The sequence below is a fragment of the Phyllobates terribilis genome, unplaced genomic scaffold (genome assembly GCF_046119375.1).
Source record: "Phyllobates terribilis strain yellow unplaced genomic scaffold, ASM4611937v1 Scaffold_3__8_contigs__length_932513732, whole genome shotgun sequence".
Classification (NCBI taxonomy): domain Eukaryota; kingdom Metazoa; phylum Chordata; class Amphibia; order Anura; family Dendrobatidae; genus Phyllobates; species Phyllobates terribilis.
Window position 1 is genome coordinate 68440299 of NW_027362763.1, and position 144179 is coordinate 68584477.

Below are 144179 nucleotides of genomic sequence, written 5' to 3' on the forward strand. Positions count from 1 at the left end.
TTTTTCCTGACCAGGAATAGGGGAGCTGCCCAAGGGCTACAGCTATCCCTTGCTTCCCCTGCCTTTTTCATGTTGTGTAACTTGGCTTTCTGATAATGTGCTGGTGGTATGGGTCGGTAACGCTCCTTGATGGGTGGATGGTTAACAGTGGGTATGTGGTGTTGTACCCCTTTAACCCTTCCAAAGTCAAGTGCTTGTTTAGTAAACACTTGTTCATATTCCTGAACCACTCTGCAAACACCATGTTTCAGATGGACAGGAGTGGCGTCAGTCCCAACATGGAGCTGTTGACACCAATCCACCAGCTGGGCTTCGGAGTCGTTGTCCTCCACTGCATCTGGTGGGGTCAAGGATTCCACTATGTGTATGGCATCATTATTCACAGTATACAATCTAGCAACAGTGGCATACCTTGGCAATTTAACTTCCTCCTCCCCACTATTTAGGAGACGTATCTGTACCCTCCCATTGCGTACATCAACTACCCCTCTAGCAGTTAGGAGTGTAGGTCTGTGCTCTGAGCTAATGGGCTCCACAACTGCCTGGTAGTTCTGTCCCTTGAGACCTATTGCTGCCCTACACCAAATCAGCATCTCACTCATTGGGAGAATCACAATGGGTATCGGGTCTGTCACCCGTACATTACCAATCTCATCACCTGTTAGCTTTACCTGTTGCTGGTACAGGAGGGCTCGGATCTCTCTCTGGAGCACCTTCCTCTGCCCTGGTTTGGCAGTGTCAGCAATCTGTTGGAGCAAAAACAACACTTATTCCAAACAGTTACCAACAATATTTGTACCAAGTATCATATACAAGTCTGGGGTTAGATTCTATGACAATTAGCCTTGGTCCTTCAGTTCCACTCTCCCCACCTTCACTGTCACGTCCTTAACCCCTACTAGGTTAAGAGGAAGGCCATTAGAGGCATACACAGAGAGGTTCTGGGCTGGAGGGGGGGGGTTCATCTATGGACCAGTACCTTCTGTAGAGGACATCAGGTATGATGGTTACCTGTGAGCCGGTGTCCAGTAATGCAGGTGTAGCTATGCCGTCCTGCACGATGGACAGGAAAGGCCTTCCTCCTACGAACCAGTGGTACCAGCTTGATGGGCCTGGTTGATTTACCCCTGGGTGTCGGCCCTCGGCCCCAGGGCTTGCCCATTTAAAGGATAGTTCCGCGCGGTGTGGCCTGCTTTGTGGCAACGGTAGCAGAAGAAGTCTCCTGGAGATCGACTTTGGTCGTTGGTCTTCCCACGGGGTGGCGTTGTCCTCCTCCGGGGTGGCATTGTCCTCCTACGGGGTGGCGTTGTCTTCCTTCTTCTCCTCATCCAGGGGACATCCTCAGGGCTGTCGGCGAGTAGGATCTTTCCTTCTGGCTCAGGCTCCGCCTGTAGCTGCAGGGTGCTCAGGACAGTGGCCAGGGTTTTACTTAGCTGACGCACTTCAGAGGGCAAGCTGTGCAGCTCGCTAGGGGGCACTGTTTGCATTTTTGTTTCAGCCGTTAATGAAGGAGCAGTGGGTGCTGCGGGCACTGGGGTGGCCCCACCCTGGTAACGCTGGATAGCAGTCCCTGATGTTTCCAGGAGATGTAGACCCTTAATAGCCATGTCCTTCAGGGTGTCAAAGGTGGCGTCTGGATGATCTAAAGCCCACCACCGTACAGTTCTGCTCTCCTCCTGGGACCTCAACCCCAGTATGAACTGTTCCGTCAGCATTTTATTCTCATCTTGTATGCTGGCTGGACTAACTTGTTTCAGGGCCTGCAGGGATTCCTGTAAGCACCAGGCGTAGTCCCAGATACTGTCCTCAGGTTTCTGGGTACAGTGGTAGAGCCTCATCCGGAGATCTGTCTCAGTGTGGTTTTCAAAGACAGTTTGCAGTCTCTTACAGATAATGGATACTGATTCCTGGTCTGCGGCTGGCCAGGTTTCAATTTCCCGCTCTGCGGCACCAGTCTATTGTCCCAGCACAACAGCGGCTCTCTACTTACCAGTCATAGAATACATGTCCAGTACACCGCATATTTTTCTCTTGAACCCTGACAGGGTGTCTGGTTTGCCATGATACTGGGGAAGCCATTTCGCTCCAGGGATATACGGCAGGGCCATGGGTATTAACAGAGTCACGACCCCTGCTGGCGGGGCGGCCGCTCCGGCCTGTGCGCCGCCGGGCGCAAGTTGAGCATCAGGAGCGTAAACCGGTGCTCCGGCGGCTTGCTGGTCGTCGGCCATGGTTGTGCCCCCCCTAGTGAACCATAACCTACCTCCTGCTTCTTTAGTCGGGTAGGCCGCACCTCCGCAGACGATGGTCTTCTTCCACGACCTGACGCTCCCTGGTGCTTCGTCAGAGCGAGGGGTGGGGCTTGAGCTTTGTGTGCTTCCAACAGTCACGTCTCTCTGATTCCCGCGGTTACGCCCCTCTTCTTCCCGCGCGGCGACTCGAAAATGGCAGACAATGGCGGGAAACAGCGGCAATTGGTGGGAAAACTTCACCACGGTATGCGACACCGTTCTTTAAGGCTCACATTACCCAGTGTCAATGGGCACGCAATGCTGTTCGTGATGCCAGAAGTTGACACGCCCCCAGGGCTATGGGGTACTCGGCAGCCGGGCCTGTGGATGCTGGTGGGGGGTATGTCACAGTGGCTGGCCCGGTCCGTGGCCCCGGGTGGTCAACCAAAAAGGGGATTGTAACTTGGATAGAAAATAAAGATAAAGTAAATAGTTTGTGACGCCACCTGTGGTACCTGGTAAATATTACCAGCGCAGCTGCAGACCTCCGGGGGATGATGGGATGGCAGCTGAGGTGTTTCTGCTCCCCACAGGTGGAGCGGGCCCCCGGGGCAGTGTGGAATTTGGTGGGTGGTGATGCTGGGGTCTGTAGTGCAGGCGGGATGGTGCAGCAGGAGTAACTGACAGAGACTGGGGATTCACTTCAATACCTTTACTGGTGCTGATGTCAGGTACGGTCCAGGGTACTCAGTAGGATGGGTGCACTTCAGGACTTCTCCCCAGTGAGCGGGTATAAGGCCTCCTGGTTCATGTCTGACTCTCTGTGTGCTCCTGGTCAGCCTACAACTGGGCCTAGCTTATGTGTCATGCTGTTCCTTCACATGTTGCTTGGTAGTAGGACCTTCTGCTGGCAACCACTATACCTGGTAACGCTAGGGGCCTTCATGGTTCCTGATCCTGTGATGGGTCTAGCTTCAGGTCTGCCAGGGACTTGTAATCCTCCTGAAATGCCGGTGGTCCCTACTGGGTATAAACGACCCTGTAGGCGCGGACCCGGTGTCCGGTTTGTATATCGGGGTGAGCCTATGATGCTCCTCTGCCCCCTTAACTCCTCTCTCCTTTCTCTTCTTGCCATCGGCCACTCTCGGGGCCCTCAGAACTCAACTCGTGCTCTAGGCCTTGGCTCGCCTAAGCACAGCAGCCAGCGTGCTGCGTCTTCGCTGCTCTCAGCGTCAGCACGCTCTCAGACTCTCTCTCTGTCTGACTGATCTGAACTGCCTGGCTCCACCCTCCATATATATATCCCTAACGGGCTCCCTCTGGTGGTGTGAGGTGGAAGGGTGGAGGTGTTTGTATGTAATGAGGGCCTGTTGTGGAGAAGTCCATCCATGCACCCTGGGTCTTGTGGTACCTGTGCGCAGCAGGGTGCCACACAGTTACTGAGAGCTCAGCCATCCAATCTTGTACAGGGGCGTGCTGGAGCTGTCAGTACTGTGATTGACAGCTCGACTATCCAATATGTTACAGGGGCGTGCAATAGCTGTCAGTTTGGTGATTGACAGCTCGGCTGTCCAATCTGAAATCGAGAGGCACTGGCTATCTTCAGGTGTTCATCTTCCCAGTTGAATGCCTGGCTACTTAACTAAGCTGTTTTCCCCAGATCTCTGCCAGACATTCATTCAGCTAGTTTGTGGTTTGCTCTCTGTGCCTTGAGTTCTGTTTAGTGATCTTCTGTTGCCTGACCTTGAACCTTGTTTGACCATCCGTCTGTTTAACCCTTTCTGCTCTGATCTGTTTTCCCCCTGGTATTCTGATCTACGGAACGTTACCTGACTAAGGTTTTGCCTCTTCCCTCGGTTTATGATGTACCCTCCTGGCTTTGACTTCAGACTCCTTGAACATCCCGTCTCACGGCCTGGCCGTGAAAAGTGACTGAGCGTCACACCAAGGCAATGCAGCTAATTTACCTGGATGTGGACAGCAGAGAAAAATTGATGAAAGGTTGCAACGCAGGTTAGTCTGGATGGTGGATAAGCAGCCCCAATAAAGTTTAAAAGAAATTAAAGCTATCCTGCAGGCTGAGGTGCATCAGTGTCAGCGTGATCTATCTGTCGACATTTGAATGAAAGGAAACTCAGGAGGACCCTACTGCTGACACAGAAACATAAAAAAGTTAGACTGCAGTTTGTTCTTAAGTAAGCCAAAATCATTCTGGGAAAGTGTTCTGAGGACAGATGAGACCAAGATAGAGCTTTTTGGTAAGGCACATCATTCTACTGTCTACCAAAAATACACAGTACCTACAGTCAAATATGGTGGAGAACCAAATATGTTTTAGGGTTGTTTTGCTGCCTCTGGCACTATGTGCATTGACTTGTGCAAGTGTCACGCCCCCGGTGGGACCTTAATGACTGGGGGAGTATATATGTATATCACGGTGGCTGGCAGAGGGCGGACAGTGCGCCAAAAAAGGGGTTTAGTAAAAATGGAAATAAAAGTTTGTGACGCCACCTGTGGATTCTGGTAAGAGGTTACCAGTGCTGCGACAGTCTACTGAGGCTGATGTTAGGGGCAGCGTTGATGGGACGGCTCCCCACAGGTGGAGCAGGCCTCAGGGCAGCGTAGTATGAATGGAGGTGGATGCGCTGGGCTTTGTGGTGCAGGACTGGAACAATGCCGCAGCCGGAGTAACGGACAGAGACAGGGGCTTTGCTTCGTTACCTTTACTGGTACAGCTGGTAGATATGGTCCAGGGTACTCTAGGTGAAGGGCGCACTTTTGGACTTCTCCCCAGTGAGCGGGTATAAGGCCTCCTGTTCCATGTCTGTCTCTATGTAAGCTCCTGGCCAGCCTGCAACTGTGCCTAGCTTATGTGTCTTTCTTTTTCTTAGCCTGTTGCTCTGAGGTAGGGCTTCCGGTTGGTGACCACTCTCCCTGGACGTCGGGGCCTTTGTGGTACCTGGTCCTGTGAGTCTAGCTTCAGGTCTGCCAGGGACTTGTAGTCCTCCTGGGATTCCGGTTTACTCTACTGGGTGTGACGGGTCCCTGTCGGCTCGGACCCGGTGTCCGGTAAATATACTGTGGTGAGCCTGGTATGCTCCTCTGCCCCCTTTATCACTCCTTCTCTCCTTGCCGTCGGCCACGCTTGGAGCCTTCACTACAAGGGAGCTGGCGTACTGCGTCTTCACCGCTCTCTGGGCGTCGGCACGCTCTCTGTCTGGCTTCAGAGCTACTGGAGGCCTAGCTTGCCTCACACAGCAGCCTGTATGTTGCTCAATTTCTGAGCACTAATAGTCTGGAACTTAGCTTCACTCAATCTCTATCTATCTGAGCTGCCTGGCTTCACCTTCCCTTTATATATCCCTATCAGGGCTCCCTCTGCTGGTATGAGGTAGAAGGTGGAGGTGTTTGAATGTAGTGAGGGCCTCTTGTGGAGAAATCCAATCATGCACCCTTCTAGGTTCTGCGGCACCAAGCGCAGCAGGGCGCCACACAAGACATCATGAAATCTGAAGATTACCAAAAGATTATGTGTTGCAATGTAGTGCCCAGTGTCAGAGAGCTGGATTTGCCTCCTAGGTCTTGTGTCTTCCTGCAGGACAATGACCCCAAATATACTTCATGATGCACTCAAAAATGGATGCAAGAAAAGCACTGGAGAGTTCAGAAGTCACCAACAATGAGTCTGGATCCAAATCCCATTGAACACCTGTGGAGAGATCTTAAAATTGCTGTTGAGAGAAGACACTCTTCAAATATCAGAGACGTGGAGATTTTTGCAAAAGAAGATTGGTCCAAAATTCCAGTTGAGAAGTGTGAAAAGCTTGTTGATGGTTATAGGAAGCGATTGATTGCAGTTATTTATTCCAAACGGTGTGCAACCAGATTTTAAGTTGAAAGTGCCAACAATTTTATCCAGCCCATTTTTGGGGTTTTGTGTGAAATTATGTCCACTTTGCCTTTGTTTTGTTGTGTTGTTCCAATACACACAAAGGAAATAAACATGTGTAAAAATGCAATAATTTTCTGGGAGAAATACTTAATTTTGCAGAACAATTTCAAGGGTGTCAACACCTTAGGCCATTACTGTATATTCACCTTCTGTCAACTTCTTCAGTATGCAATACCGCTGCACTCACTATTCTGCTGGTGAAGTCACAGTGTACATACATAACATTAATGATCCTGAGCTACATCCTGTATTATACTCCAGAGCTGCACTCACTATTCTGCTGGCGCAGTCACTGTGTACATACATTACATTACTGATCCTGTACTGATCAGTAGTTACATCCTGTATTGTACTCCAGATCTGCACTCACTATTCTTCTGGCACAGTCACTGTGCACATACGTTACATTACTGAACCTGTACTGATCATGAGTTACATCCTGTATTGTACTCCAGAGCTGCACTCAATATTCTGCTGGCGCAGTCACTGTGTACATACATTACATTACTGATCCTGGACTGATCATGAGTTACATCCTGTATTGTACTCCAGAGCTGCGCTCACTATTCTGCTGGTGTAGTCACTGTGTACATACATTACATTACTTATCCTGTACTGATCCTGAGTTACATTGTGTATTGTACTCTAGAGCTGCACTCATTATTCTGCTGGCGCAGTCACTGTGTACATACATTACATTACTTATCCTGTACTGATCCTGAGTTACATCGTGTATTGTACTCTAGAGCTGCACTCACTATTCTGCTGGTGCAGGCACTGTGTACATACATTACATTACTTATCCTGTACTGGTCATGAGTTACATCCTGTATTATACTCCAGAGCTGCACTCACTATTCTGCTGGCGCAGTCACTGTGTACATACGTTACATTACTGATCCTGTACTGATCAGAAGTTACATCCTGTATTGTACTCCAGAGCTGCACTCACTATTCTGCTGGTGAAGTCACAGTGTACATGAATAACATTAGTGATCCTGAGCTACATCCTGTATTATACTCCAGAGCTGCACTCACTATTCTGCTGGTGCAGTCACTGTGTACATACATTACATTACTGATCCTGTACTGATCATGAGTTACATCCTGTATTGTACTCCAGAGCTGCACTCACTATTCTGCTGGCGCAGTCACTGTGTACATACATTACATTACTGATCCTGTACTGATCATGAGTTACATCCTGTATTGTACTCCAGAGCTGCACTCACTATACTGCTTGTGCAGTCACTGTGTACATACATTACATTACTGATCCTGTACTGATCCTGAGTTACATCGTGTATTGTACTCTAGAGCTGCACTCACTATTCTGCTGGTGCAGTCACTGTGTACATACATTACATTACTTATCCTGTACTGATCATGAGTTACATCCTGTATTATACTCCAGAGCTGCACTCACTATTCTGCTGGTGCAGTCACTGTGTAAATACATTACATTACTGATCTTGTACTGATCCTGAGTTACATCCTGTATTATACTCCAGAGCTGCACTCACTATTCTGCTGGTGCAGTCACTGTGTACATACATTACATTACTTATCCTGTACTGATCCTGAGTTACATCCTGTATTATATTCAGGCCCGGCATCAGCACCCTATGCACCCGTGCAAGTGCCGGGGCCCTGAGCAGGTGGGGGGGCCCACTCGTCGTTGGGCATCCCGTCACTCTATGGGACCCATGAGCGGAGGTGATCGGTGCCAGCACCCCCACCCCCCACTTGCTCAGGGCCCCGGCAGCCGGCATAATTCTTTCCTCTCTCCGTGCCTCCGCAGCAGCTTTGATGTCCTCCTTGGCAGCTGCGCTGTGACGTCTCAGCTCAGAGGGCGCAGTGACGTCTTTCCACTGCACCCTCTGCTGAGCCGTCACAGGCAGCACAGAACGAGAAGACGCCGGCGACGCTGGAGACTGGAGATGAGCAGCAGCAGCAGTTGAGGAGAAGTTAGGTGAGTATTTGATTTTTTTTTTAATGTATTGAGGCATGGGGCATTATAAGGGAGGGGGGTGACATCCTGCATGGGGCATTATATGAGGGGGTGATATCCTGCATGGGGCATTATATGGGGGGGAGGGTGATGACATCCTGCATGAGGCATTATAAGGGGGGAGGGTGATGACATCCTACATGGGGTATTATATGGGGGGAAGAAGTGACATCCTGCATGGGGCATTATATAGAAAGCAATTAAAGAAAGTGAAGGGAAAGTGCCAAATTATGTTTGCAGCTTTTTGGCAAAGCTTTTTTCTTTTGGAAAATAAAATCAACTTTATTAAAACTGTACTGAAGTTAAATCACACATGTAATCTTCACCAAAAAATGCAGCAAAAACGTTACAAAACCTGCGTTTTGAATTTTGCGATTTTACTTCAAAGACAGCACGTTTTGGCTGCAGAAAAAACCTTCAAAAATGGTGCATATGAACATTGCCTTAGACTATCTATCTTGATATATAACAAACCTGTAAAGTAATTCCTTTTACAAGGACTGTGTATTTTATTAGCTGTTTACATTCCATATAGATAAAACCCACACGCCTCACCTTTACTCTACCAGAGCTAATCATTAAGGACTTCTTACATCTAATGTTGTCTCACCTTTTCTCTACCAGTAGAAGGTTCTCACCTTTTACCTGCTGGATTATGTAACATATCTGAGCTTCACCTCCTCATTCAATGGCTGTCAGTATAATATTACTGCTGCATAAGCTCTTCAGAAGGAAAACAACTTGGTGTGCTGCAAACTAATAACTATAACTGTGGATTTTGCTCTTAAAGAAGTTGTTGAGTACTTTATATTACCCCCCCCTAATGTATCCACCGGGGCCCCTAAGACTTTTTGTAAGTACCTTACATTGCTGTTTCTGCCTGTGAGCGGTGCTATTGCTTGCCGCTCACAGGCATCACGTGACCCCACGCAGACGTCACGACAAGTGAGGCGTGACTCAGCGCTGGTGTCCCCGCGGTGGCAGCTGGGATGTGGGTGGGTTACCCCCCCACGTCACACCCAGCATCCACCGTGTGCTTTCCCAATGAATGGGTAGAGGCAGAGCGCATGGTGTATGCTGTGTGTGACGAGGGAGGGTAACCCCGCCCACAGCCTGGCATCCACCATGGAACGCGGAATATAGAGACCCGCGGCAGCTGCCTGCACTTGTCGTGACATCAGCAGATGTCAAAGCCGACTGCAGCCGGGGGTCAGGTGGTGCTTGTGAGTGGCCAGTGATAGCGCTTCTCACAGGCAGTATCTGCAACGTAAGGTAATTACGTAAGGTAATTCTCTCAGAACTTGGACAGTGTTTCCCTGTCTCTGCTGGATTGGAGTTGTGTCTTTCTCGCCTATAGTCCTTGGTTGTCCAAAGAACTGTAACCTCTGCCGCCAGTGTTTTCAGATGGGAATTTTTATAATAGTTCCGCAACCAGGGCCTTCTGGTACTGCCCCAATTTTGTAGACCTGTCCGCCTCAGGAATAAGAGATAGAAAGTTCTTCTTGTAGCGTGGGTCTAGAAGTGTCACCAACCAGTAATGATTGTCACCTAAAATTTGGAGAACGCAAGGGTCATGGGAAAGGCAGCGTAACATAAACTCAGCCATGTGTGCCAGACTGCTACCACACAAGACTTCCGTGTCCTGACCAAGTGGACGACTGACCATTCTCTCCTCCTCCTCCTCTCTGTCTTCAGGCCATCCACGCTGAACAAACGGTATAACAGTTGTGCAGGTAGTACCGTCTATAGCGCATGAATCTAGCTTCTGTTCTTCTTCCTCCTCCTCATCTTCGTCATTGTCACCCAGTCCAGGTTGGGATGAGATGAGGATGGGCTGTATGTAATCACCCTGTATGGTTCCTTGCTCCATCTCATCATGCTCCGCCTGCAATGCATCCTCTTTGATTGTGAGCAGAGAGTATTTCAGGAGACAGAAAAGAGGGATGGTGATGCTAATTATGGTGTCATCACCGCTCACCATCTTGGTGTAGTCCTCAAAGTTTTGGAGGATGGTACATATGTCTGACATCTATGTCCACTCCTGAGATCTTATGTGTGGAGTCTAAAATGAATACCGAATGCCTTGTTAATTCTGGTACTCAACAACTGCCCTCTTCTGTTCACAAATCCTTCCCAACATCTGCAGTGTAGAGTTCCAACGCGTGGGGACATCACACACCGGTCTGTGAGCTGGAAGCTACAAAAGCTGCTGAAACACAGGAAGGGTGGCAGAAGCAGTAGGTGACTTTCTAAAATGGGCACACAGGTGGCGTACTTTAGCAAGCAGATCCGGCCACTCCGGGTAGGATTTGAGAAACTGCTGAACCACATGGTTAAGCACATGTGCGAGGCATGGTACGTGTGTGAACTCGACTCACCTCAGAGCCTCCAACAGGTTACGGACATTGTCACACACGACTATGCCTAGCTGTAGGTTCAGCGGTGTGAGCCACAGATCTGCCTGCTCTTTCAGAGCTGGCCACAACTCTTCAGCATTGTGTGGTTTGTCAACTAAATATATTAACTTCAGCACAGCCTGTTGCCACTTGACCTAAGTAGTGCTGCAGTGCTTTCAGCTTGTGACTGATGTGGTCATTTCAGAGATGGAGGCTGAAGAGGCTATGTTTACCCAGTGTGCCGTCAGCGTGATGTACCGTCGAAGCCCACAAGCACTTGTCCACGTTCTGTGCTTAGGTGGACTTTCCTGGTAACTGTGTTGTTGAGAGCATGGCTAATGTTTTGGGACACGTGCTTGTTTAATGCTGGGATGGAACACAAGGAGAAATAGTGGCGGCTGGGTACCGAGTACTGAGGGACAGCCGCCGCCATCAGGTTGAGGATGGCTTCCTTCTCCATGAGCCTAAAAGTCTACATTTCGAGCGCAAGCAGTCGCAAAATGTGAGAATTTAGTGGCGTGACCTGTGGGGCGTTGGCTGCGTATTTGAGCTTGTGTTTCAAGGACTGGGGTATAGACAACTGAACATTGCGCTGGGACAAGGATGTGGACGTGTTTCCTGATGCTGCTACTTGAGTGTGCAACGACAGGTGCAGGGCAGGAGGCATCTTCGCCTGCACCATGGACAGGAGATTGGCTTGCATGCACAACAGCGGAAGAAGCAGTGGTGCCACCCGCATGCACTGTTCCTGGACTCGGGTTCGGCTCACAAAGTCAGGTGCTTTGCTGCCATGTGCCTGATCATGCTGGTGGTGATCAGGCTGGTAGTTTTACCACCCCTGCTGATGCTGGCCTGGCAGTTGGTGCAAATGGCCTTTTTGGGGTTATTGGCAGAGTCTTTAAAAAACAACCAGACTCGGGAAGACCTAACAGTTGGCAACTGGCAACTTCCGTCGTGTTGGCATTATGGGGAACGGTTGCGGCCACTGCACTGATTCTTCCTGCCTGTTGGGGTGCTCTGCCTCCCTCCCCCTGTGTGCTGCTGTCCTCACTCTGCATCTACTCCTGCCAGGTTAGGTCAGTTTCTATATCATCCACCACCTCATCTTCCACTTCCGCACCCTGGTCCTCCTCCTGACTTTCTGGCAATTGTGTCTCATCATCATCCACCTCTTGTGACACTTTCCCACAGTCACCTTCATGTGACCGTGGCTGCTCAAATATTTGGGGATCGCTACATGCGATCTCCTCTTGCCCCGCTTCAAGTGGACAGGGCGATAAGCCCGAATCTATAAATGGAAAAGTGAACAGCTCTTCAGAATGTCCAAGTGTGGGATCAGTTGTCTCTGGGCACTTGGCATGGTGGGAGGAAGGAGGTTCAGGGTGAGGAATATGCGGTCCAGACTCATGGCTACTAAGACTTGACCATGTGGAAGACATGGTGCTGGTGGTGATGGTGGCTAAGTGACTGGAAATATTATCTGCTATCCAACCAATAACAGTATCCATAAAATACAAAAATTTTATTAATCATTATAAAAAAATCCAAAAAGACATATAGATAAAAGCATGGCAACAAGTATCAATAATGAGACAAAAAAAAAAAGAAGAAGAAAGCACCAAAGTAGATACCAAAATGAGCATAAATTCCAATGGTACACATCAGACAAAAATAGACCCAGTAATGGACCTTATTCAGAAAAAAGGAAACACCCCCGGAAGAAGGCACAGCGCCGAAACGCGCGTAGGGGCGATTGCACCATAGACTGATACCTAGAAGTGAGTATTGTGAGGTTATCTGAATGCCATTTAGATGTAGGATTGTCTCCTTTCTTATTATTATGCATATTATTGCACTGTGTATGTCATATTACCTCACATTTATCAGACGACTTAGCTTTACAAGGTTTCCTTTTTTCTGAATAAGGTCCATTACTGGGTCTATTTTTGTCTGATGTGTACCATTGGAATTTATGCTCATTTTGGTATCTACTTTGGTGCTTTCTTCTTATTATTTTTTTTTTTTTTGGCTCATTATTGATTCTTGTTGCCATGCTTTTATCTATATGTCTTTTTGGATTTTTTAATAATGATTAATAAAAATTTTGTATTTTATGGATACTGTTCGCTCTACGTCTCTTTTTTCGTTTGATATACTTCTCTATTGACGTTGAACAGCGTTATGGTTAGGTCCATCTGACTTAATTTATGTATGATCCTAATGGTCAGATATGTTGCTTCTCTTCTACCTACACTGCCTAATAAACAAGCAAATCTCTCCCTAGCTCAGCAGCAGCTCTCCCTACACTGTTTAATTCCGTAGCGACTGTGACGAGCATGGCAGCGCCAGGTCTGATATAGACCTGATGACGCTGTGCGTCCAGCCAATCAATGTAATGCCACAACCAACACGACTGCGGCATTACAGTGAGTGGCGGGCAATCCCTGCATGTTCATTGGCTCTGTAAAGAGCTCCAAACATGCAGGGAAGGGACCAGAGCTCCTGCCGAGCAACCCCGGAAATACTCGGCAAGAGTGGTGTTATTATTCTGGGAAGGGGGCAATAAACACGGAGTTTCCCATGCTATTAATATCAGCTCAGAGCTGTCTGTGTAGCCATTACTGGTTATTAAAAAGGGGCATGCCTCCCAAAAAATGATGTGGGATCCATCCTATTTTTAATAACCAGCAAATGTTAAGCAGACAGCTGTGGGCTGATATTAAAAGGCTGGGAAGGGGCCATGGATATTAGCTCCCTTCCAGACTAATAACACCAGCCCTTAGCTGCCCCATAAATGGCATATCCATTAGATGCATCAATTCTGGTGCTTAGCCTCAGCTTTTCCCGCTTGCTCTGGCGCATCGGCTAGTGGGGTAGTAGTTTTGGGATTGATGTCAGCTTTATAATGTCAGCTTACATCAAGCCCAGGGATTAGTAATGAGAGTTGTCTTTAATTGAACAAAGCACTCCTCGACAAATCCCCTCTTTTACCCATTTCTTAAGATAAAATTAAAAAAGAAATCCAAGCAATCCTCACCTGTCAGCCTTGAATCCATGAGGTTCCACTATGATCCCAGACTCTGCTACATCCAGATGCAGTGCTGAGTGGTGAAATCAGTAATGTGACAGCTCAGCATGGGGTTCAGAACACACTGACGAAAGCATGTGAAACAGGCTGCTGCGAAGAGTGCTGATGTCACTAAGTTTATTGCAGTTCATAGCCTAGGAACTGCGATAACCTTAGTGAAGTCACCACTTGCAGTGTGAGAAATGTATTTAATTTTATTTAATTAATTTAAAAAAATGGCTTAGGGGCCCCTCTATTTTTGATAACCAGCCAAGATAAACTAGACAGCTGAGGGCTGCAGGCTGCAGAGGTCTGTTTTGCCTGTGCTTGTTATCAAAAAGAGAGGGAATCCCACGTCTTTTTTATTTTTTAAATTTAAACCGTTCGCCGGCCAAGCACATCAATACAAATACTTGACATGGCTGTGATGGGGCCGGAAGTGCCCGCACAGGAAAAGCTTGTTGAATTGCTGTGCTGCAGGCTTTCAATAAGCTCTGTTTGGGCTGTCGAACCCGAATTGTGACACAGACTTCCGGGGGAAGTCAATGTTCGGGTTCCGTGCATGAACACTAGGTGTCCGGTACGAACCCCAAACTTTACCTTTTTGATTCACCCATATCTACTATTGACAAAATTGTTTTCCAGGCGTGTACCAGCCTAGCATTATCGTAAACAAAACTATATTTTAAACAAACATACAAAAAGGGTAATTTTTTGCATAACTTTTTTAATAGAAACATTTAACAAGCCTAAACAGCAAGGGAGTTTGACAGCATGTAGAATTAGGCTACACATAGGATTTCATAACCATTGAAATACATAGGTCAGCTTATTTCTGCATGCATAAATACAGTAGGTGATTTTTAATCAAAACTATTTGGTTCATTTTTCTATGTAATTTAATATTAAAATATTAGAAATTAAAAGATGGACCTCCTCTGTATGAACCTGATTTTCCGGAACAGTTCAACAATATAATTCTAAAATAGTAAGCACTGTCAAACAAAAGTGGAGGAACAACCTCTAATATGAAAATGAGGAGAAGAAACATTGTACCCAACTCTTGGTCAAGCCAAATGTTCACTGGATCCTCCTCATTTGCATATGAATTAAAAGTTATTTTTGCAGGCACTGTACCAGTAACAAGTACAGTGCTAGTATGGATGCTATATGAACAAAGTTCCCTACAACACTGAGGTAGATGACAGTTGATGCTCATAAAGTTATAGAGGAGAGGGGGGAGGAGAAGTGAGGAACTAGAGGCAGATCTCCTCCCTCCTCACTCTTTACAGAATCTTATCAGCACCAACTATCTTCTCCTATCTCAGTAATGTAACAATCCGTCTTCACTACAAATTTTACCTATGAATTGAGAATTTTAAGAATAAATGATCAGACCTGGCACCAAAAGCAGCAGATTTATCTGATGAGAGATGTTACAAGGTTTACATGGTTGCTTATTTTCTTGTGAATTATTGATGTATAAAACAAAATGATGTATAAAACAAATATATTATATACACAGAGACATAAAGCTAGAATGCAATATGCCAAACATATGTAAATAAGCCAAAATACTTCTGGGGAAGTGTCTTGTGGACAGATGAGACCAAAAAAGAGCTTTACGGTAAAGCACATCAGTCTACTCTTTGCTGTAAATGCAGTGAATCCTACAAAGAAAATAACACAGTACCTACAGTCAAATATTGTGGAGAATCGAAGATGTTTTAGGATTGTTTTGCTGCCTCAGGCAATGGGTGCCTTGACTGTGTGCAAGGCATCATGAAATCTGAAGATTACAAAAGAATTTTAAGTTGCAATGTAGTGACCAGTGTAAAAGCTGGGTTCACCTCCTAGGTCATGGGTCTTCAAGCAGGACCATCACACCAAACATACTTCAAGAAGCCCCCAGAAATGGATGGAAACAAAGTGCTAGAGAGATCTGAAGTGCATAGGAATGAGTCTGGTTCTAAATCCCATTAAACACCTGTGGAGAGTTCTTAAAATTGTTATGGGTATGGGCACCTTCAAATATGAGCGACCTGGAGCAGTTTGCAATAGAAAAGTGGTCCAAAATTCCAATTGAGAGGTGTGAGAAGCTTGTTGATGGTGGTAGGAAGCGGGTGATTGCAGTTATTTGTTCCAAAGGGTGTGCAACCAAATATTATACTCAGGGTGTCAACAATTTTTGGTATTGTGTGTTAAATTATGTCCAGTTTGCCTTTTCCTGTGTTGCTCTAATACACACAAAATAAATAAACATGTGTATAACAAAACATGTGTAATTACAATAATTTTCTGAGAGAAATGCTTAATTTCCTTGAGCAATTTCAAGAAGCCAACACCTTCAGCCATGATTTTATATATATATATATATATATATATATATATATATATACCGTATATTCCGGCGTATAAGACGACCTGGTGTATAAGACGACCCCCCTACTTTCCTGTTAAAATATAGAGTTTAGGATATATTCACCGTATAAGACTACCCCTTTTCCAACGCATACCAAACACCGGTAAAAATTAAAAAAAAACAGATTTGAATTTAACATGGTCCTTTTTTAATTTAAATTCTTATGACATGCAGGTATATAGCAGGAAAACTGTCACTCATAAACATATTAAAATAGGGGGGACCCCACGTCATTTTTTGGGGGGGTCCCCCATTCTAATAGCTAGTAAAGGCTAGGTATTCAGCTGGGGGCTGATATTAGTAGCCTGGGAAGCTCCGTGGGTATTACCCCCTTCCCAGACTTCAAACATCTGCCCCAGCCGTCTGCTTAACCTCCGCTAGAGACTATAATGATGGTGGATCCCACGCCAATTTTCTTTTTAAAAAATCCTTTATTTTAACACTAAATGACAATTGAGGGGTTAATAAAGATGCAGTCCCTAAATTATTATTAATTTTGTAATTAATTTTTCCCAAAAATGTTGACGTGGGCTTCGCCATATTTTTGTGTCCAGCCAGGTACAGCAGGCAGGAACGGGCTGCCCCCAACCACCAGCTGCCTATTTGTACCTGGCCGGACACAACAATATAGGGAAGCCCTTTTTTTTTTAATTATTTCATGAAATAATTTAAAAAAAAAGACGTGGGGCTTCGCCCTATTTTTGTGTCCAGCCAGGTACAACTAGGCAGCTGGGGGCTGGAATCTGCAGCGCAGGGAGGCCCAAGCTTTCTGGGCCCCCCCCCGCTGCAAATTGCAGTCCGCAGCCACCCCGGAAAATGGCGCGTTCATAGAAGCGCCATCTTCTGGCGCTGTACCCAACTCATCCAGGGCCCTGGTGCGGTGGCTCACTGGGTAATAAAGGGGTTAGGGCCAGCTTGGCATTATCAGCTGGCCCTAAGCCCGAAATTCATGGGGTCACGCCAATATTAGACATGACCACCATGAATTTCTAGTAAAGTAATTAAAAAAAATACAACACCCAGAATAAAGTCCTTTAATTGAAATAAAGACACAATTTTTTAATGTTCTAAATTAAACCATACTTACCATCACGCCCATTCCAGCTGAAGCCAACGATCTCCTGCAATAAAAGTAAAATAATAAAGCAACCTCATCCTTACCTTTCCATGGTTCCCACGACAGCTTCAGCTCTGCTACATTCACATGACAGGCTGGACCGCAGCAGAACGCTGCCGTTCAGCTTGCCATGCGGCAGACACTGAGAAGCGCAGGCATGCTTGTGCTCCTCAGTGTCTGACTGTGACGGCATCCAGATGAGCCGAGATCATGTCCAATGAACTCGGCTCACCTCATGCACATCACTGACAGCGTGGGAAAATTTTCCTGCTCCCCGCATGCGCAGTAGAAGTTTCCCACGCTGTCAGTGACGGACGTCCAGGAGGTGAGCTGAGTTCATTGTCGGCTCATCTGGATGCCGTCACAGCCAGACACTGCAGAGCGCAAGCATGCCTGCGCTTCTCAGTGTCTGCGGGATGACAGGCTGGATGGCGGCGTTCTGCTGCGGTCAAGCCTGTCATCTCGATGTAGCAGAGCTGAAGCTGTCCTGGGAACCATGGAGAGGTAAGGATGAGGTTGGTTTATTATTTTTCTTTTACTGCAGGAGATCGTTGGCTTCAGCTGGAATGGGCGTGATGGTAAGTATGGTTTAATTTAGAACAATAAAGAATTGTGTCTTTATTTCAATTAAAGGACTTTATTCTGGGTGTTTGTGTTTTTTTTAACTTTGACTATGGGGTTAGTAATGGGGGTGTCTTATAGACGCCTCTCCATTACTAACCTGGGCTTGATGTCAGCTGGCATTATAAGCTGACATCAACCCCAACCCTATTACCCCCTGCCACCGCACCAGGGCAGCGTGGAAGAGCGAGGCTAAGTGCCAGAATTGGCGCATCCTATGGATGCGCCATTTCTGGGGCGGCTGACGGCTGGTGTTTCTAGCCTGGGAGGGGGCCAATATTCATGGCTCCCTTCCTGAGCTATTAATATCAGCCCCCAGCTGTCTGCCTAGCCTTTGCTAGCTATTAAATTAGGGGGGACCCCACGTCATTTTTTTTGGGGGGGGTCCCCCATTTTAATAGCTAGTAAAGGCTAGGTATTCAGCTGGGGGCTGATATTAGTAGCCTGGGAAGCTCCGTGGGTATTACCCCCTTCCCAGACTTCAAACATCTGCCCCAGCCGTCTGCTTAACCTCCGCTAGAGACTATAATGATGGTGGATCCCACACCAATTTTCTTTTTAAAAAATCCTTTATTTTAACACTAAATGACAATTGAGGGGTTAATAAAGATGCAGTCCCTAAATTATTATTAATTTTGTAATTAATTTTTCCCAAAAATGTTGACGTGGGCTTCGCCATATTTTTGTGTCCAGCCAGGTACAGCAGGCAGGAACGGGCTGCCCCCAACCACCAGCTGCCTATTTGTACCTGGCCGGACACAACAATATAGGGAAGCCCTTTTTTTTTTAATTATTTCATGAAATAATTAAAAAAAAAAGACGTGGGGCTTCGCCCTATTTTTGTGTCCAGCCAGGTACAACTAGGCAGCTGGGGGCTGGAATCTGCAGCGCAGGGAGGCCCAAGCTTTCTGGGCCCCCCCCGCTGCAAATTGCAGTCCGCAGCCACCCCGGAAAATGGCGCGTTCATAGAAGCGCCATCTTCTGGCGCTGTACCCAACTCATCCAGGGCCCTGGTGCGGTGGCTCACTGGGTAATAAAGGGGTTAGGGCCAGCTTGGCATTATCAGCTGGCCCTAAGCCCGAAATTCATGGGGTCACGCCAATATTAGACATGACCACCATGAATTTCTAGTAAAGTAATTAAAAAAAATACAACACCCAGAATAAAGTCCTTTAATTGAAATAAAGACACAATTTTTTAATGTTCTAAATTAAACCATACTTACCATCACGCCCATTCCAGCTGAAGCCAACGATCTCCTGCAATAAAAGTAAAATAATAAAGCAACCTCATCCTTACCTTTCCATGGTTCCCACGACAGCTTCAGCTCTGCTACATTCACATGACAGGCTGGACCGCAGCAGAACGCTGCCGTTCAGCTTGCCATGCGGCAGACACTGAGAAGCGCAGGCATGCTTGTGCTCCTCAGTGTCTGACTGTGACGGCATCCAGATGAGCCGAGATCATGTCCAATGAACTCGGCTCACCTCATGCACGTCACTGACAGCGTGGGAAAATTCTCCTGCTCCCCGCATGCGCAGTAGAAGTTTCCCACGCTGTCAGTGACGGACGTCCAGGAGGTGAGCTGAGTTCATTGTCGGCTCATCTGGATGCCGTCACAGCCAGACACTGCAGAGCGCAAGCATGCCTGCGCTTCTCAGTGTCTGCGGGATGACAGGCTGGATGGCGGCGTTCTGCTGCGGTCAAGCCTGTCATCTCGATGTAGCAGAGCTGAAGCTGTCCTGGGAACCATGGAGAGGTAAGGATGAGGTTGGTTTATTATTTTTCTTTTACTGCAGGAGATCGTTGGCTTCAGCTGGAATGGGCGTGATGGTAAGTATGGTTTAATTTAGAACAATAAAGAATTGTGTCTTTATTTCAATTAAAGGACTTTATTCTGGGTGTTTGTGTTTTTTTTAACTTTGACTATGGGGTTAGTAATGGGGGTGTCTTATAGACGCCTCTCCATTACTAACCTGGGCTTGATGTCAGCTGGCATTATAAGCTGACATCAACCCCAACCCTATTACCCCCTGCCACCGCACCAGGGCAGCGTGGAAGAGCGAGGCTAAGTGCCAGAATTGGCGCATCCTATGGATGCGCCATTTCTGGGGCGGCTGACGGCTGGTGTTTCTAGCCTGGGAGGGGGCCAATATTCATGGCTCCCTTCCTGAGCTATTAATATCAGCCCCCAGCTGTCTGCCTAGCCTTTGCTAGCTATTAAATTAGGGGGGACCCCACGTCATTTTTTTTGGGGGGGTCCCCCATTTTAATAGCTAGTAAAGGCTAGGTATTCAGCTGGGGGCTGATATTAGTAGCCTGGGAAGCTCCGTGGGTATTACCCCCTTCCCAGGCTTCAAACATTTGCCCCAGCTGTCTGCTTAACCTCCGCTAGAGCCTAAAATTAAGGGGAACCCCACGCCAATTTTTTTTTAAATAAATCCTTTATTTTAACACTAAATGACAAGTACAGTAACCAACACTATCACTGTACTTCATATATATGTGACTGACATGTTTCTATCTATCTAATCTATGTGTGAAGCTCTATTCTGTTATTCTGTCTGTTATAAATTGTCGGGTACCGCTGCTGAATTGCCGGCCGGCTTTTTTAAAGAGACGGTGCATGAAAACACTATTATTTGTTTTAATAAATCCTTTACACTAAATGACAAGTACAGTAAGCAATACTGTCACTGTACTTCATATATATGTGACTGACATGTTTCTATCTATCTAATCTATGTGTGAAGCTCTATTCTTTCTATTCTAAATTGTCGGGTGCCGGCTTATGCCGCTGCTGAATTGCCGGCTTTTCATACATTGTCACAGAAGCGATGCGAACTTCCCAGCTCCGGACACAGCGCAGCGCTTCTGTGACAAGTGAAAGCTGTCGGCACAGAAGCCCTGCGCTGTGTCCGGAGCTGGGAATACGCAGCGATGTGTCCGTTTCAGCACAGAAGCGCTGACTGTCTGGACCTACCGCCGCCGTATTTTAACTCCCTCCACCTTATATTAACTCCGACATGGCAGGGATACGGCCACGGCAGCTTATTAACACCCCCAGAGTATCCCCGCATGTCAATTTCTGAAAGTTCAAAAGCATTACCGGCGTATAAGACGACCCCAGACTAGACAGAAGATTTTTCAGTCTTCAAAAGTCGTCTTATACGCCGGAATATACGGTATATATATATATATATATATGTATACAGTTATATGAAAAAGTTTGGGCACCCCTATAAATCTTAAGCTTAATGTTTTATAAAAATTGGTGTTTTTGCAACAGCTATTTCAGTTTGATATATGTAATAACTGTTGGACACAGTAATGTTTCTGCCTTGAAATGAGGTTTATTGTACTAACAGAAAATGTGCAATCTGCATTCAAACAAAATTTGACAGGTGCATAAGTATGGGCACCTCACCAGAAAAGTGACATTAATATTTAGTAGATCCTCCTTTTGCAAAAATAACAGCCTCTAGTCACTTCCTGTAGCTTTTAATGAGTTCCTGGATCCTGGATGAAGGTATTTTTGACCATTCCTCTTTACAAAACAATTCCAGTTCAGTTAAGTTTGATGGTCGCCGAGCATGGACAGCCCTCTTCAAATGATCCCACAGATGTTCAATGATATTCAGGTCTGGGGACTGGGATGGCCATTCCAGAACATTGTAATTGTTCCTCTGCATGAATGCCTGAGTAGATTTGGAGCGGTGTTTTGGATCATTGTCTTGCTGAAAGATCCATCCCCTGCGTAACTTCAACTTTATCACTGATTCTTGAACATTATTGTCAAGAATCTGCTGATACTGAGTGGAATCCATGCGTCCCTCAACTTTAACAAGATTCCCAGTGCCGGCATTGGCCACACAGCCCCAAAGCATGATGGAACCTCCACCAAATTTTACTGTGGGTAGCAAGTGTTTTTCTTGGAATGCTGTGTTTTTTTGCCGCTATGCATAACGCCTTTTTGTATGACCAAACAACTCAATCTTGGTTTCATCAGTCCACAGGACATTCTTCCAAAAAGAAATTGGCTTCTCCAAATGTGCTTTTGCATACCTCAGCCGACTCTGTTTGTGGCGTGCTTGCAGAAACGGCTTCTTTCGCATCACTCTCCCATACAGCTTCTCCTTGTGCAAAGTGCGTTGTATAGTTGACCGATGCACAGTGACACCATCTGCAGCAAGTTGATGCTGCAGCTCTCTGGAGGTGGTCTGAGGATTGTCCTTGACTGATCTCACCATTCTTCTTCTCTGCCTTTCTGATGTTTTTCTTGGCCTGCCACTTCTGGCCTTAACAAGAACTGTCCCTGTGTTCTTCCATTTCCTTACTATGTTCCTCACAGTGGAAACTGACAGGTTAAATCTCTGAGACAGCTTTTTGTATCCTTCCCCTGAACAACTATGTTGAATAATCTTTGTTTTCAGATCATTTGACAGTTGTTTTGAGGAGCCCATGATGCTACTCTTCAGAGGAGATTCAAACAGGAGAACAACTTGCAAGTGGCCACTTTAAGTAGCTTTTCTCATGATTGCATACACCTGGCTATGAAGTTCAAAGCTCAATGAGGTTACAAAACCAAAAAAAGTGCTTTAGTAAGTCAGTAAAAAGTAGGTAGGAGTATTTAAAACAAGAAAATGATAAGGGTGCCCATACTTATGCACCTGTCAAATTTTGTTTGAATGTAGATTGCACATTTTCTGTTAGTACAATAAACCTCATTTCAAGGCAGAAACATTACTGTGTCCAACAGTTATTACATATATCAAACTGAAATAGCTGTTGCAAAAACACCAATTTTAAGAAAACATTAAGCTTAAGATTAATAGGGGTGCCCAAACTTTTTCATATAACTGTATATCTACAGTTAATTGAAAAAGTTTGGGCACCCCTATTAATCTTAAGCTTAATGTTTTCTTAAAATTGGTGTTTTTGCAACAGCTATTTCAGTTTGATATATGTAATAACTGTTGGACACAGTAATGTTTCTGCCTTGAAATGAGGTTTATTGTACTAACAGAAAATGTGCAATCTGCATTCAAACAAAATTTGACAGGTGCATCAGTATGGGAACCCTTATCATTTTCTTGTTTTAAATACTCCTACCTACTTTTTGCTGACTTACTAAAGCACTTTTTTTGGTTTTGTAACCTCATTGAGCTTTGAACTTCATAGCCAGGTGTATGCAATCATGAGAAAAGCTACTTAAAGTGGCCACTTGCAAGTTGTTCTCCTGTTTGAATCTCCTCTGAAGAGTGGCATCATGGGCTCCTCAAAACAACTGTCAAATGATCTGAAAACAAAGATTATTCAACATAGTTGTTCAGGGGAAGGATACAAAAAGTAGTCTCAGAGATTTAACCTGTCAGTTTCCACTGTGAGGAACATAGTAAGGAAATGGAAGAACACAGGGACAGTTCTTGTTAAGACCAGAAGTGGCAGGCCAAGAAAAACATCAGAAAGGCAGAGAAGAAGAATGGTGAGATCAGTCAAGGACAATCCTCAGACCACCTCCAGAGAGCTGCAGCATCAACTTGCTGCAGATTGTGTCACTATGCATCGGTCAACTATACAACGCACTTTGCACAAGGAGAATCTGTATGGGAGAGTGATGCGAAAGAAGCCGTTTCTGCAAGCACGCCTCAAACAGAGTCGGTTGAGTTATGCAAAAGCACATTGGAGAAGCCAATTTCTTTTTGGAAGAAGGTCCTGTGGACTGAAGAAACCAAGATTGAGTTGTTTGGTCATGCAAAAAGGCGTTATGCATGGCGGCAAAAAAACACAGCATTCCAAGAAAAACACTTGCTACCCACAGTAAAATTTGGTGGAGGTTTCCATCATGCTTTGGTGCTGTGTGGCCAATGCCGGCACCGGTAATCTAGTTAAAGTTGAGGGACGCATGGATTCCACTCAGTATCAGCAGATTCTTGACAGTAATGTTCAAGAATCAGTGATAAAGTTGAAGTTACGCAGGGGATGGATCTTTCAGCAAGACAATGATCCAAAACACCGCTCCAAATCTACTCAGGCATTCATGCAGAGGAACAATTGCAATGTTCTGGAATGGCCATCCCAGTCCCCAGACCTGAATATCATTGAACATCTGTGGGATCATTTGAAGAGGGCTGTCCATGATCGGCGACCATCAAACTTTACTGAACTGGAAATGTTTTGTAAAGAGGAATGGTCAAAAATACCTTCATCCAGGATTCAGGAAATCATTAAAAGCTACAGGAAGCGACTAGAGGCTGTTATTTTTGCAAAAGGAGGATCTACTAAATATTAATGTCAATTTTCTGGTGAGCTGCCCATACTTATGCTCCTGTCAAATTTTGTTTGAATGCAGATTGCACATTTTCTGTTAGTACAATAAACCTCATTTCAAGGCAGAAACATTACTGTGTCCAACAGTTATTACATATATCAAACTGAAATAGCTGTTGCAAAAACACCAATTTTTATAAAACATTAAGCTTAAGATTAATAGGGGTGCCCAAACTTTTTCATACAACTGCATATATATATATATATATATATATATATATATATATATATATATATATATATATTCATACATTTACACTCGACAGTTACTCTTTAAGTGCCCTACAAAACATAAAATCAAACACATTTGTATACTTACCTGCCAGATCAACACTGCTCATGTAATATCCTCACTGTTTTTCTGGCAGTCACATGACACTCTTTCACATGGCCGTTGCAGCCACTGATCTGCTGCAGTGCTTACAGTTCCATCAGATGGAGCTGCTCAGTTGGAGGTATAAAGGCTGCAGCCAATCAGAAGCTGCTGATTGGCTGCAGCAATCACATGACATAACAATATCACATGATTGACAGGAATCACATTACTAACATCAACAGAACAGTTCAGATTTGAGAGGTAAGTTTGTGGCTTTTTTTATATTATATGGGACAAGAAGAGCTTGTTAATTCCTTTAATTCTCTTTTGCAAGTAGGAAAACTAACTAAACCAAATACCCAGCATTATCAGACCCGAATGAGGTGTTGTATTTTTTATTATTTTTTTCTTTGATTTTGCATTACAATGTGGGAATGTGGTTTACACTTATAATATGATATAAAGTAACAATTTGAGACCATGAAATTACCAAATGCAAAAATACACCAGAAAAGTCAGTGATGCTGCGTCTTCACTATCTTGTTTTGTTATACTTTCATTTGCACTTTATAGCAATTGGATTACATGGTAAAAAAATAGTATTTAAAAAAAAAAAACTTTGAAAAAATAAAACAAAACCATGATTTCACAATGCATTAATGAGAGTCTGCTTCATTGTTTTACCAGCTATGTGAGACCTCCTGCTTCTGAGTTGGGAGATCATTTAGAATTTTGGTATTAAACCTTGAAGATGCAGCTCCATTGTGAAACTGTTCTTCTAACATTATACTGTCTATGGATAATCTAAGGATTCTTTTAACTTATCTTATCTGCGAGGGATTGCACAGATCTCATGGGGTAAAGGGGAATTAGTAAACCCCGGAGCCGGGTTAAGGTCCAGCTCAGCACCTGGTGGAGCCTGGAATGTGAAGTTCTGTAGCAGGGTTGTGAAGAACAGAAACAATTCCATTTTTGCCAAGTTTTCTCCAGCACAACTTCTTTTACCTGGATAAAATATAAATAGATAAGAATATTAAGTACTGAAGGAATTATATAGGAGTAGAAATCGATGGGTGTTTTCCTCCAGTTTCACTACCACTTTTGTCCTAAGGTTTTGTGTGGTATTGCAGCTCAGTCCAATTTGTTTCAATGAATCTGAATTGGAATACCAGAGACCATCTCTAATTTGTTTTTTAGAAGAGTATTGTAGTTTCTGCCCTCCATGTTGACTGCAGAAATCACTATAGGTGGGCTGTAGCTCTTGCAGCTACAGTATATGTGCTATACTGCCTTACCGCAAGCACTGTTAAGAAGGAGTAACCAGATGGCAATGATCAGAAACTGTAGTTATATACATCATTCCAACTTGTGAGCAGTAAAATGGAGTAACAGATGTAGGTCTAAAGCACTCGAGAGGATGCAGTGTGCATCTATGCAGCAGCATGCATGTCATGGTGCATTGAAATTCAAAGGTCATTGGTTGACAGTAGCTTTATGCAATCTAATAGAAGCATGTAGCATGTATACACAAGAGCCTGAAAACCACTACACAAGGGTAGCACTTGATTCAAATGGAATTTGTTTAATTTTTTTCAAAATTGCTGGACCTGACTAATTTGAAAAAATTGTCAATCAATTTACATAAATAGATGAAAAATGTCCTATGCCATTTTACACAATGCTGGAGATTGCCTAAGCCAGATAAGACTCCCATGATATAGCTCAGCTGATCAGGAGGGACTATCATGGTGGCTTTTTTGCTATTTTATTGAAAAACGGTCAACCAAAGAACCTTATATTATTTTTACACGCCTTACTATTTATTTACTTACTCCAGTATTTCTGGACATTGATTTTAATCTAGGTTAACCCCTTTACAACCCAAGGTGGTTTGCACATTAATGACCAGGCCAATTTTTACAATTCTGGCCACTGTCACTTTATGAGGTAATTACTCTGGAACACTTCAACGGATCCCCCTGATTCTGAGAATGTTTTTTCGCGACATATTGTACTTCATGATTGTGGTAAAATTTCTTCGATATCACTTGTGTTTTTTTGTGAAAAAAATGGAAATTTGGTGAAAATTTGAATTGTTATGCCCTTAAATAAGAGAGATATGTCACATAAAATAGTTAATAAATAACATTTCCCACATGTGTACTTTACATCAGCACAATTTTGGAACCAAATTTTTTTTTGTTAGGGAGCTATAAGGGTTAAAAGTTTACCAGCGATTTCTCATTTTTCCAACAAAATTTACAAAACCATTTTTCTAGGGACCACATCACATTTGAAGTCACTTTGAGAGATCTTTATGACAGAAAATACCCAAAAGTGACACCATTCTAAAAACTGCACCCCTCAAGGTGCTCAAAACCACATTCAAGAACTTTATTAACCCTTCAGGTGCTTCACAGGAATTTTTGGAATGTGAAAGATAAAAATGAACATTTAACTTTTTTCACAAAAATGTTACTTTAGACCCAATTTTTTTTATTTTTGCAGGGGTAACAGGAAAAAATGGACCCCAAAATTTGTTGTTCAATTTCCCCTGGGAACGCAGATACCCCATATGTGTGGAAAAACCACTGTTTGGGCACGTGGCAGGGTTTGGAAGGGAAGGAGCGCCATTTGAATTTTTGAATGTAAAATTTGCTGGAATAATTAGCGGACGCCATGTTGCGTTTGGAGAGCCCCTGATGTGCCTAAAAAGTGGAAACCCCCCACAAGTGACCCAATTTTGGAAACTAGACCCCCCTGGGAACTTATCTAGATGGGTGGTGAGCATTTTGAACCCCCAGGTGCTTCACAAATTAATCCGTAAAAATGAAAAGGTATTTTTTTTTCCAGTTTTTCATTTTTACAAATCAATTTGTGAAACACCTGGGGGTTCCAAGTGCTCACTATGCATCTAGATAGATTCAACAAATTGATTGGAAAATTGGCTCAAATTGTTAGCGGACACCCTGTTGCGTTTGGAGAGCCCCTGAGTGCCTAAACATTGGAGCTCTCCCACAAGTGACCCCATTTTGGAAACTAGACCCCTCAAGGCACCTATCTAGATGCATAGTGACCACTTGGAACCCCCAGGTGCTTCACAAATTAATCCGAAAAAATAAAAAAGTGTTTTTTTTTTCCATTTTTTCATTTTTACAAATCAATTTTTGAAGCACCTGGGGGTTCCAAGTGCTCACTATGCATCTAGATAGGTGCCTTGGGGGGTCTAGTTTCCAAAATGGGGTCACTTATGGGGGAGCTCCAATGTTTAGGCACACAGGGGCTCTCCAAACGTGACATGGTGTCAGCTAACAAATTGGAACCATGTCGCGTTTGGAGAGCCCCTGTGAGTCTAAACATTAGAGCGCCCCCATAAGTGACCCCATTTTGGAAACTAGACCCCCCAAGGCACCTATCTAGATGCATAGTGAGCACTTGGAACCCCTAGGTGCTTCACAAATTGATTCATAAAAATTAAAAAGTCTTTTTTTTTTCCACTTTTTCATTTTTACGAATCAATTTATGAAGCACCTGGGGGTTCCAAGTGCTCGCTATGAATCTAGATAGGTGCCTTGGGGGGTCTAGTTTCCAAAATGGGTTCACTTGTAGGGGAGCTCCAATGTTTAGGCACACAGGGGTTCTCCAAACGCAACATGGTGTCCGCTAACAATTTGAGCCGATTTTCCATTCAATTTGTTAGCGGACACCATGTCGCGTTTGGAGAGCCCCTGTGAGTCTAAACATTAGAGCGCCCCCATAAGTGACCCCCGCAAAGATTTTTTGGCCGCGAAGCATATGGTGCGGAGACTCGAGCATGTCACTCAAATACCCATGATACTCAATGCATACCAGAGCACCCGATGCAAACTCAAGTAGCGAGCACTTGCGCTCAACACTAGTCTCCATATTGTCATCTTTTTTTCTTACTTTTGAAAAAAATCCAACCCCAGCCCTAACTCCAACCCCAGCCCTAACCCTAGCACCACCCTAACCCTAGCACAACGTTAACCCGAGAGTTTATTTTTTACGGCGTTCCTCATGTGGTATAAGTGATTAGACGACTTTATTCTTCGGGTTGGTGCGATTACAGCGATACCAGAATCATGTGGGGTTTTTCTGATTGACAGCTGTCACACGCTAAAAGATGCATTTTTTTGTAAAATCTAGTTTTTGCATCGCCATATTTTGAGAGCTATAATTTTTCCAGATTTTGGCAGACAGTCATGTGATGGCTTGTTTTTTGCGGGATGAGTTGATGTTTTTAATGGTGCCATTGTCAGGCACGTGACATTTTTTGATCGCTTTCTATTCCGACTTTTGGGAGGCAGAATAAACAAAAAACAACAATTCAGGAATTGTTTTTTTTATTTTTTTTTTATTCTGTTCCGCGTGTAGTAAAATTGATAAAATAGCTTTATTCTTCAGGTCAGTATGTTTACAAGGGTACCACATTTATATTGTTTTTCTATGTTTTTGCGCTTTTACACAATAAAAGCTATTTTGTAGAAAAAAATATTTTTTTGCATTGCTTTATTCTGAAAGCTATAACTTTTTGATCTTTTGGATAATGGAGCTGTAAGGTAGCTTGTTTTTTGCAGGACAAGATGACGTTTTCAGCGGTGCCATTTTTATTTATATTCGTCTTTTTGATCACGTGTTATTCCATTTTTTGTTTGGCGGTATGATGATAAAGCATTGTTTTTTGCTTCGTTTTTTATTTATTTTTTTTACCGTGTTCACTGAAGGGTCGTTCCGGATGCGGCGATACCAAATATGTGTACTTTTATGGTTTGTTTGCTTTTTTTTCATAATAATATTTATTGATGGGTACATTATATTTTTATTTTTGGTGGATTATTTTTTTTATTTTTTTTTAAATATCTTTACGTTTTTTGTTTTTTTTTCTTCACTTTCTGAGAGTTTTTACACTTTATTACTTTGTCCCACTATGGACCTTTAACTTTTTTTATTCTGATCGCCTGCACAGCATAGGGATGGAGCACCATCCCTGTGCTATGCAGGCAGTCAGCAATGCACAGTGATAACATTGTGTGGTCGTGCACTGCGCATGACCAAACAATGTTCCTGCTGCCTGGTGACCCGGATGTTGTCATGACGACATCGGGTCGTCATGGCAACACCCGGGAAGCTGTTGCAGACAGCGCTAGAGGCCCGAAGAGGAGGTGAGTATACCGATCACCTCCCCTTGCCACCGCAATGCTGCGATCGACTTTGATCGCAGCATTGCGGGGGTTAATGTGCCGGGAGCGGTGCGGGACCGCTCCCTGCACATAGTATCGGGTGTCAGCTGTGACAATCAGCTGACACCCGGAGGTGATCGCGCCCGCACAGCCTGTGTGCGCGCGCGATCGCGATGACGTACTAATATGGGTCAGGCTCTTAAAGCCCAGGGCACAGACGCATATTAGTATGTCATGGGCTGTAAAGGGGTTAAAATTGAAAATCAGTTTTATGCAGTTGCATCTTTTATAGCATTGTAACATTATTATTGAAAATGTACATGTTTTAGTATATTCCAATTTATCATATTATTATTATTATTATTAATATTATGGTAATTTAAATGCTAGAATAGTTACCTAATGAAAAAGGGATGAAGGCTTCATTCTTCGTGAACTTTCCATCTGAGTCTAAAAAGTGTTCCGGATAAAACTCTTCAGGCTTTGCAAAGTAGGCTTTATCTCTTAGCACAGAGTGCAGAGATGGGATGACAGTTGTGCCCTGTGGAAAAGAGCAAATAAATATGGAAGCATTTACATGGAGACTGTATGAAGGTCTATATCAAATATTTATTGAGTACTGCACTACAGAGTCATAGGAATGGTATATGAGACCGTATGCAAAATCATAGAGTTTGGTTTAATGAAGTCACTGATACTGAATTCAACCAAACATCTCTGTGTGCCTCCCCAGAGGCATGAATTACTGCTAAAATAACTTAATATAAAAACTTTATCAGAGCCCTGGCCCCTTAGTTATAAAATTTATTTTGTAGTATTGGTATCATTATGTTGGTGTTAGGGACCTGTCCGGCCTTTTTAGCCTCCAGTGCTCAGGGTTATCTGCGACCACTAAAAACCATACAGTTCCACCCCTATTTCTCTGTATGAAATAATAGCCTTTTATTGCTGCCTTGTAGTGATGAGTGAGTACTAAAATGATCGGGTGCTCGTTGCTCAGGTTGAGCAAATCCTAATGCTCGGAAGCTCGACCCAATCAACTAGCCCAATGTAAGTCAATGGGAAACTCAAGCATTTTTCCGGTGGCCCCTTCCCCGGAGGTCTGCAGGAAGTCTATAAATTGGCCAAATCGAAGGAAACAGAGCTCAAATTATATGGGAACAGCATGGGGAAGACTCCTGGAAGCATATATGACACCAAGGTAACTGCTGTGAACAATGTTGTCAGAGTATTACGCCACTTTTATGGATTAAAAAAAAAACATACAAAAAGCCAAAATGGATTTTCCTGGAAAAAAATATTAAGGAACATTTTTTCCAGGGTAATGACTTGTATATAATGCAAAATAAATAACTAAAAACAAAAATGCTCCTCCACACCTTGTAATATGTTCAGCTTTTTGATGAGTTTTTGACTTTTGCATTGCTTTCAAAGGTGAAAAATACATTCAGCGGTAAATATAATTATAAAATTTTACTACCATAACTGGCCATGTAGTGTGTGAGACATGATCAGACACATCCTGTGTCATTCATGAAGGAGTGACTGTGAAAGTCACGAAGCCTATTTTAACAAGGCCATCAGGTGGCCCATACTATTGTTAGAGGGCCAGCAGTCATCCCTCACTATTGGTAGAGGGCCATCAGCGGGCTATGCTTTGTTGTTCTCATTATTAAGGAGTGGGTCTCCTATACTGTTATTGCATATGTAGTGACTGCAAAGACTGTCAAAAATTAGGACTCACTTCAATATCCCTTTAAAGAGACTTAGAGGAGGGCCTCATTAAAAAAATTGTTCCCATTATAAAAGAATGGGTCTCCTATAATGGTAATGCCCATGCAGTAACTGCAAGTGCTGCCAAAAAATTGGACGCACTACAATACCCATTTGAAGAGATGTAGAGGAGGTTCTCATTAAAAAAAATGTTCCCATTATTAAAGAGTGGGTCTCCTATAGTGGCAATGCCCATGTACTAAGTGCATGGGCTCAAAAACATTTACCCCTGTGGGGTATACATGAAAATACTGTATAACATGCAGAATGTTAGAGTTAGACCTCTAAACAAATTTCCTACGGACTTCAAAAAAATCCTTAAAAAATTATGTGGGTGTTGCATCACAGTCACCCCGGTGATATAGTGGTGGAAGATGAGGAGAAGGAGGAGGACAACAGAAAATAGAAAAAATTCAGGAAGCGTATTACCATGCCTGGATGTGAATAGGTGCATGGGAAGAGTTCCCCCAAAAAATCCACTGGATTTGACTTTATGTTCCGCTACTATCATTCGGTGGTGTTGATAAGTCTGGCCAAATCCAGCCTTTGCTCATTTTGATAAGCATCAGCCTGTCAGTATTTTCAGTTGACAAGCAGATGTGCCTATCAGTTATAATGCCATGGTGGCACTAAAAACCCGCTCTGACAAAACACTAGCGGCAGGGCAGACCAGGAACTCCAGGAGTAAAGAGCCAGTTCATATCATCTGTCCAGCTTGGATGCACATTACTTGTATGGCTTTTCCCTCCTTTTCCGTGTACCCAATGCATCTGGACCTGGGCGCTGGGAGGGTCTCAGAAAACTGTCCCACGCATTTGACAGTGTTCCCTTGTCTCTGCTGCATTATATTTGTGTTTCCCTCACCTGTACTCCTTGGTTATCCAATGAACTATGATCTCTGCCTCCAGCATTTTTAGATGGGAATTTTTTTAATAATTCTGCAACAAGGGCCTTCTGGTACTGCAACATTTTGTTAGACTTCTCCGCCACGGGAAGGATAAATAGAAAATTATCCTTGTAGCGTGAGTATAGAAGTGTGACCAACCAGTAATTACTGTCTGCCAAAATGTGTTCATTGCAAAAGTCACGGGAAAGGCACCAGAACATAATTCAGCCATGTGTGCCAGACTGCCAACAGCCAAGTCTTCCCTGTTCTGACCAAAAGGATGACTGTCCATGCTCTCCTCCACCTTATCCTCCTCCTGGTCCTCCTCCTTCTTCCTCTCCTCAGGCCATCCACGCTGAACAGACAATATGACTGTTGTGTGGGTAGTACCATCTGTAGCGCAGGAAAACAGCTTCTGTTCCTCCTCCTTCTAGTCTTCCTCCTCCTCCTCATTATCATCCAATCTGTTTTGAGTTGAGATGAGGCTGGGCTGAGTAGCATCACCCTGTATGGTTCCTTGCTCCATCTCATCTTTCTCAGCCTGCATTATCTCCTCTATAATTGTGAGCAGCTAGCATTTCCAAAGACAAAGGAGTGGGATGATGACGCTAATTATGGTGTCATTGCCGCTCACCATCTTGGTGGAGTTTGCAAAGTTTTGGAGGATGGCACAGATGTCAGACATCCATGTCCACTCATCAGCTCTTATGTGTGGAGGCTGACCTAAATACTGATGGGCGCGTTGAAGATAGAACTCAACAACTTCCCTCTGCTGCTCACAAATCCTTCCCAACATATGCAACGTTGAGTTCCAATGCATAGTCACATCGCACACCAGTCGGTGAGCTGGAGCTGCAAATGCTGCTGAAGTACGGTGGGGGCAGCGGAAGCTGTAGGAGACTTTCGGAAATGGGCACACATGTGGCGTACAAGTAGTTCCAGCATATCCGGGTAGGTTTTCAGAAACCGCTGAACCACAAGGTTGAGCACTTGGGCCAGGCTTCAAAGCCGCCACCAGGTTATGGCAATAGTCATAGATGACCATGCCTGGCTGTAGGTTCAGTGGTGACAGGCACAGATCTGTCTGCTCTGTTACAGCTTTCAACAACTCTGCAGCGATGTGCGGTTTGACCCCTAAGCATATTAGCTTCAGCACAGCCTGTTGCCACTTGTCCGAGGCAGTGCTTTCAGCCTCCGACTGATGTGGTCATTTTGGAGCTGTAGGCTGAAGAAGAGGTGCAGCAGATGTAGAATGTTGGGGCAACCCTGATTGACCCAGGGCCCGCAATCTTTGGCGTTGGGAGGATGTGTTCTGTAACAGGGTCTGACTGGTCCCGACTTCCACAATATTAGCCCAGTGTCCCGTCAGCGAGATGTACCGCCCCTTGGCTGTACTTGTGTCCGTGGTTAGGTGGACCTTCCCAGTAACTATGTTGTTGAGAGCACGGCTAATGTTCTGGGACGCATGCTTGTGTAAGGTGGGGATGGCACACCTGGAGAAATAATGGTAGCCTGGGACCGAGTACCGAGGGCCAGCCACCGCCATGATGTTGAAGAATTATCCCATCTACACAAGCCTAAAAGGCAACATTTCAAGTGCAAGCAGTCTTGAAATGTGGCAGTTTAGCGCTGTGGACTGTGAGGGATGGCTGCGTATTTGCGCTTGCGTTCAAAGATCTGGGGTTGGGACAAATGAAATCTATGCTGGGACAAAGATGTGGACATGGTTGCTGATGGTGGTGGTTGCAAGTTTGCACTGACAAGTGCAGGGCAGGAGGCATCTTCGCTTGCACATGGACAGTGAATTGGCGTACACACACACAACAGTAAACTAGGCAGTGGTGTTACCCACAGACACTGATTCTGGACCCTAGCGTTCAGACTCACTAGTCAGGTGCATTGCTGTCATGTGCCTGAGCATGCTGGTTGTGGTCAGGCTGGTAGTTTTGCCGCCCTTGCTGATGTTGGCATAGCAGATGTTGCAAATGGCCTTTTTTGGGTTATTTGGACTTTAAAAATGAGTCAGCCTCTGGGAGACCTAACAGTTGGACTGGCAACTTCCCTCATGTTGGTGTACAGGGGAACAGTTGCCCACCTTGTGTCTGTGGCCACCCCACTGCTTGTTCCTGCCTGTTGTGGTGCTACGACTCCCTCGCCCTCTGTGCTGTTGTCCTTGCTATGCATGACATCTTGCAGGTTGGGTCAGTGACTTCATCATCCACCACCTCATCTTCCAAGTATGGACCCTGGGCCTCCTCCTGACTTGCTATCAATTGGGTCTCATCATCATCATTCTCCTCTTGCGACAGTAATTGCTGCTTCCCACCATTGCCTTTGTGTGACGATGGCTGCTCAAATATTTGGGCATCTCTACACGCGATCTCCTCTTGCCCCGCTTGAAGTGGGCTGGGCAAGAGGCCCAAATCTATAAATGGAAACGTGAACAGCTCTTAGGAGTGTCCATGTGTGGGATCACTTTTCTCCAGGCACAAGGCACGAGGATCAGGGTGAGGAATACAGTGGGGAAAAAAAGTATTTAGTCAACCATCAATTTTGCACCTTCTCCCACTTAAAAAGATGAGAGGCCTTTAATAGACATCATAGGTAGACCTCAAATATGAGAGACAAAGCGAGAAAACAAATCCTGAAAATCACATTGTCTGATTTGTAAAATAATGTTTTTAAAATTTTGGTGGAAAATAAGTATTTGGTCAATTACAAACAAGCAAGATTTCTGGCTCTCACAGACCTGTAACTTCTTCTTTAAGAGGCTTCTCTGTCCTCCACTCATTACCTGTAGTACTGGCACCTGTTTGAACTTGTAATCAGTATAAGGCTATGTGCCCATGTTGCGGACCTGAAGCATATTTTTTACGCTTCTCCCTGGCGGGAAAATCGCATGTGGATATTACATGCGGTTTTCCCGCCAGGTAGAAGCGTTTGTGAGGCGTCTTTGCAGCGTCTTTGCATGCATTTCCGCATGCGGGTTATCAAGCACTTCTCCAAGTGATTTATAAGCATCACTTGAAAAAGTGCTTGACAACTTGTTCACACTATATAAATCCATGCAACCGGCATGGATTTATATAGTGTGACCAGTAATAGTTAAAAAAAAAAGAATCAGAATGGTAAAAAATAAAAAAATAAAGTTTATACTCACCTACCGATGCATTCTCGGCCCCGTCCGGAGTCTTGAGCGGCTCACGCTGTTGTGTGCAGGACCTGCGGTGACGTCATTGAGTCATGTGGTGGGTCACATGACTCAATGACGTGGCAGGTCCTTCAGACAACAGCGCGACGGAGGGAAAACATCAGAAGATAAGTATAAACTTTATTTTTTCTTTTTTTTACAGGTTCTTTGGTACCCAGGTCTGGATGAGAGTCTCCTCTCCTTCAGAACTGGGTACCATCCGCACATTGATCCCGCAGCGCTTCCGCAAAATTAATGAACATGCTGCGGAAAAATCCGCAGCATATTCGCTGCGGAAAAATCCGCAGCATGGGCATTGACATTGCGGAATGCCATTGGGGACCATGGGGTGCGGATATACATGCGTTTTACAAGCGTTTACGCTGCGGAAATTCCGCAGCATATACGCTTGAAAAACGCTACGTGGGCACACAGCCTAAAAGACACCTGTCCACTCCCTCAAACAGTCACACTCCAAACTTCGAGCTGTCGAAGAACACCAGAAAGAAAACTGTAGCCCTGTACCAGGCTGGGAAGACTGAATCTGCAGTAGGCAAATCAACTGTACGAGCAATAATTAGAAAATGGAAGACATACAAGACCACACAAGATCTCACCCCATGGGGTCAAAATGATCTCAAGAACGGTGAGCAAAAATCCCAGAACCACACGGGGGGCCTAGTGAATGACCTGCAGAGAGCTGGGACCAACGTTACACAGGCTACCATCAATAACACACTGCGCCGCCAGGGACTCAGATCTTGCAGTGCCAGATGTGTCCCCCTGATTAAGCCATTACATGTTCGAGCCCATTTAAAGTTTACTAGAGAGCATTTGGATGATCCAGAGGAGTATTGGGAGAATGTCAAATGGTCAGATGAAACCAAACTGCTTGGTAGAAACACAACTCGTTGTGACAGAGAATGCTGAGTTGCATCCAAAGAACTCCATAATAACTGTGAAGCCTGGGGCTGCAACATCATGCTTTGGGGCTGTTTCTCTGCCAGGGGACCAAGACGACTGATCCGTGTACAAGAAAGAATGAATGGGGCCATGTATCATGAGATTTTGAGTGCAAACCTCCTTCCATCAGCAAGGGCATTGAAGATGAACCATGGCTGGGTCTTTCAGCATGATAATGATCCCAAACACAGTCAGGGCAATGAAGGAGTGGCTTCGTAAGAAGCATTTCAAGGTCCTGGAGTGGCCTAGCCAGTCTCCAGATCTAAACCCTATAGAAAACCTTTGGAGGGAGTTGAAAGTACTTTGTAATAATTGCATATTCGTTCCGAAAAGCGAGTACAATGTAAGTCTATGAGAAATGCGAGTAATTTTCTGCTGGACACTACAAAGGGATCTGGAGGCCTGTGGAAAAGGCTGAAATGGATGGGAAAGTGATGAAACAAAATGGGCAGAGCCTGGAGAATATGCATTTCTAACTCACATATGGTTTCTGGGAATAAGTTTGTTGCAGTATTACGCCACTTTTACAGACACACAAGAACAACTACCAAACCTAACCTAAATTGCATTTAACAGGCCAAAAAGGTTAAGAATCAGTTTTCCTGCATAATCACTTGTACATAAGGCTAAATAAACCAGAGAAACAAAAAAAATATCCCTTTTAGCATTTGTTCACACATACTGTTGTTGCTTTTTTTCGCCTTTTACAATTGGGAGGGCCCTGACTTATACATTTTGTAGGTTCCTCTGTCATACATAATTTTTAGTTCGCTATTCCCCAGCACTTTACAAGCACAGCTAGATTGTACCAGTAGGCATGCTGATCTTTGACCTGAGAGGTCTCAGGTGGCTCTGTAACATGCGTTTTGGAGGGACAGCTGTTACTTAAACATTTAGACGGTCCCTCCATCATTGACACTCAGATAGTGGAATACATATTCCACAGCAGTTTACAATGTGCTCATTGTAGCATTGGGCTTGACCCTCCGCCTCCTCCTTGTCCTCCACCACCATGTGATACTGCGGCCATAAATGCAAATGTTCAGAGAGCCTGCAGTAGGCAGGAAAGTTGAGTTTTGTGAGAGCCCTCATGTGGCCATGTAACATACATTTTGAAGTGCCCTCCTCTAGAAATTTTGGCGGTCCCTCTTGTGTACATTTGAGAGTGCTCTCACTTATTCATATTGTAGGGCCCTCATTCTATTATTTAACTAATTTAAGGGCAGAGACTACAGAGAAAAAGGCAGAGACATGGAGTACTAGAAGGTAGCAGTGAGTGCGCCCTGCGATCCTCTGGTATGGCTGAACTCTGTGAGCTAGAAAAATAAAGCTGCACTAGTCAACTGGATGACGAGCTCAAATTTATCACTTGTGCATGTCAATTGACAAAGGATATATGGTGCCCCTCCTATGGGTTGGAGAAGCTTCTGCAGATGGCTCAGAGATTTTGATTGTCAATATTCCCCAGATAATATAGCAAGAGAAGACTTCTTGATACTGTACTACTTGGTCAAGTGCAGAATGTGCATCTTATTTCCAAAAATTACTCCTGGGGGCTGTGTCATAGGTGCAGGAAGATTCCATGACAAGGGCCTCCCTTGAAAAACATTATCTACGATGGAGTACTGTAGTAGTTGTGGACCTCAATTCAAGTTTTCAGAGGGCCATTAGTTGGTCATCAACAGTCAGGGGATACATATTCAATAGAAATTTACACTATCTCAGTCACAATGTGGCACATGCCAGGCATGTTTTTTAGCCAAATAGGGTGACTGAGAGTACATTTCTATTGAATATGTATTCCCTGTCTCAGTCACAATGTGGCACAACCTGTGACAAGGGCCTCCGATAACAAATATTAGTTTGGTAGGACCACTGTACATTCCAGATTTGTCCACTGCACAATGTGCATAGGGTTTGTAAAAATTAGCCCTATGGGCTGAGTCATGGTTGACGCAGGAAGCCACCATCCCAAGTGCCTCCAATCACAAATAGTAGTTAGGCTGGAGTAGGAATACTCTCCTGGTTCATCTACTACACAATGTGCATAGGGTTTGTAAAAATTAGCCCTATGGGCTGAGTCATGGTTGACTTGTATTTTGGCCGTGACAGCTTGCTTGGCTTGTGCCATCAACATCTGAAAATCTGTCAGCAAAACCCAAAATGAAAAAAAAGCCTGTTGTTAAGGGACGTGGACGAGGATGTGGTGTTGTCAGTAGTGAGCGAGAAAGCACTCAGTCTGTGTCAGGTCAGAAGAAGCTTGATTCATCCACTATGTTCCTGGAAAAATTTCTCAGTCTGGAACGTAAACGTGTGTGGAAGCCAGAAGAGCGAGAGCAGATTCTGTCTTGGATAGCAGACAAGGCATCTATGCATTTGTCAAGCAGCAACAAATCTTCCATGACCACACAGTCTACTGTGATTAAATAGAAGGCTGGCCCATCCAATCCTGAAGCTGTTTCTCCTTCCTCCAGCCATTATCAGTCACAGGAGACATATGACTCCAAGCTTGGCCACTCCGAGGATATGTTTGGTACATATCCTTTGGTTGGCTCTGGCCTATAACCAAGCAGCATTGAAGAGGGACCAGAGGAGGTGGCGTGCATTTATCCTCAAGTATCTGAGGACCTACGGCCAGAAGAAAGCCACTATGAGGAATGTCATTTACTGTCTCCAGAGGTGGAGGCTGATGATGATGAGACACAGATGCCATCAAGATCAAGTCAGCCTACATTGTCAACTGGGAAGGAGGATGAGATGGAAGACGAGGTGGTTGATGATGAATCCACTGATCTGAACTGGACCGTTGTCACGCATAGCAATGACAGCAACACAGAGGAAGATGGATATGTAGCACCAACACAGGCACCAAGGGGTTGTGGTTTGCCCAGAGTGAGAACTGGGTCAACTGTTCCCAAGAGCACCCCCTCTGTGTGCCAAGTCAGTGCAAGGGGGCGTTCAGCTGCTGTGTGGAATTTTTTTTCTGAAAGTCCTTCAGAGTAAAACATTGTAGTCTGTAGCATCAGCCATACCAAGTTGAGAAGACGCCAGGGCAAAGGCAACATGAACACCACCAATATGCGAAAGCACATGGCAGCCAAGCACCTCACTAGGTGCGCGGAATGCCAGGGTACCAAATCTGCATCTGCGGGTCAAACCAATGCCATGTCGCCTGGGATATGTCTTTCAGAATCTGCTGTTCAGGAAGCAGGCGCTCATACCTCCTGTCCACAAGCTGCGGTTGCTCACACTCAACAAACATCAACAACATCCACTTCCTTGTCCCAGCGAAGCGTCCAATTGTCCGTGCCTGATAGCTTGAAAAGAAAGCGTAAATACTCAGCCACGCACCCATGGACACAAATACTAATCTTGCACATTGCCAACTTGTTTGCTGTGGAGATGTTGCCGTTTAGGCTTGTGGGAACACAGTCTTTCCGTGATCTCTTGGCTGTGGCTGCCTCACAATACAGTGTTCCCAGCTGCCACTATTTTGCCCGGTGTGCCATCCCTGCGTTACACAAGCACGTGTTAAACAATCTGAACCATGCTCTCACCAATGCCGTAACTGGGAAGGTCTTCATAATAACTTATATCTGGACATGTTGCTGTGGACAGGCACGATACATTTCTGTCACGGCACACTTGGTGAACCTGGTGGAAGGTGGGACAAAGGCACAAACTGGAATAGCGGGCTCAACTTCTGTCAGTGTGTCCGCCTCTTCATATTCCACTTCCTCTCTCCCCTCCTCCTGCTCCTCATCCTCCACTGAATTACCCTTCCCATGACTGCCAAGCTGGGAGCTGTTCAGCAACGCATCGGCAAAGTCGCAACATGCACGGTTGGAGCTGATCTGTTTAGGTCAGAATGCACACACTGCAGCAGAGCTGTGGCAAGCTTTAAAACAACAGACTGATCAGTGGCTCTCCCTGCTGCACCTCCAACCCGGTCTGGTCGTTGACGATAATGGGCGTAACGTGGTGGCGGCTTTAAAGGTCGGCAAGCTGGTACACGTGCAATGCATGGCTAAAATGCTGAACCTAGTTGTTCAGAAATTTCTGAAAACTTACCATGACTTGCCTTACCTACTTGAGAAGATGTATCATATTAGTACCCATTTCCACCATTCCTCTACCGCTTTTGCTGCTCTTACAGCGCTGCAAAAGCGCTTGAATTTCCAAGTCACTGACTAATTTGTGACCTGCCCACATGATGGAACTCAACCTATCATATGCTGGCGAGGATTAGTGAAAAGCAGAGGGCTGTAGCTGAATACCAGTTTCAACATGCCCATCAGACTGGCAGTCAGCCACCACACATAACAACTGTCGAGTAGGTGTGGATCGCTGACATTTGTGAGGTTCTTGAGTACTTTGAGTACAGTACTAACCTCGTGAGCGGTGATCAGGCTATTATCAGCATAACCATCCCGCTGCTGTGTCTCTTGAAACAATCACTGCATAATCTCAAAGATTAAGCTTTGAGTGTCCAGCAAGTTGGTATGGAGCCAGATTTCCCAATGGGTGATACTATCCAGTCCAGCCAATATTTTGAGGCAACATTGGGTGATGAGGAGGAAGATGAGAAGGATGAGGAAGGAGAGGACTTGTTTTTCTGTGCTACAGAGGGGACTCGTAATGCTACAAAGGGGACACCCAACCCAAGCTTCATGTCTGTCCAGCCTGGATGGGTGGAAGAGGAGGAGGAGGCGAGCCAGCATGAGGAGAGGATGGGTACTGTTTCTACTGTTGGGGACACGGAACATTTGCCTTTTTGTAGCTTTGCCCACATGGCACAGTTCATGTTTAAGTGTCTGTGACAAGAGCCTCGCGTGACACACATTTTATCCAACAATAATAATAATATTTTTTATTTATATAGCACCAACATATTCTGCAGCACTTTACAATTAAGCGGGGACATGTACATACAATAACTTCAATACAAGGTAAGACAGTTTAAACAGTTACATTAGGAATGAGATCCCTGCTAGCAAGCTTATATTCTATAAGGAAATGGGTGGACACAATAGGTGAAAAGTGCTTGTTATTTCATGTCTGGCAATTATAATAAGATTTTCATATAAAGCTGCATGATCCGGTCATCAGCCAGTATGCTTAATTGCAATAATCTAGTATTGAGTGCAGTTATCGTGTGCATGGAGGGTGTGGAGACAGATGAATAGTAGGGTGTAGATTCTGAATAATATTTAGAAGGAGCGAACAGTGGAAAGTTAGTTTACTGAGTAGTTGAGGTGGTAGCTTGTTTAAAGAGATGGGTTTTTAAAGCACGGTTGAAGACGTGGGGGCTAGGCATCATTTGGATCGTCTGGGGTAGAGCGTTCCAGAGAACTGGCGCAGCACAAGAGAAGTCTTGGAGATGGAGGTGCGAGATTCGGATAATGTGGGATGTTAGTCTTAGGTTATTTGTAGAACGCAGGGCACATGTAGGGCGATAGACAGAGATGAAAGAGGAGAAATAAGGTGGTGCAGAACTGTGGAAAGCTTTGTGGGTGAGAGTGATGAGTTTATATTGGACCCTGTAGCGAATGGGCAACCAGTGTAATGACTGGCACAAGATGGAGTCATCGGTGAAGCGGCTGGACAGAAATATGACCCTGGCTGCTGCATTCAGGATGGATTTGAGAGGAGAAAGTTTGGTAAGAGGGTGACCGATCAGAAGAGAGTTGCAGTAGTCCTGACGAGAGTGAATAAAAGCGACAGTAAGAGTTTTAGCAGTTCCAAAGGTCAGAATAGGTTGGATTCTGGAGATGTTTTAAGGTGCAGGTGACAAGAGCAACCAATACTGGTTGGCCACGATTCTCAATCCACAGTACAAGGAGAAATTTCCTTCTTTCCTTTTGGAGTCACCAAAGAGTTTTACAATGGAATTGTTCAAGAGGGCCGTTGTAGATCAGTTGCTGAAAACATCACCCTCAGACAATGCTGGTGGCAGAGGTACAGACTCTTTTCAACACCAAGGGATAATGAGGAGAGACACGAACACCAGATCCAACAGAGGTGGGGGGAAAATGTGCACAAATTGGGCAATTTTCAATAAACCAGCACAACAGCAAGGGCTATCTGTGCCTGTAACAATGCCAAAGAGGGATAAGTTGAAGGACATGGTCAAGGGGTACTTAAGTGACCATAAGTGTTTCCTTTCTGACGCTTCAGCTCCCTTTAGTTATTGGGTGTCTAAGCTGAACACTTGGCCCGACCTCTCCTTATATGCCTTGGAGGTGCTGGCCTGCCTGGCTGCTAGCGTGGTGTCAGAGCGTGTTTTCAGTTTCGGTGCAGCAATCATCATTGATAGACGCACATGCCTCTCCACGGAAAATGAAGACAGACTCACTCTGATTAAATTCAACAAAGACTAGATATCTGTTTGTAATCCCTCCAGATGACAGCAAGCCAACCAAAATTCATCAAACATGCATATTCATGCTACTGCTGTTAACGTCACCCCCTTCCCATAAAAACACATTCCCTTCCTTTGTCAACCATGACTCAGCCCATAGGGCTAATTTTTACAAATCCTATGCACATTGTGCGGTGGACAAGCCAGGACAGTATTCCTACTCCAGCCTAACTACTGTTTGTGATTGGTGGCCTTTGGGATGGTGGCTTCCAAAATAGTGGGTAAAATGGCCTGGTGCCTGCTTGATAGCAGGCAGTAGGAAATGTTTGGACTACTGCTTTGCATAGAGCACTAATCGCCTTTTTAATTGGACTAATGTGGACAACAGAAGGCAGGCTGTGACCACAAAAACAGCGGGGAAAATGGCCTTGTGCATGCTTGGTAGCAGGCAGTAGGAAATGTTTGGACTATTGCTTTGCATTGGGCACTAACCACCTTTTTAAGTGGACTAATGTGAACAGCAGAAGCCAGGCTCAGACCCCTAAAACAGCAGGGAAAATAGGTGCTTTTAAAAAAAAATGGCAGCACAAAATGCTACTACTTTGTGTGCTGGAAAAATATTGGTTTGCCTCTGACAAGAGCTGTTTTAAGATGGACACTGGAAGAACACTTTAACCTCTCCCTGTACTCTGACTTTGTTGTATGTCTTCAGCTCTGAAAAGAGCTGTTTTTTGGTGGTATTAGGCTCCGTGCATACGATGCGTTTTTCATGCGTTTCCGCTGCGGATTTTCCGCAGCGGAAACGCATCAAAAAAGCATGGTAATCCGCTCCCCATGGTCCCCAATGGCATTCCTCAATGTCAATGCACATGCTGCGGATTTTTCCCAGCGTTTCTGCGGCGCTCATAAATCCGCAGCATGTTCATTAATTTTGCGGAAGTGCAGCGGAAGCGCCGCCATTGACTTGCATTGAGACGCATATAATGCGCGTCTGTACATTTATACACGCGGATTATATGCGATTCAATGTGCGGATGGTACCCAGGTCTGGAGGAGAGAAGACTCTCATCCAGACCTGGGTACCATAGAATCTGTAAAAAAAAAAGAATAAAATAACCAATAAAGTTTATATTCACCTTTCCGACGGCTTCTCTCTGCATGCTGGCAGGGCTGAAGGACCTTCGGTGACGTCACAGTCATGTGACCGCAGGCCCTTCACCGCTGTGTCTCGCGATATGCCGGCAGCCGGGAACCAGACAGGAACGAGCTCTGCAGCACACACCGGGGCATCGGGGGTGAGTATAGCTTTATTTGTTTTACGGTCACACTATATAAATCCATGCTGTTTGCTAGTTGGCAAGCACTTTCCAAGTGATGCTATCGCCTGGAAAGCACTTGTCAATCTGCATGCGGAAACGCATGTAAATCCGCATGTGAATCCGCATGTATTCTGCAGGAAAAATGCATGCACAATCTGAATGCGTTTTTTCTGCCAGGGAGATGCAGAAATGCTGCAGAAATTTTCTGCTTTATTTCTGCATCGTGGGCACATAGCCTTATGGAGCTAGTGAGTGGCTCCTTTAAATTGTCCCTGCTCGAGTATCTCTCCTTCCCTACTCTACATTGAACTAGTATACACTGCAGGTCGCCCATAAAAGGGCTTTTATTTTATCAAGAGGCCTAAATACTTTCTCTGGCAGCTCAGTGATCTCTCCCTATGCTTGTAGAATGCAGGCTCCGGACGCAATGTGCACAAAATGGTGACGGCAGGGCTTAAATAGACCCTATGATGCTGGACGGCCAGCCAATCACAGTAATGCCACAACCAAGATGTCTGCGGCATTACTGTGATTGGTTAAGAAGCCCAGCATGTTTAGTGGCTGCAAAGGAGGCGCCAAAGCTACAGGGTGGAACATCTGAATATAGCGAGGCGAGTACACAAATACTCGCAATATAACAAGTAACCCGAATACCATACTATCCGTGTAAATAGCGAATAGTAACGAATACACTCGCTCATTACTAAATGTAATATATGTTCCTTAAAGCACATCTGTCATCAGGATTGTGCTCTGTAAACCATATACACTATCAGGTGGGTGACATTACGCTGATTAAAATGATACCTTGGTTGATGAAATCTGTCCTGTGATTCTTGTGTAATCTTTACTTTCAGTTTGGAAATAATGATATGCTCGTCCTCCGGGGCGGGTCTGTGGGGGGCGCTCTATCTGGTGCTCTGCCTACATATTCATCTGTATGCTCTTATGACACCTCACTGTGCCTTCACTGACCTGCCTCCTATTTTACCTAGCCCCACACTACTAGATACAATATGTAAAATAGGAGGCAGATCAGTAAATGGGTTATTTAATATGATATGGGTCACTTTCTCATTTAAGAAAGGATTGTCCAAATAGTAAATAACACTATTAATAAGTGTTATAAAGTAATGGGCTACCCATTTACTCAAAAATAAAAGTCTTTTAGTCATAGCTGTTTAAATTTGCCATCTGGTGACTTTACGAAATGTTATGACAGATGCTTTCTGTCATAAAATTCTCTTATATGTAGAAACCATTCTGTAACATCCCACCTCCTCCCAACATCACCCCACAATCATCCCTACCCTAACCTATCTCTTCAACCTATCACTAACTTCTGGTACCTTCCCCTTTGCCTTCAAGCATGCTACAATTAAGCCCATCCTCAAAAAGCCATCCCTCGACCCAACCACCTTGTCCAGCTACCCCCCATATTGCTGCTCCCATTTGCCTCCAAACTCTTTGAGCAACACTGAACCTTCCTCTCACTTCTCATCGAACTCTCACTTTGATGACCAACAATCTGGTTTTCACCCCCACCATTCCACCGAAACTGCCCTTACCAAAATTACTAATGACGAGTGATGGGCGCGTACTAAAATTCTCAGGTGCTCGTTGCTCGGGTCGAGTACATTGGAGTTCTTGGGTGCTAGACCCAGGCAATGAGCCCAATGTAACTCTATGGGAAACTCGAGCATTTTTCAGGCTGCTCCCCCTGGTGGTCTGCAGAGGGCCTAAAATTGCCCAAATTGATGGGAACAGTGCTCAAATGACATGGGAACAGCATAGGGAAGACCCATGGAATCATTTCTGACTCCCAGGTCACTACTGTGAACAATGTTGTCAGAGGTATTAAGCCACTTTTATGGACTCACAATAAAACAGACAAAAATGAAACCAAAATGGATTTTCCTGGGAAATATGCTAAGGAACATCCTTTCCAGGGTAATAATTTGTATAATAAATAATAAAATAATGTAAAATAAATAACCAAAAGCAAAAATACTCCTCCACAAGTAGTGTAGCGTTTCTGATGCATTTTTGCACTTTTGCATTGCTTTCAACCATGACAAATGCATTCAGTGGGAAATGTCATTTTAGCATTTTACAACTTTATCTGGTCATGTGGTGTGTGAGACATGATCAGACACATCTGTTTCATTTATGAAGGAGGGACTCTGAAATTCACAAAGCCTATTTTTATAGGGCCATCAGGCAGCCTTTACTATTCTTAAAGGGCCAGCAGTCGGCCCTCACTATTCTTAGAGAGCCATCAGCCGACAATGCTTTGCTGTTTGCATTACTAAAGAGTGGATCTTCTATACTGTTATTGAGTATGCAGTGAGTGGCAGGGCTGCCCAAAATTTGGACGCACCCCAATATCCCTTTGAAAATTTGGACGCACCCCAATACCCCTTTGAAGAAACTTAGAGGATGGCCTTCTGAATGTTCACATTATTAGGAAGTGGGTCTCCCATTCTGTTTGCCTATGCAGTGAATGCAAGGGCTGCCAAAAATTTGGACCTACTCCAATGCCCCTTAGAAGAGACGTAGAGGATGGTCTCCTGAAAAAAAATGTTCCCATTATTAGGAAGTGGGTCTCCCATTGTGTTAGCCTATGCAGTGAATGCAAGGGATGCCACAAATTTGGAGGCACTCCAATGCCCTTTGGAAGAGACGTGGAGGTCAGAGGGCCTCCTGAAAACAATGTTCCCATTATTAGGAAGTGGTTCTCCCATAGTGTTGGCCTATGCAGTGAATGCAAGGTCTGCCAAAAATTGGGAGGCACTTCAATGCCCCTTGGAAGAGACATAGAGGGCCTCATGAAAAAATGTTTTCACTATTAGGAAGTGGGTCTCCCATAGTGTTTTCCTATGCAGTGAATGCAAGGGCTGCCAAAAATTGTGAGGCACTCCAATGCCCCTTGGAAGAGATGTGGAGGAGGGCCTCATGAAAAAATTTTCTGATTGTTAGGAAGTGGGTCTCCTATAGTGTTGGCCTATACAGTGAATGCAAGGGTTGCCAAAAATTTGGATGCACTCCAATGCCCCTTGGAAGAGACGTGGAGGTCAGAGGGCCTCCTGAAAACAATGTTCCCATTAATAGGAAGTGGGTCTCCCATAGTGTTGGCCTATGCAGGGAATGCAAGGGCTGCCAAAAATTGTGAGGCATTACAATGCCCCTTGGTAAAAACGTAGAGGGCCTCATGAAATTTTTTTTCCATTATTAGGAAGTGGGTCTCCCATAGTGTTGCCCTATGCAGTGAATGCAAGGCCTGCCAAAAATTGGGAGGCACTCCAATGCCCCTTGAAAGAGATGTGAAGAAGGGCCTCATAAAAAAATGTTCCCATTTTAAAGGAGCGGGTCTACTTCACTTGTAATGCCCATGCACTTAGTGTATGGGCTGACAAACATTTTCCCCTGGGGGGTATACATGAACATACTGTATAAAAAAAATAAAAATTTTACGGGCATCATAAACACTCTTTAAAAAAAATATGTGGGTGTTGTATCACGGACCACGGTCACCCTGGTGATATGGCGGTGGAGGATGAGTATGAGGAGAAGGAGGAAGACAAGAGCAAATAGCCAAAATCAGGAAGCTTATACCCATGTGTGGGTGTGAAAAGGAGCATAGGAATACACCTCCCAATAAAAGACACTGGATTTGAGTTTATGTTACGCTGCTATCATTCGGTGGTGTTGAGAAGTCTGGCCAAATCCAGCCCTTGTTCATTTTTATAAGAGTCAGCCTGTCAGCATTTTCAGTTGACAGGCAGATGCGCTTATCAGTTATAATTCTACCAGTGGCACTAAAAACCCACTCTGATAAAACGCTAGCGGCAGGGCAGGCCAGGACCTCCAAGGTATAAAAAGCCAGTTGATTCCACGTTTACAGCTTGAATACCCAATAATTATAAGGCACAGAGGAATCACAGAGAAAGTTGGTACTGTAGGCAAGGTACTCGCTTAGTATTTTCCCAAACTTTGCACTTTCTATTCCTTTGCATTCCTGTCCGCCTCAGGAATAAGAGATATAAAGTTCTCTTTGTAGAGTGGTTCTAGAAGAGTCACCAACCAGTAATGACTGTCACCCAAAATACTGAGAACGCGAGGAACACGGGAAAAGCAGCATAACATAAACTCAGCCATGTGTGCCAAACTGCTAACAGGCAAGACTTCCATGGTCTCACCAATAGGAGGATTAACTATGCTCCCCTCTTCCTCCTCCTCCCTTTTCTCAGGTCATCCATTCTGAGCAGACAGTATGACAGTTGTGCAGGTAGTACCATCTATATCGCATGAAACTAGTTCCTATTCTCTCTCCTCCTCCTCATCTTCCTCATTGTCACCCAATCCACGTTGGGATGCAATGAGGTTTTCTACAACTCTTCAGCATTTTTGCGGTTTGTCACCTAAGCATATTAGCTTCAGCACAGCCTGTTAACGCTTGCACGAGGTAGTGCAGCAGTGCTTCCAGCTTGTGACTCATGTGGTAATTTCAGAGATGCAGGCTGAAGAAGACGAGGAGGCTGAGGAGCATGAGATGCAGAAGCTGTAGACTGTGGGGGCAATCATGATTGACCTAGGACCCGCAATCCTCAGCTTCGGGTGGATGTGTTACGTTCCAAGGTACGACTGGGTCCCGACATCCACTATGGCTTTACTAACATGTGCCTCATCATGCTTGTGGTGGTCAGACTGGTAGTTTTGCTATCCCTGCTGATGTTAGCAAGGTGGTGCAAATGGCCTTTTTGGGGTTATCGGTAGAGTCTTTAAAAAACAACCAGACTCGGGAAGACCCAACAGTTGTACTGACAACTTCCGTCGTGTTGGTGTTACAGGGAACGGTTACTCACTTTCTGTCTGCGGCCACCACACTGCTTCTTCCTGCCTGTTGGGGTGCTCTACCTCCCTCCCCCTGTGTGCTTATGTCCTCACTCTGCATGTCCTGGTTGGGTCAGTTACTGTATGATCCACCACCTCTCCTTCAACTTCTGCACCGAGGTCCTCCTCCTGACTTTTTGGCAATTATGTCTCATCATCGTCCACCTCTTGTGACACTTTGCCACTGTCACCTTCATATGACCGTGGCTGCTCAAATATTTGGGCATCGCTACATGCGATCTCCTCTTTCCCCGCTTCAAGTTGACCGGGTGAGAAGACAGAACCTATAAATGGAAAAGTGAACAGCTCTTCGGTGTCGCCAAGTGTGTGATCAATTGTCTCTGGGCACTTGGTATGCTGGGAGGAAGGAGGATCAGGGTGAGAAATGTACAGTCCAGACTCACAGCTACTGAGAATTGACCGTGTGGAGGACAGGGTGGTGACGGTGGTTAAGTGACTGGAAGCATTAACTGCTATCCAACCAATAACCTTTTCACACTGCTCTGTGTTCAATAATGGTGTTCTGTGGTCCCCTATTAATTGGGACAGGAAGGTCGAGCGAGAGTTGTGGTTGTTTGTTGTGGCACAATTTCAGCTTGCCCACGGCCTCAGCCTCTGCATGCACCATCACCATCACGTCCAGTTCCCTGTCCCTTGCCACGCACCTTGCCCATTTTAAATGGAGGACAATATCTTCCACGCTCTCTACAAATGGCTGAATTTGGAGCGATCTTATATGTGATCAGTGTGAGAGACAAAACACAGTTTTAAATAGCAGGCCTGAAGGTAACTATTTTTATCAGCAAACTGGTGTCAATAACTTCACTGACACTCTGAAACAAAATTTTAATGGAGTCCAGAAATGTGTGTGACGGACGAACTACAGTTTTAAAAAGCTGGATATTTAGCGCTGTAGTATGCAAAGGACCTGGCTGTATTCTGCAGTGCCCACAAGCAAATGGCGCAGAAAAACAGTGTTCTCTGGAAAGCTTTTTAAGCAAATAATCAGGATTAAGATAAAAAAAAAATTCCTGGCCCCTGATACCTGGGGCTATTTCTACAAATATCTGTAAAAGCACCAGCAGACAGAACTGGAATGGACCCTCTTGCTATATGCACTGCAGTGTGCTATATACCCTGCCTGCTTGCCTAGCACTGATATCTCTGCAGCTGGATTAGTCCTCAGAAGGACTGTTAGTTGAGATGGATATGTGTAGAGACTCTTATGGAATACCTACATTAACTAGTAAACAAGCCAATCTCTCCCTAGCTCAGCATTTCCTTTCCCTACACTGCCTGATTACGGAGTAGATTGATGAGCATGGCGGCGCCAGGTCTGATATAGACCTGATGATGCTGTGCGCCAAGCCAGTCACTGTAATGCCACAACCAACATGGCTGCAGCATTACAGTGTGTGGCAGACAATCTCTGCATGTTGATTGGCACTCTAAAGAGGGAGGGAGGGGACCCAAGTATCCGCCCGAGCATCTCGGAAGTACTTGGCGAGCTCCGAGCATCTCGAGTATGCTTGCTCATCACTACTAATGACTTACTTACAGCCGAAGCTAACAGACAATTTTCTATACTCTTTCTTCTAGTTACCTAACTAAAATGTTCAACCTCTCCCTCTCATCTGGTATCTTTCTCTCTTCTTTTAAACATGCCAGCATATATCCATTACTTAAAAAGCCATCCCTTGACCAGAACTGCACGGCCAACTACAGACCTGTTTCCAATCTTCCCTTTATCTCTAAACTCCTGGAACGCCTGGTCCATTCCCGTCTAATCCGCTATCTCTCACACAACTCTCTTCTTGACCCTTTACAATCTGTTTTCCGCTCTATACATTCTACTGAAACTGCCCTCACTAAAGTCTCTAATATTCTACTAACAGCTAAATCTAATGGTCACTACTCCCTGCTGATTCTCCTGGATCTCTCTGCTTCATTCGACACTGTGGATCACCAGCTCCTCCTCACTATGCTCCGCTCTATCGGCCTCAAGGACACTGTTCTCTCCTGGTTCTCCTCCTATCTCTCTGACCGATTATTATTATTATTATTGACCTGTCCTCTACAGTTGACCACTGCCTTCTATTACAGATCCTTTTTTTCTTTTGCATCAAAGATCTTGCTCTATGCTGGATCTCCCCATACCTTTCCAACTGCACATTTAGCGTCTCCCACTACCACACTACCTCCTCATTCCGCCCTCTCTCAAGGCTCTGTCCTAGGACCCCTGTTCTTCTCAATCTATACCCTTGGCCTGGGACAGCTCATAAAATCCCACGGCTTCCAGTACCATCTGTATGCTGATGACTCCGAGATTTATCTCTATGGCCCAGACATCACCTCTATGCTCTCCAGAATCCCAGCATGTCTAGCAGCCATATCTTCCTTTTTCTCCTCTCGCTTCCTCAAGATCAATGTGGACAAATCTGAACTCATCATTTTCCCCCCATCTTGTGTATCTTCCCCACCTAATTTTTCTATCACAATAAATGACATCACGCTTTCCCCTGTGCTTGCAATCTGCTGCCTCGGAGTAACCCTTGACTCTCCCCTGTACTTCAAACCACACATCCAAGCTCTCAACATCTCCGGTCACCTCCAGCTCAAAAATATTTCCAGAATCCGTCCTTTCCTCAACCTTCAAGCTATTAAACTGCTTGTGCATTCCCTCATCATCTCCTGCCTATACTACAGCAAGATCCTCCTCTGTGGCCTACTTACAAACACTCTTGCACCTCTCCAGTCCATCCTTAACTCTGCTGCACGACTAGTTCATCTCTCGCCTCACTACTCCTCTGCTACCCCCCTTTGCAAATCTCTTCATTGCCCAGCATATCCAGTTCAAACTACTACCACTGGCAAACAAAGCCATGAATTAATTCTCCTCCATACATCTCTGAAACTAATCTCCCGTTATTTGCATCCTTCAGATGGAACCTGAAAACGCACCTCTACAAGAAAGCTTACAACCTATAATGACCATGCTACCTCCTCACCAACACCAGAGCAGCTGCAACCCCCAACCTACAGTTTCCTTCCCCATCATCCTGTAGAATGTAAGCCCGCAAGGGCCATGCTCATAAAACATTTACATTGAAAAATAGAAGATGTGTAGTCAATATTTAATTTCCAAATTTTAACCTAAAGCACAATACTTCACTAATGAACAGTAATAGAAAAAAAAGAAAATATTGGGCTTTGCACCTTTGGCAGAAAAAATCCTCTAAATGTGATGTCGCAAGTTGTTGAATGTGGGAGACTTCCAGGTACAATATCACCAAATCTTTGAATTTCATGAATGACAGCATCAGTATATGGCATTTCCTTTCTATGTTCTACTTGTGGTTGAGCAGATCCAATAACATTTTCAATTTCATATTGCACTTTTTCTGTCATGTAAAACGAGACATATTGAGAGTTATAATTCTGCAAAGTAGCTACTATGATGGTGGTAGTAGTAGTAAAAACATTTGTGATTGTATTAACGTAAACTAGAAAGTTGTCTACCATGCATTTAGAAAATATATTTTCATAAACAGTATGCTGCATTATTATGGGGCATTTACCATGCCCATTACGGTACCTAAAGTAGATGTGCAGAAAATCATTTTTCTATTTAATTTTACTTTCTACTCAGCAATACTTGCATATATGATTAACTAATACTTGTATTATAGTTTTTGTTTACTCATAATATAATATAAACTACAATATAAAAATATATAAATAGATATGTGTATATATATATATATATATATATATATATATATATATATATATATGCAGTACAGACCAAAAGTTTGGACACACTTTCTCATTTAAAGCTTTTTCTGTGTTTTCATGACTATGAAAATTGTACATTCACACTGAAGGCATCAAAACTATGAATTAACACATGTGGAATTATATGCTTAACAAAAAGGTGTGAAACAACTGAAAATATGTCTAATATGTCTTATATTCTAGGTTCTCAAAGTAGCCACCTTTTGCTTTGATGACTGCTTTGCACACTCTTGGCATTCTCTTGATGAGCTTCAAGAGGTAGTCACCGGAAATGGTTTTCACTTCACAGGTGTGCCCTGTCAGGTTTAATAAGTGGGATTTCTTGCCTTATATATGGGGCTGGGACCATCAGTTGTGTGGATACACAGCTGATAGTCCTACTGAATAGACTGTTAGCTGCTTTTTTCTTGCCATAATACAAATTCTAAGTAAAGAAAAATGAGTGGACATCATTACTTTAAGAAATGAAGGTTAATCAGTCTGAAAAATTGTGAAAACTTTTAAAGTGTCCCCAAGTGCAGTTGTAAAAACCATCAAGCGCTACAAAGAAACTGGCTCACATGAGGACCGCCCCAGGAAAAGAAGACCAAGAGTCACCTCTGCTTCTGAAGATAAGTTTATCCGAGTCACCAGCCTCAGAGATCGCAGGTTAACAGCAGCTCAGATTAGAGACCAGGTCAATGCCACACAGAGTTCTAGCAGCAGACACATCTCTACAAAAACTGTTAAGAGGAAACTTTGTGCAGCAGTCCATCATGGTAAAATAGCTGCTAGGAAACCACTGCTAAGGACAGGCAACAAACAGAAGAGACTTGTTTGGGCTAAAGAACACAAGGAATGGACATTAGACCAGTGGAAATCTGTGCTTTGGTCAGATGAGTCCAAATTTGAGATCTTTGGTTCCAACCACCGTGTCTTTGTGCGACGCAGAAAAGGTGAATGGATGGACTCTACATGCCTGGTTCCCACCGTGAAGCATGGAGGAGGTGTGATGATGTGGGGGGGCTTTGCTGGTGACACTGTTGGGGATTTATTCAGCGGAATGCTATTCCATCCGGTTTGCGTTTAGTTGGACCATCATTTATTTTTCAACAGGACAATGACCCCAAACACACCTCCAGGCTGTGTAAGGGCTATTTGACCAAGAAGGAGAGTGATGGGGGGCTACGCCAGATGACCTGGCTTCCACAGTCACCAGACCTGAACCCAATAGAGATGGTTTGGGGTGAGCTGGACCGCAGAGTGAAGGCAAAAGGGCCAACAAGTGCTAAGCATCTCTGGGAACTCCTTCAAGATTGTTGGAAGACCATTTCCGGTGACTACCTCTTGAAGCTCATCAAGAGAATGCCAAGAGTGTGCAAAGCAGTCATCAAAGCAAAAGGTGGCTACTTTGAAGAACCTAGAATATAAGACATATTTTCAGTTGTTTCACACTTTTTTGTTAAGTATATAATTCCACATGTGTTAATTCATAGTTTTGATGCCTTCAGTGTGAATGTACAATTTTCATAGTCATGAAAATACAGAATAATCTATAAATGAAAAAGTGTGTCCAAACTTTTGGTCTGTACTGTATATATATATAATACTAGACATGAGAAACAATGGATTTTTTAAGGGATTTTTTCCTTTGTGGTGGTACAGATCAATTTAATTGCTTCATTTTTAGTCTTATATGTATATGTATTATACTGTATGTAATACAAGAATAATATGTATTATTAATGGATAACTGTAAATATTTTAATAAAACATAATTTCTTACTTTGGATTTTGGGATATTTCATCATTAACAATAGGCCCCATCGCAGAGTGGTTGACGTGGTCTCCATTCCAGCAGCAAACAGGTTGCCAACTAGTATACCTAAGTTTTTATTATGGTAATATAAGGTAGATTCTGGTTTTCCCTTCATGAAATAAATGGAAAATTGATTATGAATAAGATATATTTTTATTACACATAGTTTTAGAAGTGTAGACAATGAATGACACTATTTTCAGTCATTTTGTGACAATGCCCTCAAACTAAACTTATATAATTACTTTTAACAATTGGAAATCTTATTGATAGAAATTACCAAAAATCGACAAAAAAGGAAACAAAGTTTTTGCATTTAACAATATATATAGTGATGAGTGAGCACCAAAATGCTCGGAAGCTCGTTGCTCGGGTCGAGCAAATCGTAATGCTCGGGAGCACGACCCGAGCAACAAGCCCATTGTAAGTCAATGGGAAACTCAAGCATTTTTCTGGTGCCCCCCTCCCCAGAGGTCAGGAGGGGTCTAAAAATTGATCTAATCAATGAAAACAGTGCTCAAATGATATGGTAATAGCATGAGGAGGACCATCTCTTACTCCCAAGTCACTGCTGTGAACAATCTTGTCAGAGTATTACGTCACTTTTACGGACTGACTATAAAACATACAAAAACAAAGCCAAAATTGATTTTCTTGGAAAAAATGTTAAGGAACTTGTATATAAGGCAAAAAAATAACAAAAAACAAAAATGCTCCTCCACACCTTGGGCTATGTTTTTGCACTTTCGCATTGCTTTAAATGATGGAAATTATGATCACCAGTAAATGTAACTGTAACATTTTACAACCTTATCTGGTCATGTGGTGTGTGAGACATGATCAGTCATATCTATACAGTGCTGAAATGACATCGGAACAGCAAGTGCATCCCAGGTCACTGCCTAAAACCGTGGTCATCAGACGTGATCTAATATTACTGCGGTAATAATACAGACATCTTTGGCAATGTGACAAATATTAAACTCCATTTATAATGGGCAAGGTGTGTGGCAAGAGACGGGGAAGTGGACGTAACGGTTATGGTAATGATGCACACACAGACCGAGGCCATGCGCAAGATGAAACTGTGACTGCTGAGGGAGCACAACAAGCACCCACATCATGTCGACCTAGCTTCCTCTCCCACTTTCTTGGGGGCCATGGAATACCACTCTTGAAGCCAGAGCAATGTGAACAGGTTGTTGGTTGAATTGCAAATAAAAAGATAATGCTTCCAGTCAGCTGGCAACCACCACAACCCTGTGTTCCACATGGTCCAGTCTCAGTAGCCATGAGTCTGGACAACATTATTAATATTATAGTGCCATTTATTGCATGGCGCTTTACATGTGAAAAAGGAGTATACAAATACATTGCAAAAACAATTACAATAAACTTGAAAAAAAACGTGATTACAACTGGTACTGGAGTATAATATTTGACACGCTTCCAAAAATTTCAGGATTAGTACGCTGTAATATCTGATCAAATCTGATGAACAAGGTTTTAGGCAGGTGGCCTTGTAGTATGGTATTGGTCAGCGACCAAGTGTGAATAGATTGAACAAAACACAATTGGCAGACTTTAAATGAACTATAATATGTGGCACGTTCCCCAAAATGTCTGTATGATTACTGCAGTAATATCGGATCTCGTCTGATGATGGACAAGTTTCTCTGTTTCCACAATACAGCAATGCAAATAAAATGAAACAAGTCTGGCTGTATTCTGTTGACAAGCAAATGAAGCAGTAAAATGGTGTATTATATTTCTTTTCAAGCAAATAATCAGGATTAAGAGCAAAAAGAATGTTAGCCCTGATATCGAGGGCTATGGATATCAGTAACAGCAGCAGAAAGAACTTGCAATGGATCTTATTCTGCTCTATACACTCTCCACAAACTATGCCTGACAAACTCCTCCTATCACAAAGATTAATAATAGGCATCTGGAATAGTCCTTAGAAGGACTGTTAGTTGAGATGTAGATTACTCTGGAATATCTATTAACAAACTAATAAACAGCAAATTCTCTCCTTAGTTCAGCAGCACCTCTCACTACTCTGCCTGTCTAAAGGGTAGACTGTGATGAGCATAGGATCACCGGGTCTGATGATATAGACCTGATGACGCTGTGCGGCCAGCCAGTCACTGTAATGCCACAACCAACATGACTGCGTCATTTCAGTGAGTGGGAGGCAATCCCTGCATGTTTATTCGCTGTCTATTCAGTGCCAAACATGCTGGGTGGGGACCCGAGCTCCCGCCCGAGCATCCAGAAGGTATTCACCGAGCGCCGAGCTTCTCGAACAGTGAGATGCTCGGGCGAGTACCGAGCAGTTGCGAGCACACTCGCTCATCACTAACTATATATATCTGGGGTTAATAATATACCTCTTGTTGTTTAGCAAGGAAGGCATCGATAAGGTTCTTCTGATTGTTCACATCCAGTTCTTTCTCCTTTCTTGTGAATGTTTCCTTTATAAAGTTCTGCATCTGATTGTTGTTTTCAAATATTCTTTTATGTTCCCCTGGGAGCCAGCCAATCAGTGAAGGAAAACTATTGTACAGCTTAATAAAAGAGCAATTAAATAGATAATTCAACACAGATATAGGATAAATAAAATGTATATTTTTAGATATATGAAATAAAAATAATTTGATTTTTAACCCCTTAAGGATTCGTTAATTTTTTTTTATTCTATATTTGCGCTTTTGTTTTTTTCCTCCTTTTCTTCCAAGACCCATAACTTTTTTTTTATTATTATGCCCTTGACATATCAGTATAAGAGCTTGTTTTTTGTGGAATGATTTATAGTTTTGAATGACATCATATATTTTATCATATAATGCAATGAAAAGAGGGGCAAAATGTTCAAGTGCGATGTTAGTACGATTATAGGGATTACAAATGTACTTACAATATATTTCATGTTTTACTGGTTAAAAAAATCAGAACTTTTTTTTTATTTTTCTCTCAATAAACCTGTATGAGCACTTATTTCTTGTGTGTCAAGCTGATATTTTTATTAATACCATTTTGGAATACATACAGCATTTTGCCTTTTACTTCATTTTTCAGGGGTAAGTGTAATACCGAAAAATGCCAATTCAGGTAATTAAATTTTTTTTCCCATTTCATAAATAGAGGATATAAAAGTAAACTTATTATATTTTAAATGCATATTATTTACATTTGATGGACACTATTTATTAGAATTTTGAAAACTTTGAAGATAAAAATAAATGTGATTTAAAATATAACCTGTGTTGACAAATTTAAAATACTATTCATTTAGTGTCTGTTTTACAGTGCCTTGAAAAACAATTCATACCCAGTGATTTTTTCAACATTTTTCACATTACACCCACAAACTTAAATGTATTTTATTTGGATTTTACAAAATGTGATATACCAACACAAAGTATCAATTATTTGTGCAGTATAAAGGAAATAATACATTGTTTTCAAAATATTTTAAAAATCTAAAAGTAAAAATTGTGACATGCATTTGTATTCAGCTCCCATGAGTCAATAATTTGTAGGACCATCATTTGCTGCAATAACTGCTGCAAGTCTTTTGAAGCATGTCTCTACCTGGTGTGCACAACTAGAGGTGACATTTTAGGCCATTCTTCTATGCACATTCGATCCCCTACAAACATTTATGAGTTCTGGCTCCTACAGACCAGTTAGACGCTCCTAATCAACTTGTTACCTGCATTAAAGACAGCTGTCTTACACAGTCACCTGTATAAAAGACTCTTGTCCACAGACTCAATTAATCAGTCTGACTCTAACCTCTACAACATGGGCAAGACCAAAGAGCTTTCTAAGGATGTCAGGGACAAGATCATAGACCTGCACAAAGCTGGAATGGGCTACAAAAGCAAAAAGTAAGACACTGGGTGAGAAGGAGACAACTGTTTGTGCAATAGTAAGAAAATGGAAAAAATACAAAATGATTGTCAATCGACATCGATCTGGGGCACCATGCAAAATCTCACCTCGTGGGGTATCCTTGATCATGAATAAGGTGAGAGATCAGCCTAAAACTACACGGGGGGAATTTGTTAATGATCTATAGGCAGCTGGGAACACAGTCACCGAGAAAACCATTGGTAACACATTACGCCTTAAAGGTTTAAAATCCTGCAGTGCCCGCAAGGTCCCCCAGCTCAAGAAGGCACATGTGCAGGCCCATTTGAAGTTTGCCAATGAACACCTGGATGATTCTGTGAGTTATTGGGAGAAGGTGCTGTGGTCAGATGAGAAAAAAATTTAGCTCTTTGGCATTAACTCAACTCGCCGTGTTTGGAGGAAGAAGAAGTATGAGTACAACCCTAAGAACATTGTCCCAACCGTGAAGCATGGTGGGGGAAACATTATGCTTTGGGGGTGCTTTTCTGCAAAGAGGACATGACGACTGCACAATACAGAAGGGAAGATGTATGGGGTCATGTATCGCGAAATTTTGGCTAACAACCTCCTTGTCTCAGTAAGACCATTGAAGATGGGTCATGGCTGGGACTTCTAGCAAGATAATGACCCAAAACATACAGCCAAGGCAACGAAGGAGTGATTCAAAAAGAATCACAGTAAGGTCACGGATTGGCATAGCCAGTCTCCAGACCTTAATCCCTTAGAAAACTTGGAGGGAGTTGAAGCTCCGAGTTGCCAAGCGACAGCCTCAAAATCTTAATGATTTACAGATGATCTGCAAAGAGGAGTGGACCAAAATTCCTCCCGACATATGCGCAAACCTCATCATCAACTACAAAAAACGTCTGACTGCTGTGCTTGCCAAAAAGGGTTTTGCCACCAAGTATTAAGTGTTGTTTGCCAGAGGGATCAAATACTTATTTCTCACTGCAAAATGCAAATAAATGTATCTAATTTTTACAAAGTGATTTTCTTGATTGATTTTGGATATTCTATCTCTCAATATTAAAATTAACCTACCCTTAAAATTATAGACCGTTCATGTCTTTGTCTGTGGGCAAACTTACAAAAACAGCTAGGGATCAAATACTTATTTCCCACACTGTATATGCTGCAGTCTTAATCTCCTATGTAATGTATATGCAACAGCCCCAGTGTTTCCTATACATCACATAGGAAACAAGCTGCAGTGTCTCATATCTGCTGTAAATGCTCCATCCCACCATCTCCTATGTGATGTATATGCTGCAGCCCCAGCATCTTCTATGTGATATATATGCTCCAGCCTCAGCATCTCCTATGTGATGTATATGCTCCACTCATGGTTTATCCCATGTAATGTACAGTACAGACCAGAAGTTTGGACACAACTTCTCATTTAAAGATTTTTCTGTATTTTCATGTCTATGAAAATTGTACATTCACACTGAAGGCATGAAAACTATGAATTAACACATGTGGAATTATATACTTAACAAAAAAGTGTGAAACAACTGAAAATATGTCTTATATTCTAGGTTCTTCAAAGTAGCCTCCTTTTGCTTTGATGACTGCTTTGCACACTCTTGGCATTCTCTTGATGAGGTTCAAGAGGTAGTCACTGGAAATGGTCTTCCAACAATCTTGAAGGAGTTCCCAGAGATGCTTAGCACTTGTTGGCCCTTTTGCCTTCACTCTGCGGTCCAGCTCACCCCAAACCATCTCGATTGGGTTCAGGTCTGGTGACTTTGGAGGCCAGGTCATCTGGCGTAGCACCCCATCACTCTCCCTCTTAGTCAAATAGCCCTTACACAGCCTGGAGGTGTGTTTGGGGTCATTGTCCTGTCGAAAAATAAATGATGGTCCAACTAAACGCAAACCGGATGGAATAGCATGCCGCAGCAAGATGCTGTGGTAGCAATACTGGTTCAGTATGCCTTCAATTTTGAATAAATCCCCAACAGTGTCACCAGCAAAGCACCCCCACATGATCACACCTACTCCTCCATGCTTCACGGTAGGAACCAGGCATGTAGAGTCCATCCGTTCACCTTTTCTGCGTCGCACAAAGACACGGTGGTTGGAACCAAAGATCTCAAATTTGGACTCATCAGACCAAAGCACAGATTTCCACTGGTCTAATGTCCATTCCTTGTGTTCTTTAGCCCAAACAAGTCTCTTCTGCTTGTTGCCTGTCCTTAGCAGTGGTTTCCTAGCAGCTATTTTACCATGAAGGCCTGCTGCACAAAGTTTCCTCTTATCAGTTGTTGAAGAGATGTGTCTGCTGCTAGAACTCTGTGTGGCATTGACCTGGTCTCTAATCTGAGCTGCTGTTAACCTGCGATTTCTGAGGCTGGTGACTTGGATAAACGTATCCTCAGAAGCCGAGGTGACTCTTGCTCTTCCTTTCCTGGGGCGGTCCTCATGTGAGCCAGTTTCTTTGTAGCGCTTGATGGTTTTTGCAACTGCACTTGGGGACACTTTCAAAGTTTTCCCAATTTTTCACACTGACTGACCTTCATTTCTTAAAGTAATGATGGCCACTCGTTTTTCTTTACTTAGCTGCTTTTTTCTTGCCATAATACAAATTCTAACAGTCTATTCAGTAGGACTATCAGCTGTGTATCCACCTGACTTCTGCACAACACAACTGATGGTCCCAACCCCATTTATAAAGCAAGAAATCCCACTTATTAAACCTGACAGGGCACACCTGTGAAGTGAAGACCATTTCCGGTGACTACCTCTTGAAGCTCATCAAGAGAATGCCAAGAGTGTGCAAAGCCGTCATCAAAGCAAAAGGTGGCTACTTTGAAGAACCTAGAATATAAGACATATTTTCAGTTGTTTCACACTTTTTTGTTAAGTATATAATTCCACATGTGTTAATTCATAGTTTTGATGCCTTCAGTGTGAATATACAATTTTCATAGTCATGAAAATACAGAAAAATCTTTAAATGAGAAGGTGCGTCCAAACTTTTGGTCTGTACTGTATATACAACAGTCCCGGTTTCTCCATTGTGAGTTATACAGTAGACTTGATGTTTCCTATGTGATGAATACTGCAGTCTCAGTGTTGTACAGTAGACTTGATGTTTCCTATGTGATGAATACTGCAGTCTCAGTGTCTCCTATATCATGTACACAGCTACCTCAGTGTTTTCTATGTCGTGTGCACAGCAGTCTCTGTAGCCCCTAAGTGATACATACAGTAGTCTTAATGTCATCTATGTGATGAATATTGAGTCTCCTATGTGTATACAGCAGTTCCAGTGTCACCTATGTCATGTATTCAGCAGTCTCTGTGGCCCCTATGTAATGTTTCTAGTAGTCTCAATGTCTCCTACATGATGAATATTGCAATCTCGGTGTCTCCTATGTGATGAATACTGGAGTCTTGGTGTTTTCTTATGTGATGTGAATACTGCTGTCTCAGTGTCTCCTACGTGATGTGTATATAGCAGTATGTGTCTCCTATGTGATGCATAAAACACTCTCAGTATCTCCTATGTGATGTATACAGCAGTCTCAATGTCTTGAATGTCATGTATACCGCAGCCTCAGAGTCTGCTATGTGATGTATATATACCAGTCTCAGTGTCTCTTATGTGATGTATATACAGCACTCTCAGTGTCTCCTATGTGATTTATATATCCAAATAACCCTTGTTAAAAAAAAGGTTCCAAACCATTGCTGTAAGCATATAAAGTAAAGTGCTTTGGATGTTTTTGGCCTGCACAGTCTCGCTATACCCACACTCAAGTATTGAGTATCAAGCATTGAGCCAGTGTGTTAGATTATAGGCTGAACATGCTGCAAACATAATAATGAAATTTCCACTATGTAGCAATAAGTTGCAACTATGTGAATAAGATGACATTATTGTTCATGAATTGATTGCTGCATTTAATTAAATGGAATGTGTCAGCAGGCGTCAATGCTGAAGTCATGCTTCTTGCCAGCTGACTCCCCGCATTTAGACAGCAGTGAGCTCGCTGTCATTCAGCATGACATTGGCAGTGACGCCCCATCAACAGAGCAGTGTGGAAGAGAAGAATTGACTCTGTCGATGTGATGTCACAGGATGTCGCAGAATCGCTGACAAAAGCGACCCGTGACCCTTCTGAGTCGGTAGACATCGGCAGCAGCAGAACAGGCGGGTAGTTAGCATAATTCCATAGGGAAAAATAAGCAAAGTACCAAATAATCCCTTTAATTTCTCCTTATTAAAAGTTAATTATGCACTTAGTCAATGATTTGTGTTATATTATGGTTATACAAAAATAGTGATTACTGAGTGTGAACATAAATTTAATATTCCATAATTTTATAGAAGGCAATGAAATACAGATATTAATCCCTATATATATGTATATATATATATATATATTTATACAGTACAGACCAAAAGTTTGGACACACCTTCTCATTTAAAGATTTTTCTGTATTTTCTTGACTATGAAAATTGTACACTCACACTGAAGGCATCAAAACTATGAATTAACACATGTGGAGTTATACACTTAACAAAAAAGTGTGAAACAACTGAAAATATGTCTTATATTCTAGGTTCTTCAAAGTAGCCACCTTTTGTTTTGATGACTGCTTTGCACACTCTTGGAATTCTCTTGATGAGCTTCAAGAGGTAGTCACCGGAAATGGTTTTCACTTCACAGGTGTGCCCTGTCCGGTTTAATAAGTGGGATTTCTTGCCTTATTAATGGGGTTGGGACCATCAGTTGTGTTGTGCAGAAGTCTGGTGGATATACAGCTGATAGTCCTACTGAATAGACTGTTAGAATTTGTAATATGGCAATAAAAAAGCAGCTAAGTAAAGAAAAACGAGTGGCCATCATTACTTTAAGAAATGAAGGTCAGTCAGTCCGAAAAATTAGGCAAACTTTGAAAATGTCCCCAAGTGCAGTTGCAAAAACCTTCAAGCGCTACAAAGAAACTGACTCACATGAGGACCGCCCCAGGAAAGGAAGACCAAGAGTCACCTCTGCTACTGAGGATAAGTTTATCCGAGTCACTAGCCTCAGAAATCGCAAGTTAACAGCAGCTCAGATTAGAGACCAGGTCAATGCCACACAGAGTTCTAGCAGCAGACACATCTCTTCAACAACTGTTAAGAGGAGACTTTGTGCAGCAGGCCTTCATGGTAAAATAGCTGCTAGGAAACCACTGCTAAGGACAGGCAACAAGCAGAAGAGACTTGTTTGAGCTAAAGAACACAAGGAATGGACATCAGAACAGTGGAAATCTGTGCTTTGGTCTGATGAGTCCAAATTTGAGATCTTTGGTTCCAATCACCGTATCTTTGTGCGATGCAGAAAAGGTGAACGGATGGACTCTACATGCCTGGTTCCCACCGTGAAGCATGGAGGAGGAGGTGTGATGGTGTGGGGGTGCTTTGCTGGTGACACTGTTGGGGATTTATTCAAAATTGAAGGCATACTGAATCAGCATGGCTACCACAGCATCTTGCAGAGGCATGCTATTCCATCCGGTTTGCATTTAGTAGGACCATCATTTATTTTTCAACAGGACAATGACCCCAAACACACCTCCAGGCTGTGTAAGGGCTATTTGACCAAGAAGGAGAGTGATGGGGTGCTACGCCAGATTACCTGGCCTCCACAGTCACCAGACCTGAACCTAATCGAGATGGTTTGGGGTGAGCTGGACCGCAGAGTGAAGGCAAAAGGGTAAACAAGTGCTAAGCATCTCTGGGAACTCCTGCAAGATTTTTGGAAGACCATTTCCGGTGACTACCTCTTGAAACTCATTAAGAGAATGCTAAGAGTGTGAAAAGCAGTCATCAAAGCAAAAGGTGGCTACTTTGAAGAACCTAGAATATAAGACATATTTTCAGTTGTTTCACACTTTTTTGTTAAGTATATAATTCCATATGTGTTCATTCATAGTTTTGATGCCTTCAGTGTGAATGTACAATTTTCATAGTCATGAAAATACAGAAAAATCTTTAAATGAGAAGGTGTGTCCAAACTTTTGGTCTGTACTGTATATATACTGTATATTCTTTCCTATAAAAAATATGAAAAAATATAAAAAAATAATAATAACTGCACACAGATGCGATACTATTCACATAGTTGTAACCTATTGCTACATAAGTTGCAATTTCATTATTATGCCTGCAGTTTGCTCAGCCAATGGTCTAACACACTGGCTCAATAGATCTTTTGCCTTGAATTAACTGGCATGTAATGTTTTCATGTGGTCACAGTAAGATTGTGTATGCCAATAACAGCCAAAGTCTGAATATTTATGACCATGTGCTATTTCAGTTTTACTTTTTTAATAATTTTTTTTCAGTCAAGATGGGGTGCAGAATGTACTTTAATGAGAAAAAAAAATGAACTTTTTAGAATTTACCAAATGGCTGCAATGAAACAAAGAGTGAAAAATTTAAAGGGGTCGGAATACTTTCCGTACCCACTGTATTTGAAAAACTGTCTTGTGAATGAGAACTAAGTGCCGGGAAAATGCACCTCATATAATAAAGACACTAAATAAATATTTATTGAAATTTATCAATAAAGGTTATGTTTTAATTCACATTTATTTTTTTTCTTTAAAGGTTTTTTTCATTTAAGCAGTCAGTATACGGGATAAATATTTTTATATTTTATCAGTTCGTCAATTACATATGCGATGATGCCAAATATGTTTTTTTGATTTGGTTGAATATTTTCAACATTTTGCTACTATTACTTACATTTAGGGAAAAGGAGAGTGATTTAACTATTTATTTATATTGGAAAATTTTTAAAAATATATTGAAATGTTTGACACTTTTTAGGTGTCTTGAACCTGTGATCGTTTGATCGCCTACTATAGTATTTGCAGTGTGTCGCAAAATTACTGGTCTCCTATGAAGTCCTTCCAAAGGCTCAACTTTATGGTAGTATTCCCATAGCAGCCACGGGGGGCCTTCAGAAGGACATCAGCTGTCAGCACTCTGCGATCACGTTGCGCATGGTGCCGATGAGCTCTGGAGTGATGGCTGCCATCTAGGAGACATTTTAAATTATACTGTCACTCTTGATAAAGGCATTTAAGAGATTAAACTGATGTGACTGTAGCAATCTCTGATCACATCAGTTACAGTCGGGTGCTGGCTGTGTAATACAGACGGCATCAATGTTGAACAGAGTGGGCTTAGTTGCTGAGACCTCGCCATACAGTGATGCTGCAGAGCCCTTATAAGGGGGACATCACCAAGGGGTTAATACACATTAAACATAAAAAATTAAGACAAGTTTAAAACCCTAATTAAAGATACTATCTGCACAGGTCAGAGAGTGTAGGGAAGTGCTCCACTGACTCAGTTATTAATTTATTCTCACATATTTCAGAAGGAACGAAGGGACATTAAATTGTAAAACAAACAAATGCTCCAGTATTGTCAATCAGCCATTGTCAGTGTATCCTCAATACATGGATATCCCTTTAAAAATTTATTTAACACTGGTAAAAAAAAAAAGCTTACCTTGACCATAACACTTTCTGCAAACCTGATATTTTCATTGGTTAATCTGATGAGCTTAAGGATTGTGGGGTCATCATATTCAAATCTATGATCCAGCAGTATGGACACGATTATATTGGCCACGGCAGCATTTATAATGTGTAGATTATTAAAGGGTTTTCCTGAAAATATAACAAATATATAGTAAGGAATAAGGAGATGATTAAGTCAATAAAATATATTGGTTACTCCCAACATGGTTCCTCACAGGTTTTATCTACTGTATGCTACTAATGTTTAATCGTCTGCCTGCTGTGGTCCTCACTGAATGTTAGAACAATGTGGCAGTGTCCTTAGTAAGCATTGAGCCAAGATGTTCCTTCTGTTTTAATTTTTCAGTTTGACCGTATGATTGGCCATTGACAGACCCTCTAACATTTGTAGCACAATATTCTACCTGCCACCCAGACTGAAGGGAGCCCTTTCAACTCCATTCTGCAGCCTGGAAACAAAAATGTCCAAACCGATATCATTAAAATGCAGACTACCGTGCATTAATAGATAGCAATTATCACCCTCCAGTATCCTGTGATGAACCACCATGCCACCACGAAACCGAATAAAGCTGGATACTTTGTTACTGCTGAGAATACTTGACATTTCTATCATAGCCACTTTGAGGGCCCCATACCAATTTGTTCTTGTTTTTATTTCTGACCACACAAGCATGGCATTGGCAAAAAAAAATTTAATAACCCCATTTCATATTTAGACTTGATTAGAGCAGTAAGTGTGACCAAGCTGAGCCATTGAGTAGACTGCTGGCCAGTGTTACAGGCTGGCAGAAGTGGTCCGATTGCTGGTAAAGAACTAACAGGGTATAAAGTCAGTACAGGACACCAATAGACAAAACAGGGACTGAGAAGCGGGAGCAAACACAAATAAGAACAAACTATATCTGGCAGCTACCAATAGCAAGCCAGGAGCTTTAGTAGGGTGTGGTACTTTACAATTGACTGAAGCAGGGAGCAATTTACCCATCAAGTAGAGATGAGCGGTGTTCGACTAGAACTGTTCGCCAATCTCAAATTCGAGCTGTTTTGGGCGGTGTTCGAGTTGTTCGACGAACCCGAACGATTTGCAAAAAATTCGGCTGTTCGAGGTTATGTTTAGTGTTGAGCCACCCCCGTAGTGTTCGAGTTCGGTTCGATTCGTCGAACACCCGTGTGTTCGCCGAACTGTTCGTCGAACTGTTCGTCGAACACCTTCGAACACCGTTAAAACCAATGGCAGGCAAACAAAAACATAGAAACACATAGAAAACACCTTCAAAGGTGTCCAAAAGCTGACAAACTGCTCAGAAGACACAACTAACACATGGAAAAGTGACAAGTAAATATAGTCATGCGAAAAGAAAAGAGGTGGAGGAGTAAAAGGAGGGGGAGACACAGATATAGGCATGTCATGCCCTTCTAAAATCCAAAAAGTGAGAAGCCGACACGTTCAGTCCGCTCCTGCCCGTGCCACCACCGCGTCGCCGGGTTTGTGCCAGAGCCGCGGTGAACCCTGACGGCCAGCCCCCCTCTCTCAATACTGGTGCCTGTCCGCTGGTGGGTCGAGCGAGCCCCCCTGTGGTGGAGGCAGCTCTAAGCTTTTTAATTTAAATTGTCTCTCTAATTTGATTGAATACACTTTAAATCCATTTACAAGGATCTATTGGAGGGCAAGTCTCATGCCAGCAGCCGCGTAATTCCAGCTCCAGTAGCGTCCACTAAAGCTGCTGCAGTTAAAAAGCTTTTATAAGGATCGAGCTCGGCTGTCCACCGCAAGGCATCCTACTGCCAGTCCCAGCCCCTATGCCTTGGGGTGCCTCCTGATGCTCTTCACTGAGTATCCCGTGGTCCCGAAGCATTTCCTTTGAAAAAATTAATTGTCCAAACTACAGGTGGTGTAGCTTGCTTAACAGCCGGGATAATTCGCTGACTAGCAGACACTGCTACTAGGCACAAAGTATTTCCTGGGCTAGATGCAGTTAAAAATTTGTAATTAGATACTCTCGTTGGATGCTGAGAAAGCATTCCATAGAGTCTCCAGGCACGCCATATATGATTCTCTTAAAAAGCTTGGGGTAGTGGTCTAGGGGACCCTTTTATAGCCAAAATCACGGCCCTGTATCGCAATACGTCACCTAGGCTGAAGATAAAGGAACTGTAGCACCCTGAGGGCTCGGTTGCTACAGAGGTATTGCACCTCACCCAGAGGTGTGATATCTCACTCTCAGGTAAGGATGTAGTGTGGATCAGGACCCGACACCTGAATGCATTACACCACATTGCCGTGGGGCAGGGCGACCAATATGCCCCTGAGATGGGCACGACAGTCCCTGTCCCTGGCTGGAGTGGGGGGAGGGAACACTGAGGAAGGGGAACCCTGTAGTGCAGGAGCAGGGAGGAAGCAGTTCCTGGGTGCATTGAGAAGGGAGTATAAAAGGTGGGCACCATCTTAGTTCAGTGCAGAGAAGTCTGAGCAGAAGTGGCAGGGAGCAGGGGCTCTGCATGAGCTCTGCTCCGGAGGCGGGCCTAGTAACAGAGGCCCAGGCCTGGAAGAGGGAGAAGGAAGGAAGAGGAGCGGAGAAGTCTCCAGGAATGAGGAACGAAGGGATCCCAGGGGTGCGGACGGGCGAGTCGCCACCGCACGCCCGAATCCACCTGCGTGGAGGGGTCAGGCCAAAGGGGGAGACCGGTCCCCGAAACTAGTGGAGGCAGGAAACGACCCTCAGCTAGAAACAGGAGGCTGTGACATTTTATGTGGCGCAGCCCCTCGCTACACCCGCTAGGAAGGCACCACATAGGGTCAGGGAAACTGGCGCCAAGTTTACCAAGAGGAGGCCCGAGGCAGCCGGACAGAAGGGTTGGTAAGAAAGGCCAGACAAAGGACACACAAAGGGGGTCCTGTGAAGCGCTCCAAAGTTATCTGGGAGTTGTCTGAGCCCCTCACATGGTGAGCACAGTACGACGTGGGCAGCCGTTACCTGCAGACGTGGTCTGGATAATAAGAACTGTGAGTAAAGGCCCTGGACTGCATCACTGACTCCGTGTTGTTACTGCTGCTGCCCTGCACCATCACCCCCATCCTCCGCATACACTGCCCTGAGGCTATACTCCTCCCGTGGGGAGTTATGCTACGCTCTGCTGCACCCACAACACCAGCCTCAGCGGTCTGCCCTGGAGCGGCGGTTCACTCTGACCGCAATCCAGGGGTGGCGTAGTCGGACATTTAAACATCAAAACCACAAAAATAGTTCCGCCACTGGTTTGACCGCCCTGAGCCACGGATCCGGGTCGCCGCCACGGAGACTACAACCACCAGCATCCACCAAAAAGGGTCCGGCTCCGGGTGTCCCAAGGCCCAGGGGGCGCGTCAGAACATTTTCATCACCTTTCACAATCACCAATGGGACAAGGCAGGGATGTTCTCTGTCCCCTCTCTTATACATCCTAGTGACGGAGCACCTGCTCTCATCAATTCGCCATAACCCCAATATTAGGTGGATTGAGGTGGGAGGCACCGAGTACAAGTGCTCTCTATTTGCTGATGATGTCCTAGTATATATCACTCAATCACATATATCCATCCATGCTGTTATGGCTGAAATAGATCACTTTGTTACATGGTCAAATTTTAAAATCAATGCAGCGAAGTCTGAGGCCCTCGATGTCTCCCTCCCCAAATCCATATAGGATTCCATCCAGTCCAACTTTCCCTTTGCCTGGCCCTCACAGGGTATCAAATACTTAGGAATTCCTATTCATAGAGACCTCTCCCATCTATGTTATCTTAATTTTGGGCCCTTTATTGAACAACTCCATACAGACCACGGTTGGCAAGTTAGAACTGTAAGATTCACTACGTGAACCACTGGTGTTTTGTGGAAAAGCACATGTACACTGTGTTCGAAATTATTATGCAAAAAGTGTTTAGGAGTGATAAGGGAAGAATTTGTTTGTTTGTCAGTTAAACTCATTGATGGTGATGTGTGTCAGGGCTCTTTATATCACTGTAAGCAATTGCAGACACCTGTGCTAATTAGTTTGGCAGGTGTGTCCAATGAAAGGCAAGACTACTTAAGAAGGCTGTCTCACATTATTAAGCAGCCTACATTTTCTGCCAAAATGGGAAAGAAAAAGGATGTGTCGGCTGCTGAGAAGCAACAAATTGTGGAGTGTTTAGGTCAAGGCATGACTACAATCAACATTGTGCGATGATCAGGATGAAGTGTCTTGGCAATCAAGAAGTATGTAGCTGATTCACAGTACACACGTGTGCGTGCTGATAAGGGCAAATTGAGGACTCTTTCCTACAGGCAATTACGTCAGGTTGAAAGAGCAGCGGCAAAAAAGCCTTGTCATAGCAGCAGACAAGTTTTTGAAGCTGCTGGTGCCTCCAACGTCCCCCGAACAACAAGATGCAGGGTCCTTCAGAGGTTTGCAGCTGTGCATACGCCATCCTGTCGACCTCCTCTATCCACTTCACACAAGCAGAAATGGCTCCAGTGGGCCAAACATTACATGAAGACTGATTTCAAAACTGTTTTGTTCACGGATGAGTGCCGTGCAGTGCTCGATGATCCAGATGGATGGAGTGGAGGATGGCTGGTTGATGGACACCCCACGCAAACACGGCTACAGCGCCAACAAGGAGGAGGTGGAGTAATGTTTTGGGCTGGAATCATGGGGAGAGAGATTGTCGGCCCCTTTAGGATCCCTGAAGGCGCTAAAGATGAACTCCATAATGTATGTGGATTTTCTCAAACAGCACTTCCTGCCATGGTTCAAGAAGAAGAACCGTGTATTTCACAGCAAGATCATTTTTTTGCATGATAATGCACCATCTCATGCTGCACATAAAACATCTGCATCTCTGGCTGATATGGGCATAAAAGGGGACAAACTTATGGTGTGACCCCCATGCTCCCCTGACCTCTACCCCATTCAGAACCTTTGGAGCATCATTAAAAGGAGTGTCTATGATGGCGGGAGGCAGTTCACATCTAAGCAACAGCTCTGGGAGGGTATTCTGTCCTCATGCAAAACAATTGAAGCAGAAACCATCCAAATCCTGACAAATTCAATGGACGAGAGAGTTCAGAAGCTCCTTTCGAACAAGGGGTCCTTTGTGAAAATGTAACATCACCTAGAATAAAGTTTTGAGTTGAAAACTGTTTGATTTCAGTTTCTAACAACCTGCTAATGCTTATAATTTCAAAAATGACCATTTTTTTGGTCTTTATTAAAATGAAAAGGTTGATCGAAAAGTTTGGGGGATCTAAGAGTGTGGCAACCCAGTAGTCATGATTACTTCGAATTCTGACAATATGAGGGTCATGCTGCAGGTAGTGCAGCAAGAAGGCACTTATGTGTCTTGCGGATCTCGGAGCCCCAAAATTATTTTCCGGGCTAGATGCAGCTAAAAATTATTATTCCAGTCAAGATACAGATAAACATGATTAGTAATTTTAAATCTGGTGGAGCTTATTATAGATGGCCTAATAGAATCAGTGCTGCACACTGCTACAAAGCCCAAATTATTTTCCAGCCAAGATACAGATAAACATGATTAGTAATTTGAAAGCTTAAAACGGTTGGTAGGGTGATTTTAACCAATCATCAAGCTTTTACTCTCCCCAGGATGACGCAGGGGTAGAAAAGTCGTTTTGGATCCATGATTTGTTCATCTTTATGAACGTGAGTCTGTCTACATTATCAGTGGAGAGCCGCGTGCGCTTATCTGTCAGCACACCACAGGCAGCGCTGAACACACGTTCAGACAGAACGCTGGCTGCGGGGCATGACAAGATCTCCAAGGCGTAAGTGGCTAGCTCCGGCCATTTATCCAGATTGGAAGCCCAAAAAGAGCAAGGGTCCAGTGACACAGTCATGGCTTCAATGTTTACTTGGAGATACTCCTGTACCATCGTCTCTAGGCGTTGACTATGTGTCAGAATTCTTGTCTCCTGTGGCCTTGCAAAGGATGGGCTAAAAAAGTGGTGAAATGATTCCGCAAAATTGATGTTACCAGCAGATACTGTGGTTGTGTTACGGTTTGAGTGCTGAACACTTGACGGTCCCACGGTTGGCAAGTTGGAACTGTGAGATTCACTACGTGCACCACTGGTATTTTGTGGAAAAGCACATGTAAGATTCTGCAACAGTCTCTGCTGATACTCCTGCATGCGTGCATCCCTTTCTATGGCAGGAATAATTTCTGCAAATTTACTTTTGCACCGGGGATCTAACAGTGTGGCAACCCAGTAGTCAGGATTATTTCTAATTCTCACAATTCGAGGGTCATGTTGCAGGTAGTGCAGCAAGAAGGCACTCATGTGTGTTGCGCATCCAGGAGCACCAAGTCCCTGTTGTGTTGGTGGCGAGGTAACAATCATGCTTCCTTCCTCTGTCCTCTCCCCCCAACCTCGCACAACAGAAATGTGATCAAGGTCTCCCTCATCTGATGAGTCTTCCATCAGTTCGTCCTCCACTTCTTCCTGGGCTCCTGCACCTTCCTCACTAGTTTGGCTGCTACCATGCGCCCTGGTAAAACCATCTCCCCCACCCTCACATGCCTGCTGCCTTGGTGCTGCCGACCGTCTAGACCTTGCAGATGTTAGCCCTTCCGCATACAACTCCTCCTCCTCTACTTCCTCCACCTCCTCTTGTGCCACCACCTGACTCCGAATTCTGTTTAACATGTGCTCCAGCATGTAAATCACCGGAATAGTCATGCTGATAATGGCATCGTCAGCACTAAACATCTTCGTCGCCATTTCAAAACTGTGCAGAAGGGTGCATAGGTCCCTGATCTGAGACCACTCCTCCAGCGTGTTTTGCCCCACCTCTGGATCTCGTTGGCCCAGGCTATACGTCAGAACGTATTGCACCAGGGCTTGTCGGTGCTGCCACAGTCGCTGCAACATGTGCAGAGTTGAATTCCACCGGGTAGGCACATCGCATTTTAGCCGGTGAAGTGGCAGGCCCAACGACTTCTGTAGAGATGTAAGTCGCTGAGCTGCGGGATGCGAACGGCGGAAGTGAGCACACAGCGACCGTGCCCTCTGCAGAAGGCCATCTAGTCTGGGATAGTGGGCTAAAAATTGCTGGACAACCAGGTTCAACACGTGAGCCATACAAGGCACGTGTGTGACATTGCCCCGGCGAAGGGCCGCACCCAGGTTTGCAGCATTGTCGCACACGGCCTTCCCTGGTTTCAGGTCCAGTGGAGACAACCATTCATGAAATTGGTTCTCCAGAGCTGACCACAACACCTCAGCTGTGTGACTCACATTTCCCAGACATTTCAATGTAAAAACCGCCTGATGACGTTGAGCCCTACTGCCAGCATAGTAAGGAGGTGTGCAGGATCCCTTCTGCGCAGTTAGAAAGCTTGTGGCATGACCAGACAGGCTTTGGGTGCAGGTGGAAGACCGAGAGGAGGTTGAGGAGGCAGAAGCAGTGGAGGAACTTTGACATAAAGAGGATTGACGCACAACTCGTGGGGACGGCAAGACTTGGACAGCAGCCCCTTGTCCTGCTGTCACCATAGTTACCCAGTGCCCAGTCAGCGACATGTAACGCCCCTGTCCATGCCTACTCGTCCAAGTGTCTGTGGTGAAATGCACCCTGTCACACACAGAGTTTCTCAAAGAAGCGGTGATGTTGTATGCGACATGCTGGTGGAGCGCAGGCACACCTTTCTTTGAGAAGTAGTGCTGACTGGGCATCTGGTACTGGGGCACTGTGACGGACATAAGGTCTCGAAAATCCTCTGTGTCCACCAGGCGGAAAGGCAGCATTTCTGTAGCCAAGAGCTTGCAGATGGTGAAATTCAACCTCTTAGCTTTCTCATGGCTAGGAGGAAATGGTCTTTTACTTGTCCACATCTGAGGGACCGAAGGCTGGCTATTGTGCTTAGACGGGGTTGATAAGGGTGTCCCCGGCAAACTGCCGGTCTGTGAGGAAGATGCAGGCGGACATGTTAGGTTGCCTTGATCCAAAGGTGGTGCTATCGATGTCGGACAGCGCTCAACACCAGCTGGTGTTACCACCTCCAAAGAAAATGATGACCTGCCAATCACGCTGGCTGTTGCGGGTAAAGAGGTGGCAGGTCTGCGCCCCAAAACAGGTGTGACTGCTGTCCCCCCAGTCACAGAGGATGAAGAGGCCGCGGATGCACAAGATATGGCAGATGGTGGTTGGCCCGGCCGGCTAGGCCGCATTGTAGCACACTGAGCTTCCCACTGCAACTTATGCTTCATGTCCATGTGCCGGTTCATGCATGAAGTACTCAAACTATGTATTTTTTGGCCTCTACTTAGCTTTTGCTGACAAATGTTACAGATAACACGAGTTGGGTCATCTTTATCGATCTGAAAAAATGCCCAGGCTATGCAAGGCTTAGCACCCATGCGACCTGAAGAGCCACCACGACTTGTGGTGAGAGGCAGAGTTGTGTTTGAGGATGCAGTTGTTGACGTGCTTCCAGTACTACGCCTCTGTCCAGGAAGGCACAACCTGACCTCGTCGTCACTAGCATCTTCCTCCACCTCCTCTGCTGACCTCATCTCTTGGCTGACTGTGGGTTGACAGTAAGTGGGATCTCCAACCTCATCATCATCACCCTGTGCGTTATCACACCCGTCGTCCTCAGAGCCAACCTGTTCCTGCCCTGACAAAAAACTAAAGTTGTCGCTCCAATCAGGTATTTGAGTCTTATCATCGTCTTCCTCATTGTCTCCACCAACAGGAGTTACAGTTTGGGAATGAGGGTCTACATTATGGTCAGAACCTTCTGCGTCTGGTCCTGGATCCGACTCATAAAGATTCTGGGCATCAGTACAGATCATTTCCTCGTCTGGATTCACAGAAGCGCTGGAGTCGACCGCTGATTGCCAGGCTATAGTATGAGTAAACAGGTCTGCAGACTCAACCATCTGTTCTACCTCATACTCAGACGGGCAGCTGGAGATTTGGGAGCTGTGAGGAAGCAAGTGCGATTGGGGTGACACCTATGAGGACTGGAGTATTTGTGATGTTGAAGTTGATGTGAAGGAGAGCCCACTTAAAGGAGCACTTGATATCCGTTGAAGCACCTGCTGTTTTTGTGCCTCATCTGGAATTTGTAGCGATTGGCGTGGACGTAAGAAAGGGATCTTATCACATTGTCCGCTAAAAGAAGTAGACATTTTAGTTTGGCTGGAAGATCGTCTTTCTTCTGCAGATGTTACTGTTGCTTTAACACCTACCCCACGGACACAACATTTTTTCCCCTTCCCAACACGCCTATTCCCCTTTCCACCAGCAGCAGGCCTTTTTCCACTCATTTTGGTGGTTAACTAATTCACAACTCTGGAGTTGTCTGCACAAAAAAACAATGGATGGGAACTGAGCAGAGCTGAGTGGCCAAACTGTGGTATTAGGCCAAAACTATTGGCTGGGTTAGATGCAGAAAAAAATTATATTCAATTTGCAACCTGATGGAGGTCAGTATGGATGGACTAAAAGAACAAGTCCCACACACAGCTAGAAGCCCAAATATTTTTTCAGAGTTAGATGCAGAAAATTTTTTTATTCAATTTGCAACCTGATGGAGGTCTGTATAGATGGATTAATAGAACAAGTCCCACACACAGCTACAAGCCCAATATTTTTTCAGAGGTGGATGCAGAAAAAAAATATATTCAGTTTGCAACCTGATGGAGGTCAGTATAGATGGACTGATAGAGAAAGTCCCACACACTGCTAGAAGGCCAAATATTTTTTCAGAGCTAGATGCAGACAAAAAATTATTTTGAATTTGCAACCTGATGGAGGTCAGTATAGGTGGACTAATAGAACAAGTCCCACACACTGCTAGAAGGCCAAATATTTTTTCAGAGCTAGATGCAGAAAAAAATTATATTCAGTTTGCAACCTGATGGAGGTCTGTATAGATGGATTAATAGAACAAGTCCCACACACAGCTAGAAGCCCAAATATTTTTTCAGAGGTAGATGCAGATAAAAATTATTTTTAATTTGCAACCTGATGGAGGTCAGTATAGATGGACTAATAGAGAAAGTCCCACACACTGCTAGAAGGCCAAATATTTTTTCAGAGCTAGATGCAGATAAAAATTATATTCAATTTGCAACCTGATGGAGGTCAGTATAGATGGACTAATAGAACAAGTCCCACACACAGCTAGAAGCCCAAATATTTTTTCAGAGGTAGATGCAGAAATAAATATATTCAGTTTGCAACCTGATGGAGGTCAGTATAGATGGAGTAATAGAACAAGTCCCACACACAGCTAGAAGCCCAAATATTTTTTCAGAGGTAGATGCAGATAAAAATTATTTTTAATTTGCAAACTGATGGAGGTCAGTATAGATGGACTAATAGAGAAAGTCCCACACACTGCTAGAAGGCCAAATATTTTTTCAGAGCTAGATGCAGATAAAATTATTTTTAATTTGCAACCTGATGGAGGTCAGTATAGATGGACTAATAGAACAAGTCCCACACACAGCTAGAAGCCCAAATATTTTTTCAGAGGTACTGTAGATGCAGATAAAAATTATTTTTAATTTGCAACCTGATGGAGGTCAGTATAGATGGACTAATACAACAAGTCCCACACACAGCTAGAAGCCCAATATTTTTTCAGAGGTAGATGCAGAAATAAATATATTCAGTTTGCAACCTGATGGAGGTCAGTATAGATGGAGTAATAGAACAAGTCCCACACACAGCTAGAAGCCCAAATATTTTTTCAGAGGTAGATGCAGATAAAAATTATTTTTAATTTGCAAACTGATGGAGGTCAGTATAGATGGACTAATAGAGAAAGTCCCACACACTGCTAGAAGCCCAAATATTTTTTCAGAGCTAGATGCAGATAAAAATTATATTCAATTTGCAACCTGATGGAGGTCAGTATAGATGGACTAATAGAGAAAGTCCCACACACTGCTAGAAGGCCAAATATTTTTTCAGAGCTAGATGCAGATAAAAATTATATTCAATTTGCAACCTGATGGAGGTCAGTATAGATGGACTAATAGAACAAGTCCCACACACAGCTAGAAGCCCAAATATTTTTTCAGAGGTACTGTAGATGCAGATAAAAATTATTTTTAATTTGCAACCTGATGGAGGTCAGTATAGATGGACTAATAGAGAAAGTCCCACACACTGCTAGAAGGCCAAATATTTTTTCAGAGCTAGATGCAGAAAAAAATTATATTCAGTTTGCAACCTGATGGAGGTCAGTATAAATGGACTAATAGAGAAAGTCCCACACACTGCTAGAAGGCCACATATTTTTTCAGAGGTAGATGCAGAAAAAAATATATTCAGTTTGCAACCTGATGGAGGTCTGTATAGATGGATTAATAGAACAAGTCCCACACACAGCTAGAAGCCCAATATTTTTTCAGAGGTAGATGCAGAAAAAAATATATTCAGTTTGCAACCTGATGGAGGTCAGTATAGATGGACTAATACAACAAGTCCCACACACAGCTAGAAGCCCAATATTTTTTCAGAGCTAGATGCAGAAAAAAATTATATTCAATTTGCAACCTGATGGAGGTCAGTATAGATGGACTAATAGAATGATGCTATGCCCAAAAGATTTTACTTCACTAGGTGCAGTAAAAAAATTGGTATTCTATACACAGGTGGTATATCTTGCAACACAGATAGGCTACTCCACTGACTAACACACTCTGCAGTAGGCCAAAAAGGATTAGCTTTGCTAGATTCAGCCAAATGCTGTGAAAAAAACTTGCACAGCACTGGCACAGACCTGCCTGGCAAAAACTGATAGGAACTGATGTAACCTAGTCCTGAAAAGGACTCCAATTACAATTAGTCTTTACTCCCACAATCTATCTATTTAAGAGCACAGACCTGCCTGATAAAAGTCATAGGAAATGCTGTAACCTAGTCCTTAAAGGGACTGCAATCACAACTATTCCCTACTCCCAAGCTATCTGTAGATTTGTGCGAAAATTGGCTTGAAATTAACAAGGTATAGCGCACACAGCAACAGCGGTGCCGTCTAACACGCAGCTGCAGCAGTGAGAAAATGGTGGCGACGGGGAAAATGGCTTGGTCTTATAGGGCAAGGACATGTGACATACACTGCCAATGACACATGCCCTTGCTTGTGTGAAAAAAAGCACTTCGCTCCGTGTGTGCGCTGCTGATATGCTGACAGATTGCACCTCCCCACTTTAAATGCGGGAAAGAGAAAAAAAAAATGGAGATCTTCATTGTTCCTGCAGAGATCCATCCCCTGCCCCTCCCCCCACCCCGCTGTACACTCAAACTGCGTATTAACATTAATTTTCATCATTACTGAGAAAAAATCCAGTTATGATTTTGGTGCACGAACAGTTATCGAACATAACACCGAAAAGCCGAATTTTTCTCAAATTGTTCGTGTTCGCCGAACGGCTCGAACACCGCCCAAAACAGCTCGAATTTGAGATTGGCGAACAGTTCGAGTAGAACAACGCTCATCTCTAGTTATGTTCGATAACTGTTCGTGCACCAAAAGTGTGTCCTGCATGTCTGGTGCTATTTTGAGCACCAATCATGCAGGGATTGTCTGCCACTCACTGTAATGCCACAGCCATGGTGGTTGTGGCATTACAGTGATTGCCCAAATCGATAGGAACAGTGCCAACAGTGAAACATGAAAAGCCGGCAATTCAGCAGCGGCATACACCGGTACCCGACAATTTAGAACCGAAAGAATAGAGCTTCACACATAGATTAGATAGATAGAAACATGTCAGCCACATATATACGAAGTACAGTGATAGTGTTGCTTACTGTACTTGTCATTCAGTGTAAAGGATTTATCAAAAAAAATAATAGTGTTTTCATGCACCATCTCTTTAAAAAAGCCGGCCGGCAATTCAGCATCTGTACCCGACAATTTAGAATAGAAAGAATAAAGAATCACACATAGATTAGATAGATAGAAACATGTCAGTCACATATATATGAAGTACAGTGACAGTGTTGCTTACTGTACTTGTCATTTAGTGTAAAGGATTTATCAAAAAAAATAATAGTGTTTTCATGCACTGTCTCTTTAAAAAAGCCGGCCGGCAATACAGCATCTGTACCCGACAATTTAGAATAGAAGGAATAGAGAATCACACATAGGTTAGATAGATAGAAACATGTCAGTCACATATATATGAAGTACAGTGACAGTGTTGATTACTGTACTTGTCATTTAGTGTTAAAATAAAGGATTTATTTAAAAAAAAATTGTCGTTTGGGTCCCCATAATTTTAGGCTCTAGCGGAGGTTAAGCAGACGGCTGGGGCAGATGTTTGAAGCCTGGGAAGGGGGTAATACCCACAGAGCTTCCCAGGCTACTAATATCAGCCCCCAGCGGAATACCTAGCCTTTACTAGCTTTTAAAATGGGGGACCCCCCAAAAAAATGACGTGGGGTACCCCCTATTTTAATAGCTAGCAAAGGCTAGGCAGACAGCTGGGGGCTGATATTAATAGCCCAGGAAGGGTGCCATGAATATTGGCCCCCTCCCAGGCTAGAAAAAACAGCCATCAGCCGCCCCAGAAATGGCGCATCCTTAGGATGCGCCAATTCTGGCACTTAGCCTTGCTCTTCCAACTGCCCTGTAGCGGTGGCAGTGGGGTAATAGGGTTGGGGTTGATGTCAGCTTATAATGCCAGCTGACATCAATCCCAGGTTAGTAATGGAGAGGCGTCTATAAGACACCCCCATTACTAACCCCATAGTCAAAGTTAAAAGAAAACACAAACACCCAGAATAAAGTCCTTTAATTGAAATAAAGACACATTCCTTTATTGTTCTAAATTAAACCATACTTACCATCACGCCCATTCCAGCTGAAGCCAACGATCTCCTGCAATAAAAGAAAAATAATAAAGCAACATCATCCTCACCTTTCCATGGTTCCCACGACAGCTTCAGCTCTGCTACATTGAGATGACAGGCTGGACCGCAGCAGAACGCTGCCATCCAGCCTGTCATCCCGCAGACACTGAGAAGCGCAGGCATGCTTGCGCTCTGCAGTGTCTGGCTGTGACGGCATAAAGATGAGACGAGTTCATGTCCAATGAACTCGGCGCACCTGATGCACGTCACTGACAGCGTGGGAGAATTCTCCTGCACTCAACACTTCAGCGTGAGAATTCTCCCATGCTGTCAGTGACGTACATGAGGTCAGCTGAGTTCATTGGACATGAATGAGCTCACCTCATGCACGTCACTGACAGCGTGGGAGAATTCTCACGCTGTAGCGCTGAATGCAGGAGAATTTTCCCACGCTTGTCAGTGACGTGCATGAGGTGAGCTGAGATCATTGGACATGAATGAGCTCACCTCATGCACGTCACTGACAGCGTAGGAAAATTCTCCTGCACTCAGCGCGTCAGCGTGAGAATTTTCCCACGCTGTCAGTGACGTGCATGAGGTGCGCCGAGTTCATTGGACATGAAGTCGTCTCATCTTTATGCCGTCACAGCGAGACACTGAGGAGCGCAAGCATGCCTGCGCTTCTCAGTGTCCGCGGGATGACAGGCTGGATGGCAGCGTTCTGCTGCGGTCCAGCCTGTCATCTCGATGTAGCAGAGCTGAAGCTGTCGTGGGAAACATGGAAAGGTAAGGATGAGGTTGCTTAATTATTTTTCTTTTATTACAGGAGATCATTGGCTTCAGCTGGAATGGGCGTGATGGTAAGTATGGTTTAATTTAGAACAATAAAGAATTGTGTGTTTATTTCAATTAAAGGACTTTTTTCTGGGTGTTGTGTTTTTTTTAAATACTTTACTAGAAATTCATGGCGGTCATGTCTAATATTGGCGTGACCCCATGAATTTCGGGCTTAGGGCCAGCTGATAATGCCAAGCTGGCACTAACCCCTTTATTACCCAGTGAGCCACCGCACCAGGGCCCTGGATGAGTTGGGTATAGCGCCAGAAGATGGCGCTTCTATGAATGCGCCATTTTTCGGGGTGACTGCCGACTGCAATTTGCAGCGGGGGGGACCCAGAAAGCTTGGGCCTCCCTGCGCTGCAGATTCCAGCCCCCAGCTGCCTAGTTGTACCTGGCTGGACACAAAAATAGGGCGAAGCCCCACGTATTTTTTTTTTTAATTATTTCATGATATTCATGAAATAATTAAGAAAAAAAGGGCTTTCCTATATTGTTGTGTCTGGCCAGGTACAAATAGGCAGCTGGTGATTGGGGGCAGCCCGTTCCTGCCTGCTGTACCTGGCTGGACACAAATATAGTGCGAAGCCCCACGTCAATTTTTTTTTAAATTATTTCATGAAACTAGATGGTGGCCCGATTCTAACGCATCGGGTATTCTAGAATATGTATGCGGCAGACCCGGCGCAATCAGCAGAGCGGTGTTTAAATTTGGCGCCAAAATCGCTGACTGGTCGCGGCCAGCAACCGCGACCAATCAGCAAAGCGGTGTTGAAATTTGGCGACTATATCGCTGATTGGTCACGGCCGGCGGTCGCGACTAATCAGCAGAGCGGGGTTTAAATTTTGCGCCAATAATGCTGATTGGTCGCGGTCGCGACCATTCAGCAAAGCGGTGTTTAAATTTTGCGTCAGTAATGCTGATTGGTTGCGGTCGCGACCAATCAGCAAAGCTGTGTTTAAATTTGGCGCCATTAATGGTGATTGGTCACGACCGCGACCATTCAGCAGAGCGGTGTTTAAATTTGGCGCCAAAATCGCTGATTGGTCGCGGCCGGCAACTGTGACCAATCAGCAGAGCGGGGTTTAAATTTGGCGCCACTACTGCTGATTGGTCGCGGCCGGCAACCGTGACCAATCAGCCGAGCAGGGTTTAAATTTGGCGCCAATACTGCTGATTGGTCGCGGACGGCGACCGCGATCAATCAGCAGAGCGGTGTTTAAATTTGGCGCCAATAATGCTGATTAGTCGCGGCCGGCATCCGCGACCAATTAGCAGAGCGGGGTTTAAATTTGGCGCCAATACTGCTGATTGGTCGCGGCCGGCAAACGTGACCAATCAGCCGAGCAGGGTTTAAATTTGGCGCCAATACTGCTGATTGGTCGCGGACGGCGACCGCGATCAATCAGCAGAGCGGTGTTTAAATTTGGCGCCAATAATGCTGATTAGTCGCGGCCGGCATCCGCGACCAATTAGCAGAGCGGGGTTTAAATTTGGTGCCAATCTCGCTGATTGGTCGCGGCTGGAGTCCGCGACCAATCAGGAGAGCGTTGTTTAAATTTGGCGCCAAGCTCGCTGATTGGTCGCGGCCACTATTTAAATGTGGCGCCCAAATCGGTGATTGGTCGCGGGCAGCGTCCGCGACCAATCAGCAGAGCGGTATTTAACTTTAGCGCCAAGATCACTGATTGGTCGCGTGCGGAGAGCGCGACCAATCAGCGAATCGTATTGGTGAGGACCGGGGAGCGCCGCTGCCTGGTCGGATACTTCCGCTGCGAGAAGCCGGGAGATGAGCGACTGCTCGCAGCAGAAGTATCCCGACCCGCAGCGCCGCTCCCCGATCCTCCCTTGACACCCTAGCCGCTGATGTCCCCACAGTATCCACATGGTGTTACAAAGATTCGGACATTTGTGTTAAAAATCGCTGATTGGTCGCTGGCGGTGCCAGCGACCAATCACCGATTTGGGCGCCAAATTTAAATATCGGCCGCAACCAATCACCGATCTTGGCTCCACATTTAAACACCGCTGTGCTGATTGGTCGCCGACGCTGGGCGTGACCAATCACCGATTTTGGCGCCACATTTAAATAGCGTCCGCGACCAATCAGTACAGCGGTGTTTAAATGTGGAGCCAAGACGGGTGATTGGTCGCGGCCGATATTTAAATTTGGCGCCCAAATCGGTGATTGGTCGCGGGCAGCGCCTGCGACCAATCAGCGATTTTTAACACAAATGTCCGGACCTTTGTAACACCATGCGGATACTGTGGGGACATCAGCGGCTAGGGTGTGAAGGGAGGACTGGGGAGCGGCGCTGCGGGTCGGGATACTTCTGCTGCGAGCGCCCGCTCATGTCCAGGGTTCTCGCAGCGGAAGTATCCGCACAGGCAGCGCCGCTGACATCCTTGCGGCTAGGGTGTAAAGGGAGGACCGGGGAGCGGTGCTGCCGCTATTTAAATGTGCCGCACAAATTGGTGATTGGTCGCCGTCTTGACCGCGACCAATCACTGATCTTGCTGCCAAAGTTAAACACTACTGTGCTGATTGGTCGCGGACGCTGCCCGCGACCAATCACAGATTTGTGCGCCAAATTTAAATATCGGCCACGACCAATCACCGATCTTGGATCCACATTTAAACAACGCTGTGCTGATTGGTCGCGGCCGATATTTAAATGTGGCGCTCAAATGGGTGATTGGTCGCGGTCTTGGTGCGCGACCAATCACTGATCTTGCCGCCAAAGTTAAACACTACTGTGCTGATTGGTCGTGGACGCTGCCCGCGACCAATCACCGATTTGTGCGCCAAATTTAAATATCAGCCTCATGCACGTCACTGACAGCGTGGGAAAATTCTCCTGCACTCAGCGCTTCAGCGTGAGAATTCTCCCACGCTGTCAGTGACGTACATGAGGTGAGCTGAGTTCATTGGACATGAACTCGGCTCATCTTTATGCCGTCACAGAGAGACACTGAGGAGCGCAAGCTGGATGGCAGCGTTCTGCTGCGGTCCAGCCTGTCATCTCGATGTAGCAGAGCTGAAGCTGTCGTGGGAACCATGGAAAGGTAAGGATTATGTTGCTTTATTATTTTTCTTTTATTGCAGGAGATCGTTGGCTTCAGCTGGAATGGGCGTGATGGTAAGTATGGTTTAATTTAGAACAATAAAGAATTGTGTGTTTATTTCAATTAAAGGACTTTATTCTGGGTGTTTGTGTTTTCTTTTAACGTTGACTATGGGGTTAGTAATGGGGGTGTCTTATAGACGCCTCTCCATTACTAACCTGGGCTTGATGTCAGCTGGCATTATAAGCTGACATCAAACCCACCACTATTACCCCACTGCCACCGCTACAGGGCAGTGGGAAGAGCGAGGCTAAGTGCCAGAATTGGCGAATCCTATGGATGCGCCATGTCTGGGGCGGCTGACGGCTGGTGTTTCTAGCCTGGGAGGGGGCCAATATTCATGGCACCCTTCCTGGGCTATTAATATCAGCCCCCAGCTGTCTGCCTAGCCTTTGCTAGCTATTAAAATAGGGGGGACCCCACGTCATTTTTTTGGGGGGTCCCCCATTTTAATAGCTAGTAAAGGCTAGGTATTCAGCTGGGGGCTGATATTAGTAGTCTGGGAAGCTCAGTGGGTATTACCCCATTCCCAGGCTTCAAACATCTGCCCCAGCCGTCTGCTTAACCTCCGCTAGAGACTAAAATTACGGGGAACCCCACGCCAATTTTTTTAATAATAAATCTTTTATTTTAACACTAAATGACAAGTACAGTAATCAACACTGTCACTGTACTTCATATATATGTGACTGACATATTTCTATCTATCTAATCTATGTGTGAAGCTCTATTCTGTCTGTTATAAATTGTCGGGTACCGCTGCTGAATTGCCGGCCGGCTTTTTTAAAGAGACGGGGCACGAAAACACTATTATATTTTTTAATAAATCCTTTACACTAAATGACAAGTACAGTAAGCAACACTGTCACTGTGCTTCTTATATGTGTGACTGACATGTTTCTATCTATCTAATCTATGTGTGATGCTCTATTCCTTCTTGTCTAAATTGTCGGGTACCGGTGTATGCCGCTGCTGAATTGCTGGCCGGCTTTTTTAAAAAAAGCGTCTTCTGAGCAGTTTGTCAGCTTTTGGACACCTTTGAAGGTGTTTTCTATGTGTTTCTATGTGTTTTTGTTTGCCTGCCACTGGTTTTAACGGTGTTCGACGGTGTTCTAAGGTGTTCAACGAACAGTTCGACGAACAGTTCCTCGAACATCCCGGTGTTCGACGAACCGAACCGAACCCGAACACTACGGGGGTGGCTCAACACTACCATCAAGGCCTTTATGACCTCCAGAAGCTCCTATATGCCTTGCACACGAGAGTCGTGACGCCATACCCAAAGGTATGGAGATTAACCACATTATTCACAGAAAGAGGAGCAGTAGCTGAAGGCCTAACATCGACGATGGTCAGAGCTTGTGGAGCTTTATAGGTCGTTGCTGGATCTCTGGCCATTTGCTGAGCCTCTGTGTTAAATGCGCATGTGCCACTGAGAGGAAGGACTGCCAGAACTGGAACATAGGATGGAGATTATGATCGTGACGATGAGAAAACTCAGGTTTGGTGATGGCTACACTCCTTAGTCTGTTGTGATGATGGACGGCCAGACACATATACCTCAGTAACATGCCCATGATGAGTACATCCGGTTGATGGGGAAGGGAGCATGATAGACAATGATAATGACGCGCCCCCTGGGGCCGTGGGGTACTCGGTAGCCGGGCCGGTCGGTTCCTATTTGGGGGTAGTCACGGTGGCAGTGACCTGGTCCGTGGCCCAGGGTGGTCAATAAATAAAAAGTCAGTTGGGGAAATAAAGTTTTGGGGATAATGTTCGTGATGCCACACGTGATATGCGGCTATAGGTGGCCGCCGCTGTTCAGATACCCTGGGGATGTTGGTGACAAAGCAGAGATGGTTCAGCTCTCCACTGGTAGAGCTAGGCCCCAGGCAGTTAAAAAAATGATTTGATATGTTGGTGTTGTGCAAGGCAGGTGACGCAGCAAAACAGTGAAGGACACAGCGGGGTGCAATCTTCACTTGTTTACTCACAGTTATTAAGATGCTCCAGGTTACAACTGCCAGATTATAACCACCCATGTCATCCTGTGTCCTCCAGGGAAGTGATCCAGCAAACTCTCAGATAAAAAGGGGTCCTGTTCAAGTGCACCCAAGTTATGTACCTTACCAGGTCATCTCTCTGCGCTGGCTCTTGCCCTTCTGCCCTGCGCTTCACACACAGTGTCCCAAGCCATTGGGCCTTGTTGGGCAACGTCCTTTCTGTCCCCTTTGTCCTGTATGGCCACCTTTTCAGCGAATGTGTATGGTTTTTGGCTATAGCACTTGAAGATACCGCAAGCTCTGGTTTGCTAGCTGAGTCTTGAAATCCTCCACTAGTCTGGGGCCGGTCCACTACTGCGACCTTATCTCTTCACGGTCAGCGTGAACTCGGGCGCACGGGTGGACTCTGCACTTCCTGTGCCACTAAGATCCTTTCCCTCTCTGGAGCCCTCCTCATTGCTTTGGTCTTCTCTCCTCACTCTCCTACTGGGCCACTCTGACTGGGCCCCTCTCCTACACGGTCACTCACTGAACTCCTGCTAAAAGGACTGGAACCAGGAATGGTCCCTTCTAGATGTTTCTACCCTTCTTTTATACTCTTCCTTCAGTGCTCCCCTAAACTACTTCCTCCACCCACCTCCTCTACTTATTTCCACCTTCCAGACAGGGACCGGGTCTGTGCTCTCCCTTAGGAGCTATCTGGACCCTCCCTCAGGAATGGGGTGTGTTGGATGTGAGTGTTTGGGTCATGGGTAGTGCTCCCTCCTTACCTGAGAGTGGGGTACCACACCTCTGGCTGAGATGCAGTACCTCTATGGCAACTGGACCCAGAGGGATGCCACAATAACATATTCTGAAGTAGGGTTCACCCAACTAGAAAACTAGAGAACACAGAATTTAACCTAGCACTAGTAGAAACAGCAAGGCTTTTGTAATCACCAAGCTGAGGCTCAACTTTATTAATAATCCATGTAGGAGCAACAGGAATAGGTAGGTGAATACTGGTACTTGAAAGAAATTGTTCATAACCACAAGATTTTAATACTAACGAAGACCTCCTTACAACCAAATTCTTTACTAAAGGCTATGATCATCAATTTCTTAATAGTACAAAAAATCAAGTAAGTGAAACACCACGTGCGAAACTACTGATGAGCAAAAATCCGGAAAATTCAATAAACCAGGAATCTGGTGATTTTACACTAAAAATCCCCATTATCACCACGTATAATTCCAATACCCTCATACTCAAAACTATCATCAACAGACACTGGAGCATCCTTAGAGACAACAAAGTCATAGGAGAACAAATACCCCGTTCCCCAAATTCATTTTCAGAAAGGCCAGAAATATCAGCAGCAAGGTGTCCCCAACTATAAAAAATACGTTAATTACCCGCCCTCTTAGCATCATTGGCCTCTTCCTATGTAGAACATGTAAAATATGTAAAATTCTTCATACAAAAAAAAACAGAATAGCATTACACATGGGAATAATGAATTCTCTATAAAAAATCACATTACCTGTACCAGTAAGGGGGTAATATATAGCCTTAAATGCCCATGTAAAATGCTCTATGTGGGCCCGGCCATACGACCTCTTAATAAGAGACTAGGAGAGCATATTAGAAATAGTAACAAATTTGAAGGACATTCTTTATCCAAAAAAGGATTTTCTTTTTTAACGATAAACACAATGGTTCAACAAGTGAGATTGAAGTCACTGGCATAGAGATCATACGAAAACATTGGAGACTGGGTAACTACATTAAACAAATGTCAAGAGCTGAGACTAATTGGATCTTCTAGCTGGACTCTATGAGACCAAGAGGTACATAGCTGTACCTGAGGAAGTGGACGGGACGTCCACGAAACACGTAGTAATCGTAGCTTTTAGTAATAAACTACAAGATTGTTAAATATATACAATCTCTCGTCAAATTTCTTCACCACGGAGGAGCGCGGATTTTATTCCCGGCACCAACTTCATCCTATTAAAGACAACCTTACAAGATCCCTAGGTATTCTGTGCTGGCTGCAGCCCTTCGCTACAAATTTTTATATGAGTTGTGCATTACACATCTCACAAAGGTGAGCACATTTTCTTTTTACCCACTTGGTTGTTGTTGGATAACAGCGCTATTGCGCCCCTATCTCTCTGCTTATTTTTATTGTTATAAGTTGCTATTGGGCTGCTGCATTTTCTTTTTTTCTGCATTTGTTCAAGGTTCATTCAAGGAAAGAGAGAGCGCACTAGCCCAACAGCAGCGGTTGATTGGCTGCACAGCCCAAATGGTATAACAATGCCATGGGAGAGTCGTTGCTGACATCTCTGAAACATTGCCTCTGCGGGAAGTGAGTATATGGTTCTTTTATTTTACAAGGGAAACTACTTCATTTAAAAGAGGGTTGTCCAGATAGTGGACAATCCCTTTAAGTCTGACAAGACCTGCCACAAACAATACAGTAGCAGTAATAGTGGTCTGGGACCTAGATGGAAGAGCCAGAGGAGCACATGAGGCACTGAAGTAGGCAGTTGCTAAAGTTGCCGCTGGTGAACTGGCATCTGTAGAGAAGCCCTTGATTGTACTGCACCTGCACCATGATGCCGGAGACGGGCAGAGGTAGGTGGGAGAACAGTAGCAATGGCTGGAAGTTCAGAGAGGCTGGGGATCGGCAGGGAAAAGAGGTACAGGTGAGTTAATAATGCTTGCCACGACACCCAGCAGCCATTTTGAGTCCTCACATGCAATTGTTTTCCTGAGCTGATGAAGAATGCTAGCCTGCGATGTCTTGGTAAGTACTCAAAGCAGATGTACCAATAAACTGCATTTGCTGAAAGATGGTGAGGTCAAACAGGGTCCATGTTTATATACTGCATTCCCTTGCCCCTTCACTTGTAAGCAGCAGGCAAAAAAGGAAAGGGCAGCTCCTGAGCTATCGACCCGTTACCCCACTTCCTCTGTAAATGGGCCTAAAAAACTGATTTACCCCTTTCTAATCCCTACCTACAGTCAAAGCCCATACATTAATGGGCCTAATAAAATTTGCAATTGATTGCGTTACTTTTTCTGGACACCAATTAGTAATGATAATAGTCCTCTCCAGTTAAGGGTCAAGTGTACATTAGATATGTATCTGTATGCTATCTCGCCCAACTCATCCACGCACAGGAATGCTTGGTTCAGCAGACCATTCTTATATTAGCTATGAAAAAGCTGCTGCCAAGCTCTTCTGGTAGCAGCTCATCTCCAGGGAAAACTGAAGGGTCGGCCAATGAAATTCAGCTGGTTGGATCCTTCTCTTTTTCCGACATTATCTGTCAGTTAAAAATCAGGAGACCCTCCCCAAAGCTGTTCTCACCGATATCAGCCAACTTTATGGTGTATGGTTGCATAATGTTCATCATATCACACGGGGTGTGGAGCAAGGTGATCAGATTTTTAAAAGTAAACATAATTTTGTGATATTCTGTCAAGAGATGTTTATATGTGTCTATATGTGGCCACCCAGTGGTTGTGATGGGAATTTCAGCCTCTTAAGAGTTTTTCTAGCATGAGCTATTAATGATTGAAGTTGGCATTTACTAAGAATAGGTTTGGACACATCTGTTGTTCAGGGGCTAAGGGGAACCTGTCAGTTGATTCATAGTAACCAAAACTTTAAGAAACTTGTGTCAAAGCCCGGCTTCTTTATTATAATCATCTACTTCTTAGGTCTCATTCAGATGTCATAATTTTTTCATATTTTTTTTATCATTTATTAGAGTTTTGCATCAATGTTTAATCAGTGTGTCAGTTTTTCTCAGCAGTGATTTTTACGGATGAAAAAAAAAAATAAATTGCAAAGCTTTTGTTCATTGCAATGTTAATCACAGACAAGACACGGGCTGAACACTGATGCCATCCATGTGCTGTCCGGACTCACAAACTTGTGTGGGTAATTTTTATCTGTGATTTGGGTCAAAAACAGAAAGGTGAACAGCCCCATAAGCTGTTATGGGTATGTGCGCTTTCCTTGAAAATCACATATAGAATACCTACTGTGTGTGACTCAAAGACGTCGGAATGGACATTTTGCTGAAATACTGCATAGTTTCAGAGAAAATATAGCTGGAAACAGAGGCAAGGGACTAGGAAGAATAATCATAAAAGTAGATTCCCGCTGATTTCTCTCTGTCCCACTGACAGGTCTCTAAATATACACATATGGATTGACCTGTCAATCAAGCAGAGCATAAATCACATGACAATATCCCATAAAACATCTGAGAATAGAGTGTCGACAAGCGGCAGGTTCTAAATCCAACCTGTAATTTCTCTATGGTTGCAGAACACACGGTAATTACCTCCATAAGATCTAAATTTTTGCATTAAGAAGTCACACTCCTCTATGATCTTTTCTTCTATGCCCTTCTTCCCCATTCCGTAATCTCGTAATGTGGACAGAGTGAATCTTCTCATCACTTTCCAGTTCTCCCCGTTTGAAAATAGAATGCCTGCAAAAAATGTGACACAGGTTACCACACTGAAATGATGGCTTTATAATTTACTTCTTGTGAGTATTTCACAGAAATAGCACCTTTTAAAATGCCAGAGGGTAATATTAGGGACATGGCACTGGAACGGTGGAAAGTATGGTGGTGAGTGTATATTTTTCAATTGTTCCAGTTGTATTGATGTGGAGGTGAGCGGATTAAGCCACGGAATCAAATTTTTTTAAGGTCCCTGCAAATTTAAAGATTTCACAATTCGATTTGTGAGGCTAACAAAGAATAAATGAATACCCAGCGCCATTTCACACAATGCTGAAGACTCAAAATGCGGGCTAATGACGACAGACGAGGCCGCATGGGCTACTCAGTAATGCCTTGTAGCTTTCACATCACATAGTCTAGCAAAACAATTAGGGAGCACTATTACAGCCAGTATAAAAGATGAGAGTCAGCCAAGAAGCTCTATTTTAGGTTTTTCCAGCGTAGATATAGGAGATCAGAGCGCACAGCTCCTTTCTATTTGGGACTGAAAAAGGCCAAATATTATTGTGGTGTACCCTTGCAGTGCTGAAGAAAATTAAAAATGGGATTGTTAGTCTCAGTCTGTGAATAATAATCCAAAGATGGAAGTGATAAATAGGGAGGTGCTGGATCTGCAATGTCAGTGTGACTGAAAAATTGATTGATCCATGACATACTATAGTAATGCACTTTAATATCAGCATAGGCAAGAAGGCAGTTAATATTCCTCTGTCCTAATTTGGATGCTAATCTAAAATCCTGAAACCGAGGCTTGTGTGCCACAGAAAGTGTGTGATTCATAGACTGTGAGATAAACAAGCCATAATTTCTTTTTTAAAGATAAAATAAAAATTTCCATAATCTATAAGTTTTAACACACCTGTCTACCTTACAAAATATGTGAATTGTAAAATATATATCAATATTTACAGAATATATATATGTAAATATACATATATATATATATATATATATGTATACACACATTCATATATGTATACATATCTATAAATATAAATATACATATATACATATGTTGTGCATACTACATTGTACATACTCTTCAAACAGGGGACATTTTTACATGAAAATGCCATGACTTCTTCCGTTTGCACTGCCTATGTATGAACACCAGCAAAGCAAGCATCTGCCTCCAAAGAGGGATCATTTTTGGAACGTTTGGTTGATGGGAAGGGCTATTACTATTGTACTTGCAATATTCGTTCAACAACAATTCGTGCAAGAACAACCAAAGTCAATTATATGCAAGATAACCTTCAGCACTGAAGATTAGGCAAGTTAATATTAAAATTGTTGCTTTATTGAAAACAAAATCCACCGACTGTGTGAAATAGCAGATAAGTAATCCCAACATTTTGACGAAAGGTCTTTCTTAAGTGATTCTGTGGTAGGATCAGTCGGTGAGTGAAGCGTCCATCTGTGTATTGTTGTTGTTATGAACTTGTTCACACACTCGCATGGAATAACAGAGTAAGAAAAGGACTAATAAAGGGAGATGCCGCTCCTACACCCATCTGGTCTCTGTACAGACTAGAAAAGTCCATAGTCGCACAATTAAAAACATCTCCTCAGACCTTGCTCCCTAAATGGTGGTGGAGGGTTTTCTCATACCTCTGGATTTGCTACACACAAATCCTTCAAAGGGAAAAGAGACAGTGCAGGAAGACACCAGCACCCAGGGTAAGAAACTAAACGTTCACAAAGGATAGACAGGGAAAAATACAGAGAACCAAAAAATAAATGGACTTAGTGAAAAACCTCCAAGAGTCCAAGCGAGGAAGAAAGGAAAGGGTGCTGGGGAGGATACCTCACAAACAGACCACAGGAATGAAACTGAGCTTAAACTCCAAACATCCATCAACTTTGAAGTACAGCAAGCAAAGAAGACAGGTGCAAGGTGAGTAAAAATAGCCCCTCCAAAGATGTGGTAGGAGAGAAACAAATAAGCAAGTGAAAGAAACCAGAGTAGAAGTAAACCAAGGATAGGAAAGCAAAGACAAGTGAAGCATCAGCAGTTGGACAGAGACTGAACAGGCTTTGGCTAATCATAGAGGGAAACACAACACCAGCAAGAGGTCATGGGATCGAGTCCCAAAACCGAGCCATGACAATAGTTAACTAGGCTGTTAATTACCACCAGTTAATATCTGTTAACCACTAGCCAGAGAGGTTGAGGTCACTTGGACATTGATAAGCCTGTGTTTGCATTAAACTGGCAAAAAGAGACAAGACAGTATTAATATTCGCAACGGATTTATTCACAGAAAATCACATTTTTAAGAAAAATATGGAGTAGCCAGGAATTCGAACTTCAAAAGATCTGATCATCTCTATATTGATGTCTATGAGTAGCTTTCTATCTGTAAGGACTTAGCTGTTTTTACATGTTGAGTGAAATGTTTGACTATTCTTTTTTTATTTTTATTTTTTTTTTACTGTGATTAAAAAGCAATAGTTATTTATTTTTCTGTCAACCTAATTGTGTGAACTTTTTTTCAGGCCAATTTGTAACCTTTAATGGAACTATTTTGGTGTACTTATAGGGCCCTATTCATTATTGCATCCGTGCCTTTTGTCTAGTTTTTGGTCTTTTTCGAATGTTTTTCATTCGCGACTAATTCTTCATTTAATTTATTCTTTTTATAAAGTCTATTTTGCACATGTTCGCCTGTTCATTTTTATATTCATCATCATGGGTGAGGTTTGCAGTTTCCAGATGTTTCTGCTGATTTATGGATTGGGACTTTTTAGAAAGTCGCCAAATTTAGAACATACATATGTACTCAAGACCCACCTTGGAGAGATTTTATGTATACCAGATATTGTAATGAAAATTTTGGACTATTTGGCAAATCATATATACACCATATAAGTGAAATGTTAACTTTATCATAAGGGTCATAAACTCATATTAGCACATCTACGTAGTGGGATAAAACCCTAAATTCATTAACTCTACTATATAATAATTCTTTAATCACTTAATTACTATATCAAACACTTACCATATCCATTTGATGTTTTAGAACCCATTGCTGTAACCGGCCTTCCTGCAAATTCCTCCGCATGGTTGATAAGAGCATCTTTCACAGTTTCATAACCACACAGGATAACAAACTTTTTCGTGCCCATGTGGACACTGAACACTGAGCCATACGTCTTTGATATCTGGAATCAGAGGCCTATTATAACATCATGTCATTTTATAGGTTCTAGATTGATTTTACATTGTTTTTATTGTTAGTATGAGCAATAAATTTCCTGCATGAAGCTGTAAGCAGGCCTTTTTCGCTCAGTCGTTACCACTATAGCCTTGCAGTGCTGAAATCCTGGGTTCTAATCCCACCATAGACAACATCTATGTCTAGAGTTTGTATGTTCTCCCCGTGTTTGCGTGGGTTTCCTCTGGGTTCTCTGGGTTCCTTCCACAATCCAAGGACATACTGATAGGGAACCTTGATTGTGAGCCCCAATGGGGACAGTGATGATGTTGTCTGTTAAGCATTGTGGATCTAGTGGTACTTAATGAGTGAGTAAAATAAATCATGGAACCACCATTTTTTTATCAAGTTGTCATTGTATTTACAGTTGTGGCCTAAACTTTTGAGACTAGCAAAAACTTTGTTTTTCACCACGTTTGCTGCTTCAGTGTTTTTATTTCTTTTCATCTGGTCTTTCTATGGTTATTGAAATACAGTTATAAGCATTTCATAAGTTTTAAAACTTTTATTGTCAAATAAATCAAGTTTATGCTAATACAATTTGGATTTTTGGGTCTATGCCCACTTAGTTATCTCTTTTGCCTTGTGTCAGGGACATATTAATGTCAAGAAAATATTAACAGAATATTAGCCCCTTCTCCCATGCCCTCTCCTGTAGTTTTTGTCCCGAGATGACAATTATACAGTGTCTTCCAGCAAATTATCACCCACAGTCAAAAGGCCTTACACAAACATGCTGGCCTTGAAGTGTTACAGGCTTAAATGCAAATGTATTTCCTCTTAACAAAGACCTGAGATAGATTGACACCTTCTCCCAGGCCAGAGTTTGGAGGAAAGAGGAAATGGTTCGTTAAGTTCAAAGGTACTCACAAACAATTCCCGGCCACCAGTCATAGCCAGGTTGACTCTGATATGAAATATGAAATATTGTGAGTTCCATAGGTCCGACAGTAACGGGACCCATATGTTTAGTGACCAAATCAGCCCAGGAATGAATATGTAGTTTTCAAGGACTGTAAGCAAAATCAGAGAGCTGTGGCACAAAAACACCAGAATAGCAGACTGCAGCTATGCGATGTGTGGTGTCTAACTGAAGATAAAATCATAAGGGAAAATATTATATCACTTTTGGGCTTCTGGGATCAACACGTGATGAGTTATCCCACAAAACAGATTTTTAATATAAATTTGAAGGGTGGAGCCCAGCCCCTGTGATGTCATCACAAGGGGGTCTCTCCCTTCAGCATAAAATAGTTTGTTGAGGCTGAAGCCATGTTCTTTGCCCGGGAGTATATTTCTATCATAGCGGAGGACCCTGTTCGATAAAAGTAAACGGAGCGTTTCCCCTCGTCCACAGGAGCAATTTTGTGTTGAAAAATGCTTTTCACGGTATAATGGAGACAATGTCACAAGGAAAAAGTGATAAGTAAGTGATTCGTTGAACAAAACATTTAAATTTTGGGTCTTTAGCCTAGAAAATCCCCGTATTTCAATCTCAAAAACACAAAAATTCTAATAAACTCTAAGTACTGATGAGACAAGAATGGGTCATCATTCAGGATTTAGCCCAGAAGCCGATATCCAGCTGCCGGAGCAAAGGGCAGAAGTCTAGAGAAATCAGGAACAACGCTATAAATATTGAGTCTTTGCATAAACTTGATGTATAAGTCAATAAAAGTTTAAAACTTGTGAAATACTGATAAATGTACTTCAGTAACCATAGAAACATTTGCCTAAAAGATATAAAAACACCAAAGCAGCAGTAAAATGTTGTGAAAACAACATTTTTTTTCAATCTCAAAACTTTTGGACACAACTGCAATGTTTGGAGCAGAATTTTGAAAACTAAGTGGCTTAATTGTTCCACATCCTGAATGTAAGATACATTTCCATAGTCAAGGAGTTGGAGCCGCTCAACAGAAGAAGATGATTATACCCTAATCACGCTCCACATGGTTGAATAGAAATCACTGAGGAAAACATCTCAAGCCCACCAAAAATTCAAGCATATGTAATGGTTGCACAGTAAAGGGACATACTTGTCTCCTTTCTATTGATTGTATTGGTCATTACGTATACACTGCCAAATATAGTTCTATGTATTGTATATACAGTGGGTGCGGAAAGTATTCAGACCCCTTTACATTTTTCACTCTTTGTTTCATTGGAGCCATTTGGTAAATTCTAAAAAGTTAATTTTTTTTCTCATTAAAGTATACTCTGCACCCCATCTTGACTAAATAAATTAAATATGAGTGTCTGAGCAAAGTGTCTGAATACTTATAACCATGTGATATTTCAGTTTTTCTTTTCTTTTTTAATAAATTTGCAGAAATGTCTACATTTCTTTCTTTTTGTTATTCAAGATGGGGTGCAGAGTATACTTTAATGAGAAAAAAAAAAACTTTTGGTACACCTGCAATGTTCCTTGCTGCCTTAAAATTCCATCAAAGCCCTTCAGACTATAAAAAGAGGCTAAAACAGGAAGTAAGGCAGTGTGTGGCTGAGACCACTTAGAGTGTTTGGGAATTCTGTATTGTTGAAACAGTAGACTGTAGGATCATGGAAGCCAGCTCAAACAATCCAAGATAGAGACTAGCAAGTGGTTGAGCAGCAGAGGTTAGCTACCGAGAGAGCCAACTATGCAAGCTGAATTCGTACATTATTACTCATTTTACCTCCATGAATGACTTCTGAGGTTTCCTTGTGTTGATCATGTTCATGTTTCCAATAAGCGGTAAAGATTTAGGTCCAGGAGGAAAGTTGGCATACTTTTTATGATTCTTAAACATTTTGGCCAAAAACAGGATGACAGCAAGTGATATAAGCAGTAAGATGAGCTCCATTATGAAATTTTTCTATGTCAAACCTAAAATGTGAGACATATATAAGCAAAGAAACCAACAATCACAAGTAATTACTATTGATAATCCTAAGTATGTGTCCCTCTAGAAGAAAAAGACTGTTCAAGAAGAAAGATAAAATAGAGTCAATGAGTCTCCTTTATCAATGCGGTCTAAGTGAGAAATTTGGAGAATTTATCACAATTTTTTAGAAAAATATTAAAATTTGAGAGCCCTTAGTGGTTGATACTTTTTAACGGCTAACTGAAAAGATGGTAACAAGCAGCAAGATGTCGTGACTACTGAGGTATTTTCATCAGGCATACTAGAAGAGACCTGAGTAGTCTCGAAAGCTTGGTATTTTTTACCATCTTTTTAGTTAGCCATTAAAGGGTATCAACCACTGAGAACTCTCAGATTTTAATATTTTTCTATCTACTGGCTAACAGTCCAAAAATATATTTTTCCTGTATCATAATTTTTTGCCATCAAAACAGAATTTTTGAACACTAATATGAAAGTGGCCGTGGTTAGCTATCCAGGTAAGATTATAACCAGATTTATAAATTTAGGCTTTTTAAAATGTTGTCAAATCTATTGTGTATGGGGGGGGGGTCCTATCTCTTCCCTAAGGCTATGTGCCCACGATGCAGAAATGCTGCAGATTTTTTCCTCATCTCCCTGGCAGGAAAAACGCATGCAGATTTTACATGCGTTTTCCTGCCAGTTAGAAGCATTTGTCAAGCGTCTTTGCATGCATTTCTGCGTGCGGGTTATCAAGAGCTTTTCCAAGCAGTTTTAGCATCACTTGGAAAAGTGCTTGTCAACTTAGTCACACTATATAAATCCATGCAACCGTCACGAATTTATATAGTGTGACCAAGTAATAGTTAAAAAAAAGAATAGAAATGGTCTGGTCTGTTGTATCGGTCGCGGTGGTGTGAAGGACCTGCGATGACGTCATGTGACAGGTCATGTGACCGCCGACGTCAGCGGTTGCGTGACCTGTCACATGACTCAATGACATCATGGCAGGTCCTTCACACCACAGCGACACATACAACAGACTAGACGGAGTGGAGAAAACACCGGGGGACATCGGAAGGTAATTATAATCTTTATTTTTTATTCTAATTTCATTTTTTAACAGATACCATGGTACCCGGGTATGGATGAGAGTCTCCTCTTCTCCAAACCCGGGTATCATCCGCACATTGAATTGCATGTGCTTATCTAGTGATGCGGATGTCACGCGGTCCAATGCAAGTCAATGGCAACAATTACGCTGCGTGTCCGCAAAATTAATGGACATGCTGCATATTTTTCCGCAATGATAATCCGCAGCGGAAATTTCCGCAGCATGTGCATAGCACATGCGGATTATCATTGGGGACCATGGGGCACGTATTACCAAGCATTTTTTAAGTGTTTTCGCTGCGGAAATTCCACAGCAAAAACGCTTGAAAAATGCATAGTGGGCACGCAGCCTAACTGTAGATGTCAGAACAAAGAAGTATTGGGGGATTTGGCAGTGGCTAAGTCAAGCATGTTAATTGTCAATATGGGAAAAATATCTTTCATTCATCTAATAGCTCTCAAAACAATTATCAAAAGTACATATGCAAATTGACTCTTCAGAGAAAAAGAGGACTTGAACTCTGTAGAGCCTCCTATTATATAAAATTTTATAGAGCTTTATGTCTACTCTCACAAAAAAACTTGTTCTTAATTTAGAAGGTTTTCAGAATTTAAGATATTGATGACCTATCCCTATTAACTCCTTAAGCCCCACGGGTGGTTTGCACGTTAATGACCAGGCCAATTTTTACAATTCTGACCACTGTCACTTTATGAGGTAATTACTCTGGAACGCTTCAACGGATCCCCCTGATTCTGAGACAGTTTTTTCGTGACATATTGTACTTCATGATTGTGGAAAAATTTCTTCGATATCACTTGCGTTTATTTGTGAAAAAAACGGAAATTTGGCGAAAATTTTGAAAATTTAGCAATTTTCAAAATTTGAATTTTTAAGCCCTGAAATCAGAGCGATATGTCACACAAAAGAGTTAATAAATAACATTTCCCACATGTCTACTTTACATCAGCACAATTTTGGAACCAAAGTTTTTTTTTGTTAGGGAGCTATAAGGGTTAAAACTTGACCAGCGATTTCTCATTTTTCCAACAAAATTTACAAAAACATTTTTTTAGGGACCACATCACATTTGAAGTCACTTTGAGAGTTCTTTATGACAGAAAATACCCAAAAGTGACACGATTCTAAAAACTGCACTCCTCAAGGTGCTCAAAACCACATTCAAGAACTTTATTAACCCTTCAGGTGCTTCACAGGAATTTTTTGAATGTGGAAGAAAAAAATGAACATTTAACTTTTTTCACAAAAATGTTACTTTAGACCCAATTTTTTTTATTTTCACAGGGGTAAGAAGAAAAAATGGACCCCAAAATTTGTTGTGCAATTTCCCCTGGGCACGAAAATACCCAACATTTGGGGATAAAACACTGTTTGGGAGCACGGCAGGGCTCAGAAGGGAAGGAGCGCCATTTGACTTTTTGATTGTAAAATTTGCTTGAATAATTAGCGGACGCCATGTTGTGTTTGGAGAGCCCATGTGTGCCCAAACTTTGGATCTCTCCCACAAGTGACCCCATTTTGGAAACTAGACCCCCCAAGGCACCTTTCTAGATGCATAGTGAGCACTTGGAACCCCCAGGTGCTTCACAAATTGATTTGTAAAAATGAAAAAGTGAAAGAAAAAACACGTTTTCATTTTTATGAATCAATTTGTGAAGCACCTGGGGTTCCAAGTGCTCACTATGCATCTAGATAGGTGCCTTGGGGGGTCTAGTTTCCAAAATGGGGTCACTTGTGGGGGAGCTCCAATGTTTGGGCACACAGGGACTCTCCAAATGCAACATGATATTCGCTAGCAAATTGAATGGAAAATCGGCTCAAATTATTAGCGGACACCACATTGCATTTGGAGAGCCCCTCTGTGCCCAAACTTTGGAGCTCCCCCACAAGTGACCCCATTTTGGAAACTAGACCCCCCAAGGCACCTTTCTAGATGCATAGTGAGCACTTGTAACCCCCAGGTGCTTCACAAATTGATTCGTAAAAATGAAAAAGTGAAAAAAAAAACAATTTTTCATTTTTATGAATCAATTTGTGAAGCACCAGGGGTTCCAAGTGCTCACTATGCATCTATATAGGTGCCTTGGGGGGTCTAGTTTCCAAAATGGGGTCACTTGTGGGGGAGCTCCAATGTTTGGGCACACAGGGACTCTCCAAATGCAACATGATATCCGCTAACAAATTGAATGGAAAATCGACTCAAATTGTTAGCGGACACCACGTTGCGTTTGGAGAGCCCCTCTGTGCCCAAACTTTGCAGCTCCCCCACAAGTGACCCCATTTTGGAAACTAGACCCCCCACGGCACCTATCTAGATTCATAGTGAGCACTTGGAACCCCAGGTGCTTCAGAAATTCATTCATAAAAATGAAAAAGTGTTTTTTTTTTCACTTTTTCATTTTTACGAATCAATTTGTGAAGCACCTGGGGGTTCGAAGTGCTCACTATGCATCTAGATAGGTGCCTTGAGGGGTCTAGTTTCCAAAATGGTGTCACTTGGGGGGGAGCTCCAAAGTTTGGGCACACAGGGGCTCGCCAAACGCACCATGGTGTCCGCTAACAATTTGAGCCGACAATTTGTTAGCGGATATCATGTTGCATTTGGAGAGTCCATGTGTGCCCAAACATTGGAGCTCCCCCACACGTGACCCCATTTTGGAAACTAGACCCCCCACGGCACCTATCTAGATTCATAGTGAGCACTTGGAACCCCAGGTGCTTCAGAAATGCATTCATAAAAATGAAAAAGTGTTTTTTTTTTCACTTTTTCATTTTTACGAATCAATTTGTGAAGCACCTGGGGGTTCGAAGTGCTCACTATGCATCTAAATAGGTGCCTTGAGGTGTCTAGTTTCCAAAATGGAGTCACTTGGGGGGGAGCTCCAAAGTTTGGGCACACAGGGGCTCACCAAACGCACCATGGTGTCCGCTAACAATTTGAGCCGACAATTTGTTAGCGGATATCATGTTGCATTTGGAGAGTCCATGTGTGCCCAAACATTGGAGCTCCCCCACAAGTGACCCCATTTTGGAAACTAGACCCCCCAGGGCACCTATCTAGATTCATAGTGAGCACTTGGAACCCCAGGTGCTTCACAAATGGATTCATAAAAATGAAAAAGTGGTTTTTTTTTTCACTTTTTCATTTTTACAAATCAATTTGTGAAGCACTTGGGGATTCCAAGTGCTCACTCTGCATCTAGAAAGGTGCCCTGGGGGGTCTAGTTTCCAAAATTGGGCACACAGGGGCTCTCCAAACGCAACATGGCATCCGCTAACAATTTTAGCCGATTTTCTATTCAATTTGTTAGCGGACACCATGTCGCGTTTGGAGAGCCCTTGATGTGCCTAAACAGTGGAGCTCCCCCACAAGTGTCCCCATTTTGGAAACTATACCCCTCAAGGATTTTATTAAGGTGTATAGTGAACATTTTGAACCCAGAGGTACGGCACAGAATTTGTTTACATTAGGTCATCACATTGAATAAGTTGTCATTATTCTTGAGCGCAAGTGCTCACTACTTGAGTTTGCATCGGGTACTCAGGTATGCACCATGTATAGCGTGTGCTCGAGTGACATGCTCGAGTCCCTGCTCCGCATGTTTCACGGTTATTAGACACCCAAAAAAAAACATGCGGGAATCGCTCGTGCATGGCAGGCAATCCCCGTAAAGTTTTTTGGCCGCGAAGCACATGGGGCAGAGACTCGAACATGTCACTCAAATACCCACGATACTCAATGCATACCAGAGCACCCGATGCAAACTCAAGTAGCGAGCACTTGCTCTCAACACTAGTCGCCATATCGTCATCTTTTTTTCTTACTTTTGAAAAAATCCCAACCCCAGCCCTAACCCTAGCACAACTCTAACCATAGCGCAACCCTAGCCCTAGCACAACCCTAGCCCTAGCACAACCCTAGCCCCAGCACAACCCTAGCCCCAAACCCAGTCCTAGCCCAATCCTAACCCAAGAGTTTATTTTTGGCGCCGTTCCTTGTGCGGTATAAGTGATTAGACGACTTTATTCTTCGGGTTGGTGTGATTACAGCAATGCCAGAATCATATGGGGTTTTTATGACACACAGCTGTCACACACTAAAAGACGCATTTTTTGTAAAATCTAGTTTTTGCATCGCCATATTTTGAGAGCTATAATTTTTCCAGATTTTGGCAGACAGTCATGTGATGGCTCGTTTTTCGCGGGATGACTTGACGTTGTTATTGGTACCATTTTCAGGCACGTGACATTTTTTGATCGCTTTCTATTCCGATTTTTGGGAGGTAGAATAAACCAAAACCAACAATTCAGTAATTGTTTTTTTTTTTTTTTTATTCTGTTCCGCGTGTGGTAAAATTGATAAGGCAGCTATATTCTTCGGGTCAGTACGTTTACAGCGGTACCACATTTGTATAATTTTTCTATGTTTTGGCGCTTATACACAATAAAAGCTATTTTATAGAAAAAAATATTTTTTAGCATCGCTTTATTCTGAGAGCTTTAACTTTTTTATTTTTCAGCTGATGGAGCTGTTTGGCAGCTTGTTTTTTGTGGGACGAGATGACGTTTTCAGCGGTACCATTTTTATTTATATGCGTCTTTTTAATCGCGTGTTATTCCACTTTTTGTTTGGCGGTATGGTGACAAAGCATTGTTTCTTGCTTCGTTTTTTTTTTTTTTTTTTTACCGTGTTCACTGAAGGGGTTAACTAGTGGGACAATTTTATAGGTCAGGTTGTACTTTTATTGTTTTGTTTTGTTTTTTTTTATAATAATATTTATTAATGGGTACATTATATTTTTATTTTTGGTGGATTATTTTTTTTATTTTTTTTTATATTTTTGCAAATGTTTTTTTTTTTTTTTTCCACTTTCACACAGTTTATACACTTTATTACTTTGTCCCACTCTGGGACTTTCACTTTTTTTTTTCTGATCGCCTGCATGGCACAGGAATGCAGCACCATCCCTATGCCATGTAGGCTGTCAGCTGTGCACAATGTGAAGATTGCTTGGAGATGCATTGCGCATGTCCAAGCAATCTTCCTGCTCTCTGGTGACCCGGATTTTGTCATGATGACATCGGGTCGTCATGGCAACACCCGGGAAGCCTTTGCAGACTGCGCTGGAAGCCGGAAGAGGAGGTGAGTATCGCCGATCACCTCCCCTTGCCCCCGCAATGCCGCGATCGATTTCGATCGACTTAGATCGCAGCATAGCGGGGGTTAATGTGCTGGGAGCGGTGCAGGACCGCTCCCTGCACATAGTACCGGGTGTCAGCTGTGACAATCAGCTGACACCCGGCGGCGATCGCGCCCGCACAGCCTGTGTGCGCGCGCAATCGCCATGACGTACTAATACGGGTCTGGGTCTTAAGTCCCAGGGCACAGACGCGTATTAGTACGTCAGATGTTGTTAAGGGGTTAATATCTCGAAAAAGAATATAGAGTTTCTGAATGATAGCTTGCTTCCTTGATACAAAAAGAAGTACTGTGCCATCCATAGCAAAATCATCTTCTCTGAGTCATTGGCTGCTATGGAAATAAACTGAGAAAATCTCATGGTATGGCCTCTATCCTTCCCTGACCTCAACCCTATTAAGAACATTTGAAGTATCCTCAAGCAAAAGATCTACAAGGGTGGGAAGTAGTTCATATCAAAACAACAGCTCTGGGAGGATATTCTGTCTTCCTGCAAAGAAGTTCAAGAAGAAACTATCCAAGAAATCATGCATTCAATGGATACAAGAATTGTAAAGGTGATATAAAAAAGAGGTCCCATGTTAATATGCTACTTGGCCTGTTAAAATGTTTTTGATTTTTGATTGAACAAGTTTTTGACTACAGTAAATGGAACCCTTTAATGCTGCAAATTCAAGAAATGAACCATTTTAAGTTCTTTACAACCTATTAAATGATTGCATTTAGTTAATCCAAATTTTTTAGAGATTTTGAGTCAATTTGTTCATCGCAAATCTCGAGATATGTCAAGCCAAGTGCAAAAATGAAGGATATTTTAATTACTTTTTCTAGATATTAGAGGCAGAAAAAACAAGATTTATGTCTTTATCCTTGATTATTCCTACATACAGTCTCACTCTCCTCTGACCCATATGCACTGTATACTGTATGTACCCACTGATCTGGTGTATTTTGCTCCTCTCAGTAGTTAGTTGCTACATAGACCAGTTTTCTGAGTATTTCTTACATTGCCCCACGTAATATATTCCCATCGCTCGCTCTCCCTCATGGACTTAATGGCCCAATAAAGCGGTCTCTTGATACATCACTTTTGACAATCACTATTGAGACCCTTGCTTTCAGGACAATGAGCTTCTCTCTTCACTCCCAAGAACCTGAAAAGGCCGCTGAAAAAAATAATCTCCCGTTCCCCAGATCAGAATCTTTGTACTCTTGGAACAAGGGTTGCATATCCAATGAAAGACCAGAAGTTGTACCGCTGTGAAGCTTTAGATAAATGTCCATAAATGTAACAAAGCTATTTACACAGCAGTGTGACATCCTGGTACCTGTTCTACTGCTGCTAAATGAAACAGTTGTAATGTGGTAGTAGATTTGTTCTATTGTGTGTACTGAGTTACGGGATATAATACATTGCATTGTAAATTGTACTTTATCTGCTGGCCAATGTGTGTATATGAAGTAATGATTATCCTCCTCACAGCAACTAGTGGCCATAACAATGGCTGGGAGGAGTCTCCCAGCTCAGGGCTCTCACTTTGACTAGAACGCTGGTACAGAGCAGTTGTGGGCGGTTCCTGCTGCCTCAGGAAGATTGAGGAGAGACATTATTCTCTCAGAGAAGAGTTTTCAATGCCAGTCTACACTGAGGGGACATTTTTCCTCACACAATCTCCTTCACAAAAAGAGTGAAGTGTCTTCCAGTCAGGAGAGAGAAAGCTGTACATGGGCTCTCCTGCTCTCTGGTTATCCTGATCACTTCTAGCCAGGACCAGACCCACGTGGCTGCCACGCCACCGACTTTGATTAAACCTACACCCTGCAAGAGGGAACGGTGGGATAAACACTGTGAGTACATCCACACTTTAGTGTTTTCCTCAGAGATCCAATCTGTGAAGGTCCCTCCATCAGTGTAATATTTCCTGGACTGTGCATAGCATTTCCTGTACAAGCAAGTGAAGAGAACTCTGCTCCAGCAGCCAGGAGCAATAACAATGCTTGTCTCATGAGGAGAAAACCATAACTTTCATATGCACTGTATTCTGTAAGAGAGACTGCACCCCGTTACCTCATTCAGTAATTTGTTATGTTTCCAAGTTCACCTGCGTGTCTGGCTGCTTGAGATTGCACAAACATCACGGACACTCCAAAACCTGCACCCAGACACCACCGCTACAGGAGTGCCCCCGGGGGGTCCTATACCATCCACAAGTGCCACATCCCACTTTTGAAATTGTTGTGGACCCGAGGGAAGCGTTGAGGGGTCCAGCGACCCACTTCAGCTACCGTGACAACATTATCTGCTGCCAGTGAGGCTACACACCGCAGCTGGCCCTTCTGCAACATCTGGCACCTCCCCAGTGGCCCACCACAGCCTCCCCTTTCCCCTGCAAGGGATCTCAAATGTTGCCCCCTCCATAGCTTTGCTACTGTATTATACAGTAACCTCAGAATTTCCTTTCGTGCAAAATGTAAAAAACAATATAACCTAAATACTTGTTTTTATGACAGTTGTCATGTTTTTAAAATGTTTGCTGTAATTTTTTATAGATGATAGGAGTTGTGCTTACCATACGGTGGATACAGGGGCTCACTCCTACGTGCTGTATCTCTGTAATTAACTTCACGCTTTAAGAACCTATAAAACAGAGAGAAACACTGAATATAGGATCCAAAAATTAACAGAGCAATTATAGAGCAAGATAAAAAAACCGTTATTAGACAAATCGTTGCGGTGGCACTACAAGTATAAGAGTGTCCGCACTAAGATCATTTTTTTTGTAAATCAAGACATACAGTAGTGTCAATAACTGAAAATAGAAGGATCGCAAGGGAAAGATATATATGCATAGATATGTATATATATCATGCATCATTGGATGTGCATCACCATGTATAAATAACATACAGACAATAAGTAATACCTGTAGTATATATAATTTGGAAGCAAAATATATATACTGGTAAACAAGGCACACAGCCAGGAATATGCTGTCACTAAATGCATTCAAAAATAGAGTGACAATAATAATGTTCAAATACCATCCCTCTTGGGTAGCAATGTATGAGAACACAACCAGGGAAAGCAAGGGAACAGGAGGGAGAAGGAAGGAGAAGGAGGGAGTGGGAGCGAGGAGGGAAAAGGGGGAGAAAGGAGGGAAAGAGGCACTGGAAAGGAAAATATATGTCGTGTGAAATAGACCGGAGGTACTGCCATGTGTAATAGGGTTTGCCAAAAATAGTCTATAATGGCAAAGTAAATAAGTGAAAATGTGTAAGCCTAAGGAGGGAAATGGTTAGGGTATTTACCTGAATGAATCGATCCAAGAGAGCAAGTAGTGCAGGGCTTTAAATAGCCCAATAATCTCCACCTCTGTGAGAATATGTAAACCTTGTACCGACGTCACCTGGTGCCATCTGACTCCTGTACATCTGAAAACATTACATAACAATGAGGATAAAGCTGAGATTGTCTGAGCAACTACTGGCCCATTATTATAGAAGCCTCACATGAAGTCCCCCGCCCTAAACCTGTGTATATTTTCATGTAGTGTAGTGTGTCTGTATTAATATACTCATCTACCATCATCTTTTCAGGTGTCCGATGAAGCTACACTCACTATTCTGCTGGTGTATATATATTACTGATCCTATACTGATCCTGAGTTACATCCTGTATCATACCCCAGAGCTGCGCTCACTATTCTGCTGGTGAAGTCACTGTGTACACTACTGATCCTATACTGATCCTGAGTTACATCCTGTATTATACCCCAGAGCTACACTCAGTATTCTGCTGGTGCAGTCACTGTGTACATACATTACATTACTGATCCTGTACTGATCCTGAGTTACATCCTGTATTATACTCCAGAGCTGCACTCACTATTCTGCTGGTGCAGTCACTGTGTACATACATTGCATTACTGATCCTGAGTTACATCCTGTATTATACCCCAGAGCTGCACTCACTATTCTGCTGGTACAGTCACTGTGTACATACATTGCATTACTGATCCTGTACTGATCCTGAGTTACATCCTGTATTACACTCCAGAGCTGCACTCACTATTCTGCTGCTGGAGTCACTGTGTACATACATTACATTACTGATCCTGAGTTACATCCTGTATTATACCCCAGAGCTGCACTCACTATTCTGCTGGTGGAGTCACTGTGTACATACATTGTATTACATTACTGATCCTGAGTTACATCCTGTATTATACTCCAGAGCTGCACTCACTATTCTGCTGGTGCCGTCACTGTGTACATACATTACATTGCTGATCCTGTACTGATCCTGAGTTACATCCTGTATTATACTCCAGAGTTGCACTCGCTGTTCTGCTGGTGCAGTCACTGTGTACATACATTACATTACTGATTCTGTACTAAGACTGAGTTACATCCTGTATTATACTCCAGAGCTGCACTCACTATTCTACTGGTTCAGTCACTGTGTACATACATTACATTACTGATCCTGTACTGATCCTGAGTTACCTCCTGTATTATTCTCCAGAGCTGCACTCAATATTCTGCTGGTGTAGTCACTGTGTACATACATTACATTACTGACCCTGTACTAATCCTGAGTTACATCCTGTATTATTCTCCAGAGCTGCACTCACTGTTCTGCTGGTGCAGTCACTGTGTACATACATTACATTACTGATCCTGTACTAATGCTGAGTTACATCCTGTATTATACTACAGGGCTGCACTCACTATTCTGCTGGTGCAGTCACTGTGTACATACATTACATTACTGATCCTGAGTTATATCCTGTATTATACTCCAGAGCTGCACTCACTATTCTGCTGGTGCAGTCACTGTGTACATACATTACATTACTGATCCTGTACTGATCCTGACTTACATCCTGTATTATACTCCAGAGCTGCACTCACTATTCTGCTGGTGCAGTCACTGTGTACATACATTACATTGTTGGTGAATAAAACTAACTATATGAAATATGTAGCATACACAAAGTACACATGTATTCTGCATCTAAAAAACGCTGCAAAAATGCATCAAAAACAACACAAAACCTGCATTTTGAAAGCAGCATTTTGACTGCAGAAACACTGCAAGAACGCTGCATGTGAACATAGCCTTAGATTATCTGGTTAGATAGAAAACTACTACAAGGACTGTATACTTTATTATCTGCTTACATTCCATGCAGATATAACTCGCACTCTTCACCTTTTCTCTACCAGAACTAATCCTGGACTTCCGACATCTAATGTTGTCTCACCTTTTCTCTACAAGAAGGTTCTCACCTTTTACCTGCTGGATTATGTTACATACTTGAGCAACATCTCCTCATTCCATCATGGCGGGTGGTGTGAAGGGTGCGCCATTAGTTTCATCTACCTAGGGCAAAAAATACCTTGTCCTGGCCCTGATTCCATGGCTGCCAGTATAATAAAACTGAAAAACAACTTATCATCCTGTAAACTAATAAACTACATTTTGTGATGGGACGCTGATCCCTCGAGCTAGTCTGATATGTGTAGTCGGGAAGAAATTTTTCTTTTTATATGGGACTATTAATGACTGATCCATGGGGTTTTTGCTTTCCTCTGGATCAAAATGTTAGACACTCCCTGTCTTCAAAAGCTGATGCGAAACGAGCGTCGAGATCGTGCCTGGTTCCATGCAACTTTTCGACACAATATGAATAAGCACCTTAACTAATTGAGTACTGATCTGTGTATGGCACTGATTATTTACATGCACAATGGGACTGAAGGTTACGTCCCTTAGTTTGTACATAATTAAGCATATTTTGATAGTTTGGTATTTATTGAATTTAGGGATTCTACTACTAAATATTGCCCACTGTGACTGCATAGCATTGGGCCATTAATAGGTTGTCGTTCTTTGCTATTGACCAATAAATTAATATATTAATAACAAGTAATTGTTTATTTAATTGTATAGTACTCTGTTTTTTTCTGTTATTTTTTATCATCGGAGTGTACAATTAGTACCAAATCACTATATAATCCAAATATAGACTATATGGAGGGTCATAGGTGTAATTTTACATAGAACTATGCTCCTAACCAGATTTATTTATGATATTCCTGTGGCTATATTAATGCTAGGCTGTAGGTTGAATTTGATCAACTTAAGTCTACCTTCAACCTTAAAAAACTATGAAGCTTTAACCATGGAGTTTGCTCTTAAAGGGAACTTTTTAAGGACATTTACTCCTATAATATATTAGAACCCTGTTATCAGGCTCCAGTAACATTCTTTATCATAACTTTATTACAAGTAAATGTTTCTACAGTCTGTGAAATAACAATGTTTAATCCCAGTGCTGTCACTCATCCCTGCAGGACGCCGTTATTACACCCACTGATGTTTGATTGACAAACCAGAATGTGCAGGGTGGAGATGGGTTTCTTCTCCCTGCTCTCCATTCTCATGCTGCTTTTTCAATTAGCTTACAGGTTTGCCATCTCCCAGAATAGACAATCTCTAAGTAGCACACACAACGAGGGCCCTAATTGCATGTCATGATGCCCTAGGCACCATATACTCAGCGATAAATGCATACTTTGAAAAGTTTGTATGAAAGAGTCCTGACCTTAACCTCATGCAACACCTTTCAGATGAGTTAGAATGGAGATTATGAACCTGACCTCTCCTCATCATCAATGTGTGACCTCACAAATGCTCTTCCGAACGAGGGGGCAAATACTCCCACAGACACCTTCAAATACTACCCAAAGGCATGTATAGGGTTGGTTGAAGCAACTGTCATATTGAGACTTCAGTTGTCCATTAAATGAAAAAAATAAAAAAATAACAGGGAAATTTACACAGTCCCTATTGGTTAGATGACTCCCTTGACAATAAGTTGAATGGAAAGTGTCCCCCTGTAAGGACCCCCAGCTCAGTTGTGTTATCTCTCACAAGATGTACACAAAGATTGTCTTATAGACAAGCTGTAATAAACTTTGGATCCAAGGCAGGGTTAGCAGTTACTATAACTGCTTTGGAACCCTTTGGAAGTGCATCACTGAGCTGTAGGTTGGATTGCTAAACTAAAAAAAAACGTCTTTAAATCTTCTTCCTTAGAGAGTGTGAAGAGCTGAGTGTGACTCTAGTGTAAGTGCAAACGGAAGTAAGTTTGTGACATGTTTTTCAGTGAAGAGGTATTTGGGAATCCTGCAGAAAATACCTGTGTGAATTGCTGTGAGTTGTAGAATTGTGAACTGCTGAGTGCTTTTCAACCTGTTTAGTTTTATTGGGCTTTTTAAAACCTATTTTCTCTCTACAGTTTTACAGTCTCTTATTTTACTACCTGTGTATTTAAGGGTTAACTACATTGCACTTAAATCCTGAGGTGTAGCTATACTCACAAGGGGTTAATTAAGGGTGAGGGGTCATAATTTAGGGTTTATAAGGGGCAGCTGGTTGGGGCATCCAGTCCTTTGGAAGTGCATTGAGCTGTAGGTTGGATTGCTGGTAAAGGGGGGAAAAAAAACTCTTTAAATCTTCTTCCTTAGTGAGAGTGAACGAGTTGAGTGTGACCGGAGTGTATGTGCAAATGGAAGTAAGTGTGTGACTTGTTTTTCAGTGACTTGGATTCAGGGAGTTTGGAAGGGAGGGATTTGGACTGAATTGCTGTCTGTATTTTATTAATTCTTTACATTTCTTTTTACTTAATAATTCTATCTAGTGCAATCCCCATTAGGAAATGAGCTCCTTTATTGACAATGCTATCCAGTGTACATCTTGCCACATGTATGCAATCCTTGAACAGCCGGTCATGGATGCATAGTGCTGTGCAAGATGTGTGCACGTTGGGCGTTTGGAAGCCCAGGTACTAGATCTAAATTAGCAGCTGACAACACTGAGGTCCATTGTTAATTTGGAAAGGAGTCTGCTGCTCACTGAGCAGCTGCTCACTGGGGGAGATGTGGGGGAGGGTACAAGTAGGGAGCTGCAGGACAGTGAGGCATCTATCTGGGTGGCAGTTAGAAGGGAGGTAGAGGGAAGAGTGCCAGGGAGGCTAGTCCTGATCTGGCACACCCCAATAAGTTTGAAAAGTTGGCAGATGAGGGGGGTGTCGGTACAGGGGTAGCACTGCTGCAGCAAGGCATGTCCTCTGAAAGCCAAAGGAGTGTCAGCTCCAGTAGGGGGGAAATAGGAGAGTAGGGCAGGCCAGGCAGGTGCAGGTAGTGGGGAACTCAATTATTAGGGGAACAGATAGGGCAATCTGTCACAAAGACAGGGATCGTCGAACAGTGTGTTGCCTACCTGGTGCTCGAGTCTGGCACATCGCTGATTGGGTTGACAGATTACTGGGAGGGTCTGGTGAGGCCCCAGCGGTCATGGTGCACATTGACAGAAATAACAAAGTTAGAGGTAGGTGGAAGGTCCTTAAAGATGATTTCAGGGAATTAGGCTGCAAGCTTAAAGCAAGGACCTCCAAAGTGGTATTCTCTGAAATACTACCTGTACCACATACCACGCCAGAGAGGCAACGGGAGATTAGGGAGATAAATAATTGGCTCAGGAATTGATGTAGGAAGGAGGGGTTTGGGTTCCTGGAGAACTGGGCCGACTTCTCAGTTGGCTACAGGTTCTATGCTAGGGATGGCCTACACCTCAATGGGGAGGGTGCAGCTGTGCTGGGGGAGAAAATGGCTAGAAGGTTGGAGGAGTGATTAAACTAGGGATTGGGGGGCATGGCATTCATTTTATAGATGGGGAAGATAGTGCAGATAGTGACCTGGGCACAAATAAAGAAATTGTGAGTGGGGTTAGAACAGTCAATATAGTAAGAAGGAATAGAGGTACAGAGAGATACAGAGAGATACACAGAGATACATAAAATGCATGTACATGAATGCCAGAAGCCTCACCAATAAAATGGAGGAATTAGAATTAATTTTGTTGGAAAATAATTATGACATGGTGGGGATATCTGAGACATGACTGGATGAGAGCCATGACTGGGCAGTTAATTTACAGGGCTATAGTCTGTTCAGAAATGACCGTACAAACAAGCGAGGGGAGGGTGTGTGTTTATATGTAAAATCATCCTTAAAACCCATCTTGCGTGAGAATATATGTGAATCTAATGAAAATGTAGAGTCCTTGTGGGTCTCCAAAAATAATGGAAGCAGCTGAGAATATCCTCATAAAGCAAATAGATGAAGCAGTGACTCAAGGAGAAGTCATTATTATGGGGGAATTCAACTACCCTGAAATACATTGGGGAACAGAAACCTGTAGTTTCAGCAAAGGTAATAGGTTTTTGACAACTATGAGAGACAATTACCTTTCACAACTGGTTCAGGACCCAACAAGAAGGGGGGCACTGCTAGATCTAATATTAACCAACAGGCCAGACCGCATATCAAATATACGATTTGGGGGTCACTTGGGTAATAGTGATCACAAAATAATAAGTTTTCATGTATCCTTTAATAAGATGTGTAGTAGAGGGGTTACAAGGACGCTAAACTTCAGGAAGGCAAATTTCCAACGGTTGAGAGATGATCTTAGTGCAATAAACTGGGACGATATCCTGAGACATAAAGCTACACAAAGCAAATGGGAGACATTTATTAGCATCCTGAATAGGACCTGTGCACAATATATACCCTATGGGAATAAGCATGCTAGAAATAGGAGGAAACCACTATTGCTAAATAGAGCTGTAAGGGGCACAATAAGTGACAAAAAGAAAGCATTTAGAGAACTAAAGCATGTAGGCAGTGATGAGACATTAAATAAATACAGAAAATTAAATAAATTCTGCAAAAATCAAATCAAGGCAGCAAAGAATGAGACAGAGAAACTCATTGCCAGAGAAAGTAAAAGTAAAATCTAAAAAATGATAGTGTTGGCCCCCTTAAAAATAGTCTGGGTGAAATGGTGGATGAGGATGAGGAAAAAGCCAATATGCTAAATGATTTTTTTCTACAGTATTTACACAAGAAAATCGCATTACAGAAAACATGATTAGTGATGACAAAATTCTTCTTTAACCCCTTAAGCCCCGAGGGTGGTTTGCACGTTAATGACCGGGCCAATTTTTACAATTCTGACCACTGTCACTTTATGAGGTAATTACTCTGGAACGCTTCAACGGATCCTCCTGATTCTGAGACAGTTTTTTCGTGACATATTGTACTTCATGATTGTGGAAAAATTTCTTCAATATCACTTGCGTTTATTTGTGAAAAAAATGGAAATTTGGCAAAAATTTTGAAAATTTTGCGATTTTCAAAATTTGAATTTTTAAGCCCTGAAATCAGAGCGATATGTCACACAAAAGAGTTAATAAATAACATTTCCCACATGTCTACTTTACATCAGCACAATTTTGGAGCAAAAATTTTTTTTTGTTAGGGAGCTATAAGGGTTAAAAGTTGACCAGCGATTTCTCATTTTTCCAACAAAATTTATAAAACCATTTTTTTAGGGACCACATCACATTTGAAGTCACTTTGAGAGGTCTTTATGACAGAAAATACCCAAAAGTGACACCATTCTAAAAACGGCACCCCTCAAGGTGCTCAAAACCACATTCAAGAACTTTATTAACCCTTCAGGTGCTTCACAGGAATTTATTGAATGTGGAAGAAAAAAATGAACATTTAACTTTTTTCACAAAAATGTTACTTTAGACCCAATTTTTTTTATTTTCACAGGGGTAACAAGAAAAAATGGACCCCAAAATTTGTTGTGCAATTTCCCCTGGGCACGCAGATACCCAATATTTGGGGAAGAAACACTGTTTGGGCGCACGGCAGGGCTCGGAAGGGAAGGAGCGCCATTTGACTTTTTGATTGTAAAATTTGCTTGAATAATTAGCGGACGCCATGTTCTGTTTGGAGAGCCCCTGTGTGCCCAAACTTTGGAGCTCCCCCACAAGTGACGCCATTTTGGAAACTAGACCCCCCAAGGCACCTTTCTAGATGCATAGTGAGCACTTGGAACCCCCAGGTGCTTCACAAATTGATTCGTAAAAATTAAAAAGTGAAAAAAAAAACACTTTTTCATTTTTACGAATCAATTTGTGAAGCACCTAGGGGTTCCAAGTGCTTACTATGCATCTAGATAGGTGCCTTGGGGGGTCTAGTTTCCAAAATGGGGTCACTTGTGGGGGAGCTCCAATGTTTGGGCACACAGGGACTCTCTAAATGCAACATGGTATCCGCTAACAAATTGAATGGAAAATCGGCTCAAATTGTTAGCGGACACCACATTGCGTTTGGAGAGCCCCTCTGTGCCCAAACTTTGGAGCTCCCCCACAAGTGACCCTATTTTGGAAACTAGACCCCGAAAGGCACCTTTCTAGATGCATAGTGAGCACTTGGAACCCCCAGGTGCTTCACAAATTGATTCGTAAAAATGAAAAAGTGAAAAAAAAAACACTTTTTCATTTTTACGAATCAATTTGTGAAGCACCTAGGGGTTCCAAGTGCTCACTATGCATCTAGATAGGTACCTTGGGGGGTCTAGTTTCCAAAATGGGGTCACTTGTGGGGGAGCTCCAATGTTTGGGCACACAGGGACTCTCCAAATGCAACATAATATCCGCTAACAAATTGAATGGAAAATCGGCTCAAATTGTTAGCGGACACCACATTGCGTTTGGAGAGCCCCTCTGTGCCCAAACTTTGGAGCTCCCCCATAAGTGACCCCATTTTGGAAACTAGACCCCCCAAGGCAACTTTCTAGATGCATAGTGAGCACATGGAACCCCCAGGTGCTTCACAAATTGATTCGTAAAAATGAAAAAGTGAAAAAAAAAACACTTTTTCATTTTTACGAATCAATTTGTGAAGCACCTAGGGGTTCCAAGTGCTCACTATGCATCTAGATAGGTGCCTTGGGGGGTCTAGTTTCCAAAATGGGGTCACTTGTGGGGGAGCTCCAATGTTTGGGCACACAGGGACTCTCTAAATGCAACATGATATCCGCTAACAATTTGAGCCGACAATTTGTTAGCGGATATCATGTTGCATTTGGAGAGTCCCTGTATGCCCAAACATTGGAGCTCCCCCACAAGTGACCCCATTTTGGAAACTAGACCCCCCAAGGCACCTTTCCAGATGCATAGTGAGCACTTGGAACCCCAGGTGCTTCACAAATTGATTCATAAAAATGAAAAAGTGTTTTTTTTTTCACTTTTTCATTTTTACGAATCAATTTGTGAAGCACCTGGGGGTTCCAAGTGCTTACTATGCATCTAGATAGGTGCCTTGGGGGGTCTAGTTTTCAAAATGGGGTCACTTATGGGGGAGCTCCAAAGTTTGGGCACAGAGGGGCTCTCCAAACGCAATGTGGTGTCCGCTAACAATTTGAGCCGATTTTCCATTCAATTTGTTAGCGGATACCATGTTGCATTTAGAGAGTCCCTGTGTGACAAAACATTGGAGCTCCCCCACAAGTGACCCCATTTTGGAAACTAGACCCCCCAAGGCACCTTTCTAGATGCATAGTGAGAACTTGGAACCCCAGGTGCTTCACAAATTGATTTCTAAAAATGAAAAAGTGTTTTTTTTTTCACTTTTTCATTTTTACGAATCAATTTGTGAAGCACCTGGGGGTTCCAAGTGCTTACTATGCATCTAGATAGGTGCCTTGGGGGGTCTAGTTTCCAAAATGGGGTCAGCTGTGGTTGAGCTCCAATGTTTGGGCACACAGGGGCTCTCCAAACGCAACATGGCGTCCAATAACAATTTGAGCCGATTTTCCATTCAATTTGTTAGCGGACACCATGTCGCGTTTGGAGAGCCCGTGATGTGCCTAAACAGTGGAGCTCCCCCACAAGTGTCCCCATTTTGGAAACTATACCCCTCAAGGATTTTATTAAGGTGTATAGTGAACATTTTGAACCCAGAGGTACGGCACAGAATTTGTTTACATTAGGTCATCATATTGAATAAGTTGTCATTATTCTTGAGCGCAAGTGCTCGCTACTTGAGTTTGCATCGGGTACTCAGGTATGCACCATGTACAGCGTGTGCTTGAGTGACATGCTCGAGTCCCTGCTCCGCATGTTTCACGGTTATTAGACACCCAAAAAAAAACATGCGGGGATCGCTCGTGCATGGCAGGCAATCCCCGTAAAGTTTTTGGCCGCGAAGCATATGGGGCAGAGACTCGAGCATGTCACTCAAATACCCACGATACTCAATGCATACCATAGCACCCGATGCAAACTCAAGTAGCGAGCACTTGCTCTCAACACTAGTCACCATATCGTCATCTTTTTTTCTTACTTTTGAAAAAAATCCCAACCCCAGCCCTAGCCCTAGCACAACCCTAGCCCTAGCACAACCCTAGCCCTAGCACAACCCTAGCCCCAGCACAACCCTAGCCCCAGCACAACCCTAGCCCCAAACCCAGCCCTAACCCTAGCCCAATCCTAACCCAAGAGTTTATTTTTGACGCCGTTCCTTGTGCGGTATAAGTGATTAGACGACTTTATTCTTCGGGTCGGTGTGATTACAGCAATGCCAGAATCATATGGGGTTTTTATGACTGACAGCTGTCACACACTAAAAGACGCATTTTTTGTAAAATCTAGTTTTTGCATCGCCATATTTTGAGAGCTATAATTTTTCCAGATTTTGGCAGACAGTCATGTGACGGCTCGTTTTTTGCGGGATGACTTGACGTTGTTATTGGTGCCATTTTCAGGTACGTGACATTTCTTGATCGCTTTCTATTCCGATTTTTGGGAGGCAGAATAAACAAAAAACAACAATTCAGGAATTTTTTTTTTTTATTCTGTTCTGCGTGTGGTAAAATTGATGAGGTAGCTTTATTCTTCGGGTCAGTGCGTTTACAGCGGTACCACATTTGTATAATTTTTCTATGTTTTGGCGCTTATACACAATAAAAGCTATTTTTTAGAAAAAAATATTTTTTAGCATTGCTTTATTCTGAGAGCTATAACTTTTTTATTTTTCGGCTGATGGAGCTGTATGCAGCTTGTTTTTTGCGGGACGAGATGACGTTTTCAGCGGTATCATTTTTATTTATATTCGTCTTTTTGATCGCGTGTTATTCCACTTTTTGTTTGGCGGTATGGTGATAAAGCATTGTTTTTTGCTGCGTTTTTTTTTTTTTTTTTTTACCATGTTCACTGAAGGGGTTAACTAGTGGGACAGTTTTATAGGTCAGGTTGTTCCGGACGCGGCGATGCCAAATATGTGTACTTTTATTGTTTTTTTTTTATTTTTTTTATAATAATATTTATTGATGGGTACATTATATTTTTATTTTTGGTGTATTATTTTTTTTATTTTTTTATAATATTTTTGCACATATTTTTTATTTTTTTTTCCACTTTCAGACAGTTTGTACACTTTATTACTTTGTCCCACTCTGGGACTTTCACTTTTTTTTTTCTGATCGCCTGCATGCCACAGGAATGGAGCACCATCCCTATGCCATGATGGCTGTCAGAAGTGCACAGTGTGAAGATTGCTTGGAGATGCACTGCGCATGTCCAAGCAATCTTCCTGCTCTCTGGTGACCCGGATGTTGTCATGACGACATCGGGTCGTCATGGCAACACCCGGGAAGCCGCTGCAGACTGCGCTGGAAGCCGGAAGAGGAGGTGAGTATCGCCGATCACCTCCCCTTGCCCCCGCAATGCCGCGATCGATTTCGATAGCAGCATAGCGGGGGTTAATGTGCTGAGAGCGGTGCAGGACCGCTCCCTGCACATAGTACCGGGTGTCAGCTGTGACAATCAGCTGACACCCGGCGGCGATCGCGCCCGCACAGCCTGTGTGCGCGCGCGATCGCGATGACGTACTAATACGGGTCTGGGTCTTAAGTCCCAGGGCACAGACGCGTATTAGTACGTCAGATGGTATTAAGGGGTTAAATGTCACTTGTTTAACCCAGCAGAAAGTACGGCGGCGTCTAAAAATCACTAAAGTTGACAAATCCCCGGGCCCGGATGGAATACACCCACGAGGACTGCAGGAATTAAGTAACGTCATAGATAGACCATTATTTTTAATCTTTAAAGATTCCATAATAACAGGGTCTGTACCACAGGACTGGCGTATAGCAAATGTGGTGCCAATATTCAAAAAGGGGACAAAAACTGAACTTGGAAATTATAGGCCGGTAAGCTTAACCTCTACTGTGGGTAAAATCCTGGAGGGTTTCCTAAGACATGCTATACTAGAGTATCTGAATAAGAATAACCTCATGACCCAATATCAACATGGGTTTACGAGGGACTATTCCTGTCTAACTAATCTAAACAGCTTTTATGAGGAGGCAAGTTCCGGACTGGACCATGAAAATGCAGTGGATGTTGTGTATATGAACTTTTCAAACGCTTTTGATACGGTTCCACACAAAATGTTGATACATAAAATGAGAACAATGGGAATAGAGGAAAATATATGTAAGTGGTTTAAGAACTGGCTCAGTGATAGGAAACAAAGGGTGATTATTAATGGAACACACTCAGACTGGCTCACAGTTAACAGTGGGGTACCACAGGGGTCAGTATTGGGCCTGCTTCTTTTTAACATATTTGTTAATGGCCTTGTAGTGGGCATACAGAGTAGTATTTCAATATTTGCAGATGACACTAGACTCTGCAGGGTAATCACTACAGAGGAGGACAATTTTATATTACAGGAGGATCTATGTAAACTTGAAGCTTGGGCTGATAAATGGCAAATGAGCTTTAATGGGGATAAATGTAAGGTAATACACTTTGGAGGAGGAAACAAAATGTATGATTATATGCTTAATTGTAAAACACTGGGCAAAACTGTCTCTGAAAAATACCTGGGTGTATTGGTGGACGACAAGCTCATGTTTGGTGGACAGTGTCAGGCAGCTGCTGCAAAGGCAAATAAAAGAATGGAATGCATTAAAAGAGGCATAGATGCTCACGAGTAGAACATAATTTTACCTCTATACAAGTCACTAGTGCGACCACACTTAGAATACTGTGTACAGTTCTGGTCTCCGGTGTATAAGAAAGACATAACTGAACTAGAGCGGGTGCAGAGAAGAGCGACCAAGGTTATTAGAGGACTGCGGGGGTCTGCAATACCAAGACAGGTTATTACAATTGGGGTTATTTAGTTTGGAAAAACGAAGGCTTAGTGTTGATCTTATAACTATGTACAAATATATGAGGGGACAGTACAAAGACCTTTCTACTGATCTTTTTACTCTGAGGCCTGAGACGGGGACAAGGGGGCATCTTCTACGTCTGGAGGAAAGAAGGTTTAATCATAATCACAGACGGGGATTCTTTACTGTAAGAGCAGTGAGACTATGGAAATCTCTGCCGCATGATGTTGTAATGAGTGATTCACTACTAAAATTTAAGAAGGGCCTGGATGCCTTTCTTGAAAACTATAATATTACAGATTATACTGTATATACTAGATTCCTTGATAGGGCGTTGATTCAGGGAACTAGTCTGATTGTTGTATGAAGTCAGTAAGGAATTTTTTTCCGCAATGTGGAGCTCAGTGTTTGCCACATGTTTTTTTTTTCCTTCCTCTGGATCAACATGTTAGGCTATGGGTTGAACTAGATGGACTTAGTCTTCCTTCAACCTTAAAAACTATGTTACTATGTTTAACGGTTGTGGACCTCCACTCTGGGACACCTAAGGGATGAGGGAAAATATACCATAAAGATTTGTCTTCTGTGCATTACTTGTGATTGCACCTCAATAAGTCTCCTTGACGTCTTCTTACTTATAAGAAGATGTCCCAATGGGTTTGTTGAAGAAAAGATAGTCATAGCAAACATAAAAATGTGCTGAAGAAGAACCAAAGGGGCCTAGGATGGGGACGTTGTACCAGGATGGGGACATTATACCAGTATGGAGACATTATACCAGTATGGGGAATATTACACCAGGATGTGGACATTATTCTAGGATGAGGGACATTATTTTAGGATGGGGTACATTATGCAAGAATGTGGACATTATGGCAGAATGGGGAACATTATACCAGAATGGAGCTACATATTACGGGAAAATTTCCTTCCTGACTTCACATTCAGCAATCAGACTAGTTCCTAGAATCAATGTCCTATCTAGTGTGTGCCCATAACTTGTAATATTATATTTTTCAAAAAAGGCATCCAGGCCCCCCTTGAACTTTTCTTAATGACTAACATTACAACATTACGTGGCAGAAAGTTCCACAATCTCACTGCTCGTACAGTAAAGAATCTGCATCTGTGATTATGAAACCTTCTTTCCTCCGGATATAGAGGAAGCTTCCTTGTAGGCTTAGGGGTAAAAAGAACATTATACAGATGTCTGTCCCGTCCCCTCATATATTTGTACATTGTAATAAAATTGCCCATAATCCTTTGTTTTTCCAGACTAAATAACCCCAAGTGTAATGACCGGTTTTGGTATTGCAGACCCCCCGGTTCTCTAATAACCTTGGTCGCTCTTCTCTACACCCGCTCTAGTTCAGCGATGTCCCTCTTATACATCGGAGACCAGAACTGTACACAGTATTCTAAGTGTGGTCCCACTAGTGACTGCAAAACGCTTTGTCTGAACACAGGCCTTATACTATCTATCTCGTTAGACAGCAAACCTGTAAGGTAATCCCTATATAAGGCCTTTGTGTTATATCAGCTGTTTACATTCCATAACCCTCAAGTTTCACCTTTTCTCTACCAGAAGTTTCAGAACTAATTCTAATTGACTTTTGAACTCTAATGTTGTCTCACCTTTTCTCTACAAGCAGAAGGCTCTCACCTTTTACCTGCTGGATTATTTAACATACCAGAGTGACATCTCCTCATTTCATCATGGGGGGGGGTCATAACTTTATTACAAGTATCTGTAACTGCAGTTTGTAAATAACAATGTGTGAGGCTCACAGCCCTAATCCTGGGAAGATGGGGGATTACTCGGAGCCGGGTCCTATGCTTTTGATGTAGTGCAGCCGTGGCCGGGACCCGTTCCGTGCTCAGGACCGTCACATTAAAAAGGATGTAATGGGCTATCAGGGTTGAGTGGTTGCTATTGACTACGCCACCTGTGGTACCTGGTGGAGGTCACCAGCGCTTCTGCAGTCCTCCGAGGCGGGATGTTGTGGCAGCCGAAGTTGTTACTACTCCCCACAGGAGAAGCAGCGCCTCAGAGCAGAGAGAAGGATGGAGGGGGTTGTAGTGTAGGAGGTCCAGTGGTAAGTGGTGCGGTGCAGTGCAGAATAAAGAGTCCGGAGGCTATAGGGGTCGACTTCCAGAGTTTTTACTCATGGTGGAGAGTATAACTGCAAGGCTTCTCCCTGCTCCTCGTGGAGTTCTGCGGTCACCAGGGACGGGGGTCTGACAACCTCCGAGTAATTCAAGTGTTCAGTCAGGACCCCGCACCAGAGTGTTCCTAGACTTCAGACCGAGTCCTTTCCTGTCTATGTGTGTGTGGATAGGCCGGGTCTCCCTCTGGACTATGCTCAGAAAAAGGGTACGGGTGGCAACTCCGCTCCTTCCGTTACCCGGTGGGATCCTCTGGGCCTGCCGGGCTATCTTGACTAGGATGTGGAGTAGCAAAGTCAGGTGTCGGGGGCCGGTATCCCTCTTGCAGCCGGAATCCCTCTGACAAGGCCAGAATAGCGAGGACAGGTAGCGTATACCACTCTGTCTGAATCCCCCTGGGATCCTTTTGCAGTGGAGCTACACTCTTAAGCTCCTGGCCTTCTTGGTCATGGTCCTTGACCGGGTTGAGACATACGTTATCTGCAACCTGCCCCTCGACCCAAGGCCAGGGTACAAGGGCCGTGTCCCCATCCACTGCAGGTTCTCCCAGAAGCCACGTTCAGGGAGATAGATCACAATCAAAGAACCATGAGTAAAGATGGCTGTTTATTAAATATGAAATATTAAGTGTCACTAAATGTGAGTCCTCCACCCTCACCCACTAAATGATTCCCCCTATCTCTTGGTTCCCCAGTCTCTCAGTTTCCAGTAGGGGTAGCACTCTAGTGCCTACTAGCCCCCTCTGGTGGGAGAAGTGTGATGTTGGATGTGGAGGTGGGGTCCTGACCATTGCACCGTTCTTACCTCAGAGGAGGAACACCACACTCCATTAAAGAAGTGCAGCATCCCTGTGGCGGTCGAACCCTCAGTGGCGCCACAAATGTTTATTTTCAGCGCTAACACTCATCCCAGCAGGACGCCAGTATCACATTTGCAGAGGTCTGATTGACCAACCAGCATGTGCAACGTGGTTAGGGCGGACTTCTTCTCCTTATTCTCCCTGCTCATGCTGCTTTTTCAATTAGCTTATGTAGCGTCGGCGTCCTAGCCTCCTGCTAGGCAGGGACGCCGTTCCCCTCACCTCTCTGCTCCGTGCCCGGCTGCTTCCTCCCACTCTGCTGGCCCCCCCTCTCTTAAAGGGGCCGCGCGCGCCACCCTAAGGAGTCCCCGGCCAATGGCCGGAGGACCTCACCATATATAAGGCACCTCCTCCAAAATGGAGGTGCCCGAGCAATGTTGTTGCAAAGCCTTTCAACTCTGCTTCAGCCCTCAGGTCCCGTTACCAGATACCTGTCAGTTACCTGCCAGATTCCTGTTTGATACCTGTCTATCTGCTTGCATTCCTGCGGTCCGACAGTCTGCCTACCAGCACCTGCCAGTCTGTCTATGGATCAGCCTGCCCGCTCACCTGGGAACGCTCACCTGCTACCTGCCTGCTAGCCTACCTGGAGGCTCAGCCGTCACTTGCCGTGACCACCTGCCTGTCCAGAGACTCTTGCCCGCTCACCTGGGAGCGCTCACCTTCTACCTGCCTGCTAGCCTACCTGGAGGCTCTGCCATCACTTGCCGTGACCACCTGCCTGTCCAGAGACTCTTGCCCGCTCACCTGGAAGCGCTCACCTGCTACCTGCCTGCTAGCCTACCTGGAGGCTCTGCCGTCACTTGCCGTGACCACCTGCCTGTCTAGAGACTCTTTCCCTGCTGTCACTTGCCGTGACCACCTGCCTGTCTAGAGACTCTTATCCTGCTGTCACTTGCCGTGACCACCTGCCTGTCTAGAGACTCTTACCCTGCTGTCACTTGCCGTGACCACCCGCCTGTCAAGAGACTGTCCCCGTCACTTGCCGTGACCTACTGCCCTTCTACCCAGAGACTGTCCCTGTCACTTGCCGTGACTACCTGCCCGCCTTCCCTGGGAGCCACCCGCTTCCTTACAAGGACTGCCCCTTTGTATAGTTGCTCAGAGGTTCCACCTCCCAGACCTGTTACAGCTTATAGGTTTGCCGCTCCCCAGATAGAAAATCTCAGAGCAGCACACATACCAAGGCCCCGCCACACAAAATACCCAAAAGAATGGTTGCAAATATTTATGTGGAAGAACACGACTGAGTGAACTGGGCCCTGACCTCAACCCCATCCAACACCTCCTTGATGAACTAAACCGGAGATTTTGAGCCCAGCCTCTCCCCAACATCAGTGTCTGACCTCACAAATGCTCTTCTGGATGAAAGAGCAAAAATTCCCATCCTAGTATAATGTCCCCCATCCTAGTATAATTTGCAAATATTTGTGTGGAAGAACACGACCGCGTGAACTGGGCCCTGACCTCAATGCCATCCAACATCTCCTGGATGAACTAAACTGAAGATTTTGAGCCCGGCCTCTCCCCAACATCAGTGTCTGACCTCACAAATGCTCTTCTGGATGAAAGAGCAAAAATTCCCATCCTAGTATAATGTCCCCCATCCTAGTATAATGTCCATATCCTGGGATAAGGTCTCCCATTCTGGTATGATGTCCATATCCTAGTATAATGACACCCATACTGTTATAATGTCTCCATACTGGTATACTGTCTCAATCCAAGCACAGTGTCCCCAATTCTGGTATAATATCCCCATCTTGGTATAATTTAATAATTAATAAATAAAATAACCTAGAAATTTAGACATTCCTTACTAGTTGGAGGATTCCCTTGACATTAACCCCTTAACCCCCGAGGGTGGTTTGCACCTTAATGACCAGGCCAATTTTTACAATTCTGACCACTGTCACTTTATGAGGTAATTACTCTGGAACGCTTCAACGGATCCCCCTAATTCTGAGATTATTTTTTAGTGACATATTGTACTTCATGATTGTGGTAAAATTTCTTCGATATCACTTGCGTTTATTTGTGAAAAAAATGAAAATTTGGCGAAAATGTTGAAAATTTTGCAATTTTCAAAATTTGAATTTTTATGTCCTTAAATCAGAGAGGTATGTCACACAAAAGAGTTAATAAATAACATTTCCCACATGTCTACTTTACATCAGCACAATTTTGGAACCAAATTTTTTTTTTGTTAGGGAGCTATAAGGGTTAAAAGTTGACCAGCGATTTCTAATTTTTCCAACAAAATTTACAAAACCATTTTTTTAGGGACCACATCACATTTGAAGTCACTTTGAGAGGTGACTTGGAACCCCCAGGTGCTTCACAAATTGATTTGTAAAAATGAAAAAGTATTTTTTTTTCACTTTTTCATTTTTATGAATCAATTTGTGAAGCACCAAGGGGTTCCAAGTGCTCACTATGCATCTAGATAGGTGCCTTGGGGGGTCTAGTTTCCAAAATGGGGTCACGTGTGGGGGAGCTCCAATGTTTGGGCACACAGGGACTCTCCAAATGCAACATGGTATCCACTAACAAATTGAATGGAAAATCGGCTCAAATTGTCAGTGGACACCATGGGAGAAAAAAGCTGAAGACCTGAACTGGAATATAAATTGGTGTGCATGCAATATAAGTAAGAGCATGTTCACATATGGCCACTAGACAGAAAAAAATGAAGACAGAATCACAATGCACAAATACCCTGAAATAATAAAGGGTAATTAGTTAACATAATTTTGATCAATGGCAGGATGGCTTACGCATTATTTTGATCAAAATTATGTTAACTAAGTATCCTTTATTATATTCACGCACTGTTGCGGTTTATTTACTTATCTCAGGGTATTTGTGCATTGTATTTCTGTCTTTGTTTTTTTTCTGTATTTAGGGATACAGTGCAGGGGAGACACATGTGTAACGGGTCTGGTAGGCGGAACCTCTGAGCTACTATAGAAGGGGGCGGTCCTTGTAAGGGAGCGGGTGGCGACCAGGGAAGACGGGCAGGCAGTCACAGCAGGTGACCGGGACAGTCTCTGGGTGAACGGGCAGGAGGTCACGGCAAGTGACCGGGGCAGTCTCTGGGTAAAGGGTAGGTACGACCTGTGATGGCTGAACCTCCAGGTAGGCTAGCAGGCAGATGGAAGATGTGTGCTCCCAGGTGAGCAAGCGAGAGTTTCTGGAATAGCAGGTGGTCACAGCACGTGACGGCAGAGCCTCCAGGTAGGCAAGCAGGCAGGTAGCGGAGGAGCGCTCCCAGGTGAGCGGGCAAGAGTCTCTGGAATAGCAGGTGGTCACAGCACGTGACGGCGGAGCCTCCAGGTAGGCAAGCAGGCAGGTAGCGGAGGAGCGCTCCCAGGTGAGCGGGCAAGAGTCTCTGGAATAGCAGGTGGTCACAGCACGTGACGGCGGAGCCTCCAGGTAGGCTAGCAGGCAGGTAGCAGAGGAGCGCTCCCAGGTGAGCGGGCAAGCTGGTCCATAGACAGACTGACAGGAGTAGGAAGGCAGACCGTCGGACCTCAGGCTAGCAAGCAGGTAGCAGGAATATCAGGCAGGAAACAGACAGCAAACTGGCAGGACTCTGGCAGGAATCAGGCAGGTGACTGGCAGGTAACTGGCAACGGGACCTGAGGGCTGAAGCAGAGTAGTGAACAGTGCAACAACATTGCTCGGGCACCTCCATTTTGGAGGAGGTGCCTTATATATGGTGAAGTCCTCCGGCCATTGGCCGGGGACTCCTTGGGACTGCGCGCGCGGCCCCTTTAAGAGGGAGGGAGCGCGCGCGCGCGCGCCCTAAGCACAGTGGCCGGGAAGGAGCGCGCGCTGCCAGCAGAGCGGGAGGAGGACGCCGGGCTCGGAGCAGAGAGGTGAGGGGAACAGCGTCCCTGCCTAGCAGAGGGCAGGGACGCCGACGCTACAGTACCCCCCCCTTTAGGTCCCCCCTTTTTTAGGCCAGACAGAAATTTAGCAAGGATGAGAGGGGCATGGATGTTCTCCCGGGGCTCCCACGTTCTCTCTTCAGGACCAAACCCCTTCCAATCTACTAGAAAAAAGGTCTTCCCTCTTACCCTTTTGGTGGCCAGAATGTTCTCTACCTCAAATTCGTTTTCAGCGGAAACAGGAGCAGGAGGCGTACCTGTAGACTTGGAAAAAGAGTTAAGTACCACGGGTTTGAGGAGAGATACATGGAAGGAGTTAGGGATCCGCAAGTTGGCCGGGAGTTTCAATTTATAGGCCACCGGGTTGATCTGACTGATGACCTCCAGAGGACCGATGAACCGAGGCCCTAACTTATAGGAAGGAATCTTGAGTCGGACATACTTGGACGAGAGCCAGACCTTATCCCCTGGACGGAATTGAGGAGGATCCAGACGTTTTTTGTCAGCATGTCTTTTCATACGCTCGGATGACAGAAGGAGTGCGGACCGGGTACTCTCCCATATGGAGGAAAATTTGTTAACAAGAGATTCCGCAGCCGGATTGTCCACCGAGGTGGAGACGGGAAACGGGATCCGAGGATGCTGACCGAAGACTACAAAAAACAGGGATTTGGAGGAGGATTCGCTCTCGTGATTGTTGTACGAGAATTCGGCCCATGGCAGGAGATCCACCCAGTCAGAATGGTGGGCATTAACGAAGTGCCGGAGGTAACTGGTCAGGATCTGATTGATCCGCTCCACTTGACCATTAGACTGTGGGTGGTAAGCGGAGGAGAAGTGCAGGGTGACGTCTAGCAATTTAAAAGTGGCTCTCCAGAAACGAGAAGTGAACTGTACCCCACGATCCGACACGATGTGACGGGGCAGGCCATGAAGACGGAAGATGTGGCGGATAAAGTCTTTAGCCAGCTCGTGTGCAGACGGGAGGCCTGGCAGGGGAATGAAGTGAGCCATCTTGGAAAAGCGGTCAGCTACCACCCAAATGACCGTACAACCGGCAGAGACGGGAAGATCAGTTATGAAGTCCATCGCTATATGCTGCCAGGGGGCAGCAGGTACTGGCAGAGGAAGGAGGCGACCGGCTGGCAGGTGTCTCGGAACTTTGTTGCGGGCGCAGGACACACAGGCAGAAACAAAGTGTATTACTTCCTTGTGCAGGTTAGGCCACCAGTAGTGCCGGGTAATAAGCTGGAGGGTCTTTTTCTGACCGGCGTGGCCAGCTAGTTTAGATGAATGACCCCAGTGTAGGATCTTCTCCCGATCAGGTACCGATACGAACGTCTTACCGGGAGGGAGACGATTTAGACTCACGGGAGCCACCTGCATTACTCTGGCGGGATCGATGATATGTTTAGGTTCCTCTTCGAGGTCAGATACCAGAAAGGATCGGGACAAGGCGTCCGCTTTAATGTTCTTGTCAGCCGGGCGAAAATGTAGAACAAAATCAAAGCGAGCAAAAAACAAGGACCACCGGGCTTGGCGCGGGTTAAGTCTCTGGGCATGCTGGAGATAAGCCAAGTTCTTGTGGTCAGTGTAAATTATTACCGGATGAAGAGCCCCCTCGAGTAGGTAACGCCACTCCTCCAATGCCAGCTTGATGGCCAATAACTCTCGGTCTCCTATGGAATAATTGCGCTCAGAAGAGGAGAAGAGTTTGGAGAAAAAGCCGCAAGTTACCATCCTCCCGGAAGATGATTTTTGAGTAAGTACAGCTCCGGCTCCAGAGGAGAAAGTCAAACTCCAGGAAGAACTGCTTGTTGCCGTCCGGACGATGCAGCACCGGGGCGGAAGAGAAGGCCTGTTTTAAGGAAAGAAAGGCCTCCTCTGCTTCGGACGGCCACTCCTTGGGATTAGTACCCTTACGGGTAAGCGCGGAAATTGGGGCAGTCCGGGAAGAGAAGTGTGGTATGAAGAGGCGGTAGTAGTTGGCGAAGCCCAGGAACCGCTGAATGGCCTTCAACCCCTCCGGTTGGGGCCATTTCTCGATGGCAGACAGTTTCTCTGGATCCATTCGTAGGCCGGTCTGAGAAATAATGTAGCCCAAAAACGGAAGCGAGGTCTGCTCAAAGAGGCACTTCTCATATTTAGTGAAGAGGTGATTCTGCCTGAGCCTGAGCAGGACCTGACGAACGTCCCTCCGGTGAGTCTGGAGATCCGGAGAGAAGACCAAGATGTCGTCCAGGTACACCACAACGCAGGAGTAGAGAAGGTCCTGGAAGATGTCATTGACCAACTCTTGAAAGACGGCAGGAGCGTTACAGAGACCAAAGGGCATTACCAGATATTCATAGTGGCCGTCCCGGGTGTTGAATGCAGTCTTCCATTCATCCCCTTGACGGATACGGACCAGGTTGTACGCCCCACGGAGGTCCAGTTTGGTGAAGACTCTAGCCCCCCTCAGGCGATCAAATAATTCTGGAATGAGCGGAAGGGGGTACTTATTCTTCACCGTGATCTGGTTAAGGCCTCTATAGTCTATACAGGGACGGAGAGAGCCGTCCTTCTTTTTTACGAAGAAGAAGCCTGCTCCCGCCGGGGAGGTAGATTTCCGGATGAATCCCCTGGCCAAATTCTCCTCAATATATTCGGACATCGACCGGGTCTCAGCAACGGACAATGGGTAAATACGCCCACGGGGAGGAGTAGTACCGGGTAACAGGTCGATAGGACAGTCGTATGGTCTATGAGGGGGTAATGTCTCTGCCTCCTTTTTATTAAAGACATCAGCAAATGACCAATAGGGAATCGGAAGTCCAGGTAGATTAGTTGGGGTAGGAGAAGGACGGACGGGATGAACAGGAACCAAACAAGTCTTATGACAGTCCTGTCCCCAGCGAAGGACTTCTCCGGTCTGCCAGTCAAGCACGGGTGAATGTCTCTGGAGCCAAGGTAGACCTATTAAGAGGGCGTGAGAGAGTCCAGGTAGAACATGAAAAGAGATGCTCTCAGAATGCAGCATTCTCACCTGCAGAGTTATGGATTCGGTGATGAGTTGGATGGGACGTGGTAAGAGGCCCCCATCCACAGCAGCGACAGATAATGGTACAGCCAGAGGTTTGGTGGGAATGCGGTATTTTTCTACCAGGGACTGTGAAATAAGATTCCCGGCCACTCCAGAGTCAAGTTGGGCTAGTTCGAAATAACGATTCTCCCCGCAGATAATAGAGACTGACAGTAGCAGAGATGGAGAGGATTTATTCTTGTCTAGGTGGACCTCTCTGAGCGAACCTAGACACAGGCGTTTCCCGACCTCTCCAGGCAGGTACGGATCCGGTGCTCCTTACTGCCACAGTAGAAGCAGCTCCCTTCGGCACGGCGTAAGTCCTGACGGGTTTTGACCATCTTGGTCTGGTCGACCTGCATAGGCTCAGGAGAGTGTACCTGGGGAGAAACGGAGGGAGTGACGGGTTTCTGAAAAGTAGGAGCTAGACGTGGAAACCTCCTCTCACGGGTGACCTCTTTGGCACGCTCCTGGAACCGTAGGTCAATCCGGGTGGCAAGGGTTATTAAGTCATCGAGAGTGGTTGGAATGTCCCGACCGGCGAGTTCATCTTTAATACGGCCGGACAGACCCTCCCAGAAGACAGATACCAGAGCGTCGTTATCCCAAGCCAGCTCCGAGGCAAGGGTAGGGAACCGTATGGCATTTTGGCCCACGGTGAGATTTCCCTGGTGGAGGTGTAGCAGAGATGATGCGGATGAGGTCTCCCGTCCGGGTTCGTCGAAGACTTTCCGGAAAGCCGTGAGAAAGGCAGGCAAATCGGACACCAGGGGGTCTCCTCTCTCCCATAGAGGATTTAGCCAGGCCAGGGCCTCCCCGGTGAGATGGGACATGATGAAGGCATTTTTGGCCCGGTCGGAGTTAAACTGGTGGGACAGGAGTTCAAAGTGCAGGGTGCACTGATTTATGAAGCCCCGAGCCTGAGCGGAGTCGCCTCCGAAGCGAGGAGGTGCAGAAAGCCGGGATCCGGGGTAGGATACCATGGTATTGGTGGGCAGCGGAGCTGCCGGGTTGCGAGTCATGGCACTGGCGGTGGTTGCTGGTGGAGCAGTCAGAGTGTCCAGGTGATAGATGACATTCCGCAGGTGACCCAGGATGGACTCCTGTTGGGACCTCTGACGGGACAGTTCATGACAGAGGTCCGAGAGCGAGGGAGCTTGGGTGCCACCGGGTTCCATGGCCCGAGCAAACTGTAACGGGTCTGGTAGGCGGAACCTCTGAGCTACTATACAAGGGGGCGGTCCTTGTAAGGGAGCGGGTGGCGACCAGGGAAGACGGGCAGGCAGTCACAGCAGGTGACCGGGACAGTCTCTGGGTGAACGGGCAGGAGGTCACGGCAAGTGACCGGGGCAGTCTCTGGGTAAAGGGTAGGTACGACCTGTGATGGCTGAACCTCCAGGTAGGCTAGCAGGCAGATGGAAGATGTGTGCTCCCAGGTGAGCAAGCGAGAGTCTCTGGAATAGCAGGTGGTCACAGCACGTGACGGCAGAGCCTCCAGGTAGGCAAGCAGGCAGGTAGCGGAGGAGCGCTCCCAGGTGAGCGGGCAAGAGTCTCTGGAATAGCAGGTGGTCACAGCACGTGACGGCGGAGCCTCCAGGTAGGCAAGCAGGCAGGTAGCGGAGGAGCGCTCCCAGGTGAGCGGGCAAGAGTCTCTGGAATAGCAGGTGGTCACAGCACGTGACGGCGGAGCCTCCAGGTAGGCTAGCAGGCAGGTAGCAGAGGAGCGCTCCCAGGTGAGCGGGCAAGCTGGTCCATAGACAGACTGACAGGAGTAGGAAGGCAGACCGTCGGACCTCAGGCTAGCAAGCAGGTAGCAGGAATATCAGGCAGGAAACAGACAGCAAACTGGCAGGACTCTGGCAGGAATCAGGCAGGTAACTGGCAGGTAACTGGCAACGGGACCTGAGGGCTGCAGCAGAGTAGTGAACAGTGCAACAACATTGCTCGGGCACCTCCATTTTGGAGGAGGTGCCTTATATATGGTGAAGTCCTCCGGCCATTGGCCGGGGACTCCTTAGGACGGCGCGCGCGGCCCCTTTAAGAGGGAGGGAGCGCGCGCGCGCGCGCCCTAAGCACAGTGGCCGGGAAGGAGCGCGCGCTGCCAGCAGAGCGGGAGGAGGACGCCGGACTCGGAGCAGAGAGGTGAGGGGAACAGCGTCCCTGCCTAGCAGAGGGCAGGGACGCCGACGCTACAACATGTATGTATACAATAAATGTGAACTTGTTATTTTTAATGCTGCGGTGATCATCTTGACAAAACAAATCGTGTCTTGCAGATGTCGACATGAAGGTCTGACCAAATGGAGAAGAAGCAGCAGAAAATTACTCTAAACAGATGGGACATCAGCTGTATGTTCCTGGATGTAAATATTATTCTATATCTCTACTGTGAGACTTGGAGTGATAATGTCTTCTGTAAAATCTGTTAGGCTGCATTTTCACATTTGTGTGAAATGTCCGTGTGCTGCCACATGGACTCGTAGAGTTTTCTGGGTCCATTCACACACGGAAATGAGAATGAGATCCATGAGGATAAAAGAACATCCAGTTCTGATTTTGAGGATCAGAATAAGACATGCTCAATGCGTCTGTAAAAGCGGGCAACTAACCGACACTGCATATGGATACAGGAATGTAGCATTATTATGTATAGCACAGTCCCTTAGTATATAGTATACTCACTTATTATGTATAACACCCTCAATTATTATGTACAATTCTCTCTAGCTATATATGATGCCATCTCTTATTATATACAGTGCATTGTGAAAGTATTTGCCCCCCTCTAACTTTTGCCACATTTCTGGCTTCAAACATAAAGATATAAAATTCTAATTTTTTTGGGGAGGAATCAATAACAAGTGGGACACAATCATGAAATGGAAAAAAATTTATTGGATATTTTAAACTTTTTTAACAAATTCAAAACTGAAAAGTGGGGCGTGCAATATTATTCGGCCCCTTTACTTTCAGTGCAGCAAACTCACTCCAGAAGTTCAGTGAGGATCTCTGAATGATCCAATGATGTCCTAAATGACTGGTAATGATAAATAGAATCCACCTGTGTGTAATCAAGTCTCCGAATAAATGCACCTGCTCTGTGATAGTCTCAGGGTTCTGTTTCAAGTGCAGAGAGCATCATGAACACCAGGGAACACACCAGGCAGGTCCGAGATACTGTTGCGGCAAAGTTTAAAACCAGATTTGGATACAAAAAGATTTCCCAAGTTTTAAACATCTCAAGGAGCACTGTGCAAGAGATCATATGGAAATGGAAGGAGTATCAGACCACTGCAAATCTACCAAGACCCGCCCATCCCTCTAAACTTTCATCTCGAACAAGAAGACTGATCAGAGATGCAGCCAAAAGGCCCATGATCACTCTGGATAAACTTCAGAGATCTAGAGCTGAGGTGGGAGAGTCTGTCCATAGGACAACAATCAGTGGTACACTGCACAAATCTAGTCTTTATGGAAGAGTGGCAGGAATAAAGCAATTTCTCAAAGATATCCATAAAAAGTCTCGTTTGAAGTTTTCCACAAGCCACCTGGGAGACACACCAAACATGTGGAATAAGATGCTCTGGTCAGATGAAACCAAAATCAAACTTTTTGGCCACAATGCAAAACAATATGTTTGGCGTAAAAGCAACACAGCTCATCACCCTCAAAACGCCATCTCCACTGTCAAACATAGTAGTGGCAGCATCATGGTTTGGGCCTGCTTTTCTTCAGCAGGGACAGGGAAGATGGTTAAAATTGATGGGAAGATGGACAGAGCCAAATACAGGACCATTCTGGAAAAAACCTGTTGTAGTCTGCAAAAGACCTGAGACTTGGACGCAGATTCATCTTCCAACAAGACAATGATCCCCAAAATAAAGCAAAATCTACAATGGAATGGTTCAAAAATATACATATCCAGGTGTTAGAATGGCCAATTCAAAGTCCAGACCTGAATCCAATCGAGGATCTGTGGAAAGAGGTGAAAACTGCTGTTCACAAATGCCCTCCATCCAACCTCAATGAGCTCGAGCTGTTTTTTAAGGAAGAATGGACAAGAATTTTAGCCTCTCGATGTGCAAAACTGATAGAGACATACCCCAAGCAACTTTCAGCTGTAATCGCAGCAAAAGGTGGCGCTACAAAGTATTAACTCAAGGGGGCCGAATAATATTGCACGCCCCACTTTTCAGTTTTGAATTTGTTAAAAAAGTTTAAAATATCCAATGAATTTCGATCCACTTCACGATTGTGTCCCACTTGTTGATTCTTCCCAAAAAATTAGAATTTTATTTCTTTATGTTGGAAGCCAGAAATGTGACAAAAGGTAGAAAAGTTAAAGGGGGCCAAATACTTACACAATGCACTGTAGCTTTGTCTACTGTTATGTACAGTGCTGTCCCTTTCATAACGTATTCTTGTCATTTTTTGTCAGTTACAGCTCCCTCTCTTATCACATAGTCATCTGTCGTTAGATATAAAATGACTGCTGATGAGGCAGCTTCTGACCAGAAGACCAGTCCCTCAGATCCCCCATCAGAAAATAAGTTTTCCCGTGCTCCATCAGCAGTTATTGCAATATATAGCTAATAGTGTTGAGCGAGCATGCCCGACACTGCTCGGTACTCGCCCGAGCATCTCACTACTCGGGATGTTCGGCGAGCACCGAGCATTACCGGGTTACTCGGGCGGAAGCTCCAGTCTCCGCCATGCACGTTTCGCGCTCTTTACAGAGCCAATGAACATGCAGGGATTGCCAGCCAGTCACTGTAATGCCGCAGCCATGTTGTTTGTGGGCATTACTGTGATTGGCTGGCCGCACAGCGTCACCTCGAGTATTTAAATCCTGCCATCTTGGACACAGTCACTCAAGATCAGACAGTGTAGGGAGAGTGCTGCTGAGCTAGAGAGAGATTTATACTGCGTAATAGTTAGTGTAGGGTCTCTAAAGCCTGCCAAATAATACAAACAGTTCTTCTCAGGACTAATATCCATCCCAGATATCAGGCAGGCAGGCATGCTGTATAGGAGACGCAGTGGTTATACGAGCAAATGCAGCATTACAGTCCTGTGTAGAGATGAGTGTTGTTCTACTCGAACTGTTCGCCAATCTCAAATTCGAGCTGTTTTGGGCGGTGTTGGAGCCGTTCGGCGAACACGAACGATTTGAGAAAAATTTGGCTATTCGAGGTTATGTTCGATAACTGTTCGTGCACCAAAATCATAACTGGATTTTTTCTCAGTAATGATGAAAATTAATGTTAATACGCAGTTTGAGTGTACAGCGGGGTGGGGGGAGGGGCAGGGGATGGATCTCTGCAGGAACAATGAAGATCTCAATTTTTTTTTCTATTTCCCGCATTTACAGTGGGGAGGTGCAATCTGTCAGCCTATCAGCAGCGCAAACACGGAGCGAAGTGCTTTTTTTCACACAAGCAAGGACATGTGTCATTGGCAGTGTATGTCACATGTCCTTGCCCTATAAGGCCATGCCATTTTCCCCGTCGCCACCATTTTCTCACTGCTGCAGCTGCGTGTTAGACGGCACCGCTGTTGCTGTGTGCGCTATACCTTGTTAATTTCAAGCCAATTTTCGCACAAATCTACAGATAGCTCGGGAGTAGGGAATAGTTGTGATTGCAGTCCTTTTAAGGACTAGGTTGCAGCATTTCCTACGACTTTTATCAGGCAGGTCTGTGCTCTTAAATAGATAGATTGTGGGAGTAAAGACTAATTGTAATTGCAATCCTTTTCAGGACTAGGTTACATCAGTTCCTATCAGTTTTTGCCAGGCAGGTCTGTGCCAGTGCTGTGCAAGTTTTTTTCACAGCATTTGGCTGAATCTAGCAAAGCTAATCGTTTTTGGCCTATTGCAGAGTGTGTTAGTCAGTGGAGTAGCCTCTCTGTGTTGCAAGATATACCACCTGTGTATAGAATACCAATTTTTTTACTGCACCTAGTGAAGTAAAATCTTTTGGGCATAGCATCATTCTGTTAGTCCATCTATACTGACCTCCATCAGGTTGCAAATTGAATATAATTTTTTTCTGCATCTACCTCTGAAAAAATATTTGGGCTTCTAGCAGTGTGTGGGACTGTTTCTATTAGTCCATCTATACTGACCTCCATCAGGTTGCAAACTGAATATAATTTTTTTCTGCATCTAGCTCTGAAAAAATATTTGGCCTTCTAGCAGTGTGTGGAACTTTCTCTATTAGTCCATCCATACTGACCTCCATCAGGTTGCAAATTCAAAATAATTTTTGCCTGCATCTAGCTCTGAAAAAATATTTGGCCTTCTAGCAGTGTGTGGGACTTTCTCTATTAGTCCATCTATACTGACCTCCATCAGGCTGCAAATTAAAAATAATTTTTATCTGCATCTACCTCTGAAAAAATATTTGGCCTTCTATCTGTGTGTGGGACTTGTTCTATTAGTCCATCTATACTGACCTCCATCAGGTTGCAAACTGAATATAATTTTTTTCTGCATCTAGCTCTCAAAAAATATTTGGCCTTCTAGCAGTGTGTGGGACTTTCTCTATTAGTCCATCTATACTGACCTCCATCAGGTTGCAAATTAAAAATATTTTTTTGTCTGCATCTAGCTCTGAAAAAATATTTGGCCTTCTAGCAGTGTGTGGGACTTTCTCTATTAGTCCATCTATACTGACCTCCTTCAGGTTGCAAATTAAAAATAATTTTTTATCTGCATCTAGCTCTGAAAAAATATTTGGCCTTCTAGCAGTGTGTGGGACTTTCTCTATTAGTCCATCTATACTGACCTCCATCAGGTTGCAAACTGAATATATTTTTTTTCTGCATCTACCTCTGAAAAAATATTGGGCTTCTAGCTGTGAAGGACTTGTTCTATTAATCCATCTATACAGACCTCCATCAGGTTGCAAACTGAATATAATTTTTTTCTGCATCTACCTCTGAAAAAATATTTGGGCTTCTAGCTGTGTGTGGGACTTGTTCTATTAGTCCATCTATACTGACCTCCATCAGGTTTCAAACTGAATATAATTTTTTTCTGCATCTAGCTCTGAAAAAATATTTGGCCTTCTAGCAGTGTGTGGGACTTGTTCTATTAGTCCATCTATACTGACCTCCATCACGCTGCAAATTCAAAATAATTTTTATCTGCATCTACCTCTGAAAAAATATTTGGGCTTCTAGCAGTGTGTGGGACTTGTTCTATTAGTCCATCTATACTGACCTCCATCAGGTTGCAAACTGAATATATTTTTTTTCTGCATCTACCTCTGAAAAAATATTGGGCTTCTAGCTGTGTGTGGGACTTGTTCTATTAGTCCATCTATACTGACCTCCATCAGGTTGCAAATTGAATATAATTTTTTTCTGCATCTACCTCTGAAAAAATATTTGGGCTTCTAGCTGTGTGTGGGACTTGTTCTATTAGTCCATCTATACTGACCTCCATCAGGTTGCAAAGTGAATATAATTTTTTTCTGCATCTAGCTCTGAAAAAATATTTGGCCTTCTAGCAGTGTGTGGGACTTGTTCTATTAGTCCATCTATACTGACCTCCATCACGCTGCAAATTCAAAATAATTTTTATCTGCATCTACCACTGAAAAAATATTTGGGCTTCTAGCTGTGTGTGGGACTTGTTCTATTAGTCCATCTATACTGACCTCCATCAGGTTGCAAATTGAATATAATTTTTTTCTGCATCTAACCCAGCCAATAGTTTTGGCCTAATACCACAGTTTGGCCACTCAGCTCTGCTCGGTTCCCATCCATTGTTTTTTTGTGCAAACAACTCCAGAGTTGTGAATTAGTTAACCACCAAAATGAGTGGAAAAAGGCCTGCTGCTGGTGGAAAGGGGAATAGGCGTGTTGGGAAGGGGAAAAAAGGTTGTGTCCGTGGGGTAGGTGTTAAAGCAACAGTAACATCTGCAGAAGAAAGACCATCTTCCAGCCAAACTAAAATGTCTACTTCTTTTAGCGGACAATGTGATAAGATCCCTTTCTTACGGCCACGCCAATCGCTACAAATTCCAGATGAGGCACAAAAACAGCAGGTGCTTCAACGGATATCAAGTGCTCCTTTAAGTGGGCTCTCCTCCACATCAACTTCAACATCACAAATACTCCAGTCCTCAAAGGTGTCACCCCAATCGCACTTCCTTCCTCACAGCTCCCAAATCTCCAGCTGCCCGTCTGAGTATGAGGTAGAACAGATGGTTGAGTCTGCAGAGCTGTTTACTCATACTATACCGTCCCAATTTAGGGTCACCTTGTCGCTGGTGGGACGGCTTGTATACTTTTTTTGATCAAAAATAGTTCACTAAGTACCCTATATTTAATATGCAACTTTGCTTTACATTTATATATAATGATGGTAGGGTATGAGATATATTTTTTGTCTTTTGTAGGTTTTGCTTCTTTTTGCTAGTGTGAACATGCTCCTATTTCTTGCATGTGTACCATCTTAGACCTCAGTTCACATTGCTTGGTTTTTTGTCTTGTTTGCATTCTGTGCAAATTAAGGGTGTGGCATCCCCTTTGTTGAGCTGATTAGTATATATGTAGCTTACCACGGGCCTAGGTGGTCTGGAGTTGGGACCTGGTCCAATTTGTCTACCCTTTTATATGCATTACTTCAACTTTGATATACAGTAAGGTTTTTAATATAGACAGTGTAGGTACCGTCCCAATTTAGGGTCACCTTGTCGCTGGTGGGACGGCTTGTATAATTTTTTTGATCAAAAATAGTTCACTAAGTACCCTATATTTAATATACAACTTTGCTTTACATTTATATATAATGATGGTAGGGTATGAGATATATTTTTTGTCTTTTGTAGGTTTTGCTTCTTTTTGCTAGTGTGAACATGCTCCTATTTCTTGCATGTGTACCATCTTAGACCTCAGTTCACATTGCTTGGTTTTTTGTCTTGTTTGCATTCTGTGCAAATTAAGGGTGTGGCATCCCCTTTGTTGAGCTGATTAGTATATATGTAGCTTACCACGGGCCTAGGTGGTCTGGAGTTGGGACCTGGTCCTATTTGTCTACCCTTTTATATGCATTACTTCAACTTTGATATACAGTAAGGTTTTTAATATAGACAGTGTAGGTACCGTCCCAATTTAGGGTCACCTTGTCGCTGGTGGGACGGCTTGTATACTTTTTTTGATCAAAAATAGTTCACTAAGTACCCTATATTTAATATGCAACTTTGCTTTACATTTATATATAATGATGGTAGGGTATGAGATATATTTTTTGTCTTTTGCAGGTTTTGCTTCTTTTTGCTAGTGTGAACATGCTCCTATTTCTTGCATGTGTACCATCTTAGACCTCAGTTCACATTGCTTGGTTTTTTGTCTTGTTTGCATTCTGTGCAAATTAAGGGTGTGGCATCCCCTTTGTTGAGCTGATTAGTATATATGTAGCTTACCACGGGCCTAGGTGGTCTGGAGTTGGGACCCGGTCCTATTTGTCTACCCTTTTATATGCATTACTTCAACTTTGATATACAGTAAGGTTTTTAATATAGACAGTGTAGGTACCGTCCCAATTTAGGGTCACCTTGTCGCTGGTTGGACGGCTTGTATACTTTTTTTGATCAAAAATAGTTCACTAAGTACCCTATATTTAATATGCAACTTTGCTTTACATTTATATATAATGATGGTAGGGTATGAGATATATTTTTTGTCTTTTGTAGGTTTTGCTTCTTTTTGCTAGTGTGAACATGCTCCTATTTCTTGCATGTGTACCATCTTAGACCTCAGTTCACATTGCTTGGTTTTTTGTCTTGTTTGCATTCTGTGCAAATTAAGGGTGTGGCATCCCCTTTGTTGAGCTGATTAGTATATATGTAGCTTACCACGGGCCTAGGTGGTCTGGAGTTGGGACCCGGTCCTATTTGTCTACCCTTTTATATGCATTACTTCAACTTTGATATACAGTAAGGTTTTTAATATAGACAGTGTAGGTACCGTCCCAATTTAGGGTCACCTTGTCGCTGGTGGGACGGCTTGTATACTTTTTTTGATCAAAAATAGTTCACTAAGTACCCTATATTTAATATGCAACTTTGCTTTAAATTTATATATAATGATGGTAGGGTATGAGATATATTTTTTGTCTTTTGTAGGTTTTGCTTCTTTTTGCTAGTGTGAACATGCTCCTATTTCTTGCATGTGTACCATCTTAGACCTCAGTTCACATTGCTTGGTTTTTTGTCTTGTTTGCATTCTGTGCAAATTAAGGGTGTGGCATCCCCTTTGTTGAGCTGATTAGTATATATGTAGCTTACCACGGGCCTAGGTGGTCTGGAGTTGGGACCCATTCCTATTTGTCTACCCTTTTATATGCATTACTTCAACTTTGATATACAGTAAGGTTTTTAATATAGACAGTGTAGGTACCGTCCCAATTTAGGGTCACCTTGTCGCTGGTTGGACGGCTTGTATACTTTTTTTGATCAAAAATAGTTCACTAAGTACCCTATATTTAATATGCAGCTTTGCTTTACATTTATATATAATGATGGTAGGGTATGAGATATATTTTTTGTCTTTTGTAGGTTTTGCTTCTTTTTGCTAGTGTGAACATGCTCCTATTTCTTGCATGTGTACCATCTTAGACCTCAGTTCACATTGCTTGGTTTTTTACTCATACTATAGCCTGGGAATCAGAGGTCGACTCCAGCGCTTCTGTGAATCCAGACAAGGAAATGATCTGCACTGATGCCCAGAATCTTTATGAGTCGGATCCAGGACCAGACGCAGAAGGTTCTGACCATAATGTAGACCCTCATTCCCAAACTGTAACTCCTGTTGGTGGAGACAATGAGGAAGACGATGATGAGACTCAAATACCTGATTGGAGCGACAACTTTAGTTTTTTGTCAGGGCAGGAACAGGTTGGCTCTGAGGACGACGGGTGTGATAACGCACAGGGTGATGATGATGAGGTTGGAGATCCCACTTACTGTCAACCCACAGTCAGCCAAGAGATGAGGTCAGCAGAGGAGGTGGAGGAAGATGCTAGTGACGAGGTCAGGTTGCGCCTTCCTGGACAGAGACGTAGTACTGGAAGCACGTCAACAACTGCATCCTCAAACACAACTCTACCTCTCACCACAATTCGTGGTGGCTCTTCAGGTCGCATGGGTGCTAAGCCTTGCATAGCCTGGGCATTTTTTCAGATCAATAAAGATGACCCAACTCGTGTTATCTGTAACATTTGTCAGCAAAAGCTAAGTAGAGGCCAAAAAATACATAGTTTGAGTACTTCATGCATGAACCGGCACATGGACATGAAGCATAAGTTGCAGTGGGAAGCTCAGTGTGCTACAATGCGGCCTAGCCGGCCGGGCCAACACAGTCTGCCATATCTTGTGCATCCGCGGCCTCTTCATCCTCTGTGACTGGGGGGACAGCAGTCACACCTGTTTTGGGGCGCACACCTGCCACCTTTTTACCCACAGCAGCCAGCATGATTGGCAGGTCATCATTTTCTTTGGAGGTGGTAAAACCAGCTGGTGTTGAGCGCTGTCCGACATCGATAGCACCACCTTTGGATCAAGGCAACCTAACATGTCCGCCTGCATCTTCCTCACAGACCGGCAGTTTGCCGGGGACACCCTTATCAACCCTGTCTAAGCACAATAGCCAGCCCTCGGTCCCTCAGATGTGGACAAGTAAAAGACCATTTCCTCCTAGCCAGGAGAAAGCTAAGAGGTTGAATTTCACCATCTGCAAGCTCTTGGCTACAGAAATGCTGCCTTTCCGCCTGGTGGACACAGAGGATTTTCGAGACCTTATGTCCATTGCAGTGCCCCAGTACCAGATGCCCAGTCAGCACTAATTCTCAAAGAAAGGTGTGCCTGCGCTCCACCAGCATGTCGCACACAACATCACCGCTTCTTTGAGAAACTCTGTGTGTGACAGGGTGCATTTCACCACAGACACTTGGACGAGTAGGCATGGACAGGGGCGTTACATGTCGCTGACTGGGCACTGGGTAACTATGGTGACAGGAGGACAAGGGGCTGCTGTCCAAGTTTTGCCGTCCCCACGAGTTGTGCGTCAATCCTCTTTATGTCAAAGTTCCTCCACTGCTTCTGCCTCCTCAACCTCCTCTCGGTCTTCCACCTGCACCCAAAGCCTGTCTGGTCATGCCACAAGCTTTCTAACTGCGCAGAAGGGATCCTGCACACCTCCTTACTATGCTGGCAGTAGGGCTCAACGTCATCAGGCGGTTTTTACTTTGAAATGTCTGGGAAATGTGAGTCACACAGCTGAGGAGTTGTGGTCAGCTCTGGAGAACCAATTTCATGAATGGTTGTCTCCACTGGACCTGAAACCAGGGAAGGCCGTGTGTGACAATGCTGCAAACCTGGGTGCGGCCCTTCGCCGGGGCAATGTCACACACGTGCCTTGTATGGCTCACGTGTTGAACCTGGTTGTCCAGCAATTTTTAGCCCACTATCCCAGACTAGATGGCCTTCTGCAGAGGGCACGGTCGCTGTGTGCTCACTTCCGCCGTTCGCATCCCGCAGCTCAGCGACTTACATCTCTACAGAAGTCATTGGGCCTGCCACTTCACCGGCTAAAATGCGATGTGCCTACCCGGTGGAATTCAACTCTGCACATGTTGCAGCGACTGTGGCAGCACCGACAAGCCCTGGTGCAATACGTTCTGACGTATAGCCTGGGCCAACGAGATCCAGAGGTGGGGCAAATCACGCTGGAGGAGTGCTCTCAGATCAGGGACCTATGCACCCTTCTGCACAGTTTTGAAATGGCGACGAAGATGTTTAGTGCTGACGATGCCATTATCAGCATGACTATTCCGGTGATTTACATGCTGGAGCACATGTTAAACAGAATTCGGAGTCAGGTGGTGGCACAAGAGGAGGTGGAGGAAGTAGAGGAGGAGGAGTTGTATGCGGAAGGGCTAACATCTGCAAGGTCCAGACGGTCGGCAGCACCAAGGCGGCAGGCATGTGAGGGTGGGGGAGATGGTTTTACCAGGGCGCATGGTAGCAGCCAAACTAGTGAGGAAGGTGCAGGAGCCCAGGAAGAAGTGGAGGACGAACTGATGGAAGACTCATCAGATGAGGGAGACCTTGATCACATTTCTGTTGTGCGAGGTTGGGGGGAGAGGACAGAGGAAGGAAGCATGATTGTTACCTCGCCACCAACACAACAGGGACTTGGTGCTCCTGGATGCGCAACACACATGAGTGCCTTCTTGCTGCACTACCTGCAACATGACCCTCGAATTGTGAGAATTAGAAATAATCCTGACTACTGGGTTGCCACACTGTTAGATCCCCGGTACAAAAGTAAATTTGTAGAAATTATTCCTGCCATAGAAAGGGATGCACGCATGCAGGAGTATCAGCAGAGACTGTTGCAGAATCTTACATGTGCTTTTCCACAAAACACCAGTGGTGCACGTAGTGAATCTCACAGTTCCAACTTGCCAACCCTGGGACCGTCAAGTGTTCAGCACTCAAACCGTAACAGAACCACAGTATCTGCTGGTAACATCAATTTTGCGGAATCATTTCACCACTTTTTTAGCCCATCCTTTGCAAGGCCACAGGAGACAAGAAGTCTGACACATAGTCAACGCCTAGAGACGATGGTACAGGAGTATCTCCAAGTAAACATTGAAGCCATGACTGTGTCACTGGACCCTTGCTCTTTTTGGGCTTCCAATCTGGATAAATGGCCGGAGCTAGCCACTTACGCCTTGGAGATCTTGTCATGCCCCGCAGCCAGCGTTCTGTCTGAACGTGTGTTCAGCGCTGCTGGTGGTGTGCTGACAGATAAGCGCACGCGGCTCTCCACTGATAATGTAGACAGACTCACGTTCATAAAGATGAACAAATCATGGATCCGAAACCTGGGGAGAGTAAAAGCTTGATGATTGGTTAAAATCACCTCACCAACCGTTTTAAGCTTTCAAATTACTAATCATGTTTATCTGTATCTTGGCTGGAAAATAATTTGGGCTTTGTAGCAGTGTGCAGCACTGATTCTATTAGGCCATCTATAATAAGCTCCACCAGATTTAAAATTACTAATCATGTTTATCTGTATCTTGGCTGGAAAATAATTTGGGCTTTGTAGCAGTGTGCAGCACTGATCCTATTAGGCCATCTATACTAAGCTCCAACAGATTTAAAATTAATAATAATTTTTAGCTGCATCTAGCCCGGAAAATTATTTTGGGGATCTGAGATGCGCAAGACACATAAGTGCCTTCTTGCTGCACTACCTGCAACATGACCCTCATATTGTCAGAATTCGAAGTAATCATGACTACTGGGTTGCCACACTCTTAGATCCCCCAAACTTTTCGATCAACCTTTTCATTTTAATAAAGACCAAAAAAATGGTCATTTTTGAAATTATAAGCATTAGCAGGTTAGTAGAAACTGAAATCAAACAGTTTTCAACTCAAAACTTTATTCTAGGTGATGTTACATTTTCACATAGGACCACTTGTTTGAAAGGAGCTTCTGAACTCTCTCCTCCATTGAATTTGTCAGGTTTTGGATGGTTTCTGCTTCAATTGTTTTGCATGAGGACAGAATACCCTCCCAGAGCTGTTGCTTACATGTGAACTGCCTCCCGCCATCATAGACACTCCTTTTGATGATGCTCCAGAGGTTCTGAATGGGGTAGAGGTCAGGGAAGCATGGGGGTCACACCATAAGTTTGTCCCCTTTTATGCCCATATCAGCCAGAGATGAAGATGTGTTATGTGCAGCATGAGATGGTGCATTATCATGCATAAAAATGATCTTGCTGTGGAATACACAGTTCTTCTTCTTGAACCATGGCAGGAAGTGCTGTTTGAGAAAATCCACATACATTATGGAGTTCATCTTTACCCCTTCAGGGATCCTAAAGGGGCCGACAATCTCTCTCCCCATGATTCTAGCCCAAAACATTACTCCACCTCCTCCTTGTTGGCGCTGTAGCCGTGTTTGCGTGGGGTGTCCATCAACCAGCCATCCTCCACTCCATCCATCTGGACCATCGAGCGCTGCACGGCACTCATCCGTGAACAAAACAGTTTTGAAATCAGTCTTCATGTAATGTTTGGCCCACTGGAGCCGTTTCTGCTTGTGTGTAGTGGATAGAGGAGGTCGATAGGATGGCCTATGCACA

The 144179-nt window shown here is 44.0% G+C and overlaps 1 protein-coding gene across 1 annotated transcript; it reads right to left on the minus strand.

Annotated features, from left to right (window-relative positions):
- Positions 1-24871: 24871 nt before the first annotated feature.
- On the minus strand, positions 24872-106352 carry LOC141258822 (cytochrome P450 2K1-like). Its single transcript, XM_073673984.1, has 11 exons — positions 106219-106352; positions 105480-105547; positions 96386-96576; positions 93492-93654; positions 90298-90447; positions 66083-66243; positions 57036-57212; positions 54610-54751; positions 52266-52450; positions 30064-30205; positions 24872-25468 (listed from the first exon to the last, which is right to left on the minus strand). The coding sequence occupies exons 3-11, from the start codon at positions 96551-96553 to the stop codon at positions 25290-25292; spliced, it is 1467 nt and encodes a 488-aa protein (XP_073530085.1). The 5' UTR covers positions 96554-96576; positions 105480-105547; positions 106219-106352; the 3' UTR covers positions 24872-25289.
- Between the last annotated feature and the right edge of the window lie 37827 nt (positions 106353-144179).

Coding starts and splice junctions, on each gene's coding strand:
- LOC141258822 (XM_073673984.1), bottom strand. CDS start 96,553: ATGGAGCTCATCTTACTGCTTATATCACTTGCTGTCATCCTGTTTTTG. Junction 93,655..96,385: donor CTCAGAAGTCATTCATGGAG/GTAAAATGAGTA, acceptor CTCTGATTCCAG/ATATCAAAGACGTATGGCTC. Junction 66,244..90,297: donor AAAATTTAGATCTTATGGAG/GTAATTACCGTG, acceptor TTATATTTTCAG/GAAAACCCTTTAATAATCTA.